This window comes from Mytilus galloprovincialis, chromosome 9, assembly GCF_965363235.1.
Source record: "Mytilus galloprovincialis chromosome 9, xbMytGall1.hap1.1, whole genome shotgun sequence".
NCBI lineage: Eukaryota > Metazoa > Mollusca > Bivalvia > Mytilida > Mytilidae > Mytilus > Mytilus galloprovincialis.
Genome location: NC_134846.1, coordinates 4,974,862 through 5,119,040, shown reverse-complemented (window position 1 = coordinate 5,119,040; position 144,179 = coordinate 4,974,862). Strand labels below are relative to the sequence as shown.

The window sequence follows — 144,179 nt, the reverse complement described above, 5'->3', positions numbered from 1 at the left end:
ACATTTAATTTTCTGGGGAAATCGAGACATGTCAGTATAAAGTACGTAAAGTTGTACAAGCCTGCACTAATTAGAGAAGGCTTACAAATGAGTACCTGAATTTTTCGACGAAGACCAAAACGTTGGAGCTGTTGGAAGTCTTTTGAACATTAACACATGTAATCTATCAACAGATATTTAATGTATAAAGCGGACAAGATGATGGCTACACGAGCATTTCGTCGCCCTCAAAAACCGAAACCACTAAAACGAAGACATCAAAGGGTACGGAAACCTCACAAAGCGGAAGTTCCAAAGTTTCTGACATGCCTAGCCTAACACGTAGGAATCGATAAAATGCAGAGGCTGCTTAATCAAAAGTAGTCTTTGGTTATAAAAATATGACCTGGTCCTTCATAAGGAGGCAATATTAGAGGATAAAACTATGTCCAGACAAACTGAAGTCAAAGCCGAAATGGACCAGGAACCTTTCCTAGCAAAACAGGGCGCCATACGTAGGAGTACTAATATGAAATACGAGAGTGCAGGTGTAAACCGGCAAAAAAGTGAGCCGAATAATAAGTTCAACCTTCTTGCGGTACACAGTCGATGACCGTTTCGTAGAGTACGACGATAGCCAAGCATAGGGCAATCTTTCAAACGAAACTGAAGACCTTCTATAACTTGTGCAATATTTCGTCAAACAACATGCATCTAGACCAAATTAATGTACAGGAAGAGACGGGCAAGCAAGTGGAAAAAACAACTTCTGCTGTGACGGATTTATTTCTCGAAGAACCAATCGTTCAATCCATGGCTTTGAACTTGCCATCCCAAACACCTGTCTTGCCTGCAGGTGCTTAGTAACCAGTAGTGACTTTATTCCCATTCCTTGGAACGGTGACAAGCATGCAAAAACAGGGTGTATCAGAGGAGATCCCTGTTGTACATAAAAAACGGAGAGTTTCAGAGGAGATCCCTAGCCCGCTGCATACCAGTACATAAATTCGACACCGGAGATCGGAGATAAGGGAGTTACCATTTGATTTTTAGGGGAAGGAAGGCTAGGATGACATATGCAGGACCGAATACTGCTGTTTTCCCGATTAACAAATTTTGACAACCGGGCTGAATCCTTTCACTGATGGAAATCAATTTTCAAGAACTCATATACGAGTTAAAAATTTAAGACTAGGAACAGATAAATCTACTGATAATGTGGCTTAGCAGAGTCTGCCAAACGTGTCATTAGCATAACTGCGTCGCATGCCAACAACCCAACAAAAGGCATACAAAGGCATGGAAGAGACTTGACCAGCAGTGTAGTGCTCCTGAAATGTTAGAGGCACCTCTCATATATAAACATTTTAACGTCTTAACAAATTGTCCGATATTCCATCAGTAAAACCATATTGTCTATTTTGTCTCTCCGTCTGGAATTATCTCTACTATTGTCAAATTTGTTCGTGGACTTCAGTAAAAATAGAGATCAAGGTCATCTAGATACAAATTAAACTGCGATGTTGCCTTCCAATCTTTTACAGAATTCCCTATGTTAATCAGGGAAATCAAACATATAAAGAATGATCCTGGGTTCAACTTTGGACCGAGAGTCACACCAGTTACAGATAGTGCTCATAAAACAGCAGTTGAGCAGCAATCTGAATATGCCAGCAAGCAAAGTATTGGTATTCTGCATGATATCAAGATTCGTTAAATTAAAGTTGAACGTTCTGAGCCAAGTTATTAGATGAACTCAAAGGTGTATCGAGACAAAACAATGTTTGTTACAAGTGTTGCGAGTCTACCACGCAGAGAAGTCGAGAATGCAATGCACACATAAGTTGTAAATGTTCTTAATCGCGGTAAATACTATGTGTGAATGTATATCACAGAAACAACTAGAACAAACATAACCGAATATATAGAAATAATGACGACCAAAGCAACTGGTATCATGTCACGCTTGAATTACAGATCTAGAGTTGTCTCATTAGAGCAAAAGCAAGATATGTCGTCCTGGAGTCATTTTATGGTTCTATTACATGTATTAGATTTGGTTGGCATGTATTCATAGAAGGTGACCACATTCCCGATAATAGAGACGAATTTCCTTATCCTGAATTCACAAAGCATATTCGCACTTAATAGAACTCACAGAAAGGCTACCACCGATTATTGCCAAATTTTACGTTTAATTGGAAGAAACTTATAGATGCACACCATGAATATGACCAGCGCGCATGATCAGTAAGTGCTCGATACGCAAAACAGTTGGTTGGGGTAGAAATAAACATCAAAATAACCAACCATGCTTATTAAGAGTAGTATACCGCTGTTCAAAAGTCTTGAATCGATTTAAATGAAACAAACACTTTACCACGAGTCATTATTTATGTATCAATCAAAACATAAACCGGTTGCAAATTATTTATCAAATCTTATTTTGCCTACAAATAGTAAACAATCGTACAATACTCGACTTTCATCATCAAATAATTGTATTGTCCCTTAATCAAAAACATAATTATATAAATCCAGTTTTTCTTTAAATAGACCTAATAGATGCACACCATGACCATGACCAGCGCACAGGATCAGTAAGAGCTCGATATGCAAAACAGTCCAAATTTGGTTGGGTAGTAATAGGAGGGACTTGCATTAACAAAGAACACGTTTCTTTCGACATGTCGTAACACAAACATATTGGTTTAAAGGGTACGTTTACATTAAATTAGAGTTTTCTCCTCTTTTTTATTTAAAAATATGCGTATGATGATGATACAACCCATTGACCAAATATAATTAACACCTAAGGTCTTTTGATTTGAGGTCCTTGGTTTATGACCTTGAAATTGAGCTAAAGTTAATTTGACGTTCTAGACTTTGACCTTTGCTTTTACTTAATATGTATGCATGATAAAGCTTTGGGACTTTGTGCATTAGGTTGCATAGCATATGACCTTTAAAAAGAAACTAGAAGTGACCCGTGTAAACCGGAAGTAGCTATCTTTGGTTTTTTTTTAATGTAAAAGTATATAGAACCATATATTTTTGGAATTAGTGTCACGTAAACTATCAAATGAAACCGGAATTGACATTTTTCAAACCGGAAGTAACAAATTATCTCCCTTATTTAGAAACATTTGTAAAGAAACAATATATTTTTTGGAATCAGCTTACAGTAAGATGTCATCAAACTCTGGAAATAACATTTTAGACTCGATTTGAATATTTTCATATCAAAATACACGATTTTTTTTATGGAAAGACCTTCAATTGTTCTCTGATCAATAGGTTTTTAATTAATGTTATTTTTATTATTTTTATTATTAATAATATTATTATTAATAATAATAATACCGATCGTGACGTCGACCAGCGTAATTTACTAGGATTTCGTGCTACTTTTCTTGTCAACAGTAGGCGATTATCTGAAGGTATTTTCGTTACCTCTGCAGATAAAGTCAGGTTGACATGATGAATTAAGTAGCATTTAGTGTTACAAGGGGCAGACATAGAATGAAGTGTACATTGAAAGCAAAGAGAGAGAGAGAGAGAAGAATAAAAGAAGGGAGAGAGAATTATCCACCTGTCACTTGTTCATCAGTTCCAGGTAATGTACACCTTAGGAAGTCCACAAAATCATTAAGGTTTTTTCCATCCAATTCTATTTCCTGTTGTTCTTCTTCTTTGGATTGTTTTGCTAACATTTTTTCAAACACTGGCGACTCAGCAATCAGCTGATCCTTGTTCACGTGCAGTTTTGTGTTTGCTATTTTTATCACTAAATCATGCTCTGCAAATACCGACAAACGCCTTTTTTCAATTGTCTCATTGATAAAATTCTGATCTATCTGTTTGTAGGAAGTCTCCATAGGTAAACTCATTTGTATCATTGCTATCTGAAAACAAAATAAAAAAATGGGTCAATATTTTATATGCATTTTTAGGTCTATATTCTATAAAGAACAGTTTTTCCGATATATCATCACATAACAATAGCATACACTTGCAATAAATAGATAATATCCAGACACAGGCAAAATTGCTTTAACAATTATGTCTCCAAATAAATAGTATACAAATAATGCACTAATTGATCAAAACATAGAAACACAGATTGACATGCTTTGCAATAAATAAATAAATATGAAAAAGTGTCAAATGCTTTGGATTATGATTGTTTATAGGAGCAATAAAATCAAGTGTAAAAATGTTTTCAAGTGATAATGTTTATCCTCACCTAACTAAATAAATTGTTATTCCGGTTGCTTGTCTTAGGGTACATTTGAGAGAAAAAGCAAAATAGTCATTTTATTGGTGTCGATAATATAAAAAAAGAAGATGTGTTATGATTGCCAATGAGACAACTCTTCACAAGAGACAAAATGACATAGAAATTAACAACTATAGGTCACTGTACGGCTTTCAACAATAAACAAAGCCCATACCACATAGTCAGCTATAAAAGGCCCAGAAATAACAAATGTAAAACAAATCAAACGAGAAAACTAACGGCCTAATTTATGTACGAAAAAATAACGAAAACAAATATGTAACACATCAACCAACGACAACAACTGAGTTACAGGCTCCTGACTTGGGACAGGCACATACATACAGAATGTGGCGGGGTTAAACATGTTAGCGGGATCCCAACCCTCGCCCTAACCTGGGACAGTGGTGTAACAGTACAACATAAGAACAAACTATAAAAGTTATTAAAAAATGCTTGACTCTTCAGATGGATACAAATAGAAATACATCTAACAAAACACAGAGTGGACGTAGCCGGGTACTTGTATATCCCAACAACAAAAAGACACTAAGTACTGATCTGAGAGTACTCAAAGATACTGACAGCTAGTTCAAAGCCACTAACAACTACAAATAAAATCATACATCTAATCAATCAATACACATCCAACATCTAATGAATTTAGTGTAAAGACGTCATAAACAATGCAAAAAAACATGACTTTGTGCAATACCAAGATACAGGTATCGACATATTGTAGATCCATGAAAGTGTATATGTATATAACAATATATTTAGTTCGCTTTTATTTTACTGATAACAAAATCAATATTAATACCAATCAAAACAATATTCAATGATCTAATTACAGTGTTGAATTGGTAACCTTTTATAATAGGTTTATTTAAAGGATCGATAAATTTACAAGGATCGTTTCTAAATTTTCGGTTACGGTAAACAACATTTTCGCAAAAATGAGTATGTGCTATCCCGTTTAAAATAAGTTTTTTACAGGTACAACCAAATTTTAAAACCAAATCTTTATGTCTATGGAAGAATTTAGTGAAGGTTTTAAGTTATTTGTGGAAGCGAAATCCCTGGCTTAATAATTTACCAGAAATATTTTTATTTGCTAAACATTATGAAGATTGAAAGATCAGAAAGGGTAACAATTCATTTCTTAAATTAGAAAAGGAAAAGTATGAATAATGAACTCCGTACTTACATCCTCTACGTCTGACTCACTTTCCTCACTACAGGACATGTCATCAAACTGTCCAAAATAAAACCTCAAGTCTATCTACGAATTTTAGAACACAATGTAGTTATAATGGTTGTACATTTAAAATGATATCTTTCAATCGATTTGTAATTTTAAACTTTTAAATTTTCTTTCGACTACTAATCAATATACGAACAAATAAATCACACTTTGCTAGTCACTTATAAATGCGATAGTAACGTAGGTGAAGATGGAATTTGAGTGTTTATCGTTTATAAAATAATTTCAACTGCTTTTGTTTTATGTTGTCTTAATGGTAATATTCGACATTGAAAGACCAGGGGTTCTTATTGTCTTTTCAACGGTCTTTGGTAGGTTTCACTATATAATTTGAAAATCAAACTGACACTTTGTGACCTCCGTAAACATAGAAGACAACTAGTGTTCCCAAATTCCTTCTAATGTCTCTCATATCTATACTTTAAATATTTATATACTAAAAAAATATGAAGATTGAAAGATTGAAAGATCAGAAAGGTCAGGCAAACGCCCTGGGTCCTTTGACCTGATAGTATGTTGAACATTAAGCCAATCGAATATATCTTTTTTCTACGTTTCAGGATTGTTTTTATTTTCAAATGTTACTAGAGTGCATGTTTATTTTTGTTTCTTGAAAAAATCATGTTTTAAAGAATATCTTTAATCACATTTATGATAAAAAAATCTATACTTTATAAAGATGAATATGCGATTTACATAAGGATTGAAACATGAGGGTGTATAGTTGACAACGAGAATGTACGATAACTTGACGGGGGTTACAACAAGGTTTCCAACGTCACTTTTAAATCCTTTTAACTATGATTATCATGATTTAATGTTGTTGAATATTCAAACTTTTATTAGTATTAATATTAGATTACTAGCAGCAAGTTGAATATTGAATATCAAATAACGATATACACAGCGATATAGGTGTGTTTCTTATTGTTAAATTGCTTGACATATAATTATAAGTGACATTTTGTCATGGTTCTAATTTGATTTAAGTTTGTTATTCATTAAAACTGGAACCTTAAAATATCTTATGTATATATCTATTTCACAAATTAATATTTCTTTTCTGACATGGCACGATACATTTACATTAAGCCACTGTGTTGTTGTGCTGTGGTCAATTTTAATTCTCTTCGTTCGTTTTTGCTTATGGACTTATATAGATATATACAAATGTGGTATATGTCTATATGCCATTTTAAGTTTCATTTTGATACATTTATTGTTTTTATAGTGATTAAGGTAATAAAACAATATTGACTGCTGTACCCCCTCCTTTTTGTTTTCTTCCTTTCAAGTGTATTATGGCGGTTTGTTTTGGTCACGCATTGTTGTCAGTATAAGGAAATGCAATGCGACTGTCATACAAATGTACAAGTAAAAGGTTTAGCTAGCTTTAAAATCAGGTTTTATTCCCCCATTGTCTTTATAAGGAAATACCTGTTTTTCATTCAGTAGATGTCTTTTACAGCTTTTGATTTTGCCATTTCACAAAGCATTTTCCGTTTTGAATTCTTTTTGGAATTCGGTTTTATGTTATTTTACTTTATACCTAATTTTTAGAACCGTAAGACCTTAGTCCTCAAACTGTGCAATTGTTTTAAATTAAAATTTTGGTTTTACTGAGTAAATGTAACTTAAATAAAAACAATATTAATTTTACGATGTTCATATCGATAAAATCTATAGGGAAGACAATCAATATAAAAACAAAATCTGAAAAAAAAATATAATCTGCAAAAGTTTGTCACGAGGGTTAGTATATGCGATGCATGGAACACATCCAATGCGAATTGTTACCGTAGTAACTTTACGAAACAGACAAAAGTATTATTTTAAGAAATCTTTGATTTTCCTTAGTAAATCTGATTCAATGAAACCTTACGGGAAGTTTAATCCGAAGTTGTTACTATACCTGATATAGTTTGATATTCATTCCGGTTAATGCCTACTTTTCCAAGAACGAAATCTAACAATTTCACATAAAATGATTAAACAATGACATTGTTGATGGACAAAATAAACAATTTTCTTAAAAAAAGAAATCATAATATATATAACACGATAGATTAGAATTATTAATAGCTTTCTACTCAAATGTAAACAGAAATAATTTTTTTTATGAAAATATTCGTTAATGTCAATTAAATTAGTGATACACGAAAATCAAGTTATATTCCTTATCATATCCACACTCGTTATTTACGTTTTAGATGCTCGGGTTCAAAATATCCATACACGTTACAGATAGCACGTGTATTTGATCAGTATATACAAATAAGTAAAATAACAAAAATATTAACTCCGAGTGCATGCATTGATGCGAGATTACAAAAAAAAAAAAAACACACACAAAAAAAAAAAAACACACACACACACCTACACACACACACACAAGAAGGCATACCTTATCCGTTCCAAACCACCATGGAAATAAAGGATTGAAATCCTCGAACCGCAACAAAAAACATTATAACCTAAAACATGTTGTTGTTTGCTCACTTAGAACATTTACCCTCTTTCCAGTTTCTCAATATGAATTGCACAAATCCATGGGATTTTAAAGAGGCTAATTATGACCAGAATAATGTGAACAATTCTGAAAGCAATGACCATTCAGAAAATTATCATATTGAACAGGACCAAGAGTCACCTGAATGTAGTTATTGTTTATGTCGCCCGTGTATAACAGATGAACGAAATAGACAAATGTGGTGGGAAAATGAAAATTGTGCACCTCATGAAAGAAATTCTTTCTTAAGAAAAGATAAATTCAAACGTTTTTGGACAAACCTTTTTCATAGAGGGGTGTTGAACGACCCAAGATATTTAAGGAGAAAGAGAGACGCACTTAAAAGGGACAGACCAAGGAGAAAATATACGTATCACAGGAGAGATTTAATACCAAAATGTGTCCTTGAACTGGTTAGGAAATGGTTCCCAAATCCATCATGTCAAGAATATATGGGTCACAAATGGGATTAGTGTTTTGATTATTATATTCTTCTCTATTCTAGTATACATTGGAGTTTCTACCAAATCTAAATGATTTTCATTAAAAGTAAATTACTCAATTTCGTATTAATAAAATTAACGGCTTGACTAGTTATTATGAACAAATGGAATTTTTAAAAGTCATTACTGTGAAATGGAATAAAGTTTAGATTAAAGCTGTAAACATGCAAGGTAAAAATGATTCACTTATCAGCATGTGCATGTGGTATTTATGTAAACAAAAACAGAAAACAGCGGATGCAAGCTCCGCCTTGTCAGTCTGGGAAATTCAAATTTTGAAAATTTGACCACTTGAGTTTTTGAACAGTCAATATTTCTTATATTTATGAATTTTTTTTAACAAAAGTTTGTCAAAATGCAGATGATATATGTTCCTACTTGGTTGTCCATTCCTAAAGGAAACAAAACATTATTAGTTGAGATATCTGAAAAAATGGTCCTTACACTTGAAAACTGCAAAGAAAACCCAAGAAGCCATAATATTTCTCATTGGATTCTATTTATACCCCCAGTCCGGTCTTTAAGCATTTGAAGTCTTGAATCAGTTAGATTCTGGAGGACTTGTATTTAAAGTTAATATGTGAAAACTGTGTAGCTAACTGTCAATAAGTCGGAAGTAATGTACATTTGTTAATAAACTTGTATATATAAATATCGTATTATTTAGTTACTGGGAATTTACCACAGGATATATTGTCGTGCCATAGATGGCTATGTCCGTCCGTCTGTGTTGGTGTTGACCTTCCCCTCGATCACGTTACATTATAATGAAAATATAATAGTATATAAGAGCCCGGGAATAACTGGTATAACTGGGATGATATACTCCGCATGCAGGTGCTGCTTGAATAAAACGTTATTTACTTACGCTGTGCTTGCAATGATAATACCCAAAACGAGAACGATGTACACTGCAGTTAAATATTTAACGTAGTCTTCTGAAAATTGATACTAAGAAATATATTATTAAAATCAAGAAATTTTAATTAAATGTTACAAATGATGCAAACACTGATGAAATCGCGAACTATGTCTATAAATCTTTTTTTGGTCCTCAATGCTCATCAACTTCGTACTTTATTTGGCCATTTTAACTTTTTTGGATTCGAGCGTCACTGGTGAGTTTTTTGTGGACGAAACGCGCGTCTGGCGTATATACTTAATTTAGTCCTTGTATCTATGATGAGTTTATTTGTAATCTTGTTGTTTTCATTCTTAAAAGTTGTTTTTGAAACGAAAATTGTTACAGTAGAAATGTTTGACACAACCTAGTTCTGCGAAGATATAAAGCTATTTTTTGTTTGAATTCCAAATTGTTTACATCTACAGAAATAAACATAATTTAATATACATGATATAGTCATCTTTGGAATGCAACTTGAGTAAATACGATAATGGAGAGAGCTTTTATAGGCTGTGCCTGTTGCTCAATCCTTCTCATACCTTAATGAATAAAAATATGTTGAAAATCATATGGTATAATAAAGGAGGCTGTAAACAGCGAATGAACGAAAGACGATCATGCTTGATTACGCCACATTCTTTATGTGCCATTCCAAAGTCAGAAGCGTGTTCTTGAGAGGATGTCGTTTTCCGAGATTTGTCAAATATTTTGTTAGTTCATTGTTTTGTATACTGTCTTCTTGTGTTGTGCTCTGTCAAAGGTTAAAGGAAGGGATTGGTGAAATCTAAAATGTTAGCCCCGCTACATGTGCTGTGTCAGGATTCCCGATCCTGTATTTCTGTTGTTGCCGTTAGATCATGTATGTCATATTTGTTTTTCGTAAATAGTATTGTTTAAAATTAGGCTTTAAGTTTTTCTTGCCTGACTTTATATGCCTTTATCCACTTCATTTCTGCTTCGTTGGATAGTTGTTTCATTGACACTGACAATAACCCAATATAACACCATCATGTTCCTTATTGATTGTTTAAAAAGAAAGGTGTTACTGTTCTGCTGTCCCTTTCAGTGACATAAACTGCATGTATGTTCAGAATAGGAATATATAAGGATATAGATTTGTCCATTCTTCTTTAAGTTTAGGTAATAAAGGTAAATCGAGCAATTTAAGTTTCTGGAAATCGAAAGATGTTGGGTGAGAAATAAAGGATAAGAAGCTAATTTCTTTTCAGGTTCCTCCAACGATGTATTGACATGTTCTCTTTAATTTGTTTATTACTTTGTAACACCAGAGATATAGACGTCCTTCTACTGAATCCGGAAAAGTTAAGACAGAACAACTTTTCAAATAAAGCATATTTTCCTTTACTGCTATCAGAGATTTATTTTTGTTACTGTCAAACAATTTGTATTTCAACTGACTGCTTTTAATGCGGGAGAGGTATATTTGTTGTTTATACGTTACTGCTAACGTACCAAATGTAAAAGTTTTACGTTTAACAATATTCTGAAATTCATACTTATTCAATAATTCATACTAAACTGACCTGCTGAATTATCAACTGCCGCTAATACAGTTTTGTTAGCCAGGCTATCTTCACCCTCCCTGAACGTGTATCGTGGCACTGTTGAACTATTCACTTTAGGCAAAACAGTGGTTGTGTAAGCTTCATCTGTCTTCTCGCTAGATGTGTGGTTCGGCTCATCTTTGGGATTATCGGACAAAATAGATTAAATAAACATATTATAACGTATGCATCAATTAGTCATGCTGTCGTCCATTTCTCTTTCTAGTTATAAATAATAAAATAGCAGTAGTTGCCTTAACAAAGATAGTAATATTGCATTATGAATGCTTTGAAACCGATTTTTAGAGAATGCCTTTAGATGACGATATGTAAATATTTATCAATAATGGAATTTTGACGAAGTCAATACGTCATATATAGACCTGTTCAGATTATATTGACCAAGGACGAAGTCCGAGTGTCAACATAACTTACAGGTCCATATATAACGTATTGCATTTATTGAGTGTTAATCCTTAATTTAGTTTTTTTTTAAATATGTCAATAATGTATAAGGAAAATGACATTCCATGTTTTTTCCCCTGTGTATTTTTAAATATTGTATTTTGTAAGAATTATAGCATGTTATTGGAAATATCAATATTTTTAAACAACTGCATCATGTGCATAGCCTTCTGCATTAGGTTTTCTTGTAGGCTATATTAAGTGGTTGCATTTCACCTATAAAGTTCCTAAACTATCAAGTGATAAACTTGGAAATTATATTTTTTTCTGCTGCTGCGCTTCCTCTGTGGTTGTTTTGTGTGATGTAATGACGTCATCAATCTTAATTTATCAAGATTTTCTTATATGGACCACCAATATAAATATTAACAGGAACATATTGTTTATATACGTAAAAAGAAAAACAAGGCTATGCATACGTAAAATAACATTTGAAACACGTTGTAATTTCCAATGAACATAGTAGAATGCTACACCATATTTAATATATTTTAGTATGTTAAACAATTGTTATCACGATGACCTATAGGGTGTTGTGTAAATGTTAATATATTGGCATGTCTAATCTTTTCATATGCATGGTACATTATTAATCACAAATGATGCTAGACTAAATGTTTGTTCAATTATTCAATCAAAAGATACCAGACGGTCAATCAAACTCATATATCAACGAAATCCAATGTCAGACCTGCCTCTCTAATTTGCGCGGTTACTAGAACAAAGTAGATGTAGACAGTAGTAGATTATTAAAATACTTACAACACAAAGCCTGCATGTGTACGTTGCAGTTTTCAGTTTGAAAACTGGAACTAGATTCAATAATTACTAGCTTCAGACAGAACGCATCTTTTGGTAAGAAATCTAAATGATGGCAATATTTTAATGGTAATCTATGAAACTATAATAGCTGTACATGAACAAAAATAGAGGTGCGAAAGATACTAGAGGAATAGTCAAACTCATAACATGCATAAATCGCAAATAAACTGACAACGCCAGGAGGTCAATACAAACTGAATTACCTTGAATGATACCAAATGCTAATTTATACATGTAAATTATTTATCTGATAACTTATAATAAAAAAAAAAAGATGTGAGTCAAATCAAATTGAGAATTGTTTGATATCCATAATAAAATGATACAAATGAAATAAATAAAATAAAAATGTTATAAATAAATAAAACTTGGTTATAATTCGAAAGTGCACACTCTGCAATGTCTTTGATTCTTTTCATATTACGATTTAATTTTGTTTTGGAAGTATTTTCGGTGAAAGCTGTGGTCACATCTAACCAGATTGCACGAATGGACGCCTAACGGATGAAAGAAAACGTTTTCCGTTGACGAAATTGGTATCCGTTGGGCGTTTGTTGATGTACTGTCGAAATAAAACGTAACGAATGCATAACGAACACACACAGGATATGCAACTTTCAAAACTCTAAAACATACCGGACAGAACGGATGTCGAATGTAAATCCAACGAACGAGTACCGCATAAAACGGACATCTAACGGAGGCAGACCTGATAAAATTGATGAACAAGATATGCGAAGAAGTTGAAGAGGACAATGATTGTTTATGTAAATGGCATAACTATTCAAAAAGTTTCCGTCTAACTGGTTTTGGTTTGTTCTTCAAAATGCCGGCAAAGGGTAGTGTCTGACCAGATTAAGGGCTGTTTGAAAGTGAAGAGACATGCTCTTACTCTAAAATCAATTAAAAATGATAAGCATTCATGACACTCAAGAAATCTGACATAGCAATAATTGGCATTTCTGACACGAAATTTTCAATTGGCAGTTATCCGTTTCGCATCCGTTCATCATCCGTTTCATCCGTTATACGTCAGGTAGAAGTTCGTTTCTCATCCGTTAAACATCCGTTAAAGGTTTTGTAGAAGTCCGTTGGTGAATTCGTGTACCGGACCTCTAATGGATGAATAACGGACAAGTAACTGATGCAAAACAGAACGGAACGAACGAGTACCGTATAAATAGTTATGAAATGTACCAGGATTACAATTTAATACGCCAGACGCGCGTTTCGTCTACATAAGATTCATCTCAATGACTCTGAGGTCAAAATGGTTATAAAGTCAAAAAAGTACAATTGAAAAGCATTGTGGACCCAAAATTCCATAAAAAGTGCCAAATACGACTAAGGTAATAAAACGGACGCCTGCCGGATGTACAAGGGACACTTCATCTGTTGAACGTCCGTTCAAAGTTTTGAACATGATCAAAATGTTCCACCGGAAAGAACGGACGTCGATGGATAAAACGAACGCTGAACGGACATGGAATAGAAATAAAGAACGTGAAACGGAAATAAACGGACGTCTTACGGATAAGAACGGACGTCTTATAGACATGAACGGATTGAAAAAACACATTTCCGTTTGTTAGTTTGCGCTATCCGTTTAAGGTGTAACCGGGGCTTAACAGCTACCATACTCCTAAGATGGTACAGGCATTATCGTATGTAGGAGGTAGTGGACCAAACATGACCTTATTACTACCTTAATCTCACACTTGTATGACTCTCGAATATAATTCCATTATTTGGCAACAGTATGTGAGCGAAATAAACAAACATGTTAGGGAAATTGTGAAAAATTGGGATACAGCAGTCAATATTGAGTTATAATCTTAATCACTATAAAAAACACAAAAAAAATATCATATATACACTCTATAGACAAACATGAATGACTAAGTACATGGGCAGAAATGAAAGACAAGAATACAAAATATGACCATAGCTCAATAACACAATGGAAGAACGGTGTATAAATACCAAGCTCCACCAAAAGTTTATTACCTAAGATTTCCATTTATTTGATGTTTTTAAGCGTTTGATTTTGTCATTTTATAATAGACAATTTGTTTTCAATTTTCCTAGTAGTTTTTGTTTTAGTTGTTTTACATTGTGCTCATTCCAACTGCAGATTTGAGTATAATATAAAACTTATCATTATTGATAACAGTACATCAAAGATATCTTAACTTACTGAAATGTTATAAACGGCCTTAACATGAAAAATACAAAACAATGCAACTGAGAAAACCAGTGGCCTAATTTGTAACAAAATAATTTACGACAAACACGTATGACAGACACGAACCTTGACAATCACCTAACTGATAGGCATTTAAAAAGGTAAATCAAAGGGACAGTAAATTGTATTAACATTTATCCTACCAGACGATGACAATAATGTAACGTGTAACATGTGTAAGCGTCGTGTTAATTCCCTTTTCTATATTTAGCTATTGCAATTAACTGGGTTTTAAAGGATTTCCACAGGGACCTTTTTTTGTGTCATAGACTCGATGTCTAGACTGGGATATTTATCTCTTTTCTTTACATTATTTCTACCGAGATGAAAACCTTATTTCTGATAAGCCGTACTTTAATTCAATTTTATTCGTTTTTAAATGTTTGCCTTTGATATTTCTTTCTTTACAAAATACTTTCTAGTCGGTATTAAATTGAAATATTTCTTAATTTGTAGAATACGTTTCCATACAAAAATCTGAACGAAATTGTACACTAGGTAGATATGTTATGGATATCGTGTTGATAAAGAGATGGAATAAATGTTGATAGCGATTTTAATGAAGAAGGATGTTATACATGTTATAAGGAAACAGTTGTTTATCTTCAGAAAATAGCGAGCCTTACTAAAGTTTAGTATTATTGCATGATATTTGTTGTCTCTAACAAGCGAATGCTACTGATTAATGTGTTTGAGACATTGCTCTGCTTGACTGGGATATAAAAGAAGAAGATATTTTTGTCATTTTTTTTATGGAATTACGCGGTGTATGTTGTACTCAGTCAGTGGGAACCAGTTGTATTTTATGTGCGACACCTTGAGATTGGTTGATTGAAGTATGTTTATATTAAAAAAAATACTACACATTTTTAGGTATTCAAGTACTAGAAATCGGTCCCCTCACAATTGGTAATGTGTGAATTTCATATTTACCAAACGCACTTACATTTACCTAGGTTAATCTACAATGACTTTTTTATGAGAAGTTTGATAGTGAAAATGTAAAGGATTACATTCTTATCTATTAACCATAATACAGTTTTATGGATAAAGTTTATCTTTTTATTTGAGCAAAAACAGTGCTTGACGCAATCGTCACTACTTGTCATTTCTGGATTTCTGAAATTGGTTATTGTTGTATTGTGTCGGTCCTAATGTTTGTCATTTTGTTAGCCGACTACCTTGGGCGAAAATACAGACAGACAAACTCTTTCTACCAGTTATGTAAACGGTTGAGCTACCAGGGTATATTTATATGACACAAAACATGAACATTTACTTAAAAACCCGTCTAAGCTGCAATATATATGACGTATTAGAATATAAATTACAAAATCGACACATTATCTCTTTGACAATGCGCCTGACTGATATATTTTACACCCTCAAAAGGTTATCCCCATTAATGATACGTCTGTTTGAACCCTGATATTGGCAGAGTCCCCTTTAGATTTGAAAATTGATGATGGATAATGGCTCATAGATATGATGTGAATAATTTACATGTAGGCTTTTGTTATTTGGAAAACAGATAGCATTTATATCTTAGGATGCATAAACCAGTTGACCATCTTACTTACCAGGTGTACTACAAAGATTAGCTAATTGAGTTTGTTTGTACATGCAACTTCTCGTTTGCGCGATTTTTATGGTCAACCCTTAGTATACAAAGGAATATTTTTTTTCGTAAAGAAAAAATCATTGAAATCATTTAAGATTTTTTTTTTAAAGAACTTCAATTCGGCTTCTTTAATCATTGAATTTTTGTTGATTTAATTCGTTCATTATTGTGATGTACCAAACATAACCTGAAACAGTTTTAGTTTTGTGTGTAGGTGTATTTTTACCCATAGTGGCGATAACAGGTGATCGTAGTACGTATCCATAGATCCAATACTGGTTCAATCCAAAATTCGACTTATCAAGGATTTTATCTACGACACTAGAGACATTACAAGTTCCAGGCTGACAGTGATTGAATATCTGATGCCAAAATGATTGATTGTTACAGAAAACAAACGAATCTTTCCATGCAGTAGTGAATTCATTCACAACAAGTTTCAATTCAACTAAAACAAGTGAGAAGGTGTTATTTACATATGTTTTGACATTAACTTGTAGGAAATGATTTTTATTGAGTAAGAAAGAATTAAGGTACATCAGTCTAAATACTTATGTAAATTGGTGTGTTATTGTGCTATGATAAATATTTGTATTCTTGGCTTTCGTCTTTACTAATGTGTTTTATCTATATGCCTCATTGCTTTTCTTTCTTGATATATTTGTTTATTTTTTTGGGGGTGATTGAGACTTTAACACAATATTTACTGTTGTACCCCTATCTTTGACATTTTCACCTATTATGTCTGTTCGTTTTGTTCACGCATCGCTGTTAATATTATGGAATTTAATGCGATTGTCAAACAAATGAGAGATTTAGTCAGGAATATGACAATTGTTAGAGCGGTTGATATTACCATTTGATTAAGGACTTTCCGCTTGGAATTTTCCTCGGAGTTCCGTTTTTTTTGGGAATTTCACTTTTTCCCAAACAGAGATGTGTAAAGCTATTCAAACGAGAAAACTAACTGACTGATGAATATGTTCTAAATAAGAAACGAAGATTTTAGATATGCTACACAGCAACAAACGACAACCACTGAATTACAGACCTTCTTTTAACCTGAAATAAGCTTAAAGTGGAGACATGGTAGTATTTAAGATTGAGGGATTAAGAAAATTGGAGCTTATATCTCATCATCTATGATACATAACATCAGCAAACTCTTGAAGGCGTTCGTAAAATTTAACAGGAAGTACATGTATTCTTATTGACCAAACCTCATTGGAACTCATTTCCGTCGTTTATTTTCAATACACAAAAAATTTAAAAAACATGTATACATGAGATAATTACAGTAGTTTTGATTTAGAATCACTCTGATAAGTAGAGGAATAAGAATACCAATATTTATTGAATCCATTTGAAGGACCTGTTTCCGAGTATATACATATATTTCTTATAAAAGAAGAGCGACAAAAATTAAAGGACGCTTAAGTACAAAAACAGTTGACGATCTATATGACAAAAAAAAACACCTAAAAAAGGGCGATTCCATCGATCTAAGGTTAACTTTGTCTGAGAGAGTGGAAACCTTAGTTTCTTTAAAATAAAAAAAAAATTTATACTGACAACCCCACCTAAAACTGGGGATGATCTCAGATGCTCAGGAAAGGTAAGCAGATTCTGCTTCACATGTGGCACCCGTCGTGTTGCTCATGCTATTACAAACCAGGTAAATAATCCAATTCAATAGGTCACATTTGTGGTGAACAGCGAAGTGGATTGTAGTTACGACATACAAAACAAATCCGATATCATATGTAAAACGGTTATTCCATAGCAGTGAAAAAACTCGTGATGGCGTCCGTAAATTTACGAAGTGAGGATTTTAACTTCATCCTTTGGAACTCTTGGTTTTATAGCTTTCTTGTGAGCAGCAACCCTCTATCAGGGAAATCATGATAGGAAATACAATTCCGTGAAAATCGTATCAATTGGGAGAAATATACTCCGTTCGCAGGCGCTGTTGGAATGTTGCTACAAAGAAATGGAAAGTTCTCAATTGGAAAGCTGAAATTATCTTTTTTGTCGTAAAATTTTCAACCGACCATCATTGTCAATTTCGAAATGTAAGTCAAAATATTAGGCAGACTTATCTGTATCTATTGTATCACATATATCTATTTCGATGACATTGATGCGTTCAATATAGTTATCACATTTTGAATTATTTAGTGAGAGAACATTATCTATATAGCGGAAAGTAAAGTTTAATGATATTCGTATTTCTTATATTTCTTCCTAAGAAGTCCCTGTATGAAGAAAGCTTTATAATTATAAAGAAACAAGACGGCAACAATAGGGGCACAATTGGTTCCAATTATAATGCTGATAGTCTGTTCAAAAACGTCCTCCAAACGTAACAAATATGTTGTCAATCAAACAATCAAGCATCTTGATAATGTCAGCTGCGGAGATTTTTTTTGCAAGAATGAAGTGATTCTATACAAAGAAGGATTTACCTCTCACAACGACAAGATACTTGTATCTACGTTCGCCATTATTTCTTAAGAAACAAAGCAATATCAACTCTTTATAAGATGAGTTTTACTGTGCATATTACCGTGTGTTTGATTATTCTACAGTGTCAAGAGGTATAAGGTGAGGGTTCAGTTTTCACAAAACATGTTTAACCCCGCCTGTCCTAAGTAGGGAGTTTGTGGCCTTTGTAAGTCCTGTTATTTTTTTTTAAATTTTAGTTCATTTAAATGTTTTAGGGGTTTTGTGACGTCCATTTTCACTGAACTTGTACACGATTGTGTTAAGGAGCCAGCTGAAGTCCCACTCCGGGTTCAGGATTGTCTAATTATGTTAAAGAACCATTGACGGCCTTGTGCTGTTTTCTGCTCTTTTTTTCGGTTTGTTGTTTGTTTGACACATTCCCAATTTTCCTTCTCAATTTTATAAATATAGTATCAATTATACAGTAATTTTACTATATATTACATTAAAAATAAATGACTAAATAACTATAATCAACATTTTTTTAAAAAGTAAACAGAATATTAACCATCTCTTATGCATAAAACAGAAACTACACAACCACACCATGCATATTTAGTTTCTGGATTGCAAATGTCCTTAAATTTTAAAACAAGTACTTACAAATATTGACACGGAAGTCGTTATCTATTTTGTTATATCGACCTTGTTCAATAGCTTATTGGGGAGCACTGATTGTAAATAGAGTTTATCTTTTTCAATACTAGAATTAATTTACTTGAATACAATATGCTTCCTTTTCAAGATGCTTTAAAATAGAATTCAAAATGTTAAGTACGCAACTATCATTTTTTTTTTATATTTGCATTATCGTCTATAGTATATTAAAAGTAAATCGTATATCCTCTAAAAAAATGAAAATATTTTTAACCTTTTCAATGTCAAAAATTCACATATTAGCATCAACACATCTGTGATGTAAAATACATACAATATCAGAATGAATGTTTAACCAATTTAAAATCAAACTTATATTCACTTGTAACAACAATGTAGTTATTTAGTACAAATATTTCTTGAACAATTTGTATTCAAGAACATATCATATACATACGACTTACCCCCATTTACATTTATAGAAACAATGGTAATAAGAATGAAACAAAACACAACATTGATCATCATCGAATATTGTTGTCCTCTAGATGGACTAATGTAAATGTTTCATTCTATTTTACTTTCAATTGATCTTAAAATTCAATGTTGAACGTCATAAGCTGTATATTCCGGTTCACCCTCTGCAAAGAAACACTCAATAGTTTGTTTATTGTTCAACTTTAATTTGAAAAATATAAGACATAACAATAGTGGATAGAAAAGAATATGATTTGGAAAATATATAGCAGCCGCACGTTTAAAATCATCGCAAACACATACAGCATACTATTAGTTACATAGTATGCTAGTGTTATAATACGGTATATATGGGGTCAGTAAAGTCCATATGGGATGAAAGCGAAGCTCGAATCCTCATATGGAATTTACTGACCCCATATATACCGAATTACGTCACTATGAGACAAATTTATCTTACCGACTATCAAGCCCTGTTGTCAGCACTTTTTGTGCTGACATGAATTATCATTGATATTAATTGTTATATTTATTAATTAACTGTTTACAAAATTTTGATTTTTTTTTAAATAATAAGTCTTTTCTTCCTCAGGTATAGATTACCGTAGCTGCATTTGGCAACACTGTTAGGAATTTTGGATCTTAATGCTCTTCAACTTTGTACTTTATTTGGCTTTTTTTAAAAACTTTTTTGGATTCGAGCGTCACTCATGAGTCTTTTGTAGACGAAACGCGCGTCTGGCGTATATACAAAATATAGTCCTGGTATCTATGATGAGTTTATCTTAACGTGTAAAATTTAGACTAGTGACCTATCAAAATGAGCAAGTCTTCAATACAGTTAGCATTAACATGATTAAGAAACTACTTCCTGTGATCCTACAAAAACAGATGCCAACAATGACAACTTGTTAGATTTAAATGTGTTTTATTAATTTATTTCACTTTATCATCACTTTCTTCGTCTGTTGAAACATTTAAGATTGTTTCTCAGTACTGTTTTGGTTTTCTAAAGGGACGTAAAACCACTACTAACCGTGTATGAAATAAGCCCCAACTCATTATTACCTTATATGGAATATAAAGGGACGTAACTCCACTACTTACCGTGTATGAAATAAGCCGCGCCTCCCAACTAACTTAATATTAAATATACACGGTTTCCACGAGGACGCTTTTAACCAATCATATTCCTAGAATTGTATAGGAGGTAAGATAAAATTGAATAACTGATTTAACCAGACAGATATAATTATAAAAATGAAGTACAATACTCGGATTTCATTTTTTTTTATTTTCTTAGAAAAAACCAGTAGTTAGAATATTTGTTTACAATTCGATATGTTCGTTGTGTATTTGAAATTTTCATATTCATTAATATTAATATTCATTCATGTTCTTTATATAATTGAAGAAGAAATTGTCACCATTACATAAACAGTGATAGTTTCGTGTTAAGATTTTCTATATCGTGAAATTGACTGTCATCATTGAATCCTCCTATAGCTATACGTGTACATCCATTGAAATATACACTTTGTCTTTATTCATTTTTTTTTGTAATAATAATATCTTCGGTACCAAGTACATGTGATTATTCCTGTATATACAGTTTGTACATGTATATGTGTATTTACTCGTCTAGGCAGCATAAACACAAATATTTTAACTAAATACTTCTGAAATATATCAACATCTACTTCAACCATCAATGACGTCCTTAAATATAACTACTGGAAAGCTGAAATTATCTTTTTTGTCGTAAAATTTTCAACCGACCATCATTGTCAATTTCGAAATGTAAGTCAAAATATTAGGCAGACTTATCTGTATCTATTGTATCACATATATCTATTTCGATGACATTGATGCGTTCAATATAGTTATCACATTTTGAATTATTTAGTGAGAGAACATTATCTATATAGCGGAAAGTAAAGTTTAATGATATTCGTATTTCTTATATTTCTTCCTAAGAAGTCCCTGTATGAAGAAAGCTTTATAATAATAAAGAAACAAGACGGCAACAATAGGGGCACAATTGGTTCCAATTATAATGCTGATAGTCTGTTCAAAAACGTCCTCCAAACGTAACAAATATGTTGTCAATCAAACAATCAAGCATCTTGATAATGTCAGCTGCGGAGATTTTTTTTGCAAGAATGAAGTGATTCTATACAAAGAAGGATTTACCTCTCACAACGACAAGATACTTGTATCTACGTTCGCCATTATTTCTTAAGAAACAAAGCAATATCAACTCTTTATAAGATGAGTTTTACTGTGCATATTACCGTGTGTTTGATTATTCTACAGTGTCAAGAGGTATAAGGTGAGGGTTCAGTTTTCACAAAACATGTTTAACCCCGCCTGTCCTAAGTAGGGAGTTTGTGGCCTTTGTAAGTCCTGTTATTTTTTTTTAAATTTTAGTTCATTTAAATGTTTTAGGGGTTTTGTGACGTCCATTTTCAATGAACTTGTACACGATTGTGTTAAGGAGCCAGCTGAAGTCCCACTCCGGGTTCAGGATTGTCTAATTATGTTAAAGAACCATTGACGGCCTTGTGCTGTTTTCTGCTCTTTTTTTCGGTTTGTTGTTTGTTTGACACATTCCCAATTTTCCTTCTCAATTTTATAAATATAGTATCAATTATACAGTAATTTTACTATATATTACATTAAAAATAAATGACTAAATAACTATAATCAACATTTTTTTAAAAAGTAAACAGAATATTAACCATCTCTTATGCATAAAACAGAAACTACACAACCACACCATGCATATTTAGTTTCTGGATTGCAAATGTCCTTAAATTTTAAAACAAGTACTTACAAATATTGACACGGAAGTCGTTATCTATTTTGTTATATCGACCTTGTTCAATAGCTTATTGGGGAGCACTGATTGTAAATAGAGTTTATCTTTTTCAATACTAGAATTAATTTACTTGAATACAATATGCTTCCTTTTCAAGATGCTTTAAAATAGAATTCAAAATGTTAAGTACGCAACTATCATTTTTTTTTTTATATTTGCATTATCGTCTATAGTATATTAAAAGTAAATCGTATATCCTCTAAAAAAATGAAAATATTTTTAACCTTTTCAATGTCAAAAATTCACATATTAGCATCAACACATCTGTGATGTAAAATACATACAATATCAGAATGAATGTTTAACCAATTTAAAATCAAACTTATATTCACTTGTAACAACAATGTAGTTATTTAGTACAAATATTTCTTGAACAATTTGTATTCAAGAACATATCATATACATACGACTTACCCCCATTTACATTTATAGAAACAATGGTAATAAGAATGAAACAAAACACAACATTGATCATCATCGAATATTGTTGTCCTCTAGATGGACTAATGTAAATGTTTCATTCTATTTTACTTTCAATTGATCTTAAAATTCAATGTTGAACGTCATAAGCTGTATATTCCGGTTCACCCTCTGCAAAGAAACACTCAATAGTTTGTTTATTGTTCAACTTTAATTTGAAAAATATAAGACATAACAATAGTGGATAGAAAAGAATATGATTTGGAAAATATATAGCAGCCGCACGTTTAAAATCATCGCAAACACATACAGCATACTATTAGTTACATAGTATGCTAGTGTTATAATACGGTATATATGGGGTCAGGTAAGTCCATATGGGATGAAAGCGAAGCTCGAATCCACATATGGAATTTACTGACCCCATATATACCGAATTACGTCACTATGAGACAAATTTATCTTACCGACTATCAAGCCCTGTAGTCAGCACTTTTTGTGCTGACATGAATTATCATTGATATTAATTGTTATATTTATTAATTAACTGTTTACAAAATTTTGATTTTTTTTAAAATAATAAGTCTTTTCTTCCTCAGGTATAGATTACCGTAGCTGCATTTGGCAACACTGTTAGGAATTTTGGATCTCAATGCTCTTCAACTTTGTACTTTATTTGGCTTTTTTTAAAAACTTTTTTGGATTCGAGCGTCACTCATGAGTCTTTTGTAGACGAAACGCGCGTCTGGCGTATATACAAAATATAGTCCTGGTATCTATGATGAGTTTATCTTAACGTGTAAAATTTAGACTAGTGACCTATCAAAATGAGCAAGTCTTCAATACAGTTAGCATTAACATGATTAAGAAACTACTTCCTGTGATCCTACAAAAACAGATGCCAACAATGACAACTTGTTAGATTTAAATGTGTTTTATTAATTTATTTCACTTTATCATCACTTTCTTCGTCTGTTGAAACATTTAAGATTGTTTCTCAGTACTGTTTTGGTTTTCTAAAGGGACGTAAAACCACTACTAACCGTGTATGAAATAAGCCCCAACTCATTATTACCTTATATGGAATATAAAGGGACGTAACTCCACTACTTACCGTGTATGAAATAAGCTGCGCCTCCCAACTAACTTAATATTAAATATACACGGTTTCCACGAGGACGCTTTTAACCAATCATATTCCTAGAATTGTATAGGAGGTAAGATAAAATTGAATAACTGATTTAACCAGACAGATATAATTATAAAAATGAAGTACAATACTCGGATTTATTTTTTTTTATTTTCTTAGAAAAAACCAGTAGTTAGAATATTTGTTTACAATTCGATATGTTCGTTGTGTATTTGAAATTTTCATATTCATTAATATTAATATTCATTCATGTTCTTTATATAATTGAAGAAGAAATTGTCACCATTACATAAACAGTGATAGTTTCGTGTTAAGATTTTCTATATCGTGAAATTGACTGTCATCATTGAATCCTCCTATAGCTATACGTGTACATCCATTGAAATATACACTTTGTCTTTATTCATTTTTTTTGTAATAATAATATCTTCGGTACCAAGTACATGTGATTATTCCTGTATATACAGTTTGTACATGTATATGTGTATTTACTCGTCTAGGCAGCATAAACACAAATATTTTAACTAAATACTTCTGAAATATATCAACATCTACTTCAACCATCAATGACGTCCTTAAATATAACTACTATAAAATACACAAAATAGCAGTAGGTTTTACAGCATCTTCCCTGTTTCTGGAAATTACCATGAAGAGGTGTATATTTTATAGTACTGAGTGAAGATAACAGGCAGTATTGCAGAGCTGAGAGACCAATGACTTCTAACAATTGAAGCCGACACTATAAGATCATTGCCTTCGTCAAAGTTCCACATCTTAATATCTTCAGTTTGATAGAGCTTCTACAACTGCTACAATACGTGATTGTGACATTCGCTTAGATAATCTTTATGATTTTGTGGTTTTATGTAATTATTTATCTTTATGTATATCTACGTGCTTTTTCACATGATGAATAATGTTCCTTTTATATATATATGTGTGTAGAAAGATTTTATAATAAGGGTTTACTGGGATAAGTAGCGGGAAACTAGAATATGAAAGTACATGTACATTGATAGGACATTACATGCCACCTATGGACAGTATCTTTACGAGCTATCAAATTTTATATCACATTTCCAACTGGACGTGGCTACACATTTTTCATTCTGCACAACACAAAATTGATAGCATTTTACTGTTGGTCGAAATGATGGCCCCTATTTTTGTAGCCCAGTCAATCGTTAAGAATTGCATGAATATATTTCAAAAGAATTTAACGACCTCTTTGACACTTTTCCCGGCAGACATCTTAGCGCAATGAAATATAATCAATTTGTGAAGCATTGCATAGTTAACATTTTCTTTGAAACTTTCTTCATGACCATAATTATCTATAAAATTGAAATGTTTTTAAAGTTCGAAATTGGTGACACAAGCCCAGAAAATCTCTTGATCAGCCCTGTGGATTTTTTTTTGTTTTCTAGATTGTAGGGAGTATTTATGTCTGTTGGACAGTTCATATGATTTTGATTCTGGTATCATTAAATTTAAACCAAACGAATTATTATTGCTACAAATGCAAGTACACCAACGGTCCAACAATCTATCGGTAAGTTTATTTTAGCATCGCACCATGTCGCTATTATATGGTCATGTTTTTGTTGTTATAAATGTACTGTTTGCAAAAGTATGAATTATTTTAAATACTAGGGATTTTCTTATCCAAGGCAAATGTAATCGTAGCCGTATTTGGCGCAACCTTTTTGGAATTTTGGTTTATCAATGATCTAGACCTTCAACTGACTTCTGAATGGAAGCTGGACAAGCTTGTAGAATCCTGTACATTGCAATATGCCCTAAAATAATTGACAGATATAAATACATTGTAAAATAATCAACTGTTATTACAAAAATTGGATAAGTGGTATGCATCAATGTGATAACATCATATAATGCAAATAAGCTTAAATGGAGATCAATATTTTAGGGTGTTTTTGTTTTTGTCTGGATGAGGTCATGTTCACTATATTATCTAAGCGAATGTCACAATCACGTATTGTAGCAGTCGTAGAAGCTCTATCAAACTGATGATATTAAGATGTGTACCTTTGACGAAGGCAATGATCTTATAGTATCGGCTTCAATTGTTAGAAGTCATTGGTCTCTCAGCTCTGTAACAATGCCTGTTATCTTCACTCAGTACTATAAAATATACACCTCTTCCAACAGATCTAGAGTAGTTCATTTTATAAAAAAATGATATTCCTTTCTACAAAAAAAAGTATCACAATATATAACTAAGTTTTTATGAAATTAAACGAGAAACTGTTTATTTTTCTGCTTACATTTCATTTGAACAAATTCACATACACAAGGTATATAAATTTTTTAAACCCATAATGAGTTTATACCAAAAATCATCCAATTTTTTTTATTGTAGTTTATATCAACAATAATTAATTCATTGTGTTTTTTGATATTCATAATCCTAAAATAATTTTTAAACAATGTATAGTTTTTCCTACCTAAAGGATCACTGCTGTTTTCGTCACAGTACTGGTCATATTGTCGAACTATTGCTGCAGGTGCAATTCATCTAATGACATTTGGAGTAAGTATAACTTTACCAGTAGACAGCTTCATTGTTTTTTTTTTTTACCAAAGGGCATATCTTGTATGATGTTAGAAGATGTAATAAAATCAATAAAGCTTTCCGCTCTTGCTGGGTCAATGGTTTTTCTAAAGTTTGAAATAGAAGGCATAGGTGCACCAACTCCATACTTCATGCCATGTTTTTTCGCAACATTGTATCTGTACCGTGTTACTCCAGGAATCAGGTGGTTTACATAATTGTAAAACTTCTTTACTGCCAAAATTGAAAGCAATTGTCTTTGTAATGCCCATGTTTCAGTTAAATTGTATACTTCCTGTATCATGGCTTCATCTAAAACATTGTCCTCTCTCTCAGCAGATGGTATTATAAGTTCAAATAAATTATCTCTCTCGCCAGGACAGATGGTAACGAGCATGGCATTTAAACATGTCTTAGTCTTAGAAATGACCTATTGCAAAGAAAAAAGACTTAACCAAGAAAATTAAAATTGACCAATGAACCATGAAAATTAGGTCAAAGTAAATGAACCATGCCAGGCAGACATGTACAGCTTACAATTCTTCCATACACCAAGTATAGTTGACCTATTGCATATAGTATTAGAAAAAAAGTCAAAAAAACTTAACTTTGACCTACATTTGTTGTGAACCATTAAAATGTGGTCAAGGTCAGATGACACCTGCCAGCTAGACATTTACACCATACAATCATTCCATACACCGAATAAAGTAGACATATTTTTCATAATATAAAATAAGAGTACTGTTAATTATTGTGTGCGTTTGGGCAATTTTTTAAGAATGAAAAAAAAAGTTAAATTATCGCAATTTCGAATAAAAACTGAATACAGATCTAGGCGAATTAGAATGCAAGTTCTTATTAATGCGATATTTATCCAGTCCATAGGTCACTGATGCCCAACTTGCACTCTCATTTTCAATGTTAAAGCTGAACTTAAAGTTGGGGTAAAAATTTTCATTTGGTGATATATTTGAAATATCAAACGGAAAATGTGAATTTAGTACTATGTTAATTAGACAACTACCTTCAGTTGGCCATATTGACTAAAACCTAAAACCTGAAACTGGAAGTGGTCATGAGTGACGAGTTCAAATTTCAAATTAATCTTAAGGCCTAAAAATGAAGCAGGGTAATCAGTGTCAATTATAAGTGTCTTTAATTTCGAGCTCACTATATGTGATTTTGAGTTCTGAAAATTGATGAATCAATTATTGTTTAGAAGCAGTACATTGTCAATATATAATTAAATCTATAGGGAAAAAAAGACTTAATTATACTATTTTAAGCATGAATTACTAACTATTTTCTGTAACATACATTTTCTGTTCATTTTTTATCTGTAAAATCCTTTCCATGTTCAACATGCTCTGGAGACAAAAGTTTTTGTCTACAATTCCTGCAAATAGCTGAAAAATAAATAGTCAAATGCATGCGTTACAAATGTGCATTAATTTTGATTGATATCTCTTAAAAGTAAAATATAGAAAATAAGAATGAAACCTATTTCTGGGTTACAACAAGCAATAAATCATTTGCTTCTTTAATATTCAATGGAAACAAAATTTCTGACGACATGATTTTTTTAGCTTTAGGACCAATACTGGCGTATACATCATATAATATCCATGATTACCATGATTACAAATACGCAACATTTCATTTTAATAACACGTATAATAACATTGGCTAAAATTGAACATTGTTGACTCTCTAGCATTCCATACTTGTAGATACACTTGTGAGTATCTATATTTAGTTGAAATAATGGGAGATAATCAGCGAGTGTGTATGTAAACAATTATATTACGGTACCAGTTCGCTCAAGACAGGCCAGGGAAACCACCTACATGTAGTTCTACAGGGCAATTATGCATTTAGGGAGGAGAAAGATTCTATATATAAAAAAATAATTCTTATGTGTTCCAACTGGCAAAACATATCCAGAATTTTTGTTCACATGTAGAACCTGGTCAATGTTTAGTGTATGGTCCGCTGTAATAGCTGTTTTCTTTCTCCTTGACAGGTTCTTATTATGAACATTGAGCCCATCTGGAATTTCACAAGGTGTTTTTTCTTTTTCTTCGTTCAATGATACTTTCAATGTGTTTCACATGATTGTTGCAAATACATGTTATGTTTTGTAAATTAATATGTCCAACGTGTAGCTTGCGTTTCATTGTTGAAAGTTTTAAATAATATAGCAGTGTTTATGTCACAAATCATATTAGGAAATTGCTTAAAAAATGAACAAGTGACATTCATAATTATTCAGGCACATTATCATTGTCCTTTTAGTGTTATTTTTAATATTGCCATAAAAGCGCGAGGTTTGGCTAGCCACAATAACAGGTTCAAACTACATTTGTTTTCTTAAAATGTCCTGTACCATGTCAGGAAAATGACAGTTGTTATCTTATAGTTCGTTACTGTGTGTGTTACATTGTCGATTTTGTTTTATGTACTTTAGTGTTTCTGGTTTTTGTTTCTCTTATAGTTGATGTGTTTCCCTCGGTTTTAGTTTGTAATCCGGATTTGTTTTCTCTAAATCGATTGGTGAATTTCGAACAGCGGTATAGTACTGTTGCCTTTTTTATTCTCTGACTGTAAAGTTGAATGTGATTTTTATCTTAAAAACATGAATTTCGTATCAGTTTTTATTTGCTTTGTTATTGTTATCTTTCAGTAACCATTAACCTCTGCCATCTGACGTTTGCAATACATACGAACAAGACGTGTGGTGTTATTGTATTATGTGTTCTGATAACAACAGAGTATCCTTATCTTAGTGGATTTAATTTATGTCCACAATGTTTTTTAGTTTCATTTTATTCTTCCTTTAGCGGGTTTCGCATTTGTTGAGTATTTCACGGTTGTTGATGTAGTGTACCATCAATAGCGGTAATGATGTTTTCAATGTCCAATGCTTGTGAAAGATCAATGTCCAACTGTTTGTTTCGATGGTCTAAAATAGCTCTGTACGGATTCTCAATTTCATAATGAGCTTCTTGACGGCTTAGACGTGTCTCCCGCCTTGTCCACTCTATTGCGCAAAGAATAGGTGGATCGTTGTATGTTAAAATCTTAAACGAAAAGTCTGTAAGCAAATAGCAAAATCAAACGAATAGATAACAACCGTCATATTCCTGACTAGTGTTATGATATTGTAATTATTATGTTTATTTATGTTGGCCTAATTTGTGTTGCATGGCCTGATAGTTGTTTACCAAATAATCTTATAACTGTGCAGTTTAGGAATCACTGGAACAATCACAGAACGATTGGAACTTTCTAGAATGATCCTTATAAAAGATGCGTAATTTAAACTTCTACGTTATTCCAGAAACTTCCGTTGTAACTTTCCAGGATTTTCCACAATGTTCCATTATAGAGTGTTCTAGAATTTTCCATGACAACACTATATATACAGACACTAAAGTAAACTCTCATAATTAAACTTGGACTTAGACATTGATAGACATTAGTATTCACGGCATTTGGATTGACACTTTTATTCTACAAACAACATCATACTGACGTTATGCACGGTATTGCGTCGCAAGACGTAACATGTATAATTGACAAATTTGACGCCATACTAACTTTGACATTTTGTTATCAAGAGCGGAGTACCTACTCGATCGACTTTTATCAAATAAATACCATATTAAAACTGAAGAAATGTTTCAAAATTTATCATGTATAAGGCAATCAATTACGTAAGGATAGTTTTTATTTTCTGATCTGTGATTAGATGAAAACAAATGCAATTTTTTCCAATTCTATTTTGGATAGAATGCATAGCAACCTTTAAAAAAATCTTGCTTCCGGAGGGTCACATGAGAAGATGAATTTTAGCCTGAACATCTTTTTTTGACAAATTGAACATAAATATTTAATGGTATTTATTTCATAAAAATCGGTCATATAATAATTCAGCAATATTTCTTTTTATAATGATTTTAGTTGAAATGATTTTTTTTTAAGATTGAACTCAATTTTGTCCAATATCTGTGCGAGTTTTCAGACTACATTGTATTTCTCGATCTTTTTAGCACTGATGGTTTAATTTTACAAATACGTATTATATATAATATATAGTTGTTTAAAATTTATAAGACCTTTGTAACTCGGATTCTAATCGGTTTCTTATCTATAAAGGTGTTTTAGATTTGCGTGAAAACTTTTGTCCATAACAAATTATCCCTCGGCCCATCCCCCCTTTTCCCTGTGTCTATAAGGGGTTTATTTCTTATGTATGTATGTTTTTCTAATCTGAGTGTTATTTTGATTCAGCAGACCATTTTGGAATGAACATTTCCCGGCATCATTTTAATTTCCTAAACAGTTCGTAAAATATTGCGTATTTGTATAAAAGACGCCACTGTGCAGAAACGTCAAAATGACACCCTCGGACATAATGGCTAGACATAGGGAATACGTTCCGAAAAAAAATGTAAGGTCATAATGTTAGTGAAAACACCCGACTCATTTAACCATTTATATGAACTTATAGTTTGTATCTTATAAATATGTTAGTTTTGTATTATAAATGCATATTTAGTATTTATACAACAAGTTTCAACTCAGAAATGGACAAAAATAACGTTTGGACATAGTGGCTAGACATTCGATTTTTAAAAAATTTGCTTCAAGAAAAAGTTTTTTTTTACATTTGAAACTTTGAAAATGTTTATCTTTTTCTGAACTTTCTATTGATTATAGTTTTAATATGATTTGATTATTTTATAGGGATAATAATACAACTGAAATTTTGATAAACTTTCCTCAAAACTCATTAAGACAGGTTCCTCTCCTGAATATTTCGTTGAAGGCTTGCTTCAAAGTTCAGCCAATACCAAAAAAACGGGTATGATGTTATAATATAAATCCAGTAGGAAGCTGATATACTACATTTCGCAGAATTTATGTGCAAAATTACAACGAAACATAGAGAAATGCATTTAAGTTAATTTAAAATGTTACGCCGGACATGCAATTTTTAACGCAAAAGTAAGATTTGTGACTTCAATAAAATAAATGTATGGTGCAAAAATTAATAGAATTAACTTAAAATAAGAAAAAAATGTCCGGGCCTTTCTGTAGATATATGGATGTTGGTAATTTTATTTTTTTATAGGCAAATGGTTGCTGTTCTAAAATCATATAATAGCGTAATTTTAATCCGAACACATTATCGTGCGTAACGTCACTGGATTGTGACCTTAGTAGTGAACATAATATTCAGATTGGATTCCGAAAGATTTCCGGATACAGATAAAGATAAAAGAGTGGACTCATATTTTGACAGTTAAGTTATCAGTAATATTTGTAAAATACTTCTTGTAAACTTTTGTATAATAAATATTGTTAAATTTTAGTATTGATTTGTGTCTTTTGTTGGCTACAATTTAAAGGCGATTTCTGGCCGTAACACTAATTACACACATTTTTTTATTTACAAAATGGTGCATTACACCTGGTTTTATAGCTTTCTAAACTCAGGTAAAAGAAGGTGTTGTTTCTGTAAAGTCTATGGCAATTTGCCACCAGGGTCGCTCTTGTATTACGGCATTAACATTGGTTCCTTTGCATTATCATTCTGATGTTGAGTATGATTTTACTTTATCCTCAATGTTTTATCCAATGCAAATCCAGAGGTGCGGAATACGTACACTGCGTTTGCACTACCATTCCCGTACATTCATGCAGGAACTTCTAAGGAAGAAAGATAAACAGATAGCAATATCCTTTAATTTTACGTTCTGCAATTAAGACGATCTTCTCTCACTAAATAATCCAAAATTTGGTAACCATGTTGAACGCATATATCCCATCGAACTAGAGAGAAAGGATATAACGTATACAATTAAGTCGGCCTCATATATTGACTTACATCTAGAAATTGACAATGAGGGTCGGTTGAAGACAAATCTTTACGACAAAACAGTGGATATCAACTTCCCAATTGTGAACTTCCCATTTCTAAGTAGCAACATTCCAGCAGCGCCTGCATACAGAACATATATCTCCCAATCGATACGATATTTCCGTGTTTGCATTTCCTATCATGATTATCTTGATAGAGGGTTGCTGCTCACTTGGAAGCTATAAGACCAAGAGTACCAAATGGTAAAGTTAAATTCATTCCTTTGTAAATTTTACGGACGCCATCACGAGTTGGTTGACCGTTATGGAATAACCGTTTCACAGATGCTATCGGATATGTTCCTTTCGTCATTATTACAATCCCTTTCCCTTTTCATTAGTATGAACTACCGAATTCGACTATTTGTCCGGTTTAAATAACATGAGCAACACGACGGGTGCCACACGAGGAGTATGATCTGCTTAACTTCCGGAGCACCTGTGATCATCCAAGTTTTTGGCCGGGTTCGTGTTGCTCCGTATTTAGTTTCCTATGATGTTTTTGTGTACTATTATTTGTGTGGTTGCCTTTTTCATTTTTAGCCATGACGTTGTCAGTTTATTTTCGATTTATGAGTTTGACTGTTCCTCTGGTATCTTTCGCCCCTCTTCTATAATGTTAAATAATACAAAAGTTTCACCAATTAATATAGATAATACATGATTCTGCGAAATAACAAAAATATCACTGTTACTGCTTGAAGCAAGACACAAATGAATGTTGTTACCGCTGGATAACTGTGTATGGAAAGTTCATTGTGCGAAGTCAGTGTATGACAGAGGGGATTTTGTGGATTTTCTCCGTTTTTTCTGATATTTTTATCGCTGAAAAGCATATAACTTTCAACAATTTTATACAAATTAAACTATTCTGAACATTTTTATTTCGAATAGCAAAACAAATAAATTATATATTTTAAATTTATATTCTCTCCATCCCACTATAAAGTACTTTCATAATTTCTGAACTGTTTTTAATGAAAATAAGACTATTTAATAGTTTTATAGAATAAAAGGTATACATAGATGTAAAAAGTTCAGAACTGACACGAAGAGAGCACGAAATTATGATACACGTACAAGCACATGTAACACGAAAAAAAGAATGTTCATGTTGGCCAAAATATGATTTCTAATACAGTGCGGAGCAATAAGATTTTTCGAAACCCTACACACAAATGGGCTTATTGTTGAAGGCCGTACGGTGACCTATAGTTGTTAATGTCTGCCATTTTGGTCTCTTGTGGACAGTTGTCTCATTGACAATCATACCACATCTTCTATTTATAGTTAGATCTGGCTTACTTTAAAAATTGTGCATCATTAAATTATCTCACATCATGTGCCTTCATTGGAACGAAAGTCATCATTCGTTACGAAGTATTTGGTACTTTAATCTTATAAAAGGATATTGATTCTGTCCTAAGAATATCGAAGATTGAACATTAAAAAGTACAACCTCCGATTGCCAACAACACACGAAAACTATCAAATGAATTATATTATAAATGTTTAAGTAAATTATAGTTTTCATTTAAATCAGGGAAAAGTATTTAACTCACACGGGTTATTCTTGTATGCCTAGAAGCATATTTCATTGAAAATCGTCCGGGTTGGTGGTTGGTTTGAATGACCTTTTTTTCTGAAAGAAAATAAATCCATATAGGTATATAAAGTCAGTTTATTTAACACCAATTAAAATGATAATACCCTCCCTTTAAAAAAAAAATTATATACCCACAGGTTTTATATACATTATGAAGAGTGTTATAACCTAGAAACATACTCGTTTACTTGTCATACCAAATTCTACCATTTAGGTTAATTTGTCTGCATGAATGGTTTAAGTGACATGGATAAATCCTGTTTATGTGACGAAGTTCCAAAACTAAATCCACTACGGCCAACAGTAGGCCCTGGTTCATCTATCGGTGATGAAGGCAACACTGGCTGTCCATGCAACTTATAGAAGTCAACACTTTCCGATATATGGTTAAGATGATTTGTTGATTTAAAAACTGCATCCATGTCGCTCCAACGCTTTAAAGCAATTTTCAATCTAGTTTCAGAAGTAATATCGTTAAATTTTGGATTTTTTACAAATTTTTCAAACGATTTCCTGCAGGCAATGGTTATAGATTCCTCCAGGAAAGATGGCAGTTGATAGAGCTCTGCTTGTAGAATGTTCGTTATTAATTGCTCAGAAGTGATTTTATCCCCAATGGCTTTGCTCTTTTCTGCAAGGAACTGATCTGCTTTTCGAAGTGTGCTGGACGTTTGATATTCATCTGCCAGAGGAATCACCGATTGAACTGTTTTATCTATAAAATAAACATGATAGATTTTTTTGTAGGCTTTTGTAACTGTAATGTCGTTTGCAACGAGAAAGGTGACAACACGACAGTGTGTGGCAATATCACGTCTACATTTCAAAAACAACACATAAATGAAGGACCTTTCGTCTGATTAGTGAACAAGCCAACAAAGTAGTGATATATTACTGAACATTTCAAATGTCACTATAATGGATTTTTTTGCGACCGTCATACAAGTCAGAAGTTTAGCTAGCTATTAAACCAGGGTAAATCCACCATTTTCTACATAAGAAAATGTCTGTTCTAAGTCATGAATACAAATTATGACAGTTGTTGTCCATTAGTTTGATGTGTTTGAGCTTTTGATTTTTCCAATTGATTGGGGACTTAAATTTCCACTTGAATTTTCCTCGGGCTGATATGGGGGATTCGGGATGATACCCAATCTGATATGGAAAAGGCCATGTATTAATCTCTATGTAATAGTGTCATAAATAAAGTTTGTTAAGAATAATTTTTTAAAAATTTTGGATGATTTTTTTGTACCCGCTAGCCTCCTTAATTGCGTAGAGGTACTGTACACTCAAGCTAAACATTGAAAATTTAAGCTATATAGCTGACGTGGGTAGAGAGTTGTGCAAATGTTGTAATATGCATTTGTTGATTACGAATATCACCTTTTAATATAGTGCAATCTACGTATAGATCAGTCAACCTGTTTTCATGTCATGGTTAATGGCCAAACGCTACAGAAAACGCCATTTTGTTTTTAGAAAATATCAAATTTCGGAGACCATTGTCGATCTGTGTCTTATACACTTTCGCACATGCCCAGTCGTCGTACTGTCCGCGAAATTTTAAGTCCTTAGGGTAAAATACACTACGGAAAAAAAATTATACTTGGTCACACTTTTCTTAGGGTATCTAATAATTTTATTTTCCAACCGAGATAAATGGGGTCTTTTGCATTATATTCCTCATTTTCATTACTGTAAATAAATACAAAATTAATGTAGAACTAAATGCATTAACCGTGTCCAAATCAATACACTGTCCTTACTCTTTGTTTCATCACTTGCTCAATTGTACTGCCATTTCGGGGGCATTTTTTAGTATAATAAAACTAAGAAGATGTCGTAAGATTGCCAAAGAGACAACTCTCCACGAAAAAAAGAACAGATGACAAATAAATGAACAACTAAAGCATGCTAGTACATTGTAGTTTAATGATTTTTTCAATAAGTAATAAATCATACATTCAATGACTACCCACCCTTCCCTTTTTGTAATATTTAAACATAAGTATAATAATGCACAGCATTGGTGAACACCACAATACAGTTTATGAGATAAAGATAATTACCTGTGAATTTTTCATCAATTCCTGGTAAAGTGCACCTTAGAAAGTCAAAAAACTGTTCACGTCTTTTCCTTCTAATTCTATTTCCTGTTTATCTTTTTCTTTAAAGTCTGACGTAAACATTTTCTCAAATACTGGTGACTGGACCATCAGCTGTTCTTTGTTCACGTGCAGTTTTATATTCTCGATTTTAATTATTAAATCGTGCTGAGAAAAAAGAGACAAACGCTTTTTGCTGTCAATCTCATCAGTACAATCAGCATGCCTATCCACAGATGCGGCTGGGGCTTCCCCAAAAACCGTTGGGACTCCAACAGCTGACCCAAACGTAAAACTCGTAGGCGTAGTTCCAAACATCTGAAATGACAATAATGGATTGTCATACGAAGTGGTGTGTAAACAGATGTTTTATATTCAAAGTGAACGAACTTAAAGTTTTTTCGACACTGGATATGAACGATTTAAAATTTTACTTTGAAATTCATGTTTGTTTTTCAAATAATTTTATTAAATATATCATCCTTTCCACTCATCCTTTCGTGAAAAAAAATTATTCTTTGAAACCATACCACTTCTCCTTTCTTTTACCTTTAATGCATGTTGCTTAATAATAAATATATATTTTGAAGTGCATTTGTGTACTTGCATAATCTGAAATTTATAGAAAAAAAAAATCAAAAGGGAGCTAATGTCAATAGATTAAAAGTTTCATGAACATTTGCGAAATCGTTTCGATTTTTGTCCGACATGTTGATAAGGACAATCGGACGGACGGATGGTCTGACTTCTGTATAACTTAACTCGTCTCATAAACGGGCGGATAAAAAGACTTGTCATCTTTTTATTTTGTGCTTGTAGTAGTACAAACACAGTTGATTCCTTTTTCTTTTGAGTACAAACTGAAAGATGAAGTCCAACTTATTGTTATAAAAAAAGAAGGCCAACTTAGAAATAAATATCATGATTAAGAAACAAATTCTCAATAAAAAAATGATTCAGATTGGACAGTAAGGAAGTCTGTCTTACTTCTTAGCGACATCTTTCTTTATTAACAGTTATTATATTAAGGATTTGAAACATACTCCTTAAAACTTCTCACAAAGACTGATAAGATCGATTTATTGATTGGTTGGTAGTTAACGCAAAAGATGGACGAACGATACGAGAGGGACAGTCACACTCATCGATTGAAAATAAACTGACAACACCATGGCTAAAAATAAAAAGACAGACAGACAAATATAGTACAGAAGATACAACATAGAAAACTAAAGACTAAGCAACACGAACCCCACAAAAAAAATCCGGGGATGGTCTCAGGTGCTCCGGAAGGGTAAGCAGATCCTGCTCCACATGTTGCACCCAACATGTTTCTTATGTTATTACAAATCTGGTAAATAGTCTAATTCGGTAGGTCACATTCAGTACTACTGTGCTATTTCAAAGCGGTCAGTTTTTAGTCTTAGGCAGCCGGTATGCCGGAAAAGATCGACCGACCGTTGTGCATTGGAAACATTACAATCCTAGTCCATTTAGATTAGAGTCATGTGCACTCCGCACCTCAAAATCATTTTTTTTTACCAAATGTTGGTCTCAAAGCAAAAACTAAATAGTTTTAGGGACAACATCAAAAGCCCAATATGTAGGATACCGTAAAAATGTAATTCGCATAGTTAAGTATGACGCTGCTGTATTTTCTATTTTGTCTTTTTTTGGTATTTCGGCTTGCAGGATTTTAATCTTTTATACCTGTAAATTATGTGTGTTTTCAAATTAAGGTAAGAGGGGGCTGATTATCAGTAATATAACTATGTCATGTAATTTTCCTTCTGTAATTGATATGTTTCCCTCGGTTTTAGTTTGTAACCGAATTTGTTTTGTCTCATTCGATTTATGTCTTTCGAACAGCGGTATACTAACTACTATTGCCTATGTTTATAACACATTTCAATTACAAATTGTGATATACATAATGTAGCTCCTAACTTGGGTACAATTTAAAGACCCATTGATGGCCTTCGGCTGTAATGTCTGCTCTATGGTCGGGTTGTTGTCGCTTTGACACATTTCTCAATTTTATTAAGATTAGCTAAAAAGTCTTAAATAAAATAATACTCATGATCAGGTATGTATAAAACAAAACTACTAAATTTCAAAAGGAATTAAATAAAGGAACACTAAAAGAAAATAGAAGGGCAAGCAATGAACAAAGGACAAACCCGGGCACAGATAAAACACAAAACGAAAAACCATATTAAGACAAATAACACTGAAAACTTGAAATAAATAAGAAACATATATCCCGAAAAGAAACAGGGGCTACGTCCGAAGGAGAACAGAACTTACTTCTTACAAAACACTCGCCGTGAAAACAATATGATATGAAGACAAGCTTTTGGTTTTGAAATTTCCTACATGAGGCATTTGCCTCAATGTAGTTTCGGCCCTGTAACAAAAGTGAGGTTAGTGTTCCTGAGACAATATACCTCGAATGTAATGAAACCCATTTTTAGACATTTCAAGTATATATATATATATATATATATATATTATATTCAAATAATATTTATACTTTTATTGTTAAAAGATTTGGGAAGTGTTTTCCAAATTATTTTTTTTTAAACATGAATTTAATGAAGGATCTGGTGCCATCTTATTTTCGAATAGATTTTAGAAAATGGCTTAAAAGCTTAAAAACCCTGCCACATTCTGTATGTATGTGCCTGTAATAAAAAGGTTGTCGTTTGTTTATGTGTTACATATTTGTTTTTGGTTCATTTTTTTTGTACATATATTAAGCCGTTAGTTTCTCGTTTGAATTGTTTTACATTGTCATTTCGGTGCTTTTTATAAATAGCTGACTATGTGGTATGGGCTTTACTCGTTGTTGAAGGCCGTATGGTGACCTAGAGTTGTTAGTTTTTGTGGAGAATTGTCTTGTTGGCAATCATACTACACCTTCTTTTTTTTTTATATTAAAAGACCTGTCGAGTTATTTATATTCAATACATTGAATTTGTAAAAGAGGGACGAAAGATACTAAAGGGACAGTCAAACTCATAAATCGAAAATAAACTGACAACGCCATGGCTAAAAATGAATAAGACAAACAGACAAACAATAGTGCACATGACACAAAGAAAACTTTAGAATAAACAACACGTACACCCCAAGTAAGTCAGGTTATGTCAGGTTATTTATTTTCAAATTACCACAGAACAAACCGTTTATTTTTGTGATTATCAAGGCTGAGTTATATTTTCTAAATCCTCCTGAGAACACCCCCCCCCCCCATAACCCTTTAAATTGGTCGTCCCCAAAGATTCCACTAGATCATCTCTATTGCCATAGAAATTCCGGCATTGTTGACCCTCTTCATCATTAACTATAATTGTAACAAAAATGTTAATCATTTCACTTTTAATGATTTTTCTCTGTTACTACAGTTATCATGCTAAAATTATGAAATTCAAGGACAAAATTACCTGTGCCATTTTTCTGAAAAATGTTGTTTCAGGAAGTAAAACATGAACTGTTTCCGTAAACAAATAGAAGCTTTTTAAAAAAAGCGTGACCATCATTTCTAATGAGATTACTCGAATTGGTTAGTTTGATAAATAAATAAAAATCAAGAGTACTCCTTCGGAAAAGCTGATATTCAATGATCTGTAGGGTTCTTTGAAGATTGTTTAGTTTTCTGATCTCCAACTTTATCATTTATCTACCTTCCTATATTTTACTCTAGAATTTCTAGAGTTACTTTTGATAAAGTTTCTTTGATACCATACGCAGGTGAGAATCGGTAGCAATTTTGATGTAAGTTTTCGCGAAGAGAAGTAACGAGAATCATTCAGTCGATATATCTTAATCTTCTATGAAATCAATGATATTAGAGTTATCTTTTCTTCTTTTTTGTGAAGTCAATATGGCTGTACAAAATAAGCGGAGAATGTATTCAGTGGCGGATCCAGGGGTAGGGTTCCGGGGTTGCACCCCCCTTTTTTTTGGCCGATCAATGCATTTGAATGGGGACATATGGTTGGAAACCCACCCCTCTTTTTACCCTGGATTGGAACCCCCTTTTTTAAAATGGCTAGATCCGCCCTTGGTATACAAGTGGAAATAATTAGATGATAGTGTTTAGGAAGTGAATATTCAAAAATAAATAGGTACGTCATATCCTAGAAAAATATCTAACGAAAAAGACTATATTTATTGGCAAGCTTTGCATGCATGGATTATAAACAATACATTTTTTGAAAATAAGTGCGACCTTAAGCTGAGTTGCAATTCTGAACGTTTTGAAATGGGAAAAATCCGTAGCTCTTTGGTCAGCAAATAGTAAAAAAAACTCAGTCTGGAGTATCCATAAATTTGATATAATAACTTATATTTTCAAAATTATACTAATGGAAGTGATTTTTATAAAAAGAGCCAAAGGCACGTGGTGCATCAAAGCATCAGAAAAAAGAGTTCCATAGATCAGAAAAGCTCACGTACGTTACAATTTATCACAGTTGCTAAATAAATATGAAGAACGTCTGTTCAGTAGTGGTGTTGAAATACATGATGAAAGATTTTTTAAGGTCAACTAAAATTTGATTTCTATTATCTCGATTAACCTTCCTTTGAGAACTTGCACGTCTGTTGCAATTACAAAAAATGTATGTTTTATTTTGTTTTCTTTATGAATACTTATTAAATATTCCAAACTGGACGGATTAGCAACGTTCGAATGAATATAATGAGCTTCTTGACGGCTTAGACGTTTCCCCCGCCTTGTCCATTCTATTGCGCAAAGAATAGGTGGATCGTTGTATGTTTAAATCTTAAACGAAAAGTCTGTAAGCAAATAGCAAACTCAAACGCTTAAATACATCAAACGAAAAGATAACAACTGTCATATTCCTAACTAGTTACACACATTGTTTTATTTACAAAATGGTGCATTACACCTGGTTTTATAGCTTTCTAAACTCAGGTAGAAGTAGGTGTTGTTTCTGTAAAGTCTATGTCAATTTGCCACCAGGGTCGCTCTGGTATTACGGCATTAACATTGGTTCCTTTGCATTACCATTCGGATGTTGAGCATGATTTTACTTTATCCTCAATGTTTTATCCCATGCAAATCCAGAGGTGCGGAATACGTACACTGCGTTTGCACTACCATTCCCGTACATTCATGCAGGAACTTCTAAGGAAGAAAGATAAACAGATAGCAATATCCTTTAATTTTACGTTCTGCTATAAAGACGATCTTCTCTCACTAAATAATCCAAAATTTGGTAACCATGTTGAACGCATATATCCCATCGAACTAGAGAGAAAGTATACAACGTATACAATTAAGTCGGCCTCATATATTGACTTACATCTAGAAATTGACAATGAGGGTCGGTTGAAGACAACTCTTTACGACAAAACAGTGGATATCAACTTCCCAATTGTGAACTTCCCATTTCTAAGTAGCAACATTCCAGCAGCGCCTGCATACAGAACATATATCTCCCAATCGATACGATATTTCCGTGTTTGCATTTCCTATCATGATTATCTTGATAGAGGGTTGCTGCTCACATTGAAGCTATAACACCAAGAGTTCCAAATGGTGAAGTCAAATTCATTCCTTTGTAAATTTTACGGACGCCATCACGAGTTGGTTGACCGTTATGGAATAACCGTTTCACAGATGCTATCGGATATGTTCCTTTCGTCATTATAACAATCCCTTTCCCTTTTCATTAGTATGAACTACCGAATTCGACTATTTGCCCGGTTTTAAATAACACGAGCAACACGACGGGTGCCACATGAGGAGTATTATCTGCTCTCCCTTCCGGAGCACCTGTGATTATCCAAGTTTTTGGCCGGGTTCGTGTTGCTCAGTATTTAGTTTCCTATGATGTGTTTGTGTACTATTATTTGTGTGGTTGCCTTTTTCATTTTTAGCCATGACGTTGTCAGTTTATTTTCAATTTATGAGTTTGACTGTTCCTCTGGTATCTTTCACCCCTCTTCTATAATGTTTAATAATACAAAAGTTTCACCATTTAATCTAGATAATACATGACTCTGCGAAACAACAAAAATATCACTGTTACTGCATGAAGCAAGACACAAATGAATTTTGTTACCGCTCGATAACTGTGTATGAAAAGTTCATTGTGCGAAGTCAGTGTATGACAGAGGGGATTTTATGGATTTTCTCCGTTATTCCTGATATTTTTATCGCTGAAAAGCATAGAACTTTCAACAATTTTATACAAATTAAACTATTCCGAACATTTTTATTTCGAATAGCAAAACAAATAAATTATATATTTTTAATTTATATTCTCTCCATCCCACTATAAAGTACTTTCATATTTTCTGAACTGTTTTTAATGAAAATAAGACTATTTAACAGTTTTATAGAATAAAAGGTATACATAGATGTAAAAAGTTCAGAACTGACACGAAGAGAGCACGAAATTATGATACACGTACAAGCACATGTAACACGAAAAAAAGAATGTTCATGTTGGCCAAAATATGATTTCCAATACAGTGCGGAGCAATAAGATTTTCAAAACCCTACACACAAATGGGCTTATTGTTGATGGCCGTACGGTGACCTATAGTTGTTAATGTCTCTGCCATTTTGGTCTCTTGTGGACAGTTATCTCATTGACAATCATACCACATCTTCTATTTATATATAGATCTGGCTTGTTTTAAAAATTGTATATCATTAAATTATCTCACATCATGTGCCTTCATTTGGAACGAAAGTCATTATTCGTTACGAAGTATTTGGTACTTTAGTCTTATAAAAGGATATTGATTCTGTCTTAAGTATATCGAAGATTGAGCATTAAAAAGTACAACCTCCGATTGCCAACAACACACGAAAACTATCAAATGAATTATATTAAATGTTTAAGTAAATTATAATTTTCATTTAAATCAGGGAAAAGTAATTAACTCACACGGGTTATTCTTGTATGCCTAGAAGCATATTTCATTGAAAATCGTCCGGGTTGGTGGTTGTTTTGAATGACCTATTTTTCTGAAAGAAAATAAATTCATATAGGTATATAAAGTCAGTTTATTTAACACCAATTAAAATGATAATACCCTCCCTTTTAAAAAAAAATATGATATACCCACAGGTTTATAACATTATGAAGAGTGTTATAACCAGAAACATACTCGTTTACTTGTCATACCAAATTCGACCATTTAGGTCAATTTGTCTGCATGAATGGTTTAAGTTGAATGGATAGATTCTGCGTATGTACCGAAGCTCCTGGACTTAATCCACCACGGCCAAAAGAAGGCCCCGGTTCATCTATCGGTGATGAAGGCAACACTGGCTGTCCATGCAACTTATAGAAGTCAACACTTTCCGATACATGGTTAAGATGATTTGTTGATTTAAAAACTGCATCCATGTCGCTCCAACGCTTTAAAGCAATTTTCAATCTAGTTTCAGAAGTAATTTCGTTAAATTTTGGATTTTTTACAAACTTTTCAAACGATTTCCTGCAGGCAATGGTTATAGATTCCTCAAGGAAAGATGGCAGTTGATAGAGCTCTGCTTGTAGAATGTTTGTTATTAATTGCTCAGAAGTGATTTTATCCCCAATGGCTTTGCTCTTTTCTGCAAGGAACAGATCTGCTTTTCGAAGTGTGTTGGACGTTTGATATTCATCTGCCAGAGGAATCACCGATTGAACTGTTTTATCTATAAAAAAAAAACATGATAGATTTTTTTGTAGGCTTTTGTAACTGTAATGTCGTTTGCAACGAGAAAGGTGACAACACGACGGTGTTTGGCAATATCGCGTCTACATTTCGAAAACAACACATAAATGAAGGACCTTTCGTCTGATTAGTGAACAAGCCAACCAAGTAGTGATATATTACTGAACATTTCAAATGTCACTATAATGGATTTTTTTGCGACCGTCATACAAGTCAGAAGTTTAGCTAGCTATAAAACCAGGGTTAATCCACCATTTTCTACATAAGAAAATGTCTGTTCTAAGTCATGAATACAAATTATGACAGTTGTTGTCCATTAGTTTGATGTGTTTGAGCTTTTGATTTTTCCAATTGATTGGGGACTTAAATTTCCACTTGAATTTTCCTCGGAGTTAAGTATTTTTATTATTTTACTTTATACTTGTAAAATCTATAAATATTTCCATTTTTAGATAAATACTTTCCTAAACATTTATACATATTTAAATTTTCTTGTGTAAATAGCCATAAAAACTTTGAAAAGTTGTCTAAAGATTGAAAATTATTACAATTTAGAGAAATTTCAGTAAAAAACTCATTTCTGTTATCAATATATAGTGGACATTCAGTTACAAAGTGTATCTCATCTTCAACTTTATTTAAAGTACAGGATAAACATTTTCTCAGTGTCCTATTCACATAAAGTTTGGCATATCTATCAGTCTCAATCCTTAATGGATGAGCGCTTATTCTAATTTTACAGATTGATTGTCTAAATCTAAAATCTTTTAGATCCAAATATGTTTCAAAACAAAATAGAGTTTTAAAGGAAAAATAGGTACTAGTAAGTTTACCTTGATCTGATTGTAAAACTTTATTTCTATTTTCCTTCCAGAAATGGAGATAGTTTTTATATAGCTTATCTTTGATAAATTTTGTGAGAGTAGATACTGGTTTTTAAATTACATGTTTGAATGCCCAGCTTTTTTAAAATACAGTCTATACTTGAAAACCATGTATTCACTTTGTTATTGTGAAGTTATTTACTACATAAATATGCATCATATAATAACATGTTCTTAGAATTATCGAGTCGATGATAATATTTTAACATTGCTAATATAATATAAAAATACATTGGGTATCTCCCTAGTTCAGAAGTCACAGCAAGATTACTGGATTTCTTATTTACACCTAGAACATATTTCATACATTTGATATGTGATTTTTCAGATGTATCATTTGAAAACACCTTTTCTAAAATATATTGATAATTTTTCTTACATGCAGCTGAGTTTACAGAAAACATACCCCAGACTTCACATCCATAGGTTAAAATTGGTCATATAAATGGAGTAAAGTTGAAACACTAGGCCGTTTTGACGATGACATACATTGTTGTAATTTAAAACATGCTTTCATAGACTTTTTGTACAGTTCATCTTTACATTGAAAAAAATTTCCACTGGGTATAAAAGTGATGCCCAAATATTTATAATTATATGTACAACCAATAGCTTTTTCACCTAGGTAAAAAGGGAGATTAAAATGTCTCCCTGTTTTATTAAAAATCATAACTTTTGTCTAGTTGTCATTTACATTTAAACACCATTTAGAACAGTAATTGTTAAGCATGGTTAACCTCTCTTGCAATCCCTCTGGTGAATCTGAGAGAATAACAATGTCATCAGCATACATTAAACAATCAACCCTTTGGTTATTAACATTGACATGGTTAGCTCAAGAAGAAAAGACATCAGGGAGATCATTAATAAAAAATTTGAATAAATTGGGTTTTAAAACATCCCCTTGTCTCACTCCAATAAATGATCTAAATAAAGGAGTTGATTGGTTGTCTATTTTGACACATAGCTTACTTTTATTATACATAATATCTTTAACTATAGCATATGTTGTGTTGGAGTAGTTAAAGTTGTATACCTGTATGAATAACAGAGTCGAAAGCTATATGGTATACGGTTTTGTCATTGATGAAGGCATTAGGTTGCCTATAGTTGCTTACATGGACTTTAATTGTACTTCGCGTTGGTGGATAGTTGTCTCATTGGTAATCATACGGTTCATTACCACATCTCCTTATTGCATATACCTGAATAATCTAGTCGTAATATTCCACTGACCAACGACTAGTTCATTAACCTCGTTATTAGGAGAGATCAATTATGTTGAGGGACTGAACTAGTCGGGATGTTTTTTATATAGTTTCCGAACTAAAGTCCACGTCAGTAATAAAAATAAAACTGGGATCCTGTAAACATGCAATTTTTGTTTTGCTTTTTTTAGACGCATTTGCTGTAATTAATGGATTAAAATTACTTAGGTATATATTCCACATGGAGGTACTCCGACTTACAGGAGGATTATACACCGAAGAAGAACCCGAGCGCCATCTGTCGTCATAATGATCGTTAGCATAATACAACCATGACATTTAACACTTTGACATAGACATCATTATCATCATCACACAGTCACGTCTCAGTCATTACAGCTGAACGGACGTGCTGGGCCAGCTCTCCTTTACCCGCTATCTTCGATGAGGGTTTACAGTTAGATATCAACGACTTACTACTTAAGATGACAGAAACCAATCCATGCCGTACAGATAGACGTAGTAGTTGGCGTACCTGCGTTAACATGCACTCCAAAACCATTGTATTATGGGGAGTGTTATGCCGATTAACGTCCGAAGGCTGTATCCTAGGCTGTTGGGTGATACTACCTTCATTTCACTGCCTCACGGCTTTGGTCCTGATAACGCTTCCTGTCATCTTTAGAACTACGTCCGAGATCATCTAACAGTACTCCATCATCGAGGCTAGCGGGCTGCCAAGCTGACCAAACTGGCCCTGATAGCAGCCGTTGTGAAGAAGTAAAATCCAAAATAGTAAACAAACCAAAATCAACTCACCAAAACCAAGATGGCGGCCTCCATTCGGCGTCCTTACTACTTGTTCCTGACCCACGGCAGAAATTATTCAAACGCTCACCAATCGCCTTCGGGCACCGAGCCGACCGTGCGAGGGCTGTATAGCCAGTCAAGGTCGTTAAACACCACCACATATATATACACTTTGACATTTCACACATCGACAAGTCACGAATCGACAAGTCACATGTTACAAGTTACAAAACATCAATATACAAAAAGACAATTTACCAATAAAGAATTTTGAAATCTACAAGTTACAAATTGACAATAATGAAGAGTGTTGAATTTTGATACAAAGATACAAGTTACAAATCGACAATTTACGAATGAAGCATTATGAAATTGCACAGTTACAAGTAACAAACTGACAATTTACCGATTACGAATGTTGAAACTACAAAGGTGCAAGTTACAAATTGACAATTTACGAATTAAGTATTATGAATTTCACAGTAACAAGTTACAAATTAACAATTTAAGAATTAACAATTTAGAAATGACACAGTTACAAGTTACGAATTAAGAATTTTGACCCCGTTGGCTTTCCATAAATGACTACCCACCCTTCCCTTTTTGTGATATTTAAACGTAAGAATAATAATGCACAGCATTGGTGAACATCACAATACAGTCTATGAGAGAAAGATAAATACCTGTGAATTTTTCATCAATTCCTGGTAAAGTGCACCTTAGAAAGTCAACAAAACTGTTCACGTCTTTTCCTTCCAATTCTATTTCCTGTTTATCCTTTTCTTTAAAGTCTGACGTAAACATTTTCTCAAATACTGGTGACTCGGCCATCAGCTGTTCTTTGTTCACGTTCAGTTTTATATTCTCGATTTTAATTATTAAATCGTGCTGAGAAAAAAGAGACAAACGCTTTTTGCTCTCAATCTCATCAGTACAATCAGCATGCCTATCCACAGATGCCGCTGGGGTTTCCCCAAAAACCGTTGGGACTCCAACAGCTGACCCAAACGTAAAACTCGTAGGCGTAGCACCAAACATCTGAAATGACAATAATGGATTGTCATACGAAGTGGTGTGTAAACAGATGTTTTATATTCAAAGTGAACGAACTTAAAGTTTTTTCGACACTGGATATGAACGATTTAAAATTTTACTCTGAAATTCATGTTTGTTTTTTGAAATAATTTTATTGAATATATCATCCTTTCCACTCATCCTTTCGTGAAAAAAAAATTATTCTTTGAAACAATACCACTTCTCCTTTCTTTTACCTTTAATGCATGTTGTTCAATAATAAACATATATTTTGAAGAGCATTTGTGTACTTGCATAATCGGAAATTTATAGAAAAAAAATCAAAAGGGAGCTAATGTCAATAGATTAAAAGTTTCATGAACATTTGCGAAATCGTTTCGATTTTTGTCCGACATGTTGATAACGACAATCGAACGGACGGATGGTCTGACTTCCGTATAACTTAACTCGTCTCATAAACGGGCGGATAAAGAGACACTTGTCATCTTATTATTTTGTGCTTGTAGTAGTACAAACACAGTTGATTCCTTTTTCTTTTTAGTACAAACTGAAAGATGAAGTCCAACTTATTGTTATAAAAAAAGAAGGCCAACTTAGAAATAAATATCATGATTAAGAAACAAATTCTCAATAAAAAAATGATTCAGATTGGACAGTAAGGAAGTCTGTCTTACTTCTTAGCGACATCTTTCTTTATTAACAGTTATTATATTTAGGATTTGAAACATACTCCTTAAAACTTCTCACAAAGACTGATAAGATCGATTTATTGATTGGTTGGTAGTTAACGCAAAAGATGGACGAACGATACGAGAGGGACAGTCACACTCATCGATTGAAAATAAACTGACAACACCATGGCTAAAAATAAAAAGACAGACAGACAAATATAGTACAGAAGATACAACATAGAAAACTAAAGACTAAGCAACACGAACCCCACAAAAAAAATCCGGGGATGGTCTCAGGTGCTCCGGAAGGGTAAGCAGATCCTGCTCCACATGTTGCACCCAACATGTTTCTTATGTTATTACAAATCTGGTAAATAGTCTAATTCGGTAGGTCACATTCAGTACTACTGTGCTATTTCAAAGCGGTCAGTTTTTAATCTTAGGCAGCCGGTATGCCGGAAAAGATCCACCGACCTTTGTGCATTGGAAACATTACAAGATTAGAGTCGTATGCACTCCGCACCTCAAAATCTTTTTTTTACCAAATTTTGGTCTCAAAGCAAAAACTAAATAGTTTTAGGGACAACATCAAAAGCCCAATATGTAGGATACCGTAAAAATGTAATTCGCATAGTAAAGTATGAGGCTGCTGTATTTTTTATTTCGTGTTTTTGGTATTTCGGCTTGCAGGATTTTAATCTTTTATACCTGTAAATTATGTGTTTTTTTTTCAAATTAAGGTAAGAGGGGGCTGATTATCAGTAATATAACTATGTCATGTAATTTTCCTCCTGTAATTGATATGTTTCCCTCGGTTTTAGTTCGTAACCGGATTTTTTTTCTCTCATTCGATTTATGTCTTTCGAACAGCGGTATACTAACTACTATTGCCTATATTTATAACACATTTCAACTACAAATTGATGTACATAATGTAGCTCCTAACTTGCATACAATTTAAAAACCCATTGATGGCCTTCGGCTGTTGTCTGCTCTATGGTCGGGTTGTTGTCGCTTTGACACATTCCCCATTTCCTTTCTCAATTTTATTAAGATTAGCTAAAAAGTCTTAAATAAAATAATACTCATGATCAGGTATGTATAAAACAAAACTACTAAATTTCAAAAGGAATTAAATAAATTAAGGAACACTAAGAAAAAATAGAAGGGCAAGCAATGAACAAAGGACAAACCCGGGCACAGATAAAACACAAAACGACAAACCATATTAAGACAAATAACACTGAAAATTTGAAATAAATAAGAAACCTATATCCCGAAAAAAAAACAGGGGCTACGTCCGAAGGAGAACAGAACTTACTTCTTGCAAAACACTCGCCGTGAAAACAAAATGATATGAAGACAAGCTTTTGGTTTTGAAATTTCCTACATGAGGCATTTGCCTCAATGTAGTTACGGCCCTGTAACAAAAGTGAGGTTAGTGTTCCTGAGACAATATACCTCGAATGTAATGAAACCCATTTTCAGACATTTCAAGTATATATATATATATATTATATTCAAATAATAGATTGCCTAACAATGTAATTTTAACACACTATTTAGTATGTAAATATAAGAATGTTTAAAATATTTACAAAATGATGAAAATAAACGCAATATTTCGCTAGACCAACTAGCTTTATCAAGCGTGCATCTATCCAGGTGAAATGTAGATGATAAAATGGTCGTCCCCAAAGATTCCACTAGATCATCTCTATTGCCATAGAAATTCCGGCATTGTTGACCCTCTTCATCATGAACTATAATTGTAACAAAAATGTTAATCATTTCACTTTTCATGATTTTTCTCTGTGACTACAGCTAAACATGCTAAAATTATGAAATTCAAGGACAAAATTACCTGTGTCATTTTTCTGAAAAATGTTGTTTCAGGAAGTAAAACATGAACTGTTTCCGTAAACAAGTAGAAGCTTTTTAAAACAAGCGTGACCATCATTTCTATTGAGATTACTCGAATTGGTTAGTTTGATGAATAAATAAAAATTAAGAATGATTTGTAGAGTTCTTTGAAGAATGCTTTGTTTTCTGATCTCCAACCTTATCATTTATCTACCTTTCTATATTTTACTCTAGAATTTCTAGAGTTACTTTTGATAAAGTTTCTTTAATACCATACACAGCTGGGAATCGGTAGCAATTTTGATGCAAGTTTTCGCAAAGAGAAGTAACGAGGATCATTCAGTCAAAATATCTTAATCTTCTATGAAATCAATGATATTAGAGTTATCTTTTCTTCTTTTTTGTGAAGTCAATATGGCTGAACAAAATGGATAATGTATACAGTGGCGGATCCAGGGGTAGGGTTCCGGGGGTGGACCCCCCTTTTTTTGGCCGATCAATGCATTTGAATGGGGACATATGGTTGGAAACCCAACCCCCTTTACCCTGGATTGGAACCCACCTTTTTTAAAATGGCTAGATCCGCCCTTGGTATACAAGTGGAAATAATTAGATGATAGTGTTTAGGAAGTGAATATTCAAACAGAAATAGGTACGTCATATCCTAGAAAAATATCTAACGAAAAGGACTATATTTATTGGCAAGCCTTGCATGCATGGGCTATAAACAATACATTTTTTTTGAAGCTGAGTCGCAATTCTGAACTTTTGAAATTGGAAAAATCCGTAGCTCTTTGGTCGGCAAATAGTAAAAAAAAAAAGACTCAGTCTGGAGTATCCATAAATTTGATATAATAACATATATTTTTCAAAGATATACTAATGGAAGTGATTTTTATCAAAAGAGCCAAAGTTATTGGTGCATCAAAGATCAGAAAAACTCACGTACGTTACAATTTATCACAGTTGCAAAATAAATATGAAGAACGTCTGTTCAGTAGTGGTGTTGAAATAAATGACGAAAGATTTTTTTAGGTCAACTAAAATTTAATTTCTATTGTCTCGATTAACCTTCCCTTGAGAACTTGCACGTCTGTTGCAATTATGTTTTAACTTGTTTTCTTTATGAATACTTATTAAATATTCCAAACTGGACGGATTAGCAACGTTCGAATAAACAATCAAAATGCGACGGCTTTGAACTAGTTGTCAGTAACTGCGAGTCTCATTTCTGTACTGAGTGTCATTTTGTTGTGGGGATGTAGAAGTTCCCGTCCCAATCCACACTGTGTTTTGTTATATGTTATTTATTTATAACCATCTGGTGATTAAAGTCTTTTTCTTTTTAAAAACTGATTTTAATAGTTATCATTTTTGACTGTTACAGCACTGTCCCAGGTTAGGGGAGGGTACGCACCTAAAAACGAGTGTAACCCCGCCACTTTATGTAAGTGCCTGTCCCAAGACAGGAGCCTGTAAATGTAATTCAGTGGTTGTCACTTATTGCTGTGAAACAAATTTGTTTTTCATTCCTTGTTGTACATACATTAGGCCGTTAGTTTTTTCGTTTAAATTGTTTTACGTTTGTCATTTCGGGTACCTTTTATAAATATGTTGCCGACTATACGCTTTGGACTTTGGTCCTTGTTGAAAGCCCTATGGTGACATATAGTTGTTAATTTCTGTGTCACTTGGTCTCTGGTTTAGAGTTCTCTGGTTTAGAGTTTTCTTATTTTTTTATTAACAGAGAATATGCTCCTGAGACGGCAACACAACGATAAACAGAAAGCAAGACACCAAGAGCCATGTCAAAGTTCTCTGGTGGAAACATGTCATGTAGGCAATAATACTTTTGTACATTTTAACTCTTTTACATCTATCTGAACCATTTAAAAGTTGACACTCGCCAAACCTCTCCATGAACATTTCTAAAGCGTTTTAAGTTAGAAAAAACTGTTGCTTTAAAAAAGGTAAGTACTGATCACTTACATGTATAACCTGTTTCTTTGGGTACATTAGTATGACTTTTTATATAATCATGAATTACATTTGTAAACTAAATTGATACAGAACTGATTATAGAGTACATGTAACTAATGCGAGCGTACTGCTATTCAATGTAAGTGTACTAATTGTAAGTTTATTACTTCATAACTGTTGCATAATATAACTAATGGATAGAAGATGTTATGTTATGCGTACTTCACCCATAAGCATAAATAAAGCATAATTTTTTTTATTTAAAGTCGGTTATACATATAACAATACAACATAAGCTCTGTAGAGCTTTTATCCGACATACATATAAGACAAGCACAATACATAAAACACATAAAACATGCAAAATAAATAATGTTATCAAGCACAACAATTAATTAGCACAATTAAAGCATATAAGCAAACATAAAATGCAGATAAACTAACATTCATGCAATATCAATTATAAAGCACTAAAAGTAATTCAAGCATTAAGAACACAAATAAAAAAAATATGCCAAATAATTTAAAAGCCAGAGTATACATGATAAATAAATAAACTGATCTACAGCTCATTGAGATCTGCAGGAGGAACACTGACACGAACTGCCCTCCCAATTACCAACCAAACTTTTAAACTGACCCAATGGCATTTCGTCCCTCATTTTATTTGGCAGTTCGTTCCAGAGTTTGGCTCCCGCATATCTAAATGAGTGTAGCCCATGGGTAGTTGTCCTTACCCTGGGAACATCTGCTATGTTGTTATTTCTAAAAGAGTAATTACATTTTTTAATTTCAATAAGTTCATGTAGATATAATGGACATTGTTTATTAATCACCCCAATAATGTTTAATATATGCTCGATATGATTCAAATCTGAGCTACAATCTGGACAAGGAAGATAAACCGATTTTCATTGGACCAAATGATCTTCCTCCGTCCGTGTACATTTACGCCAAACATTTTTCATTTTAAAATGAAAAATAAATTTTCAAATTGCTCTGCAAATCTTGAAGGTAGTTGGTTTGAAAAATGTAACAAAAACCTATAGAAACACTTTCGAAAAACCATTTTCTCTATGAGATTTGAAATTTGTTATTTTCATGAAATTATATTTTTGATTTAACGAAGATATTGAAACAAATAACAATAACTTTCTGTTAAAAATGATTTTATTTTGTCAAAAGTTTAAAATTATTAAAACATTTGTATTTGCTTGCTTTAGAAAACAAAACATATTTCAATCTCATTCTTAAAAGCAAATATTGAAAATACTGACCTTTAGCATTTTTCAATTTAGTTTACAATATTGACAAATGGAAAATGATCTAACGTGGAGCATTTTTCAATTTGACTTGCAATATTGAAAAAATGAAAAATGCTCAAGCGTGGAGCATTTTTCAATTTGTCTTCAAATATTGAAAAATGAAAAATGCTCCAACGTGGAGCATTTTTCAATTTGACGTTTAATATTGAAAAATGAAAAATGCTCCAATGTGTGTGTGTTGTGAACTACATGTATGTGTGGTATCAACAAATTCCGAACAAGAATGGTACACTGACAAGTACGATAATGACCACAAAGAATCATTCTTCCTTTTTATCTATATACAATGTATATAGCTGTCTTTGTAGCTACGTGTTTATATCTATCTTTCGATCTATCAATCTGTCATTCATTGTATATATCTTGCTATCTGTCAATCTATCTGACTTTTGTTTTTCTTTGTCTTTTCTTTCCGTAAGTCGTTTTTGTTCTGAAAATGGAATTACTAGGCGATGCGGAGTAGACGAAGTAGCATTGAACCATATCGTGGCTGAATGTGTCAAACATGTTAGAAAAGAAGAGAAAATATTAGAATATTAGATGTTGTCCCTGTCAGTTTCTGTACATGCTCAAGGAGCAGGGTTCGCGATTCGAAAGGGATGGGGAGGGATTGGTGTAGATGTTAAATTATTCTGATCACTGTGCTAGTATATGTTTTCAATTTTGTATTTTTCTACATTGTACAGCGTTTCCTAATTTTGAATCTGTTAAATACAAACTTGTTTTTCCCAAGCTATGATATTCACAATTTCATTCGCAGAATTTCAAATAAGCAATCATCTTATAAAAGAAAATATGAAATTAACTTGCATGCATGTATGTGTGGTAAATGTATATTTCGAAGAATGAAAGACTTCTTATATTTGCTTTTACCGAAAACAAAATGTAGCAAAGAATATATAATAATTATGTGAATAGTATTTCAACAAACATGAAACAGTTCCCCCGAGGTTCTGTATTATGTACATTCTATTATCATGTCTTTAATATGATTTTACATCTTCAATATGTGAAAGTAAAACGAGTATTATAGGACAAATATGTCGACACAAAAAAGGGGTCTCAGTCAGTGACAATCTTCTTTTGAAAAAATAACAGATCGACACAGATCGACACAAATGATCGAATTTCAAACCGTATGCATCATGTACATGGAACAAATACTTGTAATTACATTTATCAAGCAAAGGAATCAACGTGTGTGAAGCTAGAGTTGGTAAAGCATTAGCGACAGTTAACCCTCGCTACCATCATTTACGACAGCAGCAGTGGTTGATCCAGAACTTTTCATAAGGGGTGGCACTGACTGACCTTAAGGGGGTTCGGGGGTCTAAATTATTTATATAGGATTTGTCTATATTTTTCTATAAATAAACTTTATCTTATAGTTAATAGAAAAATAAGATAAAAAAGTGGGGTCACCGTTCATTTGCAGCGTTCGCGGGTCTAAATTATTTTAAATTTTGAATCTGTTAAATACAAACTTGTTTTTTTAAATTTTGAATCTGTTAAATACAAACTTGTTTTTCCCAAGCTATGATATTCACAATTTCATTCGCAGAATTTCAAATAAGCAATCATCTTATAAAAGAAAATATGAAATTAACTTGCATGCATGTATGTGTGGTAAATGTATATTTCGAAGAATGAAAGACTTCTTATATTTGCTTTTACCGAAAACAAAATGTAGCAAAACGCTGCAAATGAACGGTGACCCCACTTTTTTATCTTATTTTTCTATTAACTATAAGATAAAGTTTATTTATAGAAAAATATAGACAAATCCTATATAAATAATTTAGACCCGCGAACCCCCTTAATTTAGAAAGAAGCATACATTTTTGTAAAGATGGGTTTTTTCTGTTGAAGTAATAGGAGAAATAAAGGTAATATCGAAATAAAAAAAAGAAATTTATAACAGAAATCGCTCAAATTTTACAATAATTTAGTTTAAGTACAGCTTATATGGAAATTATATTAAAAAATATAGGTCACCGATGAGTTAAAAAAGATATTTCAATTTTAAAGCCAAAAAATGGCATTTTTCCACCAAAGGGAGATAATTTGGATCTTTTTCAATGATCTATACATTTTAAAAGTCATCTGGGGCCAACACGAAGTGATTGTTTTGAATGATTTTTGTACCATATGATAAAGTAACAACTACAAAAGGTAACAAATTAAATTTGTAATGAAAACCAAATGTTTAATTTTTTTCTGAAATTTTTATACCCTCGAGCCTTCTTAGGGGGGTCCAGTCATGCTTCGGCGATTTCCTATATAATCAACCAAATTTTCCCCACAAAAGGGTGGGGGCACCAACGGAAATACATAGTGTTTCAACTTCTGCAATGATGACAGCGTATAATGCACATGGTCGACGCTTCCACAAAGCCAAAGTTAGGGACAACATCAAAAGTTCAATGTAGGATAATAGAAAAATACTTAATTTACATAGTTTTTTCACTGATTCCTTATTCTTAACTTAATTTGTGAAATATTGATTGTAAAAAACGGACATATGTAAAATCGATTTTGGATAAACAAAACTCGCAGCAATTTCACACCCCTCCTCCTCTATCACAAACATCGAGCACGCTTGTATCTGTACTATATGTTTAGCATTTTTTATAACTTGTTTCTTTGTGTGTATACGCACGTCTAAAACGGGAAATATTATGGTACACCGTTGTCCGTCCGTCGTCCACACTTAGGACAATTTATAAAAAACGCTTCCACCAACTTTTATGGAACTTTATCGAATTGTTTATATCTATTGACGTAAGCTCCCTTTCGATTTTTATAAAATTCAAATTTTCCGTTTCCATGTTATGAATTTTTTTTCCTTAAAAAGGGGGAGTTTTCCAGTTTTCGGAGACTAATTCTAAAATGCTTCCATCAACTTAATGAGACTTTGGTAAATTGTTTAAATCTATTGACGTATGCTCTGATTTTTATAAATTTCAGATTTTACGTTTCCGTGTCATGAATTTTTATGCTTAAAAAAGGGGGGGATTTTCCAGTTTTCGGACAATCACTCATAAACACCTAAACAAAATTTTATGACAGTTTAGTGAACTGTTTACATCTGTTGACTTAAGCTACCTTTCAATTTTTTTTTAAATTTCAGATTTTACGTTTTTCTGTTATGAAAATTTATATTGAAAAAGGGGATTTTTTTCCCGTTTTTTGGACAATAACTCAAACACGCTTTTACCAACTTTTATGAAACATTTACATTTTTGGAGTTATGGAGTTTTTATTCATAAAAAATGAGGCTTTTTTTCCCAGTTTTTCGGATAATAAATCACAAATGCTTTCAGCATTTAATGATTAGACTATGGTGACTAGTTAATATTTCTATTAAACTAAGTACCCTTTTGATTTTTATATAATTTCTGATTTGATGTTGTACAGTTTTGGGGATTTTTTCTTTTGACAAAATGTCGGAAACGGTCAAGGAAATTTTGCATGACGAAATTGAAGAAATGGTGATAGACACAAAAGAGAGTATTGACAGTATAACATGGAAAGACGGAACAAGAATTGTGGAGCTTTTAAGTCTGGCACTGAATAACTGCAAAACGCTGCACGGCCCGGCCCCAGCGGAATCTGCTCAGCGTAGATAAAGAAATATTTCAAGGAATTTGGATCTATCTTACTATTCGTTGCTTAAACTGTAACATGCTGAAAAACAAAATTCGGAACAAAACGACCTGCAATAGCTAATTATGAGTATTGGTAGCTGCTTAACGTACAGCGGCAAATATTTTTTGCACATTTATGACATTCAAATGTTATTTTAATGAAACTTAAAGAAATGAGAAAACAGAACCCGTAATTAATGAGAAAAATTTAACAAAATCTATGGCGTGTAGGGTAGCCGAATCTGGTCTGGTGATGAAATCCATACACAAAAGTCATTACTACGGCGTGTTGTACAGCTGTGCAATATTTTTCATGACGCGAACAGTTATTTTCATTTATTGATAATGAATTCGAAGTAAATAGTACTATCTTGAATTCTTTTCTTGTTTAGCATTTGGCAGCCTCCAAATTTTATGGAGAATTGTCATTGTAAGGCCAAATTTAACAAACTATCAATGAAATAACAAAACCGACTGCATGTGCGAGACCCTCATTGGTGGACAAGGTCATTTAACACCTCTATTCGTAAATAGAATAATAAGTATAGAGAGTGTTTCATCCTATTCTGGACTTGAAATTGGTACATAAAAAAGCCGATTTTAATTGATATTTTAAAAACATATAATATTGTATGTGTATGAAGAAAAACTGTCAATAAAAATCCGTTAAAAAGATTTCCAAAAATATATTGGTGTCGCTTTTGGTTTGAATTTAAGCAAAATATTACCAATAGATGCAGCATTGTCACACGTTAGTTTGTTTAATTGGTTGTACATGTATTCTTTTTGTATATGAAACTTGATGTAATAGACCAAAACAAGAAAACGCCCGTTCATATGCTGTTAAAAGGGCTTGTTTTTAACGGTGTCTTTTGCTATTGTTCATCATATTTGTATTCTGTTCATTGTTTTGTACTTAATTTGAGTTTTTTTTTGGATTTGTCATGTAGGTGCCTTTCATAGCTTACTATGCGGTATGGGTTTTACTCTTTGTTGAAGGCCGTCTGATGTCCTATAGTCGTTTAGTCATTTGTCTTCTTATTTGTATAAGCATGTCCCTATTGTACATTTTTTACTTCAATGTATTGAGAGATAAAAAATGAAGTATCGGCAAATATACACTAACTGCAGACAGACAGATCAGAAAGTGTACACACGTTAAAACTCGTCGTATAGTTAGACGATCAGACAGACGAACAAAGTGTTTTCAATATAGCTCTTCTTCTAGACAAACAAGTAAGCAAATATTCATACGTATACGCCGTAAAAAAATGTTATGTAACATATCTATTGATAAAGACATCGTTCAATATCATTCTCTTATACCGGCTGCAGTACTTCCTATGAAATATTATATTACAAATTCATTTTCGGTCGATTTATGCAATAATGGCATGAGTTAAATTGCACAAAACAGCTCTTATTATAAAACAAGAAGTACTGCTCATAATTTAAATTTGAAAGATAATTATTTTTTGAGTGTAAAAAATAGTAAAATCAAAGTACGTCGGGACCTTTTAAAGTTGACGATACGGTATCGGTTTTGTCATTGTTGACGGTTATATGGTATGATCGCCTCACTTAATTTATAGTTGGTTCACATTTTGTCATGTCAATAATGTTGTCTATCATCCTACAGTACATCAAGCAATTTAGAACTAATGTCGGACGGAGATGCACCTTTATACTTCTAGAAGATCTACATCTGACAAAGCAATCTGCTAGAATCCTCCATTTATATTAAGTATCAACGCTTTGAAAAACACCTGCATAAACTTGACAGCGAACTCGTGTACCGCGGGAATGATTACACGACGTTGTTGCGATTAAAACTTAATTTAACGTAATTTAGCGCCATACGGACAGACGTCGTAAAAGAAAAGATGTATGGCTTTTATTGAAAAAACAAGCACATGGACCCCAATTGTTTTCTTTTGCAATCAATCAAGTACAGTTTAAAGAACACTCCGCCAAAATTTCAGGAAAAAAACAACGATCAAATTTTTTCTGCACTTCCGAAAAGACGCAAAAGTATGGTCAATGTTTTATTTCGGATATAGCAATCTAAATCCGGAACATGATGAGTTAGTTTAACCTTAAACTTGTTTCAGCATGTTGATGTCATGGATCAAGGGAATATTTTACAAAAACCCGGTTAAGTTATGACTTTTCGTTCAAAAGTATTGTTACTTTCTTTAAAAGTCATAATTTATTAAATTTTAGGGATTTTCTTCCAAATATACAAATTTCGAACCAAATTATCTCTAAAAGTAAGTCATGAAGGTACATTTTTCTTTGCATATTTAAAAAGTACACATTGAAATTGACCTTCTATCAAAATTTTAAGAAAAAATCAACGAGGGATCTCTACTGTATCGTATGCCCTTAAAGCATAAAGACAAGAGGAGTACCATGCGCTTACAGCGGAGCTCTTTATTTATTTATTTGAAAAGTCTTTTCAAAAGAGGGACGAAAGATACCAAAGGGACAGTAAAACTCATAAATCTAAAATAAACTGACAACGCCATGGCTAAAAATGAAGAAAACAAACAAACAAACAATAGTACACATGGCACAACATAGAAAACTAAAGAATAAACAACACGAACCCCACCAAAAACTAGGGTTAATCTCAGGTGCTTCGAAAGGGTAAGCAGATCCTACTTCACATGTGGCTAACGTCGTGTTGCCAATGTGATAACAAATACGGTAAATAGTCTAATTCGGTAGGTCACATTCATGAAAGGGAAGGGGATTGTAGTTCCGACGTAAGGAACAGATCCGATATCATTTGTGAAACGATTCAACTTTTTTTATAATATGCTTTTTATCACTGTTCAATGTTAAGGGGATGGTTGTGCACATAACACGAGTTTAATCACTAAGAGTCCTATATATGCGCCGTAAAACTAATTTTTCTCGAATGAATTGAATTGTTTTTAAATTTTTCTTTTTGGATTCTCTTATAGCTTGTTGTGCGGTAATGGTTTTCATCAATGTTGAAGACTGTACTATGAATTATACTTGTTCACTTCATCATCATTTAATGTCTGGTGGAAAAACATGTTTCTCTCGCAATCATACCACATCTTTTTTTTTATGAAATTATGAATAAAACAAAGTTTATCACTAGTATTCGTCAGTTTAGTTACAGAGCATTCCATTCACGAATTGAGTAAATGAATACATGGAGAGCGCAGCGTTATTTATTTTCATGTGCCATACATGCTATACATATATGAATTTTTATAAATGTACATTGTATCAATTGGTGATGTTTTTTGTACTTGCTACCTGGGAAACTAAGAAAAAATAAGATAGCACAGTTTCTTCGGTATTGATTATGTTTATTGATTACGTTACGACCAATAACAATAATAACAACAGTTGAAATTACTGAACAATAAGTGATATATATTTCACGATTATTAAAAAATGTATTCTGACACGATGAAAGCAGGAAACGTACGGTATCAACAATTCAAGACAATATCTAGAACCAGTTGCTCATTTTGATCAGTAGGAAAGGTAGAGAAACAAGGAGCATGTTTTATGCCCAAGTCACACTAGACCACTATTGCACCACGCTCACCGCGATCTAAAAGGTGAGGTCCCGGTACGAGCAGGATGAAAGTTTGGATTTTCATTGTTTTCACGATGCTACTACGATCCCTCTACGGGTCACGTTCTCATCACGCCTATTCTGAGTCTTCAATACGATAATCACGATTTATTACGCTAATCACGTTTTCATAATGCCCGCGTCACACTGTCCCGAATTTTACGCCGATGGCAACACGATAATGGAAATTTTCAAAATCGGGGCTGATCGTATCCAGATCGGGCTATTCTTAGTGCCATCTTTAACCATCTTTAACCATCGGCCACTTTTTCTAGCCTTCGGGGACAACTTCGGGAAGGGTTCTAAATTTTTTAACATGTTAAAAAATCCCCGAAGGTGCGCCCGATGTTGAGGGTTCGTATTGAGTTCGTATCACTATCCTCAATATCGTAATGTCACCGGGAATGCATCTTTGCACATCGTATTGCATTCGTGTTTCAATCGTTTCCATCGGGCAGTTTTGACATTACGATGTCTACACGAATGAATCACGAAGGTACCCGAATGTCTTACGATGGCAACACGACTTCGTGAAGACCTCGTAATCCCGTCGTGTTGCCATCGAATAAAAGTACGAAGGCGACAAGATGGAACTACGACGGCAATAAATCCAGCTAAATGTAAGATAATTTTCGCGCTAAAATACATTTAAAGTGCCATGCGCGATATGCACTGGTCAGTCCAATACGACAGTTAAGAAAGACGTTCACAAAACATGGAGCTCATATCATATGATTCTATGAGAACAAGAAAGGCGACAGCGTTGTTTCTATCAATTCAAATGGAACAAGAAGAGCAGCTATTACTAGCTCAGGATTTACTTTTACAAGTAAAATATTATTTTTTTGTCAATTTTTTATATCAAGTAACATAATTAAAGGTGACAAAGAATTTATAGTTTTTAATTTATATTAGACAATGTCGGAACATATTCAATTTCTTCTATTCACAACAACAACACGAAAAGACAAAAACGTTAGTTATGATAAGAGCGATATGTTCAGGCCTTTTCCATCTGGATTGTTTCATATCATTACATGCTGGGGTTCCTTTAAATAAGCGCGCCTCGTTCACCAACACTGCAGGTACACGTGTATAGGGAAACCAACTTTTTATTCATTATTCTGATTTTTTATGTATCGTCTGAGTTGTTGTCACACGAATGTTTACTCCATAACCATTTTGTTTTCTATATGTCATATTTTGCCGCCTTTGTTGCTTTCCCCACATCCTTCCTTTTGTCTATATTATTGTGATATTCTCCTGGAAAGAGCTCTTTTTGAATAAAAGGGATCAACGAACCCATTACCTTACCTTTAAGATAGATCAGTAAACATGGGCATAATTATGGGTGATTATTCAGACTAGTGCACACATTTTACAGTTCAAACAAGGCAATGCCGAGCGTGGCATCCCCTCGTATGTAACATATTGAGGACAAATATGGACACTATATTTGTATATGACACATGCAGAAAATGGTAAATTGAATATGCATATTTGATACATAAACTATTTTTTTAGAAATCAACCAAAACATTTATAGTAACTGGAAATACCTTTAATATTGTCTTTAGAACCAGCAGGTAAAAAAATGAGCAACCAATTTCCTGTGTATTATGCTATTTCAAGGAGAAAAAAACAAGTCCATCTGCATGACCTTGACCTTTGGCCTTGAACGTAAAAAATGTCAGATCATTACAAGGAGGAACAATATACCAAATGTGGTTAAAATCTTTTGAAGCATATTGGTTTTAGAGTGTCCACAAGGGTGATATTGCCTTGTATTACAACTGCCACTGTGACCTTGACCTTTGAACTTTAAAGTCAATAGCGCTTAAGATATTCTTAACGAGTAACACATTACCAAGTTTTGAGCATTTTGGTTCTAGAGTGTCGATAACAATTTTATCTACACGCAACTTACATGTAGTAGGCGAGGGGATAATAAACTAAGTTTTATAAGAATTAGACAAAAAGATCGATTACCCGCCATGCATGGCAGACTTGTACAGAAACGAAATGATGTCGAAATTCTGTTCGTATTTTTTAGACATCGTATGGCCATCGCGCCATCATCGTAATCTATCGTGTAGCCTTCGTAATCCATCGTGTAGCCTTCGTGATCCATCGTGTAGGCTACGGCTGAGATATGAAGCTTAAATACCCGTCTTCGGTTAACCTTCGTATGTCCATCTTTTGCTATCGTATACAATTTCGGCACCATCGTATAGACTTCGTTATTCATCGTACTTGCTTCGGTCACTTTTTGGTATTTTAACGAGATCGGGACCAACTTCGTACGAACTTACAATTTTAGCATTCGGGTGTCCATCGTATATAAAACGGGCATAACGACAATACATGCACGATTTATTCGATTGCAACACGATGTTAACACACTTTTTCTGCGATTATAGACCGCTCTTACATCGACCAGTCTAAGTCCTTTCCACTTTCAAAACGTAATCTGACTACGCTCTCTTCATTATCATCAACATCATATTGTATATACATACTGTTTATAAAAACTGTTCCCTTTAATTCTTCTAATTGTCATTTAAAATACGTAGAATTCTGGCAAACAACACAGGCATACCACCAAAATATACCAGAACTAGTGGGCGTGATGGTAGAGATAGAGGTAGAATCAGAGGAGCCTCTGATACGAATTCTGATCCAGTAGACATATATGCATGTCATATCAACCAATCCAACCTGAGTCACAACGCGATGCTGATCCATCGCGATCAAATGACGATATTTTATTGAACAATAGAGGAAATGATATAGATGTGTCAAGCATGGTTGTGCTTATCAAACCTTGACCAACGTTAAGTTTTTGATATTTGGTCTTTTTTTCTAACACTATATGCAATATGTAATCTTTGTTTGGTGTATGGAAATATTTAATGATGTGCATGTCAGTCTGGCAGGTTTATTTGGCCTTGACCTCATTTTCACTGTTCATTGCACAGTATTTAGTTTTTTAGTTTTGTTCTGATTTTCTTAAACTATAAGAAATAGGTTAACTTTACTTGCTGTATGGAATTGTGAGTTGTACACTTCTGCCTGCCATGGTTCAGATCCTTGACCTTAGTTTCGTGGTTCATGTGTTTAGTTTTCTCGGTTAAGTCTGTTTCTTAGAAACTATTAGCATGGGTCATTTATACTTAGTGATTTATTGTAAGGTGTACATGTATTTCTCGTTTTGTTTATATGACCTTGTCCTAATTTTCTTTGACCATGTTAAGTTTATGTGATAGTTGTAGTAAAGCTTTATATTTAGGACTATCAACATAGAGGGTGGGCAGGACCCTTTCCAGGACGTCAGGATCGGGTGTTTTTAAACTTTTGATTTCGGGATTAACCCTTTCGGGACCCGGGATTTTTTTTTTTCATTCAGGACCTCGGGATTTCATGTTTTTAAGTCCAGGATTTTGGATCAACATAATATCAATGATTAGTAAAGAAGGCGAGACATTTCAGCGTGTGCACTCTTTTCGTAATTTGAGAAATTTTAAATAATTTAACATTTATCGAAATTGCCTCTTTGTTGATACTATTATATTTTTTGTAGCTCGTCCGCTCCCCTTTTATATTCGTTATGTAAACAGAAAGTCACAACTGTTTTGTTTTTTTACAGGGACCACGAAACTTTTATCCTGATCCATATCAGGCTGATAATTCTGAGCATACAATCCATCTTGATCAAAATGAATTTTGCAAGTAGCCCCAGAAGTGGGATATAGAGATGGGGTGCTATTGAGGTTACAAAAAGGGATGGTCGGATATAGGATTATTAAAATGTGGGTAATGAAATCAAGGGGACACCAAAGGTGGGATCTGGAGAACAAACAAAAAAGATGAATTTAGGAAAAGGCGCACACCGAGTCACACCAACCTTATTCACGTGAATGAAATGAAATCCCATCTGTAATGTCAGAATAAGATTTTAGTGTTGTTTACTTTTTTTTAGGGGGAGGACGGGCGTGCATCATAGGAAGATCTCCCATCTCTGACTCAAAATATGGATAATTTTATGTCAAGGGTTTTATGATTCTCCCTGACAGCCTCAGACATAATAATTTTGTATCTTCTATTTTTTTTAAATAGACAATCCAATTGAGAATGGAAATAGGGAATGTGTCAAAGAGACAATAACCCAACCATATATATAGAACAGACAACAGCAGAAGGTCACCAATAGGTCTTTAATGCAGCGAGAAACTGCCGCACGATAATGGACGCCATACTAATCAAATTAAAAACTAAAAACCTAATTTAAAAATAATACAAGACTAACAGAGGCCAGAGGCTTCTGACTTGGAACAGGCGCAAAATAAGTGGGGTTAAACATGTTTATGAGATTTCAACCCTCCCCTGATACCTCTGACCAATGTAGAAAAGTAAACGCATAACCATACACCCAGTAAAATTCTGTTCAAAAGATGTCCGATGTCAGAAGAGGTAACAAAAGAAAATAAACAAAATGATAATAACACATAGATAACAACAGACTACTAGAAGTTACTGACATGTCAGCTCCAGACCTTAATTAAACTGATTTTAAGATTACGTCCTCATCATAGGAATATCAGGCAACTCCCGTTAGGGGTTCAGTATTATACAAATTATAAAATATTTAAGAGAAGAACATAACCCGTGTCATGCCAACAACTGGTTTTTAAAAAAAATATGTTTAATCCCGATGTAAAGACCCTATAAGTGAAACAATATTAAAACCAAAATATGCAAACTTTAATAACCTGACAACCACAACAGAATCGTACTATATCCCTTCTTCATAAGTCTGTTTAACAGTTTTTTTTATCTTCTATAATGTTCCTTGTTGTCGTTAGTTGATGTGATTCATAAGTGTTTCTCGTTCTGTATATAGATTATACCGTTGTTTTTCCCGCTTGAATCGTTTTACACTAGTCATTTTGGGAACAATTTATAGTTTATTGTTTTATGTGAACCATGACTCTGTGTTGAAGACCGTACTTTGACCTATAATGATTTTTATTTTAAAAATTGTGACTTAGAAGGCAAACTGTCTCATTGGCACTCATACCACATCTTCTTATATCTAGAGAAATGTAAATTAGCTTCACATTTGAAGTTAATTTTTAGCTAAAATGCCACCGCACATTTATTCCAAATAAAAGAAAATCTGTCTCAAAATGAACAAACTTTAAGTAATCAGCAATATCAGTCTTGACACAAAATGTACCAAATAAACCATACTATAAAAATTAAAGACCACAGGAACAAATATACACCTACATTTTCAAAACTTGTCTCCTAAAGACAGTCGTATCTAATTCCACCGAGCACTGACTCAAATGTCTGCTTAATTTCTGATTAGTTTTCCCAAAATAATGTATTTCAGTTAAAAACAGAAAAATCGCTGTAAAATTCAACATCAACCTCGCGGGACAAACATTTAGCATTAGTAATTCTGATTGAGATTCGGAGATGTAACCCACAACTTGTTCTAGTTGTAAACAGAGACGATGGATGCCAAATGTTAAAGCACTATTGGTATTAAAATAGCTAAGTAATACTACCCCCCCCCCAAAAAAAAACAAAAAAAAAAACCAGTGAACATATTATTTAATTCATTTTACCTAGTTAAGAAAGGGGGAGCATCAATGACTTCCAAAAATTAATCAACCTTATACAGAGAGACTGGGAACAGAACAGCTTTCCTAGGTGTTGTTTTTATCTTTACATATTTTCTAGGTTGTCAACGAGGATATCACCAAATCCGTAGCCATAAAGTACGAAATTTTATGTTACAATATTTTTCATTTACTATTTATTGATGAATATGTTATAGCTCTCAGCTTTAGTGAAGCTATTCTGTCGTTTAAGATTTTATAGGGCATATTGTAATTGCTTTCCGCTATGCTAAATCCTTTTATGGCAATAATCGAACCGTGTTGTTACGAGCAGGGTTATATTATACCTAGATCCATGCGTCTCCGTATTGCTCAGATGTTATCTTAAATGTATATTAACTTTTTAAAGAAGTTTACAAATGTTTTGCAACGGTGCAAATACTAAACTTTGGAGTAAAAATAAATATCTCTATCAATGAATTAAACAAACCAATATCCATTTGATTTAACAGATATAAAGAGAATATGTAGTTAACCTGAATGTGAATAACAAAATAGGGAAATATAAAGTTAAGGGTTTTAAGCAAGGGAAATAACAATAATTTTGCATAATAATCCTGCGCCACATCACAAAATTTTGCTGGTGCGTTGTTGTTCTCCTATCTTTTCGGGGTAAGGTAATAAATGTGTATACACGGGTTCACACATACACATATGTGTATTATATTTAAAACATAAAAACAAAACTTTGATTAAACAAATTGAAAAATCCTCAACACAAAAAAAAAAAAACATTTTTATTTTTGAGAAAGAAAAAAATTAAAGATGAAAATTCAACATTTTTCATTTTTCAATATTTCAAAGCAAATTGAAAAATGCTCCACATTGGAGCATTTTTCATTTTTCAAATTTTAAAGGCAAATTGAAAAATGCTCCACGTTGGAGCATTTTTCATTTTTTGATTTTTGAAGGCAAATTGAAAAATGATCCACGTTGGAGCATTTTTCATTTTTCAATTTTTAAAGGCAAATTGAAAAATGCTCCACGTCTTAGCATTTTTCATTTTTCAATATTTTATGGCAAATTGAAAAATGCTTAAGGTAAGCAATTTCAATATTTTGTCCTTAAGAAGGAGATTGAAATTTGCTTCTTTTCTAAAACAATCAAATTCAAATGTTTTAATTTATTCAAACTGTTGATAAGATGAAATCTTTTTAAGACAAACTTATCATTACTTTTAATATTATCCTCGTGAATTCAAATAATGTAATGTCATGAAAATTACAAATTTCAATTCTCATAACGAAAATGATTTTTCAGAAGTGACTTCAACAGATGTTTGTTACATTTATCAAACCAATTAATTTTAAAATTTGTAGTGTATTTTCAAAATCTATTTGTTCAGCTTAAAATGAAAAATGTTTGGCGTAAATATACACGGTCTTTCCTCCAATATGCTTATTTTCATCGTTGGCGAGGTCTGCACAATTACATACAGGCCACTGTATGGGTGGCCGTAAGCAAAGGTCTCTGTGATGGTCTTCTCGCAAATTAACCAGTAGCTATGAGTCGATTTCGAACAGTATGTGTGTAAAGTCTCATGTAAGTCAACTACTCTCTTTTTAGGATTTTACTGTTGGCAAAGGGTTTCCTACTGGTCTTCTTGATCTCGGTAGGTCCATATCATCATTTGTTGCCTGATTTTTATTCACAAAACGACTTATAGTGGAATGGTGATGACCAACAATATAGGCAATTAGTCGCAGCGACATACCCACTTCTCTCAATTTCGACTATCATATCTATTTTCCTCTGCTTACATGACAGTTTCAAATCTTTTACTAAATGAAAAATCTTTATTGATTTTTTTACAGATATTTAAAAATTAAAAACAATCAGTCCTATTACACCAATTTTGTTCCTGATAGTTGGAGTATCACTGAACATTTGTTTTATGGAGATTCATAAGTTCAGGAATTAACACAGTAACGTGTATAATAAAGATTCATTACTTTATAACATGAACCTTTTAAAGATAACATTTCGATTTTTGCTCATTAATAAAGGTCGTACGCTGATTGCAATTATTCACATTCTTATCATGCCATCTGTTGATATTAACCCCAATGTTGACGGGCTTTGGTTTTCTCATATCGGCCAGTTTTTGACATTCGAGTGTCTGGAGAAATCCACGATCTTCGACAAGAAAACTTCAATTTATATTTTTTTTCAATAAATGTCGAGAATAAAAGTAGAATGCAAATTAAAGCAACAAATGAAAACAATGATCAAGCCAGAAAAAGAATCATCCTTTCCCTACCAGAATATCAAATGGTCGCTCCTTTTAATTTACTGTGTCTATCCGGCTCCCAAAGTACTGAAGGTTACAGTTTAAAATGAATTGGATCAATCTAGATGCAATGTTGTTAAGATTGTTTTCTATGTTCTGTTTTGTGTTTGTTGTTATTCTGTTTTTGTGTTTGTCTTTTTCTTGTTTAGCCATATCATTGTCAATTTATTTTCGACTAATGAGTGTGAATGTCCCTTCGGTATCCTTCGCCTCTCAAGGACTAGTTTTCTCCTAAATGTAATTTACCTTTCTTCTACCGCCATTGTTAGACAATATAAAAAAGAAGATGTGGTATGAATCCCAATGAGATAACTCTCCTCAAGAGAAGAAACGATACAGAAATTAACAACTTTTTGTCAGCATACGTACGGCCTTCGTCAATCAGCGAAGCCCATACCGCATAGTCAGCTTAAAAAAGTCCCGAAATGACAAATGTAAAAAAATCAAAACGAGAAAACTAACGGTCTAACTTATGTACAATCCATTAACAATAACAGTATGTCTTATAACTAAAATGTGCTTGCATTTCCTATCATGATTTTCTTGATAGAGGGTTGCTGATCACAAGGAAGCTATTAAACCAAGAGTTCCAAATGGTAAAGTTGAAATCATCCCTTCGTAAATTTTACGGACGCCATCACGAGTTGGTTGACCGTTATGGAATAACCGTTTCACAAATGATATCGGATATGTTCCTTACGTCGTAACTACAATTCCCTTCCCTTTCATGAATGTGACCTACCGAATTAGACTATTTACCGGATTTGTAATCACATAAGCAACACGACGGGTGCCACATGTGGAGCAGGATCTGCTTACCCTTCCGGAGCACCTGAGATCACCCCTAGTTTTTGGTGGGGTTCGTGTTGTTTATTCTTTAGTTTTCTATGTTGTGTCATGTGTACTATTGTTTTTCTGTTTGTCTTTTTCATTTTTAGCCATGGCGTTGTCAGTTTGTTTTAGATTTATGAGTTTGACTGTCCCTTTGGTATCTTTCGTCCCTCTTTTATACATCTTTATTTCTGAAGAGACCAAATTACATAGGTATAGAGATATACACAATAAATAAAACATCATGTATATGCATAGACATACAAAGTATAGCTATACGAAAGCAAGACAGAGGCATATTTCATAAATTATAGTATACAGAATAAGCTAAAAAGTGTCAAATACACGAGTTCCCCAGGAGAACCTATATGCATAATGATTAGTCTGTTGGCTTTGTGTATAAAGTTTTTTAGTTTTTTTTTGCAAATCTGATGTGTAATGCCACTTCAAAAGGTATGTACAGTTCATTCTTATGTTGTGCACTTGAACCACTGTCCAGGGTTAAGAGAGGCTTAAGCGCTCGAAAACAAGTTTGAACAGCGGTATACTGGCACTACTACTGTCTCTACTTAAAAAATCACAATCGGTGTGGTGTTGTCAAAGCCAAGACAGGAGCATCATACTTAATTATACCTTTAATTGGTTATATCAACGCCAATGGAATCTGTTGTGTAACTGTCTCATATGTAATTATATTATCACATATCCTTATAAATATATACATTGATATAAGGGACAGACATCAGAGGCATCTAGTTCAAAACTTGTTTTTTGTAGGTTCGTATATAAAATTTGCCAATTGATTATATTATATAATTAGGGACATTCTGTTTTGAATTTCCCTCGGACTTCGTTTTTTTTTTGTTATTTTACTTTTTACTAATTATTGTTAAAAATTCTGAATTAATAAAATATAGTTGTTATTTTTGCCACTTTCGAATACACATACTAAATTGTTTGTAACAGAATGTATAATCGTTTACGGATGACATACTTAAGATAATTACAAATAGATTTAGAAAATTTATGATTTACCTCATCATATATATCAGGATTAGTTAGTTACCAAAGGTACCAGGATTATAATTTAGTACGCCAGACGCGCGTTTCGTCTACATAAGACTCATAAGTGACGCTCATGTCAAACTATTCATAAAGCCAAACAAGTACAAAGTTGAAGAGCATTGAGGATCCAAAATTCCAAAAAGTTGTGCCAAATACGGCTAAGGTAATCTATGCCTGGGATAAGAAAATCCTTAGTTTTTCGAAAAATTCAAAATTTGGTAAACAGGAAATTTATAAAAATGACCACATTATTGATATTCATGTCAACACCGGAGTGCTGACTACTGGGCTGGTGATACCCTCGGGGACGATTAAAATTTTGCCCGTTAGACGCTCGTTTCGTCAACAAATTAAAGACTAAACTGTATAAAAAGAATGTCCAGTAATAATCAATCCATAAGAGCCCTCATGATGTAAATTGTGTCATGCACAGAATTATACTGTCTTATGTCTACTAGGATAGTTTGACCTTACAAAACGTGTCATTGCAAACTGGTTTTGTCATGCACAGAATTATATTTATCATATACTTGTACAAAATATTACTAAAATTTTACAGTTCAATAACATTTGAAAATATCAAAAGGCTATAAAAGGATTACTAGGTTTATTAACCAGATTCCTCAGAATATCCATAGCGGGCTGATAAAGGTACCTTTATTAACTGCTTCCGGAATGTTATCACATGCCTTTCCGTTAATTTCCGTGACGTTTATCACATGCAACTTCGTGGATTTCCGGAAATTTGTTTGAAAACGGCAAGTGGTAAGATTTTTCACAAAATGGTTGAGGAGCAAAAATGAATTAAGTTAAACATGTTTTGAAAGACATAGATAAGGTGAAAATATTATCTAAAACATGATAAATGTTGTGACAAGATAAATAAAATGCTTGTAATATCAATAAAAACAATTAAAGTTAAGATTTATTTTTGGTTGTCTGTACTGCAGTAAATGTTATCTGAAAGTGCAAAGGCAAACAAAATTAAATTTTAATAGTTCTTGTCTGTATTTCTTCTGCTGAAGTATATGATAAAAAGATAATTACATGTCATTTTTCATATCAGACCCTTTATCGACCCTCGTTCATGATATTAGCCCTCGAGCCTACGGCTCTTGGGCTAATATCATTACCTTGGGCCGATAAAGGGTCTGATATGAAAAATGCCATGTAATAATCTATACATACTGTCTTATGTCTCCTTGGATAGGTCGAACTTACAAAACGTGTCATTGCAAACTGCATAATGTTGAAACTTAAAACTTTTCATAACATTATTTTTATTTGAAGTCTAAATACATATAAAATGTATCAACTATCTAGATTGAAAAAAAAACAATTGTCAATTTCAACTTTTTGAATGGGATGCCTTTGTTGGAATGAAATGGCCTGAGATATCCGAAAGTAAAAGACATTCGAGTACCAAACACATAACGAAAACTCCAACAAACCCAATGTATTTAGAAGATGTTCTATCGTCATTTGCTGATACTTTCCTGGCCCTGAACATACTGGTCTCTTTTGGATCGATAGCAATTGCTTCATTCAAAATGTTCAAATATTCCTGCATAGAATCGAGATTTGCGTGTGTTGAGTTATATGGGATACAAGGACACCAACAGCTGGAGCCTGTAGTTATATTACTACTACCTGCGTTATAATGACTCGTTGAGAGCACACCTGGTATTGGTTGACTAATAAAGCTTGTGTATGGTGTTGATGCTTCGGTTGTGTCTTGTTTTGTTGCAGAATCAATTGTCGTTGTCTGAAAATGAGTTGATTGCGTTTTCAAGTCGGTCTTTGAAGTGTAGGCTTTAGTTGTGCCTTGTTTTGTTGTTGTTTGAAAAGATGTTGATTGAGTATTGAAGCTTGTGTCCGTTGTGGAGGCTTCAGTTGTGATCTCTTTTGTTGTTGTCTGAATATGAGTTGATTGAGTATTTAAACTTGTGTCCGTTGTAGAGAGTACATAAGTAGTTCCTTTTGTTGTTGTTTGAAAAGATGTTGATTGAGTATTGAAGTTTGTTTCCGTTGTGGAAGCTTCAGTTGTGATCTCTTTTGTTGTTGTCTGAATAGGAGTTGATTGAGTATTTAAACTTGTGTCCGTTGTAGAGAGTACATAAGTAGTTCCTTTTGTTGTTGTTTGAAAAGATGTTGATTGAGTATTGAAGTTTGTTTCCGTTGTGGAAGCTTGAGTTGTGATCTCTTTTGTTGTTGTCTGAATAGGAGTTGATTGAGTATTTAAACTTGTGTCCGTTGTGGAGGCTTCAGTTGTAGTTCCTTTTGTCATTGTCTGAATAGGAGTTGAATGAGTATTGAAGTTTGTGTCCGTTGTGGAGGCTTCAGTTGTGATATCTTTTGTTGTTGTCTGAATAGGAGTTGATTGAGTATTTAAACTTGTGTCCGTTGTAGAGAGTACATATGTAGTTCCTTTTGTTGTTGTTCGAAAAGATGTTGATTGGGTATTGAAGTTTGTGTCCGTTGTGGAGAGTTCAGTTGTGATCTCTTTTGTTGTTGTCTGATTAGGAGTTGATTGAGTATTGAAGTTTGTGTCCGTTGTGGAGAGTTCAGTTGTGATCTCTTTTGTTGTTGTCTGAATAGGAGTTGACTGAGTATTTAAGCTTGTGTCCGTTGTAGAGGCTTCAGTTGTGATCTCTTTTGTTGTTGTCTGAATAGGAGTTGATTGAGTATTTAAGCTTGTGTCCGTTGTAGAGGCTTCAGTTGTGATCTCTTTTGTTGTTGTCTGAATAGGAGTTGACTGAGTATTTAAGCTTGTGTCCGTTGTAGAGGCTTCAGTTGTAGTTCCTTTTGTTGTTGTCTGAATAGAAGTTGAATGAGTATTGAAGTTTGTGTCCGTTGTGGAGGCTTCAGTTGTGATATCTTTTGTTGATGTCTGAATAAGAGTTGATTGAGTATTTAAGCTTGTGTCCGTTGTGGATGGTAGTGCTGTGCCTTTGTTTGTTGTTGATTGAACAGGAGTTGATTGAGTTTCAAAGCTTGTGTCTGTTGTAAAGGGTTGGATTGTGGTTTCTTTTGTTGATTGAATCGAAGTTGATTGCGTATAGAGGCTTGTGTCCGTTGTAGAGGGTTCAGGCAATGTTCCTTTTGTAGTTGTTTGAATCGAAGTTGATGGAGTATTGATGCTTGTGTCTGTTGTAGAGGCCTCAGTTGTCGTTCCTTTTGTTGTTGTTTGAATCGAAGTTGATGGAGTATTGAAGCTGGTGTCTGTTGTGGAGGCTTCAGTTGTGATATCTTTTGTTGATGTCTGAATAGGAGTTGATTGAGTATTTAAGCTTGTGTCCGTTGTGGATGGTAGTGCTGTGCCTTCGTTTGTTGTTGATTGAACAGGAGTTGATTGAGTTTCAAAGCTTGTGTCTGTTGTAAAGGGTTGAATTGTGGTTTCTTTTGTTGATTGAATCGAAGTTGATTGCGTATAGAGGCTTGTGTCCGTTGTAGAGGGTTCAGGCAATGTTCCTTTTGTAGTTGTTTGAATCGAAGTTGATGGAGTATTGATGCTTGTGTCTGTTGTAGAGGCCTCAGTTGTCGTTCCTTTTGTTGTTGTTTGAATCGAAGTTGATTGAATATTTAAGTTTGTGTCCGTTGTGGAGGCTTCAGTTGTGATATCTTTTGTTGTCGTCTGAATAGGAGTTGACTGAGTATTTAAGCTTGTGTCCGTTGTGGAGGCTTCAGTTGTAGTTCCTTTTGTTGTCGTCTGAATAGGAGTTGAATGAGTATTGAAGTTTGTGTCTGTTGTGGAGACTTCAGTTGTGATCTCTTTTGTTGTTGTCTGAATAGGAGTTGATTGAGTATTTAAACTTGTGTCTGTTGTAGAGAGGACATATGTAGTTCCTTTTGTTGTTGTTTGAAAAGATGTTGATTGAGTATTGAAGTTTGTGTCCGTTGTGGAGAGTTCAGTTGTGATCTCTTTTGTTGTTGTCTGAATAGGAGTTGATTGAGTATTTAAGCTTGTGTCCGTTGTAGAGGCTTCAGTTGTGAACTCTTTTGTTGTTGTCTGAATAGGAGTTGACTGAGTATATAAGTTTGTGTCCGTTGTAGAGGCTTCAGTTGTAGTTCCTTTTGTAGTTGTCTGAATAGAAGTTGAATGAATATTGAAGTTTGTGTCCGTTGTGGAGGCGTCAGTTGTGATATCTTTTGTTGATTGAACAGGAGTTGATTGAGTTTCAAAGCTTGTGTCTGTTGTAAAGGGTTGAATTGTGGTTTCTTTTGTTGATTGAGTCGAAGTTGATTGCGTATAGAGGCTTGTGTCCGTTGTAGAGGGTTCAGGCAATGTTCCTTTTGTTATTGTTTGAATCGAAGTTGATGGAGTATTGAAGCTGGTGTCTTTTGTGGAGGCCTCAGTTGTCGTTCCTTTTGTAGTATTTTGATTCGAAGTTGATGGAGTATCGATGCTTGTGTCTGTTGTGGAGGCCTCAGTTGTCGTTCCTTTTGTTGTTGATTGAATCAAAGTTGATGGAGTATTGAAGCTGGTGTCTGTTGTAGAGGCCTCAGTTGTCGTTCCTTTTGTTGTTGTTTGAATAGAAGTTGATGGAGTATTGAAGCTGGTGTCTGTTGTTGGGGCCTCAGTTGTCGTTCCTTTTGTTGTTGTTTGAATCGAAGTTGATTGAGTATTGAAGCTGGTGTCTGTTGTGGAGGCCTCAGTTGTCTTTCCTTTTGTTGTTGTTTGAATCGAAGTTGATGGAGTATTGAAGCTGGTGTCTGTTGTGGAGGCCTCAGTTGTCGTTCCTTTTGCTGTTGTTTGAATCGAAGTTGATAGAGCATTGAAGCTGGTGTCTGTTGTGGAGGCCTCAGTTGTCGTTCCTTTTGTTGTTGTTTGAATCGAAGTTGATGGAGTATTGAAGCTGGTGTCCGTTGTGGAAGCCTCAGTTGTCGTTCCTTTTGTTGTTGTCTGAATCGAAGTTGATGGAGTATTGAAGCTGGTGTCCGTTGTGGAGGCCTCAGTTGTCGTTCCTTTTGTTGTTGTTTGAATCGAAGTTGATGGAGAATTGAAGTTGGTGTCTGTTGTGGAGGCCTCAGTTGTACCTTGTTTTGTTGATGAGGAGTCAGTTGTTAGTTGACTACATGTTGATGCATAATCATCTCGCGGATGACACATCACCTCTTCCGACACACCGACCTGACATTGATCTAAAAATACAAATCATATCAAAAGGATTTAAATATCGGCATTGGTTTAAGTTTTACGTGATCTTTTTTGAAGTGTAAGAAATCTCATTCAAGAGTTTCAGAGTAATCTACATTAAAACTAGATCCATTTTAGTTTTTTTTATGTATTACATGGTGTTTTATATTTTCGCAGTATCCTACGTGTAAAGCAAGGACCAGTTATATATAATATTTATTTCTATAGATAATGTTTGAAAAAGGTTTTGGTTTTCCATATGAGAGAAAATGGTTTTAGTGACAAACCTAAGTGAAATATCTACCTATATGTGCAACAATTAAGTAAATACCTGAAGCAGTGTTCAACCTAGTTTATTATGGCAGAGAAAACCATCAATATAGCGGAATGTAAAGTTAAAAGATATATTTTATTCTTTCTCCATTAAAGGGATAGATATTTCAGCTTATGATATTGCTTGTATGTACTGAATCTCATTTTACTTTACGGTTACATTTTCTGTAAACGTCTTTAAAGCATTATATTTTTTTTAAATATTATATAGATATAGGAAGATGTGGAATGAGTGCCAATGAGACAACTCTCCATCCAAATAACAATTTATAAAAGTAAACCATTATAGGTTAAAGTACAGCCTTCAACACATAGCCTTGGCTCACACCGAACAGCAAGCTATAAAGGGCCCAAAACAATTAGTAATATAAAACCATTCAAACAGGAAAACCAACGGTCTAATCTATATAAAAACGAAATACATATACATTTATGTAATATATGATATATATAGGAAACAATCGTGAATATGATACATTCGTGAAAAGGGAACAATCGTGAATATGAAACATTCGTGAATAGGATACAATCATGAAAAGGACACAATCGTGAATCGGATACAATCATGAATAGGATGCAATCATGAATAGGATACAATCATGAATAGGATGCAATCGTGAATATAATACAATCGTGAATAGAATGCAATCATGAAAAGGAAACAATCGTGAATAGAATATAACCGTGAATAGGATATAATAGTGAATAGTAAAAATTCGTAAATCGAATACACTCATGAATAGGATACAATCGTGAATAGGATATAATCGTGAATAAGATAAAATCGTGAATCGAAAACACTCATGAATAGAATGCAATCATGAATATGATACAATCGTGAATAGGAAACAATCGTGAATCGGATACAATCATGAATAGGATGCAATCGTGAATATGATACAATCATGAATTGGATAAAATCGAGAATCGAATACACTCACGAATAGGATACAATTGTGAATAGGATATAATCGTGAATAGGTTAAAATCGTGAATCGAATACAATCGTTAATAGTATACAATCATGAATAGAAGATACAATCATGAAAAGAAAACAATCGTGAATAGGATATAATCGTGAATAGGATACAATCATGAATATGATACAATCGTGAATCGGGTAAAATCATGAATAGGATGCAATCGTGAAGATGATACAATCGTGAATCAGATAAAACCGTGAATCGAATACACTCATGAATAGGATGCAATCGTGAAGATGATACAATCGTGAATCAGATAATACCGTGAATCGAATACACTCATGAATAGGATACAATCGTGAATAGGATATAATCGTGAATAGGATAAAATCGTGAATCGATTACAATCGTTAATAGGATACAATCGTGAATAAGATGCAATCGTGTCATAGGATACAATCGTGAATATGATAAAATCGTGAATCGAATACACTCATGACTAGGATACAATCGTGAATAGGATAAAATAGTGTATCGAATACACTCATGAATAGGATACAATCGTGAATTGGACACAATCGTTAAAAAGAAACAATTATGTGCATCAAGTACAATTCTCAATAGAACACAATATGGAAATTACAAATCAGACGAACAGAAATGATCAGAGTTTTATACTTAGATATAACATTTACTGACTTCAATACGGAGCCTTGGCTCACACAGAACTACAAGTTATAACGGCCACCAATTATGACTAGTGGAAAACTATTCAGACAGGAAAACCAACAGTCTAATCTATATTAAACAAGAAACACTTATGAACCATATAAAAATAAGAAACACTTATGAACCATATAAAAATAAAAAACATTTATGAACCACATCAAAAAACAACAACCACTGAACATCAGGTTCCTGACTTAGGACAGGTGCAAACAAATGCTGCGGGTTTAGATGTTTAAATAGGCGCCAACCTTCAACCATCCTGAAACATCACACCATTGAAAGACATCTTTACCTAGTTTTATACTCCACGTTATGTTGTTCGCAGACTCCGATTCTAATCCTATTAAATCTATAGGTATGTCGCTTTTGTACTCTGCTGTCATCAAAACACTAGTGCCTTCAATCTCTCCTGTTCCAACCATTACAATGTTATTCCATGAAATCCAGAAAATTCTTTCTTCGTTACAACTTAAGATGTTAGTAGAACTGATTTCGGTTTTTTCACATTCTGACCAGACTAAAGTGTAACATCTTGTTATACGAGAAACTACGGATCCATCCCATAGTACGCGTCCGATAACAATATGATAACTTGGACGTAGTGTAGTGGTATTGGTTGAGAAAATTAGTCTGACTTCGTCACATGATCTGACAGAAAAAATGAAGGACGTGTAGTTGGTGTGTGTTATTGGTATAGTATTCATTATTTTATAAACATTGTTGGGCCAAGTGCACACAGTGAAATTATGACCAATAGTTCCACCTACAATGGAAAACAATACAATTATTATGTTTCATATTTATTATTTATGTGTATTTGTTAAATAATCAAATATATATACTAGGATTGAATATATATTATATTATATATAAATATACTAAATAAATAAATGATTTGGAAAATACATTGAAGGTATAAAAAGTCATGAGAATTCCGAATGCAATTAGGTTATATCCGGGCACTCTGGTTCTAAACCTTGGTTCCATCTGGGTTTTCTGGTTCTGAACCTTGGTTCTTTGGTTCGAAACCATGGTAACTGGTTCAACATCCGGGTTGTTTGGTTAAGGCAACCCAACTTCTTGGTTCCATCTGGGTTCTATTCTAGAACATTCTAATGTTCCCGTTGAACATAACAGAAGATAACCGCAAGTCTCCGAATAAAAAGGTAAAGTAGGTCAAAGACGCTAAAATTATTTTATAACATTAAACATTTTAGCATCGACGGTAAAGGAAACTATAAGGTATTTATCTTCTCATTTTAATTATTTTGATAAGGAAACTAGATAAAAATAAAGCATCGTAAAGATTTTTAAAACAAACCGAAGTATACAGTATATCGAACATCCTTTTATTTAATTCAGTCATTTTGTTTTCTTTTTTTCCCCCTTTACTCATCCCTTATTTACGTAAATATGTCTAGACAGTGGCGGATCCAGAACTTTTCCTAAGGGGGGCCCGCTTCAGTCATGCTTCAATGATTTCCTATATAATCAACCAAATTTTTCCCACGAAGGACCCCCCCCCCCCCCCCCTGGATCCGCTCTTGGTTCCATCTTGGTTCTATTCTAGATCATTCTAATGTTCCCGTTGAACATAACAGAAGATAACCGCAAGTCTCCGAATAAAAAGGTAAAGTAGGTCAAAGACGCTAAAATTATTTTATAACATTAAACATTTTAGCATCGACGGTAAAGGAAGCTATAAGGTATTTATCTTCTCATTTTAATTATTTTGATAAGAAAACTAGATAAAAATAAAGCATCGTATATATTTTTAAAACAAACCGAAGTATACAGTACATCGAACATCTTTTTATTTAATTCAGTCATGCTGTTTTCTTTTTTTTCCTTTACTCATCCCTTATTTACGTAAATATGTCTAGACAGTGGCGGATCCAGAACTTTTCCTAAGGGGGCCCGCTTCATTCATGCTTCAATAATTCCCTATATAATCAACCAAATTTCCCCCACAAAGGGTTTGGGGGCGCCCCCTGGATCCACCTATGCTAGAAGTTTTAAAACCACCCAATTAGGACATATTGTTTATATGGCTAACGATATGTGCATCTAGTCACTTGACCAGTTGACGACTTGCATATATATTTGATTGCACATTTATTATCAAGTTTGACTGAATTTTATTTAATGGATTTTTAATAATGTCAGATTTGAAAGAAATACATGTGAAGTATATGTTAGAAATCTTTTTGTTCAAAACAGAATGTTAAAAGACATATAAAGGAAAGTTATGATCAATAAGTTGGTAAGCTTTAATTAGTTGGAAAAAAAGTTATAAATATAATAAAATGTATAATTATGTACAATAAATTTGTCAAATTTGATACTCATTCAGTCGTTGTGAAGGGCATGCATATAATCATTCGGTCAAAAATAAAGAAATCAAGATTAAGATTGAATGAATATTATTTTTATAATAAAATTAATTTTACATGTGTTAATGACAGTGCTAGTGGGATGTGTATCACCAGCACAATAGTAAGAATGTCTGTGTTGGTGCCATGATTTAGGAACATAAAGAGTTACACTAGTCCGTCTGTCCCGAATGTCCCATAAAAACGGGTTCTGCTCTTCTTACTTTAGTTTGCCTCAATCAAATACTTCAAAACCTAAACACATTATATAAAAGGAGCTGATGCATGAGTGCCAATGAGAACTCTCCACAAGAGACTAAATGACACAGAAATTAACAATTATACAATGTAGCCTAGGTCACCAACACGGTCTTCAACAATGGGCAAGGTTCATACCGCAAAGTCAGCTTTTAAAGGCACCGACATGACAATGTAAAACAATTCAAACAAGAAAACAAACGGTATAAGTTATGTACAAAAAATAAACGAAAAACAAAATAAGCACGTGCATATAAAATAAGGCGGGGTTAAAAATGTTAGCGGGATCCCAACCCTCCCCCGTATGTGGCATGAGTGCCAATAAGAACTCTCCACAAAAGACCAGATCACACAAACACTAACAACTATGGGTCATATGCAGCTTTCAACAATGAGCAGTCAATACCGCATATAGTCAGCAATAAAAGGCACTGAAATGACATTGTAAAACAGTATTCAAACGGGAAAATAAACGACCAAATTTATGTACAAAAAATGAACGAAAAACAAGTATGTAACACATAAAAAACGACATTCATTTAATTACAGGCTCCTGACTTACCACAAGCACATACATACCGAATAAGGCGGGTTTGAACATGTCAGCGGGATCCCCACCTCAACACCAAATCAAATTTGAAATTTTTAAGTGTCACATTTACCGTTCAAGAGTTATCATGTCCCTTTAAAAAATATAAGAAGTGCTGACTCTTTCGATTCCTTTGTTTTAAATAAGTCTAACTCAATCAAATGTTATGAACCTTATACGCGATTCACATTACCCCATAACACAGATCTGTGAAGCTCAATATTGGGTCACGATGGCGTCACTGTTCATGTTTTTTTATATGTAAAAAGTTGTGGTACGAGTACCAATGATACAAATGTCAACCCGGAGCCTTGAGATAGGAAAACTGCTAAATCTATTGTTTCCGTTCTTTTACTTAAATTTGCCTCAGCCAAATGTTTTGAAACTTATTCACAATGCTTATGGTCACAAAACGGTCAAAATTACGCGAATCCTGCATCTATATGTGGAAGTTTACTCATTTTTTTCACAAGCAGGGGCATCTGTGATTAATAGACATATTCTACATTTATTTCAGTAATCAGCTTATTTTCTTCCATTGAATTCTTTTTTAAATAAACTGAACTTGCACATTTTTTTTCAGGATCTCGGTGCAGTTTGGTAACAGACAGTGATATCAAGTTAAATGTGACCAACTTAACAAAGTGTTTCACTAGATTGAGCTCTCTGTCTAAGTGTACTTTAATGGTTCTTAGCATTGAGTTCAGTTTATTGATATGCGTATACCTTCTGTGTGAATTTTTATGATGCAAAAGCAGACTATCCATACCTACATGTCCATGAAATGAAATCTAAGGTAAAATGATTGAAACATTTTGCATTATCTATCACAGGTGGCAGAACATGATGCTACTGAAGCAGTAATTTTTCTTACTTGATATTCACGGAAATTAAAGGATTTAGTTTCATCTGAACCAAACATTCTAAATAATTGAGAATGGAAATGTGGAATGTGTAAAAGAGACAGTAACAATGTCAAAAGAGCAGAAAGCAGTCAAAGGCCATTTATGAGTCCTCATAGCTGACTATGCGGTATGGGCTTTGCTCATTGTTGAAGGCCGTACGGTGACCTATAGTTGTTAAAGTCTGTGTCATTTTGGTCTTTTGTTGGTAGTTGTCTCATTGGCAACCATACCACATCTTCTTTTTTATATCTTCAACAAATCGAGAAAATCCCTCTTCCAGAGGCGGGCTTCAGATGGCCCTTAACAAAATGTGTACCAGTTCAAACTTCAAATTATAAAATCAACTTACAATTAAAAATATACAAGACTAACAAAAACCAGAGACTCCTGACTTGACGTCAAGGTAATCATACCAAGAGCCACATCCAATATGCAAAGGTCAAGAGTCAAAAAGTCATAGTCTGGTCAAGAGATTCTTGTGAAAAAAAAGGATTTTGATAAAAGGGTCATTGTGGTACACTAAACTAACAATATATCTTATGTATCTAATATATCTTAGAAGATATGGTACGAATGCCAATCATACAGTTAATTCTCCATTTAATTCAAACAAAATATACAAGTTTTACATTGAGGGCAAAGGTCAAGCTCACATGAAGTTTCTCGTGCCAATAGACTCATATAGAAAACCTAGGGCAGAGACAGAAACACAAGACATATAATAACTAAACTCAATTGAATGGAACTTGTATTGCAGGTCACTACAATTGCCTTCAACAAAGAATATAAACTTTCGCAACAAAGCAAGATTAACCCCGTCTTTCACTAAAGTTTGAGCAGGATTCTTTGCAACGATTATCTTAACACATATAATTGAGAATCGAGTCGTGCAGTTATGTCAAGAAATTAAAACGGTAAGATTATACATTAAAACAGTAAAAACTAGCCTAAGGGTTTACCATTAATTTTTAACCCAACCATATGATAGTACTATGGTAAACTTATGGATACACATGATACAGTCATGAAATTGAATATTTGAAATAGTACGACCAGAACAATACAAGACAGAGTTGTAAACAAAAGAAAGTAATGATGCATATCGAATTTTTAATTCCAATGCACAAATTAAGAACCGTAGTTTTCATTCAATTTATTTATCTAAAATGTACGCTTGGGTTAAACAATGGAAATTAACACTGTATATTTATATAAACGATCAATCTTGTAAATAAATAAAAACAATCATGGGATGAAAAAAGGAAAAGAAACCCACGGGCACTACCTTCTAATCTCTCTGCTTTATTTTATATCATGTATTTCGTTAATACAAATTATTCAGATATGTGTATGTCATGAAACTGTAATGAAACTGAATTATAAATTGAATATATTATTTAACATTGCAATATATATCTATAAGTATTAAGCAGACGGATAAGCTCTTTAAAGAATACAAAAGATAATTAAAAACCAATTGTTCAGAGAACGATTGAAGGTCTTTCCACCAGTTAATATCTATTTTGATATTAAAATATAAAACATCGGTCTAAAATGTCAGTTCATATGGCTTTATGGTGTATAGATATGAATTAAAAGCAAAGGTCAAAATCTAGAACGTCAAATTAACCTATGACCTTGACCTCAATTTCAAGGTCACAAACTGAGGATTTCAAATCAAAAGACCCTAGTCTCTAATATGTATGGTTAATAAGTTATATCACTTTAAACATAATTTAAGATATGATAGGGGCTAAAATTCCATTTCATTGTGTACGCACCCTTTCAACTAAAATTATTTAGTTACCACATGTCGCAACTAACAATTTATACAAAATAATTTGTCGATATCTTATAAGGTTAATGAAAATGAGTGAAAATAAGATGAATTCAAAAATTAGAATATGACCTTGACCTTTGACCTTGACCTAATTTTCATTTTTTTGGACCAAGAAACTCAAATCAAAAGATCCTAGGTCTCTATCACTCATGGTGTTCCAGTTTAAAATACATTTCAAAATTTCAAATACAAAAAGGGAAATAACTCTCATATGGAGCGTTCATATTGCTTCGGTTGAAATTGGACAAATCATGCGAGGGATATAACGAGCAATTTTATAAAATGAATTTGTTGTAATCTTTTACGGTTTCGAAGGAGTTGTGGACACAAGGAAAACAGTGTTTGGGGAGATAACTCCTACAAAGAAAAGTATTCGGTTACGCAGGGTAAATTTCAAAAGCGCATAAACTGTTCGATATCATATACCAAATATCTAAGCGACATATTGCGAAACAAATGTTTATCGCAAGAACAAAATTTGGCGGAAGAAAAAAAAAATCAGAAGAAAAACAATAGGTCTTTCCACAGAAAAGTGGAAAGACCTAATTAACATTTTACGTATGTAAAGCTACAACTACTCCTTTCTTTATCTCCGATAATCAATATGGAGTGATATTTAGAATTGAAAGCAAGATAATTCCCCCTTGTTTTTGTGTGTATGAAATGGATCATAGGTTACAAAGAGAGACATATGACATGTGGAGCAGGATCTGCTGAATCTAAGGGCAAATGAGATCACTGAAGATGTTGTATGTGAGTTCATGTGGCTTAGTCTTTAGCTTTCTATGATGTGTTTCGTAAAGTCATGACACAGTCAGTTAGTTTTCAACTTGTGAGCTTGATTATTTCTTAAGTATGTTCTGTATCTCTTGTATATACACAAATAAGGTCAGATGCTGATCTCTGAGTGTCATTTTGGTTGTTTCATTTTGTTGTTGGGTCTGTCACATGACGTTTACATACTATCAAAATATATCCATAAAGATATTAAATAAGATGACATATAAAAATAAAAAATATGGCATGATTGTCATTGAGACAATTCTTCACGAGAGACCAAATGACACAGAAAGTACCAACTAGGTCATCGTACGCCTTTAACAATGAACAAAGTTCATCCACACAGTCAGCTTTAATAAGCACCGAAATGACAAATGTAACACAATGCAAACGAAAGAACTAACGGCCTAATTAAATTGTACAAAATAATGGTAGAAAAAAACAATGTTCCGCCGCAACAATACTCACTTTTAAAAGTTCCAAATAATATGATGAAAATGATATTTTTCTGCACCATAACGTTAGCAAGAAGAAACAAATGATCAACTACTAGGTCCTCTCATCTCTAAGTCCTAACATATATACATTTGTACCTTTATTTTAACCTAGTGTGGTTATTCAATGACAGTATCGGTAAAATAGGTGCTTCTATCTACTGAATAATTGAACTATTGTTTGATACATTTGTTTAGACAACAAATTAGATGTTATACAACTGGCTCTTTTTATACATTTGTTTATACAATGTACACACAGTACTTGACTAAGTGAAAATTTTGGAATTTAAAAGCATACTCTTTATTTTAACAACTAAATAAAGCTCTGTTGATATTTGAAGAAATATTTGTTAATTTGATTGCTCAGTGAATAGTTATTGTTCTGGTATAAATGGAAAAAATCACAAGTTCTTGACAAATATTGAAATAAAAGTAGTTTTTACTACCTAAACAAATCACTTTACATGATTAAAGTACATATACCGCATGTTTCCAAACTTTTGTTGCGGACATCGTTTGCTTGACAGTGTTTCATAATTATACAGTAACTATTGGATTTTTTATTAAGTTATAACACATGTATAAACAGTTATGAAACTGTTTTGTATACAAAAGGCATGCTGTTTTTAAATAATGAATCAAAACAATAAATATTGTTAACACTAACAGACAATAGGTTCGCCCGTACTCTTACATATTCAGTAAATGATGCAAAACCAAAAAAATCACCAAGTCTTAGAGTATCTCAATTCACCAAGAAGGAATTTGAACTGAAAAGCATGCCTTTTTGATGTTAGCATGCTATATCAATATGAAATGATTGCAATCTTTAAAAAAATGATTAACTCCTCAGATGGATACAAATAAAAAAACATATATCAAAAACAAAGAGTGGACGTGGATGCGTACTTAAAAATCCCAATATCAAAGAGACATGAAGTACAAATCTGAGAGTACTCGTAGTTACTGACTGCTTGTTCAAAGCCAATAACAACCTATGAAAAAAAGTCATGTTTCTAAGACTAAAATATCAACCAGAACATATTCAACATAAAATGGATTTGGTGTAAATTAAATGTTTGTTTTCTCTGATTTCATGGCATTTTCCCGCCATACAGGCAATAAGTTTTTTAGCATTATTATTTGAATTATTCATCGTGACTTTCTCTCTTATATCTTACAATCATATTTTCTTCATAATTTACGATTCATGATTATGTTAAAGCCAGTTCCTCTTCAAATAATGATTCGTGATTATGCATACTTTGCCTTATCTTATCATTAACTCGTAGCTGTATATACCTATCAATCAGTAAAATTGATAGTATAAGTAATATATATTTTTGTCTTTCAGCTATTTAACTGTTCGGCTTTGAGCATCATGATGAAGATAAATCAAGAAAATTAACGTGTTGTTCTCATTCTTTTAAACAAAAATGTTTAATGTTTTATTAAGAGTATACAAATATTAGATGTATATCGATTGCTTTACTCTATTTCACGAATTTATCTATAAATGATTACAGACTTAATTTAGCAAATGTAATGATTCAATTTGTTATTTACATAGGTAAAAGTATACAATTATATGGTACATATTTAAATTGCTTGAATTTTAATTCCGTAAATATTGTTTGTTTAAGGATATACTTTGGTGAAATTAAAAAAAGTCTAGAATTAAACAAATTGATGCTACGAGTCCGAAGAGCATTTAGTTAAAATACGATATAACTAAAGCTTAACCATTGAACGTAACCATTGATAGGTTATTGTGTTTTAGGAAAAACACAAGGAGTCCGAACATCCGACAAAATATCAAAAACCTGACATGAGTACATCCTTAAAGTTCATCTGAATAGTCCCCGAAACATTAAAATTGATGAACCTAACTTAAACAGAAGCTTTATCGAATGTTCAACTTTTTGCTATTACATGTATTGTTTATTCAATAAAGAAAAACTTATTTCCAACTTTAAACTTTAAATATTTTTTCCCCATATAGATCATACGAAATATTGATTTTATAGTTTTTAATTGTTTTTATCGTTTATCGTTTATCACAGTACGATAATATTTTTGCAGTCCAAATAGTGAAATGTTTTACAATAAGTACGATCATTTGAATGGAGTAAATGGCACCATATATATGGAAAATATAGGATGTTTCTGTGAATGTAAAATTGCATAAACCAAAACCACTTTTGTGGCTGTAGCTAGTCAATATATCTGGATTATGTTCGGGGGGTCAGTTGCTGGTTGTAAATGTAATACTGTTATATATAGATTTGGAGGTTTCTGTTTATTCTATGTATGTAGTTTTGACAATTTATGCAAAAATCGTCACAGATACCAGACTTGATATTCTAAACGCCAAACCGCGCCTCATTTACAAAATACTCACCAAGTCTGACTATATGACTTACTAACTATGTCAGTAATACTAGAATATAAAAAAGAATATGTGGCATGATTGCCAATGACACAACTTTCCACAAGATACCAAAATGACACAGACACTAACAGCTATTATAGGTCAGAACGTAGAATACTTCAAAACAAAAAAGTACATCTTGCGATTATCATTACTATTTTCCTACTTAAACTACGTCTGTTTAAAGTTTGTAAAAACTCTCAACATTTTCGTGCTCTGAATAATAATATTACAATAAAAGGCCTGAACGTATCCAATTTCTGCGTGTTAATTTTTATTTACGAATGATGTCCTTGTACCATTGCTAAAATTTAGAAAACGTTTTGACAAGTTTGTGCTATCGACAACCCATGTGTTATAATGTTTCAACACTACAGCGAATTATTTTACAACATTGAAGGTACATACAATAGCGAATCATTCAAGTAGAAATATATAAACACTACAAGATGGTGTCAAGGGAAAGTCACCATGATTTAAAAGGGATAATTCAAAACAATTAGATGTGACAAAGCATATCTCTTTTTTTTGTATCAGATTTTATTTCAATGGGGCATTGCAATTTTATTGTCATACATTTTTAATTCGTAACAATACCACATAAGGTCCGGAATAACTGATGCACACTTAGTCCAAATTGGAATTCCGATAACTGTTGATATATGGAATCTCCATATAGCTAACGAACACAATGGGTACATGTATATTTAACAAATGCATGTGCAGTGCTCGTATCAAAGCAGGTCCAATTGACATAGTTTTTTGTTTATTGTTACTAAACAATTATAACTTAAAAGATTTTGAACATACTATATACATTTCAAATGGCCATTTAATTTGATGTGCAATTTTTCTTCTTAATGAGATTATTAGGTAAAGCGGTGGTAAAGAATTAAAACATTGAACAGATTCCACTATTTTCGAAGGCTTTAGGTTTCTGATTGAACCATATCTACTAGTAAGTAAAAATAGACAGTTTAGTAGTGGAATAATGGATTGAACTGTTTACCATCAAACACGTTTTAGATGCGAATATTTGTTATTTTGCCGAAAGTCGATAATCGGATAAAAACATTTAAATGCAAATAATACGAAGGATAAAATTCTAGTTCAATCAATCATTTCATTTATAATGAATTTTGAATATATTTCAAGACCCAAAGATGTTGTATAAGATATCTAATATATAAAAAAAGATTTAGTATGATTGCCAATGAGACAACTCTCCTCAAGAGATCAAAATGACATAGCAATTAACAACTATAGGTCACCCTACGGCCTTCAACAATGCGCAAAGCCGATACCGTATAGTCAGCTATAAAAGGCCCCGAAATGACAATGTAAAAATAAAACCATTCAAACGAGAAAACTAACTGCCTTGTCCATGTACAAAAAATGAACGAAAAACAAAAATATGTAACACATAAACAAACGACAACCACTGAATTACAGGCTCCTGACTTGGGACAGGCACAAACATAATACCAAGTTTATATCACGTTATTGATCAATTGCATGTATATATTTACATGTATAAGTTACTTTTTGCCTTAAACCTGAAGATTTTATATATTTAACGATCGTAAGTTTCTTAAACTGCTTTTTATTTAAATTTTCATCATTGCTCCTGCAGCAATGTATCCCATTTATCGTTGATGCAGCGTAAAACAATAAAAATCAATCAATCAATTTATCAATTAAATGTGCATAAAAATTTGAAAAATCTATTACATCTGCTGAATGTTTTGCAATCATTGATAATATAAGCCCCAGTCCCACTAGACCACGATCGCACCACCCTAACCGCGATCTAAAATAAACTCAGATCGTGGCGAGGTCGCGGTATGAACGACATGCAAATGTAAATTTTCGTTGCTTTCACGATGCTACTACGTTCTCATTAGTTTACGCTTCTACAATAATCCCGATACGATTATACCACGTTCTCACCGCGCGTATTTTGCGACCTCACTACGCTTATCAAGATCTTTCTACGCTCATCACGTTATCACTACGACCATACCACAAGTTATCCGATTGCAACACGATCTTACCACGCTTCTTCTGCTATTAAAGCACGTTCTTATCACGATTATACTACGTTCACATCGCGATCTAACTACGTTCTCAGCAATAATGTCAATACCGTGTTCCATATCAATACAGTTCCATTCCTTCTATTTCTGATTAATACGTAGATTTTTCGGAAACAATACAGTCATGCCACCAAAATCTACTAGAACACGTGGGGGGGGGGGGATTGATGTAGAGGCAGAGCTCTGATAGTAACGAATCCTGATCAAGCAAAGATGTCGGACCGACCAATCCAACCTAAATTACAACCTATTGCTGGTCCATGAAGCTCAAATGACGATATTTCAGTGAACGATAGCAGAGATGGCACAGATGCGTCAATAGATATAGGAAGATGTGGTATGAGTTCCAATGAGACAACTCTCCATCCAAGTAACAATTTATAAAAGTAAACCATTATAGGCCAAGGTACGGCCTTCAACACGGAGCCTTGGCTCACACCGAACAGCAAGCTATAAAGGGCTCCAAAAATTACTAGCGTAAACCAACGGTTTAATATATATAAAAACTAGAAGCTTGGTTGAGCCGTTAGAGAAAATGGACAAGAAGTCCTAGTTACATACAAACAAACAAAACCTCGAGAGATATAATATATTTTATGTAAAAATGACAATACGAATGATGGTCGTAGTATAAACGTAGTCAGGTCATAAGAAGAGCGTAGTGAGGACGGCAAGGGCGTGCTAGAATCGTACTACGGTCATGAACAGCGTGGTATAGTCTTAGTGGAAGCGTAGTTAGGTCGCGGTGAGAACGTGATGGTCGTAGTGAGGTCGTAAGATAACGTCGCTGTGAGATCGTAGCGCAGTCTCTCCAAATAGAATCACGCTTTCGCTACGCTCTCGATACGTTGGTACAGCTCCCTTTGCGATCTTACTACAATCTTAATGCGTTCTCACTACGCTTCTTCTACGACATGTTTTCGCCACGATAGCACCACGATTGTTTTGAACATGTTCAAAGTTGTCCACACTCATCACGATCTTGAAGACCTCACCACGACCATGATACGACCTTACTGCGATCTACACTATATATATCGTACTACCAATGACTACGATCATCAAAATTTGCATTTTTTTACAGATCGTAGTGCGATCGTGGCCTAGTGGGACTGCGGTATAAACAAAACATATAAGTATAAATTCTGCGTTTGATTATAAAAAAAAAGACGAATAAGAAGAGAACTTTTCATAATGTTTTTTCAAAGGTGAACGAAAGTACTGATATTTTAAAGTTTTTACATTAATATCCTCTTCACTCGAGTAAGTTTACATATATATAATGTATATACAGGTAAATGACTTTGTGACCTTATGACCTTGTTTACAAAAAAAAAAAGAAAAGAATATGATTACAATTTACAAATTTATTTCATCATTTCAATAATGCAATACATCGATATAAATAGATCAATGATAACAGTACATAACGCCAACTGTGTAAATAATAATCTATTTAAATAGATCCAAGTGAATACAACCGGATATTAAAGACACTATATGTGTGGTGAGTGTTTAATTTAAAAAAAACATATTTTAAATACATAGTACAGACATTTTTTTGTAAAATCGACTTAAATTGCGATATCATGGAATGACTAACATGACATTTATTTCAATGAAACAAATTTAATACAAAAAATATGTTATGGAAAATATCGCATGTCGATCTCATGTTGGTTTGCAAACAGTTTTGCAGTTTCAACATGTTCAAGTTATCCCCTAACATGCCTAAAATAAAAACTTAAAAAGCACGTGTTGCACAAAACAAATTATACCTTTGCAGTGCACTCGCATTTCACTTCCTGCTTACATGTAACCAAAACAAGACAGTGATATGTAATGCATTATATGTAGCACTACGTACATCTGATTCGGTCAACAGAGGATTTCTAAAAGATAGTAAAAAATGATTCTAGTATGACGGGCAAATAAACGACTGGTAACAGTTACTATTTATAGCTATTTACCTTCCACGTAAATCAACATGTAACGTAACCTTTATGCAAACACTTTGTTGATTTAATTTTGTGATAATTCAAAATTGAACTACAAACTATAAACTCGTTTTTCCTATATTAAAGCATAACACAAAGAATTTAGGCAAAAGATCTTAGAAAGTATATAAATAAAAGATATACTTGAATACCGCGAAATTTAGGAAATGATCGTGGCGCATTATCATCTTATCCAACGTCCTACGATTGAATTTAAAAAAAGGAGAATTGATGTAGTATGATTTCACAAGAGAGCAAATGTGACACATACATGATATATAGGTCATCGTACTGTCTTCAACAACGAGCAAAGCCCAGACCGCATCAGTGGCGGATCAAGGGGGAGGGTTTCGGGGTTGGAACCCCCCTTTTTTTGGACGATCAATGCATTTGAATGGGGACATATCGTTGGAACCGCCCCCCCCCCCCCCCCCCTTGTCCAGGGTTGGGAACCCCTCCTTTTTAAAATGACTGGATCCGCCTCTGCGCATAGTCAGCTATATTAAAAAAGCCCCGAAATAACAAACGTAAAAACTATAACGGCCTAATGTATGTGCAAAGTAATGATCAAAAACAATATATTAACACTGCGGGTAGCCAAAAACTCCCCCCTAAGCTGGTATAACAGAACAAACTATAAAATAATTTGAAAAAAATGATTACATCAGATGGGAACGAATAGACATCTATATTATAACAAATGCACAGAGTGGACGTGGCAGGGTACTTGTACATCTTGACTAAAATATTCTTTTTCTGTTAGCCTATCGCTAACGCTGAGATTAATATTCTAATATAACGCCAATGCTATGTAAAAATTTCAAACACATGGATCATGGCTTGCATGTATTATTTACTAAGTAAAACAAAAATATGGAACTAAATTGGGGAAGTCCGTAAAGATTGACAAAAATCAATTTGAGTTCGGTAATTTTGCTATAATTCTTTTGTATATACTTTAATATGGGAAAATGGTTTACAGCAATGTCTTTGGTTCGGTTGTGCAGACCATACCCGGGTTTAATAAACAAAGAAGTAAAGGTTTTTAATACCTGGTCAAGTCACAGAGCATCAACATCAACTGTTGTTAGAGATGACCCATCACCAAGCGAGATCAAACCGTTCAGCGCAGTGCCTGGACCAAAAGGACTGTACAGTGTTCCGTACATTGGAGCTGCTCTGCATTTCAAACCTTTCAGTAAGTTGATACCTTTGTATATTTGGTATGTAATAAGATTGTTTAATGAGATTTGTTGAAAATATATTCAATCATGTAAAATTAAAAAAAGGTTTTTCGTCAAAATTCTGAAAATACCAAACTCTCAATCGTAAAAAATTTAAATCAGTTAGGAATAATATATATAAAAAAAGAATAGGACCAACAGAAAACAAACCAAGTACATACCAAACCTTTTTAACATGGCATATTGGTTAAGACCAATGGCGGAAAAATAGTTGTTTGTTTTCTCACAACCTTTATTTTAATTAGTTTTGATAAGTGAATGACAAAAGGCACTCATAAGAACACTAAAAACATTGAAAGGTATAAAATTGAAGTTTGATTAAAATTCATTAAATTTGAGTTATAATTATTCAACAATTTAAAGCCATGTTATCATTTCAAACGACTTTTGTCGAATCTTTACTTATACAAAACAGCAACCACGAAGAAAATTAATTCACGGTCCAAAGTTTACTGCCCCAGATGCACAGTTCAATAACAAATGCCTTCTTAAGTGTTGATCAAGGCTCAAATTGCTAACATTCAGTTCTATTTGCAATGTTTAATTTACTCGTTTTATTTATTAGAAGCTTAAGGCAAGTAAATCTAATTTTATTTAAGCTTTTTTCCCATTACTATTGTCCCTGTCTTTTTTATTTTTTTTTATTTATATTTTTTTTTCATGATTTTAGCAAAGTTTTCGGCAAATGAAATAAACGACCTATTAACTGACATGAGAAAAAAACATTCAAAATGAAGTTCGGAAAAGAAAATATGGTCTACATTAACCACCCAGATGATGCAAAAACAATATTACAAGCACACTACGAAGTACACAAAAGAATATCATTTGATCTGAGTGAAACCTGGGCTGAAAGAGAAAAAGTAAACAAAGGACTAGTTTTATTGTGAGTAAAAATATAAAATTACAAAAGTACAGAACAAAAATTAAAATCGGAAAGTCCGTAATCAAATGCCAAAATCGAAAGCTAAAACACACCAAACGAATGGATAACATCTATCATATTCCTAATTTGGTAACACATGTTTTAATTATGTATTTTGAAAAACAGGTTATATACAATATAAGAACATGAAGAAAGAAGATATTCACAAACAAAAAGCAAACGAAAAAGAATTACCAATGATACAGAATACAATGTTCATACAAAACACATATAGCATATTTTGAATATATTTCTTAATAAAGGCAACAGTTATATACCAGTGTTCCAAAGTCGTTAAACCGGGTTACTTACTAGAACCTAAGGAAACACATCATTTAAAAGAGGAAAACAAAAAAAAAAAAAACAACAGGATACGGAAGTGCATCAAGAACAAACGGCAACATAAATTAATTAAACTATTTGATAAGAACTTCCATATTCCAGATATAGCACAGGACATTTTAAGAAAAAACAAAATGTGAGTTAGACCTGGTTATATGGCTAGCCAAACCTCCCGCTTTTATGACAATGTTAAAATATTGCTGAAATGACAACACTACATGACAGAAATACAGCACACACACACGCTAGAACACACACACAAAAAATATAATAGTCGACACAACATGCAAACCGCAGAACAACATTTTTATTTTACCAACGTCTCTAAAATAGATTTTTGTTCGGAGCAAAACATTTTTTTTTAAATGTATCATGTATAGCTTATTGCATTAATACTTTTAATCAGTAATCGCAATTTGAATATGATCCACAGAAATGGAAAAGAATGGGCGGATCTGAGAAAACCGACACAGGAAAAAATGTTACGACCAGCTGTTGTAGCAAGTTATGTCCCTTTGATTGAAAAAGTTACAAATGACTTTGTTGACTACTTAAAGAAGAAAAAACAAGTGGATGACCTGTTATGGGAATTGAATAATTACACTACTGAAAGTAAGCAATTTAAATAAACTTACAGGAAAAAAAAACTAATGACTTCATATACATGTAGATTGAAAATATATCACTAAAAACTTTTGACAGACCCCACTGTAAAATAAAATTAAAGAAATACAGTTGCGTCAATATCATACTGCTCAATTTTGTAACGCTCTTTAAGATGGAATACTCGATATATAGTTGCGTCAATATCATACTGCTCAATTTTGTATCGCTCTTTAAGATAGAGCAAAACTAATAATGAATCAGGTATATCACAAACTTTGAGGAAAAGTTAGATAAATGAGGAAGAACTTATCTAGCTTATTTTTGTTTAGTTAACCAGTGAAGTGTTAAACTTTCCCATGGAATGGAGAAGCACTTTTACATGATTTATTTATCGCTCAACACGTGCAAATTCTATACAAACCAGTGAACTATACAATAATGTTTAGTAATTATTATAACGAAAATTGCACCAGTAGATATCAAAAGAAAAGTTCTAAACTCGAAGTCATAAATGAAAATAAATCCAAAAAACAATAGAGATATTAAGATTACGATGGAACAACAGTAACTCAAGCAAAGTCCCTAATTGGAAGAACAATCGCGGTCAATGAATAACATTCTTAAATGAATAAAACAGTTATTGTTCAGCCAGATTTAATGATGATACCTCGATGTTCAAGCAATATATCACTTTCGAAATGTTCAATAATAAATTAGACAAAGCCATGATCAATGATGTTTCGTATGTGTGCATTATTTCAGACCATGAATATGCCCTTTTTCCCATATTATACAGGAGCTCTAGATCTTCAATCGACTCTCCAAATCGACTAAGTTATTTATTAACTATTGAATATGTTTTTTTTATTATATAATATCTTATAATGCATGTAATGCTTAGGCAATATTTTGTACTATAAAAATAAGAAATAAATTCTGAAGTAATTACACTTGATTAACATAAGTCTGCTGTTACTGATACAGTATTTTTTTGTGTCTGTAAAATGGTCGCCTTCAATAAAAAAGAAAAGCGATACGCCCAGATGTTGAAATATCTCCACAAAAATGTATTTCTCTGAGATTTGTGTGCGTTTGAATATTTAAGAGGGTTATATATCATGTTTACATAAGGGTTTTGAACAAAAACATATGTCGGATGACTTTATGTCATTTGTCTAAATATTTTTTAGGTGTTGGTATGTTGTGTTTCAACAAACGACTTGGATGTTTAGATGCAGGCAAAGATAGTCCAGCTGAAGTAGCAGTGGTAATGAGAAATATATTTGACATGTTACAAAAGTCATTTTTCTTGCCTCTAAAAATGTACTTGTACTTCGAGACACCATTTTATAAACGATATCATAAGGAAGCCAGAAAATTTATGGAGTAAGTTTCATAACAAAAACGTAGAAGAAAATTCCATGTTTATATTTTTTGTTATTGATCGACAGCGTATTTGTTACGGTTGATGGAATGGTTTGGAGCAGATAGACAGTATTCCAATACGTGCTTATAGTATAATATTACTTACTAACATGTTTGTGTTCATATGGAGCAGAATTCATACAGAACTTTCTCAAATACATAACGTAAAAACAACTCGCGAAGGTCTTTATATATATAGAATAACCATACATTGTCTCGAAATATCAATGTTATTTGTACAAGGCTTAGAAACAGGTAAAATGCGAGGCTGTGCCAAGCATTTCTACCTGTGTCGAACCGAGTACAAATAACAGATTGATATTTCGAGACAATGTATGGTTATTCTTTATATACTGCAACTCTTATAACTGTTCAAAATGAAGTATTTAGGGTAAAAAACATCATTTTTTAATTCTCAACGGAAGACGTAAAATTTTCGCGAACCTGTATGTTTTATTGACGTTATAAATAAAACTCTACGGAAACATATTGTCAACGTCATAAACAAGGTGATATACGGTCAGTGACTGTATATCACATATGAATATACGGTCAATGCAATTTGACTGCTCAAATAGCACAGCTGCAGTATATATATTATTTTACTAACAGATATAACCAAGTGAATTTGTAACTAAGAAAACTACCGAATATAGAAGGTCTTCTTCATAAGTTGATATTGAAACACATAGACCACTTTGAATTAGAATATCTACTAGCATAATTATTTCAACTTTACAAGTATCATCTTTTCATTTCTCAGCTGTAACATAGAATCTGCTCTATCATATTATCAGTTAATACGTAACGCTGGTGTATGATCATGCTTAACTTACTTCATTAGCAGTGTTTACACACGCACTGCTCCATCAGATTTGCATTGTATTAAATATAGTGACTAAAATCAATACTATATAATTGATACGGTCATTACCAAGAATTTGGATGTGACACATGCAATATGAACAAAGCGGGAGACTCTTACCCTGCTTTGCTACTTTTGGAATTAATGCGATTTGATCAGTTTCTGTTTCAAAAGCAAAATATTTTTGGGTTTTAACGGTAAGTTTGATCTAAATATCATCTGCAAGTTCTAAAACTACAAACGTCTAGTATTTTTCATTTATATTTAGTTCTTATCTTGCCATAATTAAGAAAGCTTTGAATAGATATTTAGCAATCCTGTATTATAATACAATTATTTCTGATAGGATAACAAAAAGTGTTAATTTCTCCATCTCAGTTTGGACCAAAACCCCCAAAATTAATTACAAATTTTATGTTCGATGTCTTGGATTAGGTAAACATGGTAAACTGGTACAAAAAATGCCTCAAAAATTTAATTGTGGTAAAACTATTTTTGTTATTCAATTACAAACTTGTTAAAACAATACTTAATCAAACAATCAATACTTAATTTTTACTGACTTCAAACTTTGAAATTGTTTGTTTTGAAATTGTTTAAAAAAATGACTGTAAATAGTTATCAAAGATACCAGTATTATAATTTAGTACGCCAGACGAGCGTTTCGTCTACATAAGACTCATCATATCAGTGACGCTCATATCAAAATATTTATAAAGCCAAACAAGTATAAAGTTGAGAAGCATTGAGGATCCAAAATTCCAAAAAGTGGTGCCAAATACGGCTAAGGTAATCTATGCCTGGGATAAGAAAGTCCTTAGTTTTTTTTCGAAAAATTCAAAGTTTTGTAAACAGGAAATTTATAAAAATGACCACATTATTGATATTCATGTAATATTTTTTCTGTCTATGAAGAATAACATTAAAAATGTGATGAACACTGAACAACTCGCGTAGAGTATTTTTTGAAGTGTGCACCCCATTTATTGATTTTATTCGAATAGAGAGACAAAATATTAGTCATTCCTTATAATTTAATTCTAAGTTCCATTTAAACTGGGGTAATCGTAAAGAACGTTATCAACGTCACGGTCACATGACACAATTATGTCTATGAGCTGATAAATAAAATACTGTCAGCCAATTAGCGTTACATCCGAAATTAAATTATTGATGAATGGCAAATATTTCAATTGTTTATGATAAAATTCAATAGTGTGCAGTTTATTCAATTTTCAGAGTTGTTTCTACCGAAACAGCTAATCAGAATGCTTTTTTAACAAAGCTTAAAAAAGAAGGTAAACTGCAGGAATATCTTGAAAAAGAACCAAATTTCATGTACTCGTTATTGGCTGACGGGAGATTATCAGAGGACCAGATAAGCAGTGTTGTCAGTGATTTGTTGGGTGCAGGTATAGACTCGGTAAGTCGCGTCTTAAATCAATAGTAATATAAACTATAATTTCAATTGTCTGTTTGAGAATCGTTAATTTACCCTTTTTATCATCTTTATATCTTATTTATAATATTTATTAATTATCATAATTTAATTTTATTATTGTGCTTAATTTTTATTTTTAAGTAAAACGATCAGTCAAGTCCTTTCGAAAATTTTACTTGATAAGAGTGACGTTCCTTTTTGTACAAACATTGTTTGATTTATTCAACACATTAATTGTTAACTTACGAAGACACCCTCATCAGTATGTACATGTATTGTCTAACCATTGGAAAAGTAACGCTTTTACTTGAGCATATAAACTTATCATAGATACAAAATCAGAGACGCTCGAATTAAAAGAAAAAGATAAAAAGGCAAAAAAAAAAAAAGTTGAAGAGCATTAAGTTAACATATCCTGATGTAGCCATATATCATGGGTTAACTATGACCACATCCAAGGTACATGTAGGCGGGGGATCTACTGTACTAAAACTATCTTGAACGGAGTAAACCGAGGAAGTAAGGTTACTTTGTATTAACATTAAAACACAAATACTAATACAATTTAAACCCTTTCAACACGCGTACTCACATGAAAAAATAGCTTAAAGAGAGTTCCATTTTATTTCAAAGCACGCATACCAGTCATGAACAAATGAATGGAGGAATGTTCGCCTTTAAAGACAAAAACCATAATAATATAAATTTGTCGGAACTAGTGTTCGGAAAATTTATTGTTTCCAATATACATGACGCAGTTTTCTGTTATTTTAGACTGCCAATACATTAGTTTTCCTATTAGCCCAGCTAGCTCTTAATCCAGATAAGCAAGCTAAGTTACATGATGAAATTCAAAAAGTAGTGGGAGACAGTCAGCATCTGACCAAAGAACATTTAGCAAAGATGTCTTACTTGAAAGCGTGTTTGAAAGAATCCCAAAGGTACGCAGGGTTAAACTGAGTGGTATTGATTTTTTTTTTAAATTTGTATAACTCATCCACTAGTATTCACAAGAAGACGTTGTATGAGTGCCATAGTCAGACCGATATAAGTTTTTCAATTTGTTAAAATCAGTCAGAGTATTTTAATTCAGCATGCGAAAATGAACTGCTCTTCCTTTTTTTGGATATATACAAGCTACCTGATTAATACCGGCACAAGTTTTGTATATGAAGTTCTTGAATGCCTACATAAATATCAACATGCGTGTGCATAAAATGTGTTTAAGTTTTTTTTAAATTACTAATATTATCAACACATCTTTTTATGTTACATATCTAAAGTTACCATACAATTATTTGTACAGTATTTTGAATAACGATAGTTGTAGAAAACTACAACAACATCGATTCAATATGACGACTGGACTATGTACGAAGGGATATGGATGGACTTTAAAGACTAACCAATACCATCATAAAATGTTATACATATAATAATATTGATTTCTAGGTTCATGGTTTTGATCGCAGTTTAATGGAAATATCTTCGGCAATCATACAACGTATCCTAATAACTACATATAAAAGCACCATCATAAATAGTGTTGTACCCATATATAAACTGTTTTAGTTAGTCCTTACAACTTTTAATACATGTATATATACCTACTAGCATGAAGTGTGATTGTCATCAGCCTTTTAAACACAAAGAAAAGGTTTAAGTACAACAAACAGATTTCAGAAATTGGTATCAAATAAAAGCTGAAGGATATTTGATATATAGATATATAAAGATATATTTGCAAGCTTTGTTTGTAGTTCCACTTCCTAATTTAAAAAAATGTTTGTAAATATAAAAGTAAAATGTGTTGTTAAATGGAAATTTCTCATAGGAAAATTTTCCCGATATCATTTGGAGTATTGCGAATATTAGAGTCTGATCTTGTCGTTGGAGGATACCAGATGCCTAAAAACGTAAGTTTGAGAACACAATAGAGTATGTGATAAAAGGAAATAATAATACATTCACTACACAATATAATAGAATAAATATGCAAAACGTGTGTACACAAAAAATATGAATCCACTTATAATTTATCTCATTTTGTAAACATGTATTCAAATCCTCAAATATCATAATGAAATCCAATTTAACTGCAATTAAAAAAAAAAGAATGATTCTGAAGACAATTTAAATGAAGAAATAAATTTGAATGATACAATAGTAAATTCATAATCCAACAACTAGATGTGTTAATACCTCCCTTAAACAAACACACAAATCACTTATCACAAGACACTTATACCGCAATGATATTATTATTCGCCTTTACCATGTAGAAGGTGCCTTTACCATGTAGAAGGTACCACGTATGAAGCAGAATCGGCTCGCACTTACCGAGAACCTGAGGCCACCTGAAAGTTTTTGGTGGGGTTAGTTTTGTATGATTTGTTTCGTGTACTATTGTTTGTCTATTTGTCTGTTTGTCTGTTAGTCTGTTTAATTTGTATCCATGGAACTGTCAGTTAATTTTTGTCTTATTAGTTTGAATGCCTCTCTCACCATGCACATGGTGGGATTTTGTCTGATGCTTGGTCCGTTTCTGTGTGTGTTACATTTAATGTTGTTCCGTTGTTCTCCTCTTATATTTAATGCGTTTCCCTCGGTTTTAGTTTGTTACCCCGATTTTGTTTTTTTGTCCATGGATTTATGAGTTTTGAATAGCGGTATACTACTGTTGCCTTTCTTTGTTTCCTTCTTCCGCTTACAATACTAATCCACGATTCGTTATAGATATGTCTGTGCGTTCTCTTGAAATCATTTAACTTATGAAAACGTTTTAGAAATGTCATACTATGGAATAAATAATTGTTTTGCTGTGATCCTATTTTGTATGCATTGACCTCACCCACAATACCTCTCGGTAGAATTTCGGAAACCATCGCATTGCGCATATACGATTAATGAAAAAATAAACAAACGTGCCCCGGAAGGTTGATTTTGGAAATTAAATAAAGGCAACTGTAGTATACCGGTGGTCAAAAGTCATACATAGATTGAGAGAAAACAAATCATGGTTACAAACTTAAACCGAGGGAAACACATCAGCTAGAGGAGGAAAACAAAGGAACAACAGACAAAAAATCATTAAACGACTGTATGACAAAGTTTGATAAATCAATAGAAACACATGCACATGGTTGATATAAAAAAAGTATAAACATCGCTATATTAAACATTTCATCTCACTCCTTTTTCACGTGCTCCATAAAGTCACGACCGGTAAACGTTGGCAACAAAACCAAAAATTAATTTAGGACCAGGCAAATAAATTAAAATATATGGGTTGTACATTATTTATTCGTATTAAATATTATTAAATAAAGATATGTATGCATGCATTGAATCACTGAATTCCATAACATTGACGTTACAGGTTTTTCGTTTTTATATGGCTTTGAATATTTTCTAGACAATGTTTGCGATTAATAATAGATCGATGTCAATGGATGATAGATTTTATTACCGACCAACTGAGTTCCTTCCTGAAAGATGGCTACGAGAAACAACTGGTGAGATAGCAAAAAGCAAAGAGTTTCCGTTTGCGCACAAACCCTTCGGATTTGGACCAAGAGCCTGTATTGGACAAAGGTTTGCTGAAAATGAAATTTTCATTGCGGCAACAAAGGTATTTAAAAATGTTATAAACACAGAAGTATAATGTCCACACAACTACACAACCTGTATTTCATTTTGACTTATAAATGTACGTTATGTGATCGTAATTGTGCAAAAAAACGTCGTTATATATAAGAGCGAATAATCTGTCTTACAATGCTAACACTATTTTAAAATTACTCCGAAAATGGACACTGAAATTCAGCATCACCTATGTTTTTGTTCTCATATAACTAGAGTTTTGTGTGTATAGTGAAACCAAGTATGTAACACCCATCTGTATCTAAGCTTTAGTATACCTATTTTCTCCTTTTTTTCTATGTACAATTATATTGACTTGCTCAATCGACAAGGATACTGTGTATTACATGGTGGGAACTGTTACATATTTACATTGTGCTGAAACTATATCTTTAAAAACGAATTTAAGGCGTCGATAGTATACGGTACATTGTAGTTAAAAATACTGTTTCACATGTTATATTTCTTGAACATGCATTTATTATTTGGAGAGTACATTACAATTCATTCATATGCACATGATTTGATTATATGTTTCTGTGTCTGTTATCTTGGTATTAGCTTGATGCATGATTTATTTATTGATGTTTATGGTTTTCAGTAACTGCGAGTACTCTCAAATCGTAATTCTGTGTTGATTGGACTTGTTGATACAATTTATAATGCTTTGTATGTTGTTTATAATTCTAATATGATTTGCATATCTATAAATACTTGAATTGGATTGGTTAATTATAATTTTTCTCTTGGTTTACACTTCGATAAACCATGTTTCCGAAACTACTTTCGTAATCTATTCATGCGCGATACACATCCTTGCAGGGATACTTGATTTTCAGCAAATTGATATTAAAAAAAAAATATGCATATAACAGTTGTTTCTATTCTAATGCATATAAAACAAAAAAAGAAATAAAATAAAAACGCACTATAGCTTCAAAAATGTATAAAATAAAATTTAAATTAATTCCGCGAAATTTCATGAAGGATTTGGCGAATTTACGTCATGGCAAAACACGACGTCATACGAAACCTTCTAAGGGAAATATTATTGCGTGACGTGTGCGCTTCAAATTCGAATAATATCTCATTAAAATGAGGTTTTAAAGGCAGGTGTAATTTTATTTTAGATTCCTTTGCATTTATCGAACATTTATGGATTTTAGAAAGTCAATATGGTGGACAGCTCCTTAGTTACGACCTGTCAGTTTTGCATGAGATGGCGATTATAGTAACCTTCACACAGAAAATGTTAATCAAAATTTAGCTTCAGAATTATAAGGATTAAACACATTTTTTCTAGAGGTTATTGATGTGTAAACCGGGGCTCTTACTAACAAACTTTATATAAAAGTCGGACTTTTATTCAGTTTGACTTTGTGAGTTAATCGCCCCGGTTTACACATCAATAACCTCTAGCAAAATGTGTTTAATCCTATAATAACTTATTTATTAGTATTAAATCTCATCACTCTATTTCTAATATATAACAATTTTGATAAGCGTTTAGAATAACTATAAATTTTCACTTCTGTTCTCTTACCATGAACACAAACATATTTCCGTTCTAAATAACTGTATGCCTCATAACAAAAAATTGTTTCATTTACCTGTGTACATTATTCTATTTGGCAGCATTGTTTCTAAGGTGAAAGTTGTCTTCCTGAAATTGTTTCACCCCTTTATTTATCATGTTTATTGATTTTGTATTTACATTGTGTAAAAGAACAAATTTATTCGTTCAGTGTATGTTCACTTGTTTATATGTATTTTGATTGAGTCTATTTCATAGGACATGTTATAGTGTGTCTTTCTATGTTGTTATGTTACACTATTGTTTCAGGTACGTGTAAAGGTTGGTAGCTACCAAAACGTATTAAACCGCTGCATTTGTTTGCAATTCTCCTTAGTCAGGAACCTAATGTTCAGTGATTGTCGTTTGTTGATGTGGTTCATAAGTGTTTCTCGTTTCTCGTTTTTATAGATACAACCGTTTGACCTATAATGGTTTACTTTTACAAATTCTGACTTGAATGGAGAGTTGTCTCATTGGTCCTCATTCCACTCCTTCTTTAATCTAATCACAATATTAATGACATGTCTAAGATAGGTTTGTTTCTACAATTGTGATATTTCCATTTTCTATATAGAAACATTTGTAAAAGTAGCTTCTGCATATGACAAATGTATGTCTTAGTGGACTTGTAATTCCTTTAATGACTTCCTGGGTCTCTGCTTACAAGAAAGATTCTGAACCAAGGGTTAAAAGTAGGATTGTTCAGATCATTATTTTTTTAATTTTACGTCATCACAAGTTGGTTGACTGTTATGGAATATCTTTTTTTTAAGATGACAATTCATTTATAGTAACAACAAATTCTGTCTTTTTGCCGAACATGACCTTTATAATTTGATATAACACAAGGATTGACCTACAACGAGCAACACGTGCCACATTTATAGATGAATCTGCTAAACTTTCATAGCACCTGATTTATACTGGGACCATTGTCGAATTTTGATGTGGTCCGTGGCTCACTCTTTAGATTTTAATAATGTATTTTGTGTAATGTTTTGTTTTATCTTTTTCTTGCCATTTGGCGTCAGTTTATTTTGACATATGAGTTAGAACGTCCCTTTGGTATCTTTTTACTGATATATTTTGAGACAACTGGATATTCCGAAGTTGCCATGTTTGACGATATTACTTTTACCTCTTGATTAAGTGGTTTGATATGACATGTTGTTGGATAGGCTGCTCTTTGGTGTATATCTCGCATTTGACATATAAAAAAAACAAGCCTTTAATATGGTTAATCAACGTTTTGATTTTTATTGCAGATTGTGAAGAATTTCAGTGTTTCTATGCCACCTGATGTAAAAGACATCAAGACAACATTGAAGATTTTTACAACACCGTCAGAAAAAATAAAGATGAATTTTGTGGAACGTCAATAGATAATGAGACAATTAAATTCTCTTCAAGCAAGCATTTGAATAGAGAACGGACAATTTTTTCTCAAAGGGACAATTTCAAATTTAGTGAATTATAAATAGTTAAGATAAATATCTGTAATAGTATTTCAGCTTATCTAACCGTAGTAAAGTGAATATATATATATTAACCATGTCGAAAGATCTTACATTCGTTGTCATGTTTGTGTTTGTGTTTGATGTCTTCCAAAGAAGATACGAAAGGACAAAAGAACATGCACAATTGACCTAACACCACTGGATTAAAAATCAAAACTTTCTTACGGGATGAAAATAAAACAACTAAAAGACACACTGAACGTAGTTTATAGTTATAATAATGTTTTATGCTTTTGTATACTTGATAACAACGGTACGAAACTTCCGAATGCAGTACTAGTATGTGGAACATTTATAAGACACTTTTTAAATTTCTATCGTCCATATAACATCGAATACTTGATAAGTGTATTGGAATATATTATACTTAGATCGTCTAAATCTTTAAAGGCACATGATGCTGATGTTTAAGATTTAATGTGGAGAATTTATGTATTCATACATCATGTACAAATTGTATAATTATTAACGGTATTATGCAATCCTTTTATAATTAAAGAGAATCGAATGATACCTAAGGGACATTCCATCTCAGAAATCGAAAACAGACGGATAATGCCGTGGCTATCAACAGACAAAAACAGTATACAAAACACAACATGGTAAACTACAGACCGAAGACCTTGAACCCTACCAAAAAACAACGAGGCTAATATCAGGTGCTCTGCAAAGATAAGCAGAAATTGCGCCACATGTGTCTCCCGTCGTATTTCTTGTGTTAGTACAAACCCGATGATAAGCCTTATTCGGCAGTTTTTATTTAAGAAAGGAGTACCAGGATATAGTTACAAGATTGGGAACATATCTGTTGTTATTTGGGAAACATATTTTAATAACAGTCAACATACATGTGATGTAAGTGGTTTCTTCAATACTAAACGGATATTCATGCAAAAATCGCAATATTAACACTCAATAATGTTATTGAGATTAGACTAACATTTTTTAAATGTCTTAATATCAAAACAATTTCAATCATTATTGATAAGTTAAACTGCATTGAAAGCAAGGAGTTGTTAACTTTGTAAATACATTAATCATAGATACCAGGATTGACATTTATTGTTAGCTGGGTTGATAATTTGTTTCTTTCACAATGTTTGTAATTTAATTGCGTAACGTTTTGTTTACATTTGATGTTTGTCTATATGCATGCAATTATATTATTGGCTATCGATATATAAATATAAACAAAATCTATAAGGAACCAAAATAATATTTATAAATTGATAAAGATGTAGTTTGATTGCCAATGTAACAATTTCACACTGAGACCAAATTATATTGCAGATAATGAATTGAAAAGCCATGGTGTTGTTATTATTTTCGATGTGTTTGAATGCATGCTCGTTTTACATATTTGGCCTCTTAGCAATATGAAAGCAACTTATATTTTCCGGAAAGGAAGTTCATTCTAGATCTAGAACCGTCTCAACAATAACATATTTTCTTATTAATTCAATGCAAGTTGATAAACAGTGAGGACGGACTACCGCAGGCAATAAAGAAATCACATAAATGGTGTGACACTATATAAGTTGCTTTTTAAACCATTGCAAAATACTCATTGGTAAAAAAATATATACAAGCAAACAATGTCAATTTATATATTTTAATCTGTGTTAAGTTTTGTTTACATGTTATAAGTTGATTACCACTTATACCATTCGTACAAAACAGGATCTATACAATACTGAAAGCAACCCTGTTTACAACATTTCTTGTTTGGCGAACAGTTATCATCGCTTTTACATAATCGTATAGATTTTCCATAACATTTCATATACTTAAAATGGTCTACAGGACATTTCTGAGGTCTGGTACCTGCAAACAATTATAAATTAAAGCATAAAATGTTTTGTCTTTTTGTTTGATTTTTGTTTATTCTGTTTGGTTTTGGGGTTTTGTTTGAAGCTTATCCTTAAAAAAGTTGTATACTACACTTGATACTGTTTATTACTTGACATATGAATTTACTCTTATATAGATGTATAGTATATAGTACTTATACTTTATAACGCAAAGGTTGCCACATGTTGAGCAGGACCTATTTACCCTTCCTGATAATCCAAGAGATCAACTCTTGTTTTTGATAATGTTCGTGTTGTCAAATTATTAGCTTTTTTGTGTAATGGTGTTTGTTTGTTTGTCTGTTTCCTTTTTAGCCATGCTTTTTCAGTTCATTCGTCACTTACAAGTTTGAAAGTCTATTTAGAATATTTGCCACTATCTTTGGAAGTACATTCATTCATCCTATTGAACATCTGATTGACATTAAAAGTATTAAGAATCTGCTTACTCTTCTGAAGTATCCGATCAACTCTAGTTTTGATATGGTTTGTACCGTGTAGTGCCCTTTCATTAGCTTTCTACGATGTTTTATGTGTACTGTTGTTTGCGAGTTCGTCTGTTTTCTTTTCAGCCATGTGTTAATTTTTTTTCTCGACTAACAAGTTATAATGTTCTATTTTTATATTTGCTTCATTTTAGGAAGTAAATTCATCATAATACACATAGCGTTGAAATTATCGGTTGCATGAAAATGGTTTCAATTTGGTACTTTTTGTTTAATAATATACGTCAGCCTAACATCAAATATACCGCTGTTCAATCATATGTCATATTAAGATTAAGCATTCACAAAAACTGGTAGCCAATACGTTATTGTACCTTTACAGCAAACTCCTAGTTTGCCAATTTGTGGATTAGTCTTGCAATAGTAACCTTGAGGACACTTTCTATCAGTTGTTCCACAGAAATTATTTGGCAAAGGGTTTCCAATGTTGCAATCTGTAATGCAAATGAACACTTATTCATTTTCTGCATGTTCTCATCCGTATGAATTATTTTCTCCATGATAGCTACTCGATATACATGTTTGACGTCTTTGAGCAATGTCAATAGAAAAGCAGCCGACTCATAATTTTGAATAACACTTCATCATATACATTGCTACACTTAGTTTTTCATGAAATAGAGTGGTTGTTCATGATATATAATTGGTTCGTCTTCATCTTTCCATTACTTGTTTTGCACCTTTTAATACATTTGGGTTTTTTTTTTTAATTATCTTATAATATAAAATTTGTGTATTGGCTTTGTCTAAACCAAATATGTATTCTCGTGAATGAGTCATTAAAAAGAGCTGGAAGACAATGTTACACGAACTATGAATATAAGCAATTCAAACAATACTCGATCGAGTCAAAATCAAAATAAACAAGAAAAAGTATTAAGATCATTAAACACTTTGAACTTTGAAATCAACAAAGAGTAAATGAAACCAAAAGAAGGATTCTATCACGATCAAGTTTTATGTTATGTTATTAAGATTTCAGTGTTGAACATAACGAATAATGAAGTGCTAAATTACCTATACAAAAACTACAGCAAGGTGGAGGTCCACAACAATTTGCGCAGAGTGGCGGTGCTGAAATTAAAAAAAAGGTAGATATTTATAAAATGACAAAAAAAATATTGAAATCTAACCTGGCAAATGATTTTTGATGGTTTTTAATTAACGAGGGAGATACAAATACAGTGTGTATACCTTATTGTGTATACCTTATTCAGATACATCTGCTTTCAACGTAAATTTTATTATTCCACATTTTCTGTTTAAACGTAAGATATAGAATGAATGAAAACTGAACTTGTCCTCGGTCAATATCAATGTAAGGGGGCAATAACCCGTTATAATGCCATACTACAGGTAATGTAATAGTTTTGACTTTATCGTTTGAATGACAATATCAATATGAGTCTTAAATACGTTCTTAGTGGTTTTAATGTTTAAAAAAAACATACTTCTGTTATCTGATTCGACATTAAAAAGCATGTTTCTCCTCATTTTTCTTCATTAAAAAAAAACCGCGTTAACGTCACAAATAGGAAACATTCGAAAATGGTATAAAGTACATTGTGGCTTACCTCCGACAGTTTAAGGGCAAACTACATTTAAAGCATGTTTAAAAGTTTGTGATGCGGATATTACCAATTGATAGGAGTCAATATGGAAAAGGATATAGAAATTTATAAAATTGTAAAATAATCACTACTTACAAAAAGGACACATCTATTTTCTGTATTGTTCAATATGAAAAATGTTGTTGTTTTAAAATTAAGATAAAAAAATTGAGAAATATTTGCGTCCATAAAATCATTAATGACATATATGTTTAAGATATACAATATCTATATGTTAAACTTACGTTGAATTGGGACAGGTGGTGGCGGAGCTGTTTCTTCCTGGTCATCTCCTTGACCAATTAAAGGACACTATAGAACAAAAATCAGTCACATACTAAATAATTGCTCTGGTTATTTCACATTGTCTTGATTTTATTCATCTTAGCTTTTTTATTAAGAAATATTTACAAGAAATAAATAATCTTGACATTTATTTATTTTGGATCCTCAATGCTCTTAAACTTTGTACTTGTTTGGCTTTATAAATATTTTGATATGAACGTCACTGATGAGTCTTATGTAGACGAAACGCGCATCTGACGTACTAAATTATAGTCCTGGTCCCTTTGATAACTAACTATTATCTATATATCTTATGTTAAATGGAGTATGAACGGATGAGGGTTTGTAAACATATTTTGTTTTACGGTGCAAAGTTATGATAAAATTTGTTGATTAATGATAAAATATGATTCTAATGTGTAATTTAAGATGTTGAAGATTTCTGAAGTCGCTGCATTATTGGAAATACAATTTATTTGAAACAACCCGGAATAAACAGATTTTCACCAAAAAGTATTTTAAAATTAACACACTGAAGATACCAAAATGTCAAAATATATTGATAACAGAAAATTTATTACAAACTGCTATCTTCTCCTCGTGGAAGCAGAGCATACATACATGTAGATATTTAACACAAATGTGTAACTAAATACGTATAAATATATCTGTATAATTCGTGCAATGGATAATAGTAATTTCATATTTGATAATGGTTACCGTCAAGCAGGATAATTGTTTCCAAACAAGCAAGTTAAAAAAAATTTGAAATGAGAGTTATCTAAAAACGATATAAACATGATGAAGTGTATTTTAATGTAAAAGAGGGACGAGAGATACGATAGAAAACTAAAGAACAAACAATACAAACAACACCAAAAACTAGGGGTGATTGTAGGTGCTCCGGAAAAGTAAGCAGATCCTACTCCACATGTGGCACCCGTCGTGTTGCTTATGAGATAACAAATCTGGTAAATCATGTTAATAGTCTAATTCGGTAGGTCACATTTATGAAAGGGAAGGGGATTGTAGTTACGACGTAAGGAACATATCTGATATCATTTGTGAAACGGTTATTTACGAAAAGATGATTTCAACTTCAATATCTTTGGAACTCTTGATTTAATAGCTTCCTTGTGAGCAACAACCCTCTATCAAGAAAATCATGATAGGGAAAGGAAGCACGGGAATATCTGATCAATTGGGAGATATATACACCGTATGCAGGTGCTGCTGGAATGTTGACTAATGTAAGTCTTTCTTAAAATTAATTTATATGTTATTTTCTATAAATTCAAACTCATAAATGACAAATATCCTTTACTATCTTGATGCTTAACTGGTTTTGCGTAAAACTTCAACTTGATTTTGTTCCCGTTTACGTTTATTTTGACATTTTTTCGTTTTTATTATAGTATTCTAGTCAATTTTGTTTGCGGATATGATGCATACAAGTGCTGTTGGCATATTGTAACAGCCTTACTAACCTCTGCCGGTGGACAAGGGTGATCAGGACCAGGTCGAGGACCAAGTGGACCCCTAGTACAAGCAACCTTACATCTGACTCCATTTGTACTTGTCACATACTCAAAGATACACTTCGGTTCACAATCCCCTGGACCCACAGGAGATGACGGACATACTGGTTCTGGTGGACATGGATTCCCTAAAATTCGATAATTTGTGAGAGATGATCAATTAAATTAACAGGCCATACAGATAGTATTGCAAAACAACCATAAATGATTAACCGATCAGAACACAACAGAAAACGTCACAAATCCATCTACAGCATACAAATCAGCAAAACAGGTACGATACAGCACGCATGATGAACGAATAAACTGTTAATTGATTGAGAATAGGAACACCTTCACGACGTTAGCAGCTATTTCTAAGTCAACAGTCACAATACAATAGAACACAACCTGTTATTAAAAATATATAGATTATGCTACTATTTTAATACTAGTTTCTACAAATGTTGGCTTGCAAAAACCATGAACTGTCCTAGGTGAGACACACATGTACGAATGTAATCCAATTAATGATGGTGACTGGAAACTTTTGGTTTCAGCCGTTGGTTCTAATAATCAGCTCCCGCTAGTGTTGCATAAAGAACACATTTCTTTTAATGCACAAACACAGGTGAAAATTTACTTTTATTGTTGATTTGAATGAAGTGTTTTGCTTATAAATTAAGTTAGATGTATCTGTATCCTTATACCTGGATTTGTGCAATCGATTAAACATCCTTGATTACAGCATTTCTGGTTTCCAGGACAGCTTTTATCATTTAAACATTTAGAAGGAAAAGAATTCGCTGGACATGATATAGCAGCAAGATTCACATATGGACATTCACCAGGTTTGCCAACAGGAGCTAGATACAATAATAAAACAAACATGACAAATATACAGGACGTGTACGGTAAAGAAGTGTTGCTTTTGTCCATTTTTGTTGCAATAACGAAAATTTGCCAGTTTAATGAGAGTTTACTGTTTATATTTTTAAACAGATAGTTGTAATAAAAACAAATATATGTATATAAGAGAGGCGAAAGATATTAGAGGGAACTCAAGTTGACTTGTGCTTTTATAATGCATATGTAAAGCGTGAATGTATCCTATTTATTGTGTTTTGACAATACATTAATCTGACATACCTCAGAAATTTAGAAATTCATACAACAATTGATATCTGTCCTTTTGACCACTAATGTGACCATGGGGAAACCTGCATGTTGTACATTTATCCAGAACGTTACCAAATATGACACAAACAGGCGGAAACTTTAGAGGAGTGCGAAGAAATAAACATGCAATGTATAATGACTTTAAGGACGTAATTAGGTGATTTTAGATAGATCAAGAATTTAAAATTGATACAACTTGTACAACCAAGAGAAGCATTAGATAAGGATCAAAATAAGCTCAAAATATTGATTTCAATATAGGTCAAAGAGCTCCTTTCAAAATATATGACATTATATTATGGCGGAAAAGGCTGACACGGACTTTTACCTTATATTTGCATTGGTTTTATTTGGGTCTCAAATCAAAAGAACGAAAATCAAGAAAATGCCAAAATTTTGGTAAATGACCTTTTATGAACTTTGAAGTCTTATATGAAAAGATAAATGTGTGTTATGGGGCAAAATATGTTACATTATATCGTAGGGAAAACACCATGAAGTCTGAACATTGGACATAAATTCCAAATTCTCACCTAAGTACATCCTTAACATTGCACTAGATCCGTCATTTGACTTATATACTTCTTTAGTGTAGCTCAATGCAAACATTTGTAAAAAAAACAGTGTAACATTACCCTGACAATTACCAGAGCTTTTTACATGGGAAATGTATTTTTTATAAATAATAATACATTATTTAAAAAGCGCATTAATATTACATATGTGGCAATAATTACTCAAAGGGCTTTACAATTAAAATGAATGAAATACAAAAAAAAAGATAAAAAAATAAAGGCAGCAGTAGTACAACATGTATACTGCTGTTCAAAAATATACAAACCACCAATTATACTACTAATTAAAGCAGATAAAGATAAAAAAAAATGTACCCTTAAAATTCAAAACATTCTAAATTAATGCAGTCAATTAAAATTAAATCTACAAGAAATCCTTAAAAGCTGTTTGAACGAAGTGAGTCTTCAGTTATTTTTTTAAACATCTAAACAATTTACACTCCACAAGGACGGTGGTAAACTATTCCAAAGAGAAGGCACAGAATTGTCAAAACTTCTTTCGCCTAAGATTTTCGTTCGGATTCATTCGGTAGATGTAAAAGCATACTGTTTTCCGACCTGAGTTAGCTTTTGCATTGTATTGTGCTTGCATGTCGTATCTAAATCTTAAAGGTAGCTAGAATCCTTATACATGTTATATGCTGTGTTTTGTATACATATCAGAGAAGTTCATGTAAATAACGGTAAAGAACGGGTAGCCAGTGTAACGATGTTTAAACAGGCGTCAAATTTACTTTTTCTTGTAACATGTGTAATCAAACGAGCTGCTGTGTTTTTGACAAGGTGTAGGTCTGTTAGATTCTGACATCAAATTATTTCGCCAGTTGTTGCTGTGTTCATTGTGAAAAATACAATCACACCTGCAAGGATCAAAAACTATTTTCATTGTCAAAGTTATGCTACTCATGAATCAATAACCAATTATGAAAAAAACATGATCTATACGTGCAGTTTTGTATCATGATTTTACGCACGAAAACTTGATTAAAATGGCCGTCAAAAGACTTGATAACTGGTGAAAAATGTATTACTTCGTCTTTGAAACAAGCACATTTAACAGTAAGATAACATTTGACTATCTGAATAAGATGCATTTGATTTAGCTGAAGTTGTTGGAAGGGGTCACATTTTATTTTTAGAAATATGTGCTATCAAATTACGCTGAGTACATATATATAACATGTATAAGATGATAAGTTGCATGTAGATAAACACTGTTTATATAAAGACTTACGTGGAGCTGGTGCTGGGGAAGGCGGTCCTATTGGTCTATGTCTAGGACACTAAAAGAGAACAAAACAATAAATAGTTATTCAGACGTATCTATGTTTGAGTTGAATATAAATATATGTTTAAATACTACAAGCCATATAATTATTAGTCTGTCTTTTCATTTTTTTAATACAATAATTGGCTACGTCAATAAGGTTCCGTTAAGTGAGTGTATCATGGAAAATGCCCTTTTTTAAAATAACGACTGTTTGTTTTCTTAATCAGTTGGTTATCCACTTTATGCACACGTGTTTCGTAGCCGTTATGGTTTGTATACTCAACAATGTACTATTCTGTATTTCATGTTTTATAGTTTTGAGTACACTTAAGGATGTTCGCTATTCTGTTGAAAAATAACAAGCTTTTTAAAAGACTGTTATGAATTGAAAGTAAATAAATGAAGAAAAAATAAAAGCAGAAAAAATGGAGGGTCTGTGTGCTTGTTTTCGAGATATAAGCCATAGAAAATTTGGCGGGAACTAATTCTCTTTAGATTTTTCTTACATTTCAAGTTAACATTGACACTCTTTTGGTTTCAAAAACTATGAAAAAGTAACAAGGATTTTATAAGATTTTGAAATATGTCTTTTTGAACTTCATGTAATAAAATTATGAAAAGAAAAGTAGGGGTTAGTGGGCAATTTTTTTTAATGGTAATATATAGATAAAACCAGAGGATTCTGAAAATCTAGCTAAAATTCAAAAATAGAGGAGCAAACATCCTTCATGTATTACACAACAACAATATTTGTATTAAATTACATTTGTTGGTGGACATGGTTCTCCTGGTGGACCGGGAGGGCCGTTTGCCAGAGTGCATCTTATCTTACATCTGGCTCCATTAACAGTTGTTATATACTCATAGATACACTGCGATTCACAATGTCTAACACCCGGACGACCTGGAGGACCTGCACCTTGGAGTGGACATCGGGGTTCTGGTGGACAAGGATTTCCTAAAATACAAAAAACTTTGAAAAAAGATAACGAATAAAGATTCATAAACAGTTTTGATTTGCATACTACATGTACTAATTATAATGTTTACATTATTTTTTTGTTTTTTTTTTAAATTTTATAACAACAATACATATTCCTAAATTAACACAATTTTTGGATCATTTGAATAGCATCTGTCTAAGGTCATAAACTAAAATGTACATACATTTCCAAAAAATAGTTCACTTTTGTTAAAGTAACTGCAAAAAACAAATCAAACAACCAACAATACTCAAACTAAAAAACAATACAGACACACGACAAAAGAAAAAAAAAAACCACCTTAATCTTTGACTTGTAATATTATTAGTTCTAGTATATAAAATTGATCCCATAACTGAAATGATTGTACATTTCATTTATTTGTTATTTTAGACGCCGAATAACATTTATCAGATTTGTTATATGAAACTTTGTTTACATAAAATAAAAACATACAAAAAAAAAAAAACAAACTTAAAAGTGGAAACATGAAGGTATTCAAATGAAATTCCAGGAGATAGTCTATGGTTATTTTGTAACAATCGAAAAACAGAAACTGAGACCAACTTCTTTATTTGACTGCCATTTGTATATTAAATTGTCGCATTCATACTTTTGGTTCAGTCTTAACTGGAATAAATTTCTCAGATATGGGATTCTGCTGAAAAGTGAACATTGTTCTAGGCCAATGAAACACTAGTACAATAGCAGTAAATATATAGTTCGCAGCTACAATATAGAATTCAGTTGCTGTATAATCCATACCATTTGAATCATTTTCATATCAAATCTAAATATTTAGACTTTAATTTTGATTGAATGTTAATTGAGAAAAAATAAGTTTACATGTTGCCCGTGATATTGTAAAAACTTACTCGATTTGTGATTTATAGGTACAACGGGCCGGGTATAAAATAGACAACACAAACACTTGTTATATGTATTGATAAATATTCTCAAGTCACTATAATTGATTAATTACTTTCAAGGAAACAAGTCCGATTTTATAAAATTATAATTCTACAATTGGCGTCATTGACATTGGAGTTTTTTGGATAATTTAACAATTTCTCTTGTTATAGTAAAACAAAATGAAAGCACTGTTATATCAAAAATTTTAATTGTTCGTTCATCAAGTTGAAAAAAAATGTTCCACACCATTAATTATCAATTAGCAACGATCAAAAGACAATTGTCTATTGGAGAATATTGATTGAACATAATGTTAAGTAATTTGTGGTCACGTGTCGAGTAGCATCTGCCGATTGAAAAGCATATTAACTTCTAAATTATAATATCTTTCGATACACAAATTTATATTTATGGTTGATTTACTTATATCTTCATATATCGATGTTCTTAGCTCATTAAACACCGTTTAAAATGTTGTTCCCAGTGTATTATGTAGTCCCTTAAGGTATATTTACATACTCTATTTATGTGGTCGGGCTCTTGCACCTAAAATCCGCTTCCAGACATGTCACCCTTCCCGGTCACACTATTCTTACTCCGAGCAGAACCAGTTGTGAACCAGCCGGGCTTCAAAATCACAGTCTCTTTAACTATCGAACGCCCGTCATGCTTTGTCGGGAAAAAATGATACATGTACACAGATAAAAGACTTACTGACTAAACTGCATAACCGACCGTTTTTAGTTTATTCGTGCTTTATATCTGTACTTATTACCTGGATCTGTGCAATCTATTGAACATCCTTGGTGGCAGCATTTCTGGTTACCTGGACAACTTTTATCATTTGAACATCTAGTAGTAAATGAGTTCGCTACACATTTTATAACAGCAAGGTTAACATATGGACATTCACCAGGTTTGTCAACAGGAGCTACAATCAAATAATAAAACAAATGTACAAGATGTTAATGGCAAAGGAGTGCTGCTTTTGTCCATTTTTGTGTCAAAAAACTAAGATATGTATAAACTGCAAGATTTAAGAACAAAATATGCATGATGTTGTGTGTAGACCCCACATATATCTGAAAGACTTTAGAAATCCATACCACAATTGATATCGGACCTTTTAACGACTAACGTGACCATACGAACCCTGTGTTTCGTCTACAATTGAAACAGTAACTATAGTTGTGAAAATGTTGTACTAAGCCAAAACATAAACCATTGATCAGCAAAATACATGCATTTCGTGATCATGTATAAGCGTATGTCCACGTATCGAAATGGCGGTGAGCAATTTTTACCCACATACAGTTGAAATAGTTATAAAGTCTTGGGGGCATTCTTTGTTTGTGTAAATTCTAAGAGAGCAATTAATGCAATTATAATTAAAGAAATAAATGTAACCAAATAAAAAGAGGGAGCTCCAGTCCGGTGACATTAATTATTTAACTCAATTTAAACATCTTCGATATATTGACCTAAAATCATTTATATTTTCAAATTTGTACTAAACAAATGCGAAATCGTGGAGTTTTATTAATTATTTTGATCTGAGCATCACCAATGAGTCTTATGTAGAAGGTATAAAACCTCTAATTCATATAGCATTAGTGGCTACTTTATCTTAAGTTCAAAGTGGCAGTTATTTCATGTCAAAACTATACTTTATCTTGACCTGTGCTGCGAAAAATCAGCATACCTTTAATTGCATATTAGAGCGTACTGTTTCTCGGAAATTTGATAGTACAAAAACAGAAACGTTTGATCTGAACTAAAGGCCAAATGAGTCCTCAAATTAAAATTGCATATACTTCTTTATTATCCAAATAAAAAAGGGTTTTAAAGTGTTCCCGAATCCCCAAGCTTTCATTTGATACCAAATTACCCAAATATTTCCACTATTGACAAATATACAGCTATGCGTAGAAACTGTTTTGTTTTAAATATGTATTACTTTCTTGTACTTCTTTCCGACCAGGGCTATATGAGTGGTTCTATGAAAGAAGAAAGGCGCGTCTGGGATAATAAATTATTATCCTGGTACATTTGATAACTATAAAAGGTATATTTGTGCATCCATTTGCTTCAATTAATTAACACCTACTTATGAACTATCGATCCAGTAATGATATTCTGCTCAGTTTAAGCCACCATAGGCGCAGTTCTGCTTTCAATCCCATGAACGGTTACAGTCATAAGTTTTGTAATTGTTGTTTGCCATTTTTGGTCATTTGTGACTGTTTTTGTTTCGTTTTTCGTAGTTTAAATGTTCCTCTTTTCATTTTCGCAATGATACAGATTTTTCATTTCTGTAAACATTGCATTTTCTATATTTTATTAATGATTTACATTAGACGTTCTTATTTCAATTACAAATGGATGTTTTTTTTTAAATAACTATACATGTTATCTATCTATACACAAAATTGAGAGACTGTCGGACAGACCAGTAAATAGGTTTTTTCCGCTAAATATACCATAAAAGTTGTTAAAAAGACTTCCATAACAAATTACAAGTATTTAAACATTATATGTTTGCTTACCTGGTTTACATTTGCATGTTGGACATTTATTTTCATCCAGAACATTACCAAAAGGACAAAATATGGCACAGACAGGTGGACACTTATGTGGACCTAAAACAAATTAACATATTAAAACATGAACGATGCCCTAGATCCGTATTTCGACTTAAATATCTCTTCAGTGTTTTTCGAGGTAGCTTACATACTTTGCCATGTTTTATTATGGTTGTATGTTCATTTTTAGCTCACCTGGCCCGAAGGGCCAAGTGAGCTTTTCTCATCACTTTGCGTCCGTTGTCCGTCGTCGTCGTCGTCGCTTAAAATAGAACATAGGGGTGAAATGTGATTTTGGCTTATAACTCTGAAATCAAAGCATTTAGAGCAAATCTGACATGGATAAAATTGATTATCAGGTAAAGATCTATCTGCCCTGAAATTTTCAGACGAATCGAACAACCGATTGTTGGCTTGGTGCCCCTGAATTGGCAATTTCATGGAAATTATACCGGCTATTATCTTGAATATTATTATAACTAGAGATACACTGTAAACATCAATAATGTTCAGCAAAGTAAGATCTACAAATAAGGTAAATGACTAAAATGGTCAGTTGACCCCTTAAGGAGTTATTGCCCTTTATAGTAAATTTTTACCAATTTTTCGTAATTTTTTTCTAATCTTTTACAAAAGTCTTCCAAGATGACCGCCATGGCTAAAAATAGAAAATAGGGGTAAAATGTAGATTTTGGCTTATAACTCTGATACCAAACCATTAAGAGCAATTCAGACGGGGGTTAAATTGTTTTGCAAGTCAAGATCTATCTGCCCTGAAATTTTCAGATGAATCCAACAACTGGTTGTTGGGTTGCTGCCCCTGAATTTGAAATTTTTGTTTTGTTCTGGGGCAGCAACCTAACAACGGGTTGTCCGATTCATCTGAAAATCTGTAAAAGTTAACAGACGACGCCGGATGACGACGACGACGACGACGACGGACGACGGACGCAAAGTAATGAGAAAAGCTCACTTGGTCCTTCGGGCCAGGTGAGCTAAAAAAGGCAACAATGAAAATAAATATGAAACAAAAAAAAAAACCAATTGCTTAAAAGACAACGATAACATATTATAAAAATTGAAACAGTATTGTTTTGCTTTACCTGTTTTACATTTGCATGTTGGACAGTTGTTTTCATCAAGAACGTTTCCAAAATTACAAAATATGGCACAGACAGGCGGACACTTTGCTGGAGCTAAAACAGGAAAGATAAAATGATATTAAACGTGCAGCAGTTTTGTATACAGACTTGTAAATGTCTCATAATATTGCTCGAGACGAACACAATAGTTTATTATAAATCCTTGACTTGAACTAATGCTAAAGATCGGATCAAACCTAAAAATAAAAGTGTAGCCAAATTTTGACAATTTATCGTAGCTTTGTACATAGGGGATGTAATTTCTAATTAAAATGGCCAAATTTCTGAAAATACCATCGTAAACAAACAGTCACATAGAAAAACTCATTTTAAAAATGTTTAAAAGGATCCAATGCAATTTATTCATTATCAAATATATTTTATTCATAAATAATTAACCAATAAGGAGTTTTCAAAAGGTAAAAGTGGAGATATGTATCAAGATTTTTGACATTCGAAAATTGAATAAAGAGTCCGTCAGAAGAGGTCAAAATTTACATGGAAAACTTACCTTTCCAGTTTAAAAAAAAACATCTCCCCTGAATGGAAACAAGACAAGTACGGGAAATGTTTACCTTTCTTTGGCCTTGGATGATTTACATTTAAAAACAGTACGATACAGTTTGATTATCAAATAAAGATGCTTTTAATTTTACTAAAGATGTAATTCTTTTTTACTTTTTACATGTTTTAGTTAAGTTATGTTTACGATAAGAAGATCTTTTATTAAATTCAAAAGATGCATGCCGATAAACATTGTTAAGATCCTGACTTACGTGGAGCTGGTGCGGGGGCAGGCGGTCCTATTGGTCTACCTATAGGTTCAACAGGACCAATCCGAGGACACTAAAATGATAGATCCAGAACAATAAATACAATTTGAATGTTTTGATATTTCAGTTAATTGTAGACACCTTTAATTATTACAAGTCATTTTGAATATGACACAAATCAGTTAGTTTTATTTGGATTCTTAAAGACATATGATCTGGTGCGTAAATTGAACATTGATAAGTTTATGTACAATCGATCATATCTTTTAATTAAAACAAAATTGAATTGTTTATGTCTTTACGCCATGCCTTAAATCAGTTATTCGTACAAAATGCGTGCCATCAACAGGTACAAAAGATAACCAAGTGACAGTCAGACTCGTGAAACGAAAATAAACTAAAATACCAAGGCTACCCCCCCCCCCCCCGCAAAAAAATAAAAAAATCAAACAACAGTGTACATAACACAACATGATCAATATTTAACAATATGCATATATACATGTTCAGGACCATATTAGTATTTGAAACATACGCTCTCATGCCATATGGAATTTACTGACCCCATATATATCAGATTAGGTCACTATCACACTATGTAACTAATAATACCCATACGGTTATGACCGTACGCGTATAATCAAATACTCATATGGTCCGGAACATATACATATGAGAATTCAAAAAGTTTAAAAACAATCTAGCAAAACTAAAGATACCTGTACCACGAAAAGGCATGTACCAAGTCAGGAATATGATTGTTTAGTCCATTCGTTTGAAATGTTTGGGTTTTTTAATTTTGCAATTTGATAAGATTTCTTGTTTAAGTAATTTTCTTATCATAAGAAATATAGTTAGACAAAAGCAGGAAATACATGGTTCTTATATTTACGTGTTTTTAATTCTACAGTTCTGACGATCCTAAATTTTATTAATTAGTCGGTTACCCAAACGTGTTTCCTTGGTTTTAATACTTTACAATATACAGTATACTTTTCTATTTAGGTTATAAGCACAATTACGTATTCATCACACATACAACATGAATTACTTACATTTGTCGGTGGACAGCGTTGTCCTCTTGGTCCTTGAGGGCCGAATGACCGAGTACATTTTATCTTACATTTTGCCCCATTTACTGTTGTTATATACTCATAGATACACTTAGCTGGACATCTTCCAGGACCAGGACCTCCACGTGAGGGTGGACATCGCGGTTCAGGTGGGCAAGGATTTCCTAAAATGCAAAAAAAAAAAGACTGAACAAAATAATGTTAAGTGAGCTATCTATAATATATAACATGTATAAGCAATACAATAATTTCAAAATATGGTAATGATAACGGTATCATCTTCACAAAATATGACATTGTTATAGTGTAAGCTAAGAAAAAAGGGACAGCTTCATTCGTGCTAACGTTTTTAATATAAAAAAATAGTACTTTACTGGATATATATTTAACAGTTATGTGCATTCAAAATTACCCGGGAAAATAACTTTTATTCATACTAATATACGTAACCTGTCATAATTACATTTAGTTCTTACATGTCATTGTAAATAATTAAGAATTTGAATTTCTCAGACAAATGCATTATTCCATGTTTAAATTCTTGTGTTGGTATGTGAAAATAACTACATCTTTTAGTAATGATTATAGGTTTCCACTACAAATCTGTTTGCCCCATTGATAAGTCCTCTTTCGTGCCTATACATGTAAGATTTTAAAATTACTCAGACTTGCATTATATATATACCTTAGTTTTAGATTACTCGGAATTGTTTTATACATCAAAATTTATGGATTTGTATTTCTCAGACAAGTGCATTATTCCGTATTTGGATTTTTATGTTGGATGTGAAATAATTACATCTTTAAGTAATGGATCACCTTCTGATTATATCTTTTCACTAAATACCTGTTATAAATAACTCCTCTTTCATGCCTGAGCGACTTTAAATTACTCAGACTTGGAATTATACATATATGCTATCCTTTGGTTTAAGAGTACTTTGAAGTATTTTTTTCAAACTTGCAAAAGAAATCAGACGTCACATCAAAGCTAATGTAGGAAACATAGAAATTATCAACAAAGACTGAAAATTGTCTCGATGTGTCAATAGATCAATATTTGTTGGTTTCCTTACCATTGTTCCATGTAATTATCTATATTGTATTTCCGTTCTACTATACCAAATACATACCCTAACGTAAATACTTAGAAAGCACGAATACAAAAATTTAGTATAGTATGATAAGACAATGACGGGATGTATAAGAATATTGTTATATTATATTTAAAAAAGAAACAAAAACGCAGATAGTACAAAAGCAAAAATGAAACACGAGAATACAAAAAAATATCATAGAACAATAACACAATGACTGATGCATAAGTACAGAGCCCCGTCAAGTGTTTATCACCAAAAACAGACTAAACAATATCAGTAATACCTACATGTATTAAGACAAATAAAAGAATACTACTAAAACATGTTATTAAGAGAACAAACAACGTCAGAATCCGAATAAAAAACTGTTGTTAATTTTTCGAATTAACATTTTGACATTTTCGACTTCTAGGTGGATCTGATCATTATTGTTTCTAAAAATGCTAAAACCTCGGATGTTAGTTGGGAAAAAGGAAATTTTAATAACAATTTAGATGTTACTACAAGTCTATTGTATCTTTTAGTTTTATCAAACACTTTATCCTTTTCAATACACATTTCATACTTAAACTCAAAATTATCACGCCAGATCTGACAATATATTTTCATTTGCCTACCTGGATCTGTGCATTCCTTGTAACAACCGTTGTTACAGCACTTTTGTTCTCCAATACAACTTCCTTCACCACTACATTTATCACTTCTGAGTTTCTGCACTGGACATGATACAGCAGCAAGGTTCACATATGGACATTCATCCTTGTTATCAGGTGAAGCTTAATTGCAATTGAAATAATAAAATATAGTTGTACATCATTTGTTTTTTAAATGACCTACAGTAAATAAACGATGTCTTTATGAAGAAAAGTCATGTTTATATAAACCTGTTCATGCTAATGTAACATTAAATAATTTATATATTCAAAGATGGTATGTTATTTTTGATATTAACTTTAATTGGATTTAGGTATTTTTGTTATTTCATTTTTTTTCTATGTCATGTATATGGAAATAATATGGTATGATTACCAATAAGGCAACTTTCTACTGGAGACATATGTCACACAAATTTACACTTATAGGTAAATTTTTATACGGCCTTTAACATTGCGAAATACACATACCGTAATGTCAGCTAAAAATGGCCACAAAATTACAAACGTTAAACAATTTACATAAGCCAATACACGGTCTGATTTATGAACAAAACATTGAACAAAAATTATATATGATGTACGACATACGAACGACAACCAATGGTACAAAATAAGAACAAACTGCAAATCAGATTGAAACAGCTTATCGCATCAGATCGATACAAAACACGAACACATCTAACAAAATCATGAACTGGACATGGTATGGTACATGTATCCATATGTCACCACAACATAAAAGACCTCAAATAATGATCTGAGAGTACTTGCAGTTACTGACAACTAATTCAAACCAAAAAGCAACTAATGATCAAGCACATGTCTACGACGTATCAACAATTACAATGGATTAAAGATAAAGAACTAAGAAAAAGTCAGAAAAAAATCACGAAATTGTAAAAAGCAAATGTAAATCGATTGTAGAGCCATGAATGTGCATATGCAATCAAACATTAATAGAATTATGTTTTATTTTAATTTTCTGATTTATAAGACCATAGAAGATTACTCAACTGTAAAGAACACACATGACACAGGAATGTCATATTTCGGCAGTGTTCAAACTTTGCAGAAAGTGTTAAAAGCGCATGTTACATGTTAATGATAATATGTTGCCTTACGTCAAATAATGAAACAGCTAATTAACAAATATACATTTTAAATCCTGCAGAACACAAGCTGATCGGTTCGTAATTACTTGTAGATTATTACAATTCTTGAGGTAGACTTATAAACGTGCTCTTTCTACTTACAGCTTATTTAACATCATGATATTCATTTAAAATATTAAATTGTTTTTAATTTTAATGATCAAATCTGTAAAAAAAATTTAATAAATTCATTATAACAATGATGCAGTTTTTCACACGTACCGTCGCAAACTATTTTTACACTTGAATCAGTCATGAATATAACATCAAAACAGAAATAGGCATCAATCGAGTACATAAATTGATTGAGCCTTGAAATACCTGGATTTCTACATCGGAATTCACATCCACTCCTGCAACATTTCTTATATCCAGGACAACCTCTGTCATTACTACATTTTCTAGGTAATGGACCACCAGGGCAAGACAAAGCAGGTAGGTTGACAAATGGACATTTACCAGGTTTTTGAACTGAAAATTAAATACAGGTTGATTAACAAAAATACTGGACTAAAATGGAAAAATTTATAGCTCAAACACGACCAAAAAACTACTGTCATAATACTGACTTTATATAGACATTTCATTATCTAATTATGTATAAAATGATGTTTTAAATCTGACTTTATAAATATTTTGATATGAGCGTCACTGATGAGTCTTATGTAGACGAAACGCGCGTCTGGCGTACAAAATTATAATCCTGGTACCTTTGATAACTATTTATTAAACTTGTGTAGCCTAAGCTTTACCTTGTATGAAATAAAACTGCATGATAACGACAACAAGATGTGAACAATACAAACACAATTATTAGGTAAATATGTCAAAAATTGTGTAATAAAATACTACATTGTAATATAATCTTAATCACTATTAAAAGAATATATGACGAAGTAAAACAAAATGACATATAGACAAGAAAGAAAGACAGTAAAAAAAGTAGTGACGTTAGCTGGTCATGACATAGCAATTTGGCTCATTAACTTTCTGCTCAGACACTGATGATTTTTTCTAAATTATCTTTTGCAGCTGCAAACTCTAGAATATCAAATCAGTTTTGAAATGTATATACCATAAAAATGCAAGTGAAATTTGTATATTCTGCTAAGATCGGGTTATTTATAGTTTATAACCGTCTCGTAAGTGATAGATTCATGTTCTGAGATGACCACTTGGGTCAAATTAGAGATATAAGTATAACAGTAAGGCAGAACAAGCCATGTCTGTAATTTCTGTTATTCTTAGATTTGATGGATAAAATTATGGAACTAAATCCGAAACATGTGGAATTGTTTCGATTCGTATAGGACAAATTCGGTAATTTTGTCAACCGTGAAAGCCCTATACACACGATACTGTTTTGGCTGTTCTGTTTTACCCAATTTTGATAGAATTAGTAATATCATATAATTCAATGATTTTTTTTAAATCACATTGTTCGCCTATATATTTTCATCCAAAGTAATTTTATTCGTTCTAAGGCGTTTATTTACATTTGAATTTTTGTTTACGGAAACATATTTGTGACGTCACCTTGTTTCGTTGCCATGCTAAGACAATAACATCATTTCGCGGAATTTTTATTTTATAAAATTTTACCATGAAAAATTAATTGAAATGGACTGGCTTGTTTATTTTGCTATAGAATAGAGATAGATATATTGTAATTGAATCTTGGCCTTCGTAAAATGGGTGCGTCAGGTAGGTTTACATTTTACTAAAAAAATCTATAATGAGTATATTTTCAAAATTCCTGAATGAAGAACCTAGTTGGGAATCAGTCTTTAGTCATTATTTGAAATGTGATTAAGGAACAACTGGAATGGTCTGACACCAAATGCTTAATATAGGTCTAACTTATTACCTGGTTTACAAGGAATTTCTACAGGTGGACCGTTACATGTAACTCCGCGTACAATGATGGGATCACCTGGTCTTGTGCAAACACCTGGTCCAGGAGGTCCATACTGGGGACAAGGACCTAAAAGTGTTAATTGTGGTTATCACTGGCTTTGAAAAAAATAAAGTAGTGTATTTTCAACAAGATATATCGAGATGTTTGTAAATAAACGGTAATCTTGGGATAACATAAATATTAAAAAGCAAGTTAAAACACAGATAACAAACAATCTTCATTGATATAGGAATAGATTAATTGCATAACATATGCAAACGTTAACGGTTATGACATTGAAACTTCAAGTTTTCCTTTTAATGTAGAAACTGGTTTATGTCTACATGTCAGTCCTTCTTATATCTATGAATACTAAGAAGTTTAAAGATTTTGCAATGCGTTAACTGGTTTACATGTCACATGATGCGGCTTAATCATGTCTACAAACTTAAAAAGGAAACGGTATCCAGATATAAGACTTAAAGATTAGAATGATTTAGTTTTTTTTTAATTTTGTTTATGTATAGATAAACAATAAATAGATGTCACATGAAAGACATTTTCGTGTCAGATTGTAAGCATCATTCAATGTTCTTGAAATTGGAATCAATATGTTACATGTTATTTACATTTATTGTCATTTTTACGTACTATTTTCACATAAACATGTCTTACAACCATTTCTATCATTTTGGAAGCCAAACTGGCAATTGGTATTGTCACAAGATACGATAGGACATGCTGAAAAATATATGCTAATAATAATAGTTTATTGTACTTGTTTTGCTATGACATATATCACATATTAAGCTTCAGTTGATTATCACTAGAAGTATTTTTTCGACCTTAAATATATCATACATTAACATTCCATAAAACACGTAGGCTTTTATGACAGAGAAAGAAACATATTATACTTTATATTTTTATTCAACATGGTATAGAGAATGTGCAAACGTTTTTCATATTAATAAAAGGTAGGAGATGTGGTACGGTACAAATAAGGCAACTATTTGGCAAAGTTCTGGTCAATTGAATTTGTTCTTTTTCTAAAAAGTTTGCTAATTCTTACATGTTGTTAATTTGTTATGTTCTAATTCAGAATGATGTTGATAATCATGTAATACTATAAAATTTTGCCAAAAATTTTTTTTTTTATTCCTAACTCTTTTCTCTTCCCGTTTTGTTTTGTGCTATATACATGTGACTCATTATACCTATCATTCACATGAGAAGACACTCCTTGTATGTATCAAATAAGTAATGGCTATGCATTAACGTTAAAATATTCAGAAATAAATTGAAATGTGTTATTGCTAGTATTACTGAACCTTTAATCAGAAATGACAATTGTGTCTGTGATCTAATTGTATTATTTACTTTACCTGGTTCACAGGGGATTGTTACAGGTGGTCCGTCACATTTAATTCCCCGTATAAATATGGGATCACCTGGTCTTGTGCAAACACCTGGAGGATTCGGTCCATACTGTGGACAAGGACCTAAAAAATAACAATGCAGTTTTTTTTGCGTTTGACCAAGTCCGGGGCATCTGGCATAGTCTTGTTTTGTATGTTTGTTTTGTATTGTTGTTCATTTATTCATAGTTTAGTGTAGCGTCCATTTTCTCTAAACATTCACACATTTGTGTTTAGAAACAGATTAATACGCCGTCTGTTGTGGGATCTTCTCACGGTGTTGAGAAAGATCTGTTGGTGGCCTTGGAGTGTTTCCTGGTCTTTGATCGGATATATGTTACATTCTTGATATACGGCGATAAAGTTTTTTTTCAATGCAATAAACATTAGACGGGGTAATAACACAATATATGCATGACGGATTGTGAACTCATAGCTAAATGTATGCCTTCGATAGCAGAATGAATATTTGTACAGCATGCTAAATTAATAGTTCCTATGTATACACATTTACACTTTTTACTCATTTTATTTTTAAACATTTTATATTACTTAGTAATATTACCTTAACATTTAGAAAAACAGTAATGGATACAATATTAGTACTATGTATATGTATAACCTTAAGAGGTGGATGCTGTTCTTTTTAAAAGATTAACGGATTTGCCTGTAGTTGTTGATTTATAAATTTATATATCATTTATGTTTATGAACAATAATACTTAACTAAAATTTGAGTAATAATCAATAAATGTATGATTTTTATCAATATCAAAAACGAATCACTTACTATTTTTACACAAACATGTCTTACAACCATTACGATCTACTTCGAAGCCGAACTCGCATTTGGCGGATTCACAATTTACAGAGGGACAAGCTGAAAAGTACACGATAATAATACTCAGTCTAGTGTATGTCATTGTCATGTTGCATACCGATAATGGTTAACAACTATATGCTTGCATTTGATACATCAAACGAAAACCTTTGTATTGTTTTAGCTTCTGTCATGATTGACATTTGTAGAAACATATTAAATAGCAAATTAACCTGACGATATCGGGATATGGGTATTTAGTCGGATCTTAACACGTACTTGTGATTTGTTTAAAACCGGTTTTAACGAAGAAATGTCGAAATGTTCAAAACTTAATTAAATCTGTTTTTGGGTAAGATGGTGCAAGCATACGATTTTTATTGCGTCTTACACTTTGAGAAGCGAATAATCTTTAGCTACTTTATTTAAATATTGTGTAAAAACGTTAATTATGAGCTATGAAAGTCAAGTGGCTCAAGCATTTTGCTGAGGAAGTTTGAAAAAAATGCAAAGAAATATTTTAACAGTGGGTTAGATTTCATTAGTCTTTACTATCTATAGATTAACAACTTTTGGTTATATTTATAATTTAGAATCCTCATTGAAGGTGGAGCGCGATTGCACAGTTAATTAATTATATTGATGTGCCATTTGTATGCAAGAGTGACATTCCGTTGTATTATGTGCCAATTCGAAAAAGTTATGCGAGTATTGTCTCCCTTTAACAGGTTCATTATTTTATAATTAAGTTTAGGTTTCTGATATAATTTGAATAGTTACAAAATGTATCAATTCAATATTTTTCAGTTTTTGTTATCGGTGTATCAAAAACATTGATGTACGAATATAATTTCATAAATTTGAAACGTTTAAAATGATTACATACCAATATAAAGAACCGTTCATCATTTTTGAAAAAGACTATGATTGAAATCCGCATTATTTATCTTCCCTTCCTGATAGATTGATTGGGAAATGAACCAAAGTTCTCTAAAGGTAATCACAGAGAGGGACTAGCAAGCAATTTTTAATTGTAGCTTATTTAACGTTAAAACAACTTTCCACTACAAACAAATGTTATTTTATACAAATATAAGGACCTTGTTAGCTAAATCTACAAATTTTATTAGATATTATGAATTTTTATTACAATAGATTAATATGCTATATTAAACTCAACAATCATCAATTTAATCTTGTGCTTGTATTTTTCATAATTTTATTGTGCCTGGTCAATGAAACTTGTTCCTATGTTTAAACTGTTAGTAAAATATGAATTTAATTTTTCTTAAAACTGTTATATTGAAAGACAAAGATTGTTAAAAGATTTTGCCAACAAATGCAGTATGTTAAACTTGCACTATACCTCTTTAGAATGCCTTTTTCTAAGTGTTTTGAACTTTTATGGCATGAATAATTTTTGAGTTAATGTTCATAATTAAAAAAAAAGCATGTCAATTTTAAATTTGTAAATAAGTTCTAATACATCAAGTTATCAGTCCTTCTGTGTTGACATTAAATATCTTAAGTATGGTCATATCCATGCATGTAAATAAACGGTTTTCAAAACTTTGAAATGTTCGAATAAAAGAAAGGACTCATCACCATCACTGTCTGATGTCTTATTTAGAAAAACAATGTCCATAAACAATGCATATAATTATCATTATAATAAAACTACTGTATACGTTACAAAAGGTAGTCATCTATTTGTAAAATGTACCTTTTTTTTCTCTATCTCACCTTGTATCCGATAATGTATGTATGTAGATTTAGTTGAAAACATTTTGTACGATTTCACTGAAACATGTGTTTTATTGATATATCATGTTAGTTAAACTTTGTTCACATGACGGGGTCTATGTTTACACCATTTTTGAGATATATAATATCTTTACTAACTTAAAATGCTATAATCGCATTTATTTTCAAAAGTAAAATTGAAGAAAAAAGGGAAGGAAAAATTATTTAAGATGAATAAGTCAAGACACTAACTAGATAAAAAAAAATGTGGTTACAAATTGTTTGAAGACATTATTCTAAGATATAAACATGACTTGTTAAAAACACTATCAGTATTCCTCAATGATATGAGGTATGGCCATTCAAGAAACTAGTGGTTTCTATGGTTTTACTACTATGCTGACACTGGACCTGCCTATGTACATTACTTTGAAAACTCTATAGTAACCTGGTTTTGTTGAACGTCTTGATTTACTACTGTCCTTAAAGAAAAAAAAAACAGTCTTTCAAAACGTTTGCTGATCTCATATATCAATTGTGTGTGTTGTTTAATTGACTGGTGTACGTCTAAATGAGTACAACAAGTGAGGAAACTTTAAAATATTGAAGAATTAAGTAATATTCCCGTACACAAATCATTTAAGAACCCAAATGGTGTTGTTTTGATTTCCGTATATCAACTAATGGAAAATATTTAATTGTATAGCAAGCGTTAAGCCATGCTTATCTGTCGTATTAGTTTACCAAGATATGCATATGTATATCTGTACGGACTTCAAAGTTCACTGAAACAGCCTTTACCAAAATAAAAAAAAAAATACAAAAGTTAAAAACACTAGCATTTAGAAAATATATATATTGTTGATCATTATTAATATAGATAAAATGTACTACCACTGGTCCTGGTCCTACGTCCCCTGGTCCTCCTGGTAACTGAATAAAATACATTAAATACATTTCAAAACAAATTTCAGAATCTTATTGTAGATATATTATGTCTCTGATAATACAACAAATAAAGGCAACAGCTAGTAGTATACCGCTGTTTAAAAGTCATAAATCAATGAGTGAATACAAATCTTTTATATGAACTTTACCGAATGAAACACGTCGACTATAAGAAGAAAACAAGGAAACAACAGAAGGGCTGAAGTACAACAAGAACAAACAACAATGAACATAAATAGAAACAAACAATAAGATAAGAAATGCCATATTCCTGTCTTGGTACAGAACATTTAAGAAAAATGGTGGGTTGAACCGGATTTCGTGGCCAGCCAAATCTTACGTTTTATGACAAAGTTACAAATAACGATAACATGACAACATTACATGACAGGAATACAATAAAAATAAATGCAAAAACATTCAGGACAGAGAAATACATAAATATGTAATATCACAGTATATTGCGACATTTTAATCATAATTTAATAACAACAAATACCTAAAAAAAAAATTAGGACAGTACACAACACTGCATACTAGAATATCGAACTGTGCGTTACACGAATGTATAAACGCCACGTCATAGGTAAATATACACGAATTGGGTATAGTCGAGATTAGATTTGTTATTATATAATTTGATGTATTTTACGACGATAAGAAAATAATAATATAGACGTGTGTTAGTAATGTGTAATTAATAGTATTATCTAACTATGTTAATTTTTCTTCTTAATCAAACTGTAAAACAAATTAATCCTTCGAATAGAGTTGCTTTAAACTAAAATCATTTAAATGAACTTGGTGATTAATTATCGTTAATAACATATACGGTATCAATTTTCCTGCACCAGATGCGCATTTCGACAATACATGTCTCTTCAGTGATGCTCGTGGACAAAATATTTGAAATCCAAAGCTTATATCAAATATGAAGAGCTATAATCCAAAAGGTACAAAAAGTATAGCCAAATCCGTAAAAGGAATTAGAGCTTTGCATGAGGGAGATACATTCCTTAATTTATAATAATTTCTATCATTTTGTAACAGCAAATTTTAATGACACAAAAAATCCGTAATGTCATGCCAATACCGAAGTACTGGCTACTGGGTTGGTGATACCCTCGGGGACTAAAAGTCCAACAGAAGAGGCATCGACCCAGTGGTAGTAATAACATAAACGGTACCAATTTCCTGCACCAGATGCGCATTTCGACAATACATGTCTCTTCAGTGATGCTCGTGGCCAAAATATTTGAAATCCAAAGATTATATAAAATATGAAGAGCTATAATCCAAAAGATCCAAAAAGTATAGCCAAATCCGTGAAAGGAATCATAGCTTTTCTTGAGGGAGATACATTCCCTAATCTTTAATAATTTCTAACATTTTGTAACAGCAAATTTTAATGACACAAAAAATCCGTATTTTCATGCCAATAAAATTGACATACGAATAGAAAAAGTGTATGCCATAGTCTAGCATCAATACCTAACTTGAATGTATCTCTTTTGTTCAAGTATCATGTACTTTGCCGAATAAAGAAAGGAGTTACTAGTGTAAGTACAATGTTGATAGCAAACAAATGAGAATGTTAAAATAAGACGTAAATGACGTTGCGTAATTTATTTTTTTCTTCCCTACTTAAATATTTGTATGACATGCATATTCTTCGGGAAGGTAAATTCAGAAATATCCAAATAACTTGACGACAATGTTTAACAAAAAAGTGCATTCAAATGTGTCATTTTCTTCTTGTAAAAATTATCAAAGTACCGATAAAAAAATAAGGTTAAAACTATCTTTTAAAAGAGTACCAAGTTTTTCAATTGACTTCCCGTTTGTTGTATCCTCATAAGGTTAATAACTTGATATGATATAATGGTAAATATACTATTTCAATGATGCATAATTTTATTATTGACTTAAAATAACAAAAAATTATCGTATCTTTAGACGTACCGGACTATTTGATATCTGAGGAACGAAATAAACACATTTGATAAACTTTATGTGTCCGTCTTTTGATGCAGGGTAATGGATTGAAGGTTGTTGATAAACGTCTTTTACTTATTCTTATTAGTCAAATATCGATGTATGTAGTATGAAAATACTTACATTTGATAAATCTCTACATTGAAAGACGTTACACTCTCTAAGGCAGCATTTGTCGTGTTCTTAAGACAAAAACAAAACTTATTAAAACCAAATATATGGAACAAACATATGCAATGCAGCAATATACTAGTAATAAATTAATTTTGGATAGCCGTTTATGTGATGTGTACATTAACTCAAAAAGAAATATTGAATGCCAAAGATGGATACTAATTTAACAATATGTATATGACCGAAATGAACACAAATCCTTTTAAGGTTAGTTTTTCCTCCTCAGGGAGTTGAAACCTTACTTTTTACGTAATTATAGTTTATCAGGGACTTCTGAGATTAGTATGCCTTGATGACTGTTACTCTATTTGTATCTACACAGCGATATAAAAATGAAAACAATAAGTTCATACGTCCAAACTGATAAATGCGTCAAGATTATATACTCAGAACGCAACTACTGAGCTTGTCTATTTCAATAAGTTTTCTTGTTATGTCTTTTTGGTTGATATACACAACGGATATTACAAATGGAGCAGGATCTCCTTAACCTTCATGAGCATATGAGATCAACCCTATTTTTAGTGGAGATCGTAGTTCTGTTTTAATTGCTGTGTTCCTTATACTGTTGTTTTTTTGTCTTTAAATCGTTTGCTTTTCTAGCGCCCAACGCATCGTCAGACTGATTTTATCTAATGCATGCGATTATCGTATTGGTACATTATTGTGTATTGTATATTTTTTTTGTTATAGCTATAATGGGTATATAAATCGTTTTAATTGCTTTGGATATTTATGATGAACAAAACATTTTTTACAGAAAAATTGGACTTTATCCTTTCTACAAGATCAGTTGTACATCTTAATCAATTTGCAATAATGTGCAAATGTGCAATTAAGTATGACGCATATTATACACTGTATCATAGCTTACCACCTGGACAATCGGAGTCGACTTTGCAATTTGAAACAAGTGACTTTTGCAAACATAAAACAGGATCAACCGGACCAGGAGCTGCACCACAACCACCAATTGTATGGTTTTGCTGTAAAATGAGACTGTTTGTAATATCAATTGATAGTTAAAATGGCATGCATTCATTTTTTTTATATAACATAGAGTTTCGAAAATCTCTAAATGTACTAAAAATTGTTGATTCGCTCTTAACAATTTTTCATGCTGTTTTCTTTCATGTAGATACATAAATTACTTGTTGTGTCTTTAAATATGAAAACACTTATATCATTCGTTTTTCATTTGTATGTACATGAAAAAGCAATAAACAATTCATAATGTGGGTATAGAAATGAGATAGATTGCAGACTTAAATACCGGATATCAGGATAAAAGGATACAACAGAAACAGCTAAGATGGCCTCATCTTTTGAAACTGAACATAAGGGTTTGTTGAGACCGCAAATTTACGCCAAAAAAGCGATGATGTAAGCATAGTTAGCGTCCTTTTTTTATATAAAATTTAATTTCTATGCAACAGTATTGCAACTGAGCAGGCAAATGTATAGAAGGAAAGCTGAAATCGTCTTTTTTTGTCATAAAGCTGTTATCTAAATCGACAGCCATAGTAAACTTAAAGATGTTATTCAAAATAAGTAACATAGTCAAAGGGAACTGCAGTATCTTTTATTGCAAGTTTCGCGGTTAATATGTGCAAACAAAGTTTCGAATTCTGTACTGGGAAGACATAATCAAAAGCAGAAAATGAAATTAACATATAGTGTAGGCGTTTTGTTTTTATTCTCCCTTAAAGCCACCCCGATAAGATCTTCTTTGTATGAATGAAGGCATGTTTAGGCAAAAATAACTAAAATCCACAAACTAAACTAATGTTTTGCTGTCAATTAGGGAATCAAACATTACGATAATGTCAGTTTTAAGGAACATTTTGTTTATTTCTCAGTGGTTTAGACAAAATTTGATTTAAACTTTTCAATGCATGCTTTGGTAGCCAATTTTGTGGTGAAACAACACTGAACCAGTTCTATCAAACTGACTTAAACTTAAAAGTGCTTGTCTATAGAGTGAAAAGGTTATGTGTTATTATTACTGCAAAAGGAAAAAAGACTATATTTACGTGTTTACAACTCAACTTCAAAACTTTAAAAACAAAATTGAGTACCCATCTTATGCACACCATCCGTAGATTATACGTATGCAGACTTACAACTCCGGAGTCCGGTTTACCTTTCCGATAAAACTTTTTTTTAAACTTTGGAGAGAGATTTTGTTTTACCCATGACAGACTTATAGTATAAAAAAGGAGATTAGATATAACTGCCAATGAGATAACTACATTGTATCCACCAAGGTTCCAGTTCAGTGGATGCAAGCAATTATAGGCAATCTTACGGCGTGCGTTCAAGTTTATAAGGACTTTTACAAAATGTTTTAATGGGATTGTAGTATATTGTATAGTGATGAAAGATCAGACATTTCTTCGTTTGTTTAAATCCCAAAGCCCCCTATACATGTAACAGACTTATGATAATTCGGGACTTTTCATTTATAATGTTTTATGGGAGTATATTTTTGTTCATTTAATCAAATTCTTCATGGCTAATTCCTTACTAAACAGACTATGAAAAATGATTAACAAAATGGGCATGTTTTTGCTAAATTTGAGAGGAAATCAACACAACTATCATCTTGGTCATGAATGTAGAACAGTTGCAACGCCACAATTGAGTCTTTGATGCGGCTTAAGTGTTCATTAACCGATTCAGTTTATAAAAAAAGAGTTAAATCCACTACAGCCTAAATTCATTCGGAAAGAATAAAATATCTTTAGCCCATATCAATCATCATCGTCTTTTCCGCGATGTTTATATCGCCGAATGATATTCTAGGCCGCAATTGCACAATCAACGACCAATATGACGTATCATTCCAAGAACAATAAAATTAAGAATGGAAATAGGGATTGTGTCAAAGACACAACAACCCAAACATAGAGCAGAATCATTGATTTTTTGTTTACCTAACACTTTTTTCAAACAATTTATGCTGAAAATTTCAACTGAAACGCGACGTGTTAGGTAACACGTTTTCCCGCATTACAATTATTTTATATGTCAATAGACTGATTGATGATTTGTATAAGCAATTGACGATAAAAACAGAATTAATGCAAACATAAATCATAAATCTGTCCTTCTTTCTTTTGGTATCAACATCAAAGAAAACGAAGAAAACTTGCCCTCATTATACTGGATACCTAAATTACACAAAACTCCATATAAAGAACGATACATAGCTGGGTCTTCAAAATGTTCGACTAAACATCTTTCTAAAGTATTGACTACTATTCTTTCTACAGTTAAAGATGGGCTTCAAAAATATTGTGAGGAGATATATTCTACCAGTGGTGTTAACCAGATGTGGATTCTCAAAAATTCGAAAGATCTACTGCTTAACCTTCGATCACAATCTTTGCAATTTTGCAGCAACATAAAAACTTTTGATTTTTCTACGCTATATACTACTATTCCCCATGCTCAGTTGAAAGATCGACTTCACCAACTCATAAAACAGAGCTTTTTCTATAAAAATGGGAATCGTAGATACAAATTTCTTGTTTTGGGATACAATACTTCATATTTTGTGAAGAATCACACTGAATCTTCCAGAAAATATACTGAAGATGATATTATTAAAATGCTGGACTTTTTGATCGACAATATATTTGTTGAGTTTGGAGGATTTATATTTCAACAGACAGTCGGTATTCCAATGGGTACTAATTGTGCACCCCTGCTGGCTGATTTGTTTTTGTATTCGTATGAAGCAGAATTTATTCAGAACCTTCTAAAAGACAAAAAGAAAAAGCACCTTGCGAAATTCTTTAATTTTACTTTTCGATATATTGATGATGTTTTATCGTTGAACAACCCATACTTCAGCCAATACTTACATCTCATATATCCCAGTGAACTTGAAATTAAGGATACTACTGATACTAGAAGGACTGCTTCATACCTTGATCTTTTCCTCAATATTGACGTAGATGGACGACTTCACACAAAAATCTATGATAAACGGGACGATTTCAATTTCCCAATTATCAATTTCCCATTTCTCAGCAGTAACATACCCTCTGCCCCTTCGTATGGTGTTTACATATCACAATTGATACGTTATTCACGTGCTTGTTCACACTATACGGACTTCATATACAGGAGTGTGCTCCTTACGCAGAAACTGCTCCAACAAAGTTATGAGGAGGACAGATTAAAATTGACACTCCGTAAATTTTATGGACACCATCACGAATTGGTTGATCCATATAATGTCTCTTTAACCAAACTAGCTAAGGACATTTTTACCACATGGTAGATTGTGGTTTGTCATTATGTCGTCTAATCTTTTAATTACCAAACGTGACTTATTCCCGATTGTGACCGTTTTGCTGAATGTGAATTCGCATTACTATAAGACGTGTTTCTGTACTTGTTTATCCCAAATTCATGTATTTAGTTTACATGTTTAATGTTATATTTGTAATTCTCATCAGATTTTGTCAAATGTGTTGACGTCTTCTTATTATATATTTAGGTATGACGTATAGAAAAATTAACCACCTCCTCTTTATTAATTATATTAAATTTTGTACGATTATTTACGTTTGAAGTTGGATTCATTACAAACTGGACATATATATATTACTGTTAATTACTATTAATAAGTATTGCAATATGTATTTTGTTTAAATGAATTATCAGTATTTAGTTCTAAATCAATCCTAATTCTATCTCATTTTTGAATGATAGTTTTTCATATGTGACGTCATGCTGTTTCTAAATTTCATAAATTCAAATGTGGCATAACGTTTCTGCCTTTTCGCCATCGTATGTGACGTCACAATTTTTTTAATTACGTTGACGCTTGGACTGATTCGGATGTGTGTCTATTTTGTGATAAACTTGGGTTTAGTTTTCTGTAATTAGTTAATATTTTAGTTTCATTATGTATATCTCTTTCATATTCATTTGTTAACATTTACTGTTTGCAATAGCATTAAGTATTCTATATAATAAGGATGTTCTTATCCCGTGCATAAAAACAATGCCGTATTTGTCAAAACCTTTTCAACTTTTAATCTTCAGTGCTGTACAACTTTGTACCTTTTTCACGTTCGATCTTTTATATCTAGGCGTTATGTATTCAGGTTTAGTTTTCTGTAATTAGTAAATACTTTAGTTTCTTTGTGTATATCTCTTTCATATTCATTTGATAAAATTTACTGTTTGCAATAGCATGAATTGTTCTATATAATAAGAATGTTCTTATCCCGGGCATAAAAACAATGCCGTATTTTGCGAAACCTTTTCAACTTTTGATCTTCAGTGCTGTACAACTTTGTACTTTTTTCACTTTCGATCTTTTATATCTGGGCGTCACTGGTGAGTCTTGTGTGGGCAAGGCGCGTTTTTGGCGTATTGAATTTTAAACCTGATGCTTTTTGTTATCTATTAATCATGTTTTTCTGTGTCTAATATGTTCTCCTATTTATTTGTATTGTAGTCCTGTAATATTATGTTGTCATTTCAATGTTATATTTAACTTTGCCATTAAAGTGCGAGGTTTGGCATGCCTTAAAACCAGGTTCAACCCACCACTTTTATTCCCCTTTAAAAGTGTCCTGTACCAAGTCAGGAAGATGGTCATTGTTATATATTGTTCGTTTCTCTTTGTGTTGCATTTTAACGTTGAGTCGTTTGTGTTTTCTCTTATTTTTGAGATATTGAGATAAGACGTGGCACGGTACTTGTCTATCCCAAATTCATGTATTTGGTTTTCATGTTACATTTGTTATTCTCGTGGTGTTTTGTCTGATGATTGGTCTGTTTCTGTGTGTGTTGCATTTCGATGTTGTGTCGTTGTTCTCCTCTTATATTTAATGCGTTTCGCTCGGTTTTGGTTTGTTACCCCGATTTTGTTTTTTGTCCATGGATTTATGAGTTTTGAACAGCGGTATACTACTGTTGCCTTTATATACACAAAAAATAAAAACGCAAATACATTTGACCAAAAACAGAAAGTCAAATTATACAATTTAGAAACGTTTATTCTTTACCTGTGTTCTAGTAAATAAAACAGTCAGCAATACTAAGACCAACAACATGTCTAATTGTGAAAGGTCACTCTATAGTCGCTTTCCCGACGCAGAAACTCTTATCGTTAAATTTAGTTAATGTTCTAACACTATGTATAATATTATATCCTCATTTTGTAACAGTTTTATTTATAAGGTTAAACATGAAGTAAAATGTTTATAATTTGCAGTTAATCAAACGTAAAAGTGCATTTCAAACACACTAATAATATATAAATTTAAGCAGCATATTGTGCACACAATAATTAGATACAATTGGTTTAATTTTATACAAATTGACTAGGCAGAAAAAGTAAGCGGATTTTGAAATTTACCATGAACAATAATATGATCAACATATATTTTCCGTGTAGTGGAAGACCGTATATAATACATATGACACCAGCTGTCTCTTTTGAAATAATTAAGCATAGGGCAAACTTATTGTTGTATAATAGTATTCGTTGTAAAATGAAATACGATTGCCTGTTTTTTTCGAATGACCTAAAACTTTACGTTTGAAACAAGAAGAAATGCATTGTTGAATATGCTCAATAATGAATATTTTGAATCTGAACTTGGAACTGTATGAACATGGTTGTTGCGTTTCAAATATCAATTACATATTACCATAAAAGAAAATTGTCAGTTACTATTTGAGCTTACTGCATTAGGAAATGTAGATTTTAATAATAGGTTCATTATGGCTAGTTAAACATTCAAAAGTACATACACTCTTAGTATGTTATATTATAGGTCATCCAATGTAATATGACTTAGATGTACTTTATATCGCAACATGCAACAAATAAGTGAGTCAGTTGAAAACTTAACTTTACGACAAATGATTTAAATATTCCAATTGTGCATTTTTCTAAATTCTTTTAGAGTGCTTCCGGCAAAATTGCGGAAGCAGTCATGATTTTATTGCATTTCTATGTCATGATTTAAACGCATACTTATTGTAGTGTGCCACAATGAAGACCATCGATCAAAATAATCGGGTATCTGATATAACGTCGATGAATAAGGTGAACAACTGTGTGGAAAAGTAAAACAACAAAAATACCATTCTCCAAAGGTTATCAAAAACCATAATTCTTTTGTATAATGACAAAATCATACACTCAAAGACAGCCAAAGAATGGAAAATAATTACACACTACTTTAACTTTTTGACTTTGTACAAGCATTTCAAGCATGGTATCTATGATGAGTTTATTTACAACCACTGGGTCGATGCCACTGCAGGTGGAGATTTATTTCGGTATCACAAGCCCAGTAGTCAGCACTTATGTGCTGACATGAATTATCATTGATATTGTTATATTTATAAATTAACTGTTTACAAAATTTTGAATTTTTTGAAATAATAAGGCTTTTCTACCTCAGGCATAGATTACCTTAGCTGTATTTGGCAACACTTTTAGGAATTTTGGATCTCAGTGCTCTTCAACTTTGTACTTTATTTGGTTTTTTAAACTTTTTTGGATTCGAGCGTCACTGATGAGTCTTTTGTAGACGAAACGCGCGTCTGGCGTATGTACAAAATTTAGTCCTGGTATCTATGATGAGTTTATTTACAACCACTGGGTCGATGCCACTGCTGGTGGAGATTTATTTCCCCGAGGGTATCACAAGCCCTGTAGTCAGCACTTTTGTGCTGACATTAATTATCATTGATAACTATTAGCATGTCGAAATGTCCTATTGTAATGTTTATTTGTGTATTTATCTGTCCTAAATGTCCGTGCATTTCTTTGTACTGTAGTCCTGTCATGTAATGTTGTCATTTTAGTTTTATTTTTAACATTGCCATGAAATCGCCAGGTTTGGCCAGCCGCAAAACCAGGTTCCACCCACCAGTTTGTTTTTTTTTCAAATATGAGATATTTCCTTGTTTGTATCCAACAAGTCCGTACAAAGGTTCATGCCGACTCATCTGCAGGTTCTACAAAGAGATTGTCGATTCGATTGACAGTAACTCTGTCCGAAGTTGACGATAGTTTTCACTATGCGCTATTTACTCATGCTGTGTTATTATCATGATAAACCATATAATGAACTAAAAAAAAACTTGATTACTCTAAATGTCGATCTTTTACTTTTACCTTTCAACACTGTATATAACTATTTGAAACTAAAAACCTGTCTTGAAGAAATTATCATCAGTGCTGTGCAAAGTTTTTTTTATACTATACGCTTAAGTATCTTTTTTAGTAAAGAAAAGGATAAAACATGCCTCACAGAAGAACAAGTGATCAGTGTGCTTCAGTTATGTTTTTAGAAACATCTTTGTTGAATTTGGAGTCTATTCTTTTTTTTTATATTCAGTAAATTGTCGATATTTAGAAACGCGATAATGTCTTTATTGAAAATCCTAGTCGCAGGGTACTTCAAGCATGTCCTCTATCGACGACAAACAACTTAAAAATTTCCTCCACGTGAGATTGGTCACCGTATTTGTACTTGCATGATAAACACACCAGTGGGCAGTAACTACATAATTTTTCGGAGTCCCTCGTTTTTTGATGGCTCAATTTTTGTTCTCTCTGTAATGACTTTATGAATTTTTAGTGTTTTTTTACCCTAAATTGGGTATTTTTCATCCAGCTAAAAGAATTGTGTAGAACATCGTATCTATCATGTCTATAGTTTTCTCTTTTTAACATAATATGCTTATCGCTTTTCCTCGTAGATCTACGCATGATACACGATTTAAATAACATTATTCTATAGCGTAGTGGAAATGTACACTTGATTTATAAAAAAAGAAAATGTGCTATGATTGCAGATGCGACATATCTTCACAAGCGAGCAGATGACACAGACAATCCACACCTATAAGTCATCATATGCCTTTCAAAAATGATCAAAGTCTATGCTGAATAGTCAGCTATAAATGGCTCCGAAATGACAAATGTTAAACAAATCAAATGTGAGAACTAACCGCCTTATTCATGTTCAAAATAATGAATACTAAAAATGTAACACAGCAACAAAGAACAAACTGGATTACAGGCTCCTGGTTTGGTTCTATATATAATATAAATGCTAAAAAGAAATCATTAATTAGAGGTTTATTTTGCAGAACCGTTCGATATTGTGGGTTTACAATGCTCTTCAACGTTGAGCTTTACGTGACCTTCTGCTTTTTTTTTATTATCGTTCAAGCGTCAATGTTGAGTCGTTTGAAGAGCATAATACAGAATAGTTTATGTCCCAACCAATATTTGCAACTAACGTTTAAACACCTGTCATAGTCAACTGATGTGTTCAATATCTTTATAAAAGTTATCATTTTCCCTGAAAAGATAATGCTAGTTTTTCTAAATGCATTCATAAAAAAATAATCACGACACGTTATAAAATGTAGGTGTCCTTGGCACTTTTCCTGATTTACCTTCACCAGGAATGCTCGAAGCCGTAAATATTTGAAAGCCAATGATGTTTAAGAACCAAAACAGTAGAAGACCTTAAAAATTTTAAAACAATTTTACTGGACTTTTTCTACTATTATTTAAAGTTCACAAATAATCATACAGTGATCGAATACACCAAAAGAACATTGTTTTTGTTGTTTGTTTTCTATTTAAAAATTAGTGATCACTAAGAAGTAAATTGAGGTAAAACCAGCAAAATGACACCAATGTTCGAAAACATTTTGAACAAATTAGATCAATGGAACGGCACCATATAAACCATTTGTTTCTCATATGAAACCATATATTCGATCTTAGCAATTACTTTTACTGTCAAAAATAAATTCAATACAAACAGGCTATGCAAAAGCTAAATATTGAATTAGATATAAAGTACTTTCATGACGGTTACCACATATACCATTCATACAACACAGGATCTATACAATAGTGAAAGCAACCCTGTTTACAACATTTTTTGTTTGGCGCACAGTTATCATCACTTTTACATAATCGTATAGACTTTCCATAACAATTCCTATATTGAAAATGGTCTGCAGGACATTTCTGGGGTCTTGTACCTGAAATGATAAAGGATAAATTTGTAGAAAACAAATGTTATATTTATTTTTGATGTTGTTAAAAAAAAGATATACTATGATTGTCATTGAGGCAATTTTTTACTAGTGACCAAATGACGTAGAAATTAGCAACACTATGGTACCATTGGGTTTTTCGTAATGAGTAAAAACCAAACCGCATATCAATCTATAACTAATTTCGAAACAACATTTGTATAACAATTTACAAGAGAAAACAACTTACTGCTTGGTATATTTACAAAACAATGAACAGAAAATAAATATGTTATATAGCATTAAATTACAACAACAAAATGGTAGGCTCCTAACTTTGGACAGGTATAAACAGAACGTGTCAGGGTCAAATATGTTCGCAGGTGACGAACCTTTTCCCTAATCTGGTACAGTACAACATAATTTTAAACTAAAAAATTCAGTTCAGAAGTTTAAATCATCAGATGGATAC

At 32.5% G+C, this 144,179-nt stretch overlaps 2 protein-coding genes, 4 long non-coding RNA genes and 1 pseudogene across 8 annotated transcripts in view; 1 reads left to right on the top strand and 6 right to left on the bottom strand.

The window, feature by feature from the left end:
* Positions 1 to 5,624, bottom strand: part of LOC143046602 (uncharacterized) — a 6,965-nt gene extending 1,341 nt beyond the window's left edge. The window contains exons 1-2 of the long non-coding RNA XR_012969178.1: positions 5,466 to 5,624; positions 3,572 to 3,884 (exon numbers count right to left, since the gene is read on the bottom strand). This is a non-coding gene — a long non-coding RNA (uncharacterized LOC143046602). The remainder of the gene's footprint in view (positions 1 to 3,571; positions 3,885 to 5,465) is intronic.
* Positions 5,625 to 32,244: 26,620 nt separating this feature from the next.
* Positions 32,245 to 39,893, bottom strand: LOC143044294 (uncharacterized). 2 transcript variants are annotated; one of them, XR_012968624.1, is made up of 5 exons: positions 39,853 to 39,893; positions 36,371 to 36,724; positions 34,479 to 35,013; positions 34,255 to 34,334; positions 32,245 to 32,482 (listed from the first exon to the last, which is right to left on the bottom strand). It is a non-coding gene; the product is annotated as an uncharacterized LOC143044294 (long non-coding RNA). The 2 variants fall into 2 exon arrangements; XR_012968623.1 differs by lacking the exons at positions 32,245 to 32,482; positions 34,255 to 34,334 and having other exon boundaries at positions 34,356 to 35,013.
* Positions 39,894 to 43,436: 3,543 nt separating this feature from the next.
* Positions 43,437 to 50,637, bottom strand: LOC143044292 (uncharacterized). Of its 2 annotated transcripts, none has more exons than XR_012968621.1 (3): positions 50,586 to 50,637; positions 47,699 to 48,053; positions 43,437 to 44,093 (listed from the first exon to the last, which is right to left on the bottom strand). It is a non-coding gene; the product is annotated as an uncharacterized LOC143044292 (long non-coding RNA). The 2 variants fall into 2 exon arrangements; XR_012968622.1 differs by lacking the exon at positions 50,586 to 50,637 and adding an exon at positions 50,320 to 50,443.
* A 21,620-nt stretch (positions 50,638 to 72,257) lies between these two features.
* LOC143046465 (uncharacterized) lies at positions 72,258 to 85,453 on the bottom strand. The gene is made up of 3 exons (XM_076219625.1): positions 85,366 to 85,453; positions 78,446 to 78,916; positions 72,258 to 76,173 (listed from the first exon to the last, which is right to left on the bottom strand). Exons 1-3 carry the CDS (start codon positions 85,412 to 85,414, stop codon positions 72,380 to 72,382), a joined length of 4,314 nt encoding a protein of 1,437 aa, XP_076075740.1. The 5' UTR covers positions 85,415 to 85,453; the 3' UTR covers positions 72,258 to 72,379.
* A 7,206-nt stretch (positions 85,454 to 92,659) lies between these two features.
* LOC143044291 (putative cytochrome P450 CYP44) lies at positions 92,660 to 107,360 on the top strand (annotated as a pseudogene).
* A 770-nt stretch (positions 107,361 to 108,130) lies between these two features.
* LOC143046464 (uncharacterized) lies at positions 108,131 to 128,800 on the bottom strand. Its single transcript, XM_076219624.1, has 16 exons — positions 128,771 to 128,800; positions 127,948 to 128,050; positions 126,533 to 126,649; positions 124,987 to 125,136; positions 123,476 to 123,634; positions 121,741 to 121,922; positions 120,689 to 120,758; positions 118,735 to 118,827; positions 116,964 to 117,119; positions 115,058 to 115,251; positions 114,258 to 114,306; positions 111,980 to 112,135; positions 111,240 to 111,418; positions 109,713 to 109,779; positions 108,875 to 108,931; positions 108,131 to 108,291 (listed from the first exon to the last, which is right to left on the bottom strand). The coding sequence occupies exons 1-16, from the start codon at positions 128,798 to 128,800 to the stop codon at positions 108,131 to 108,133; spliced, it is 1,923 nt and encodes a 640-aa protein (XP_076075739.1).
* A 14,788-nt stretch (positions 128,801 to 143,588) lies between these two features.
* The window catches only part of LOC143046601 (uncharacterized), a 1,985-nt gene continuing 1,394 nt past the window's right edge, over positions 143,589 to 144,179 (bottom strand). Inside the window, exon 4 of the long non-coding RNA XR_012969177.1 lies at positions 143,589 to 143,713. This is a non-coding gene — a long non-coding RNA (uncharacterized LOC143046601). The remainder of the gene's footprint in view (positions 143,714 to 144,179) is intronic.

Coding starts and splice junctions, on each gene's coding strand:
- LOC143046464 (XM_076219624.1), bottom strand. CDS start 128,800: ATGGTTGTAAGACATGTTTGTGTAAAAATA. Junction 123,635..124,986: donor ATTCCGATGTAGAAATCCAG/GTATTTCAAGGC, acceptor ATTGCAATTAAG/CTTCACCTGATAACAAGGAT. Junction 115,252..116,963: donor AATAGATTGCACAGATCCAG/GTAATAAGTACA, acceptor TTTGTATTTTAG/GAAATCCTTGTCCACCAGAA.
- LOC143046465 (XM_076219625.1), bottom strand. CDS start 85,414: ATGGTGCAGAAAAATATCATTTTCATCATATTATTTGGAACTTTTAAA. Junction 78,917..85,365: donor ATTATTTGGAACTTTTAAAA/GTGAGTATTGTT, acceptor TTTCCATTGTAG/GTGGAACTATTGGTCATAAT. Junction 76,174..78,445: donor AACGTGGAGTATAAAACTAG/GTAAAGATGTCT, acceptor TTGTATTTTTAG/ATCAATGTCAGGTCGGTGTG.